At 46.0% G+C, this 139,247-nt stretch overlaps 14 protein-coding genes, 1 long non-coding RNA gene and 3 pseudogenes across 17 annotated transcripts; 12 read left to right on the top strand and 6 right to left on the bottom strand.

Moving 5' to 3' along the window:
- The first annotated feature begins 11,727 nt into the window (after window positions 1-11,727).
- On the top strand, window positions 11,728-15,735 carry LOC117845312 (endoglucanase 24). Its single transcript, XM_034726309.2, has 6 exons — window positions 11,728-12,166; window positions 12,725-13,008; window positions 13,796-14,233; window positions 14,368-14,515; window positions 14,700-14,866; window positions 15,024-15,735. Exons 1-6 carry the CDS (start codon window positions 11,947-11,949, stop codon window positions 15,351-15,353), a joined length of 1,587 nt encoding a protein of 528 aa, XP_034582200.1. The 5' UTR covers window positions 11,728-11,946; the 3' UTR covers window positions 15,354-15,735.
- Window positions 15,736-24,873: 9,138 nt separating this feature from the next.
- LOC117844357 (putative HVA22-like protein g) lies at window positions 24,874-25,677 on the top strand. Its single transcript, XM_034725081.2, has 4 exons — window positions 24,874-24,905; window positions 25,002-25,100; window positions 25,221-25,341; window positions 25,444-25,677. Exons 1-4 carry the CDS (start codon window positions 24,874-24,876, stop codon window positions 25,663-25,665), a joined length of 474 nt encoding a protein of 157 aa, XP_034580972.2. The 3' UTR covers window positions 25,666-25,677.
- A 7,452-nt stretch (window positions 25,678-33,129) lies between these two features.
- Window positions 33,130-37,726, top strand: LOC117846425 (probable serine/threonine-protein kinase PBL19). Its single transcript, XM_034727584.2, has 4 exons — window positions 33,130-33,921; window positions 35,731-35,991; window positions 36,470-36,592; window positions 36,985-37,726. Exons 1-4 carry the CDS (start codon window positions 33,508-33,510, stop codon window positions 37,414-37,416), a joined length of 1,230 nt encoding a protein of 409 aa, XP_034583475.1. The 5' UTR covers window positions 33,130-33,507; the 3' UTR covers window positions 37,417-37,726.
- Window positions 37,727-37,848: 122 nt separating this feature from the next.
- Window positions 37,849-40,990, top strand: LOC140221717 (succinate dehydrogenase subunit 8A, mitochondrial-like). The gene is made up of 2 exons (XM_072291511.1): window positions 37,849-38,390; window positions 39,791-40,990. Exons 1-2 carry the CDS (start codon window positions 38,292-38,294, stop codon window positions 39,890-39,892), a joined length of 201 nt encoding a protein of 66 aa, XP_072147612.1. The 5' UTR covers window positions 37,849-38,291; the 3' UTR covers window positions 39,893-40,990.
- A 2,216-nt stretch (window positions 40,991-43,206) lies between these two features.
- LOC117843502 (lon protease homolog 2, peroxisomal) lies at window positions 43,207-50,348 on the top strand. The gene is made up of 17 exons (XM_034724112.2): window positions 43,207-43,421; window positions 44,007-44,116; window positions 44,215-44,323; window positions 44,890-45,059; window positions 45,334-45,425; window positions 45,653-45,832; window positions 45,934-46,017; window positions 46,175-46,302; window positions 46,387-46,588; window positions 46,677-46,883; window positions 47,200-47,330; window positions 47,607-47,820; window positions 48,319-48,612; window positions 48,707-48,901; window positions 49,118-49,363; window positions 49,486-49,587; window positions 49,794-50,348. Exons 1-17 carry the CDS (start codon window positions 43,312-43,314, stop codon window positions 49,875-49,877), a joined length of 2,658 nt encoding a protein of 885 aa, XP_034580003.1. The 5' UTR covers window positions 43,207-43,311; the 3' UTR covers window positions 49,878-50,348.
- A 3,479-nt stretch (window positions 50,349-53,827) lies between these two features.
- Window positions 53,828-54,539, top strand: LOC117843503 (probable histone H2A.5). The gene has a single exon (XM_034724113.2). The coding sequence runs from the start codon at window positions 53,916-53,918 to the stop codon at window positions 54,393-54,395; it is 480 nt and encodes a 159-aa protein (XP_034580004.1). The 5' UTR covers window positions 53,828-53,915; the 3' UTR covers window positions 54,396-54,539.
- Window positions 54,540-56,372: 1,833 nt separating this feature from the next.
- On the top strand, window positions 56,373-57,067 carry LOC117844961 (histone H2A). The gene has a single exon (XM_034725822.2). The coding sequence runs from the start codon at window positions 56,450-56,452 to the stop codon at window positions 56,921-56,923; it is 474 nt and encodes a 157-aa protein (XP_034581713.1). The 5' UTR covers window positions 56,373-56,449; the 3' UTR covers window positions 56,924-57,067.
- A 377-nt stretch (window positions 57,068-57,444) lies between these two features.
- On the bottom strand, window positions 57,445-60,551 carry LOC117844958 (probable inactive purple acid phosphatase 29). The gene is given in 5 exon segments (XM_034725820.2): window positions 57,445-57,850; window positions 58,011-58,363; window positions 58,365-58,465; window positions 59,013-59,404; window positions 60,144-60,551. Coding segments are annotated over 5 exon segments (1,200 nt in total). The 5' UTR covers window positions 60,460-60,551; the 3' UTR covers window positions 57,445-57,812.
- Window positions 60,552-62,272: 1,721 nt separating this feature from the next.
- LOC140221716 (probable inactive purple acid phosphatase 29) lies at window positions 62,273-65,379 on the bottom strand. Its single transcript, XM_072291510.1, has 4 exons — window positions 64,909-65,379; window positions 63,596-63,987; window positions 62,756-63,206; window positions 62,273-62,597 (listed from the first exon to the last, which is right to left on the bottom strand). The coding sequence occupies exons 1-4, from the start codon at window positions 65,354-65,356 to the stop codon at window positions 62,560-62,562; spliced, it is 1,329 nt and encodes a 442-aa protein (XP_072147611.1). The 5' UTR covers window positions 65,357-65,379; the 3' UTR covers window positions 62,273-62,559.
- A 2,612-nt stretch (window positions 65,380-67,991) lies between these two features.
- On the bottom strand, window positions 67,992-69,325 carry LOC140221933 (protein ALP1-like; annotated as a pseudogene).
- A 7,319-nt stretch (window positions 69,326-76,644) lies between these two features.
- On the top strand, window positions 76,645-78,040 carry LOC117843882 (glucan endo-1,3-beta-glucosidase-like; annotated as a pseudogene).
- Window positions 78,041-78,183: 143 nt separating this feature from the next.
- Window positions 78,184-87,759, bottom strand: LOC117843881 (pantothenate kinase 2). Its single transcript, XM_034724631.2, has 23 exons — window positions 87,246-87,759; window positions 86,443-86,655; window positions 86,237-86,292; window positions 85,580-85,696; window positions 85,262-85,381; window positions 85,097-85,191; window positions 84,934-85,027; window positions 84,611-84,742; window positions 83,728-83,840; window positions 83,434-83,626; window positions 82,898-83,109; window positions 82,515-82,556; window positions 82,388-82,436; window positions 81,724-81,806; window positions 81,463-81,579; window positions 81,319-81,382; window positions 80,842-80,988; window positions 80,560-80,712; window positions 80,105-80,188; window positions 79,818-80,012; window positions 79,649-79,720; window positions 79,019-79,134; window positions 78,184-78,540 (listed from the first exon to the last, which is right to left on the bottom strand). Exons 1-22 carry the CDS (start codon window positions 87,496-87,498, stop codon window positions 79,045-79,047), a joined length of 2,694 nt encoding a protein of 897 aa, XP_034580522.1. The 5' UTR covers window positions 87,499-87,759; the 3' UTR covers window positions 78,184-78,540; window positions 79,019-79,044.
- Window positions 87,760-88,627: 868 nt separating this feature from the next.
- LOC117842591 (uncharacterized) lies at window positions 88,628-93,167 on the top strand. The gene is made up of 3 exons (XR_004637537.2): window positions 88,628-89,053; window positions 90,433-92,627; window positions 92,857-93,167. It is a non-coding gene; the product is annotated as an uncharacterized lncRNA (long non-coding RNA).
- Window positions 93,168-95,315: 2,148 nt separating this feature from the next.
- LOC117842590 (MYB-like transcription factor ODO1) lies at window positions 95,316-100,343 on the top strand. The gene is made up of 2 exons (XM_034723073.2): window positions 95,316-95,920; window positions 99,192-100,343. Exons 1-2 carry the CDS (start codon window positions 95,658-95,660, stop codon window positions 99,763-99,765), a joined length of 837 nt encoding a protein of 278 aa, XP_034578964.1. The 5' UTR covers window positions 95,316-95,657; the 3' UTR covers window positions 99,766-100,343.
- Window positions 100,344-104,072: 3,729 nt separating this feature from the next.
- LOC117842588 (uncharacterized) lies at window positions 104,073-110,688 on the bottom strand. 2 transcript variants are annotated; one of them, XM_034723068.2, is made up of 15 exons: window positions 110,225-110,688; window positions 109,241-109,374; window positions 108,975-109,127; window positions 108,782-108,893; window positions 108,344-108,680; window positions 107,937-108,150; window positions 107,744-107,833; window positions 107,281-107,536; window positions 107,045-107,157; window positions 106,279-106,377; window positions 106,147-106,194; window positions 105,961-106,071; window positions 105,770-105,860; window positions 105,572-105,678; window positions 104,073-104,476 (listed from the first exon to the last, which is right to left on the bottom strand). In XM_034723068.2, the coding sequence occupies exons 1-14, from the start codon at window positions 110,478-110,480 to the stop codon at window positions 105,572-105,574; spliced, it is 2,121 nt and encodes a 706-aa protein (XP_034578959.1). In that variant the 5' UTR covers window positions 110,481-110,688; the 3' UTR covers window positions 104,073-104,476. The 2 variants fall into 2 exon arrangements, with proteins under 2 accessions (XP_034578959.1, XP_034578963.1); XM_034723072.2 differs by lacking the exons at window positions 104,073-104,476; window positions 110,225-110,688 and having other exon boundaries at window positions 105,329-105,678; window positions 109,228-109,367.
- A 1,752-nt stretch (window positions 110,689-112,440) lies between these two features.
- On the bottom strand, window positions 112,441-113,979 carry LOC117846114 (uncharacterized; annotated as a pseudogene).
- A 9,219-nt stretch (window positions 113,980-123,198) lies between these two features.
- LOC117844604 (two-component response regulator-like PRR95) lies at window positions 123,199-127,834 on the top strand. Of its 2 annotated transcripts, none has more exons than XM_034725329.2 (8): window positions 123,199-123,515; window positions 124,333-124,494; window positions 124,600-124,730; window positions 124,849-125,001; window positions 125,658-125,796; window positions 125,886-126,201; window positions 126,590-127,283; window positions 127,374-127,834. In XM_034725329.2, the coding sequence occupies exons 1-8, from the start codon at window positions 123,314-123,316 to the stop codon at window positions 127,464-127,466; spliced, it is 1,890 nt and encodes a 629-aa protein (XP_034581220.1). In that variant the 5' UTR covers window positions 123,199-123,313; the 3' UTR covers window positions 127,467-127,834. The 2 variants fall into 2 exon arrangements, with proteins under 2 accessions (XP_034581220.1, XP_034581219.1); XM_034725328.2 differs by having other exon boundaries at window positions 125,883-126,201.
- A 9,417-nt stretch (window positions 127,835-137,251) lies between these two features.
- LOC117846218 (NDR1/HIN1-like protein 1) lies at window positions 137,252-138,086 on the top strand. The gene has a single exon (XM_034727346.2). It carries the CDS (start codon window positions 137,333-137,335, stop codon window positions 138,002-138,004), a length of 672 nt encoding a protein of 223 aa, XP_034583237.1. The 5' UTR covers window positions 137,252-137,332; the 3' UTR covers window positions 138,005-138,086.
- The last annotated feature ends 1,161 nt before the right edge of the window (window positions 138,087-139,247 follow it).

Raw genomic sequence — 139,247 nt, 5'->3', positions numbered from 1 at the left:
TGCAACTAAACTCCAGAATCAGTATGTTGCTAGCCATTAGAAAGCCATCATCTACACTCGCTGCAAATTATATAGCGGATAGTGTAATCCGATGACATAAATATGGAGGTTTGAAGCGATCATCTTCACTTAATTTGAGACACCACATCATAGTAAGCGAAGACATCTCCTCATGAATTTTGAGATCTTCCATGCAAGATACGATGCTATCGCATTTACAAGTGGTAAATGCATTTTGCAAATGCATGAACCACCAAATATATATGTTCACCGTCGCAGCACCCACTTGGACGTAGGGACGTATACCGATTTGGTAGTATAGTAGCGGACCAGGAGGACGCAATATTTTGGTTGCGGCTGGAGCCACGTGCAGGATCAGGTAATTTGGAGCTGTTGAGCATCATTAGTGCATGAATGCAAACTGATGACTGATCAATCATAAGTTATCACATCCACACAATTGACTTGCTATCTGTTTTACAAACGGTATGCACATGTCGAAAATTATTGGATTGATCAGCAATCAGCAGGACCAGCGGGTACTAGCAGCAGCAGCAGCAGCAGCAGCTAGCCAACACAAAGTACCGGACCATCCGTTGGTGCATCGGTAAAGCTGGTGTCTCGAGGTGGCGTCTGATCTCCAAGCTAACAACCACGAGATCAAATATCATTATATCAACGTCCCCCTACCTGCAATCGTGCACCATCACGGGAAAAAAAACCGTGTAACCTTTATTTCTTTCAAACTGTGGCACTGTGCTTGTATCGGAACGATTACTTTTGCCCTGTGCAGGGAGAAGGGAAAGAGCGTGTTGCCCTTGGCCCCGGTCTGGAGTCCGATTTGCTAATGCATCGTCTCAAACTCTCAGTCCAGCAGAAGCGTCTCAAAGCGCTAAGTTGTGTTTGAGCCTGTGTCAGTGCCGGTACCGAACAACTCAACAACGTGTGTTATGTGGAGTGTGAATTGATTAATATATTTTTCTTTTCAGCATCTATTGGGCAATGTTGTTCCACCGCTAGTAGTTGAGTTTCATTCCTCCCAATCTTCCAACCATGCATCAAGAGTAGGATATATTGGCGCTGGGTGGCAGGGGACTAGGGATGATCATCGCTCCAAAATGTGAGTATCTTCTTCCTTGCAAGCCCGATGTCGCGACACTAGCTAGGTTACCTTTTAATGCCGGACCAACCATATATACAGAATTAACAAAGTGGCACGTGCTATAATAAATTCAATGTTAGTACAATCTATTAATTTCTTTGTACAACAATCTACAACTAATCAACACAGCCAATATTGTCCTATTGCTGAAGAAAGAGGGAGCTGACACCATACAGGGTGTCAGGCCCATAAGTCTCATCCATTCTTTCATCAAAATCATTACCAAGGCGTTGGCAATTAGGCTACAGCCGCACATAAACTTAATTGTCTCCAAATGTCATAGTGCGTTCATTAAGAAGCGGAGTATTCATGACAACTTCATGACGGTATGCAATACGGCTAGACGGTACCATAGAAATAAAATATCGGCCATCTTTCTTAAGTTGGATATTGCAAAAGCTTTCAACTCCGTCAAGTGGGACTACCTGCTATCGCTACTACAACACCTAGGCTTCCCAACACATTGGCGTGGCTGGATTGCGGCGATACTATCCACATCCTCTGCCCAAGTACTCCTAAACGGGGTACCCAATCAGCCAATTAAACATGGTAGGGGCTTAAGACAAGGCAATCCTCTTTCTCCGCTGCTTTTTGTAATAGCAATTGACCCATTGCAAAGGATGTTGGAATTAGTAACTAAAATGGGAGTCCTCAGCACGATCCGTGGACGGGCACCATCATGCTGCGTATCGATGTATGCTGACGATGTGGCAATGTTCATGGCACCAAGAAAGGAAGAGATTGATGTGTTGGTTGACATACTAGGCATGTTTGGAGAAGCGACAGGACTAAAAACAAACTTTCACAAGTCTACCGCTGTACCTATATGCTGTGAGGGCATTCAATTGAGGGAAGTATTGCAAAATCTTCCGGCAAAGTTTGGCACGTTCCCTATCAAATATCTAGGTCTACCGCTGTCTACTAGGCATCTACTAGGCATCTAAAGACAGTTGACTTCCAACCTCTACTAGACAAGGCTATTGGCAAGCTTAGCAATTGGAGCAGCAGGAACATGACGATAGCTGGACGTCTCACACTAGTTAAATTAGTACTGACCTTGCAACCAGTATATCTACTCACAATACTACAAGCCCCTAAAGAAATCATGAAGCTCATTGACGCTAAAAGGAAACAGTTCCTATGGGTGGGATCGGAATAGATCACAGGAGAGAAGTGCAAAGTCAATTGGACAAGGTCGGCAAGACCGCAGAAAGGGGGTGGACTAGGAGTGCTACACCTCGGAAAATTCTCCCGAGCTCTACGTCTTAGATGGCTATGGCAGGAATGGATGAATGGAGGGATCCAGTAGGAGGGATGCCATATCCTCTGTTCCCAAACTGACAGCAAATTATTTGCTGCGGCCACAAAGATTACAATTGGAGATGGAAAAAAGATATCATTCTAGCACATGGCGCCCAATCTGTATAGCATCTCCTGGAGAAAAAAACAGATCCCTTTATGAGGTGGTGATGGGTGATAGATGGATTCAGGATTTAAATCTTCTGCATCGTGGTTTCTCGGTATCTCATTTTATCGAATACCACCGTTTATGGGTCGAAGTAAACAGGGTGCTGTTAGGTCTGGGATTCCCAGATACCATCGTATGGAAGCTTACAGCAGACGGACAGTATACTTCACGGTTGGCCTACCGTGCGCAATTTATAGGATCAACAATGACTAATTTCGAGAACCTCATTTGGAAGATGTGGGCACCATCCAAGTGCAAATTCTTTTGCTGGCTCGCTGGCGTGGATGGCTCAGTAATACACATTGCGCGCTCTGCAACACAACACAAGAGACCGGCCTCCACCTCTTTACGGATTGCACCTTTGCGAGGACAATTTGGGCAGAGATGTCTGCATGGACAAGATGTGCAAACTTATCCTCGAGCAGCTGGGGCGGACATGACTCCCTGCATAATTGGTGGACAGCTCTGGGGGCCACTAACATGGCAAACAAGAAAGGTTTGTGGAGCCTCATTATTCTGGTCCTATGGGAGATTTGGACGGAGAGAAACGGCAGAATTTTTCAGCATAACGACCAAACTGCGCAGCGGGTATCCGATAGGATTATAGAGCAAGCAACTATGTGGATTGCGGCAGGAGCTAAGCATTTAGACTCATTCATTTACGCGGTGTGAAATCTGTAGTTAACTGTACAGAATACTAGTGGAGTTTTTGTGATTCTCCATAAGGATGTAAAATGTGTTCAGTTTTTGTACTTGGCCCATCGGGCATTCCTCTTTTTCAATATAGCAGCAGCTCTCCTGCTAGCTCGTTTCAAAAAAAAATAATTTCTTTGTATCTATTGATTTTGTTCTTTAACCTCTTCGCAGTATTAAGTCTTCTTATGTGCCTTGGTCTGTACATTGTGTATCAAAACTTATGTGTATGTCTGATTTGTGAAAATAAACTCTGAAGCCACACGTGCATATGCACGTCTAATTAATCAACATCACTCGCTTGACAACATGAGAAGAACTCGAGTAGAAGACTCTTAACTCGTGGGGCAATTTTCGTCGCGGCCACCCACAAGATGAAGATTTATCTTTCTAACATTGCGTTGAATCTCACCTCGTCCCCAACTTCGTTTGAAGCCTATGTAAAGATAAGCATGCAAAACAAAGAATCTTGTAAATTGAACTACTCACTGTGCCTCATCAAATGGCTCAAAATAACCGCTCCCAATCCCAGCACTGAGAGATTTCTCCTTACTCCCTGTGAGGCTGTGTCCGTATCAGTGCCGGTTCTAAAGAATGTGTGTTCTGTGGAGTGTGAACTGATGAATGCATTTTCTGTGGAGAACACCACGAGATGGCCGGTCATTTTAATACGAACCCACCTCTGCAGTCACCATTTGTCCATTGCCATCATCTGCGTTGCCTCAAGGTAGAACTACACTAATCAGGAGGAGAAATCATGTGAATGACGTACTAGTGCCACTCCTACACTAATCAAGACGTAGACTTCTACTTTAAGAGCGATATACATTTCATGATGAAAATTCTGGTCGTTTCTGGTAAACAAAAATTCGAAAGTTCTGATTTTTTTTTATTTATAGAATGCGTGCAACGTATACTGTAAGGTTTCTATGCTTCTCAACTTCAGGATCTATTGGGCAATGTTATTCCACAGCTAGTGGGTTGAGTCCATTCCTCCTCAATCTGCAACCATTAAGTGAGATACGCTAGGTAACAGGGGGACAGGGGACGGCGATCATCGCTCATAAACGCGGAGGGTCTTCCGTGCAAGCCCGCTGTCGCGACGCTATTAGCTAGGCTACGTTTTAACACTGGGCCAACCATATGAAGTTATCATGTACCTCCATCACGCTTGAAAAGAGAGGAGAGGAGAGTGTGATGCGAAGGAGTCATGCACCAGAGATACAAACAACTGGCTGTTTTTGGTTACTGCCGCGAGGTAAACGACCCTGGCCTGCAGGCTTCAGCAAACAAGACGCAGGGAGAAGAGAATATGCTACTGAGGACCGAGGAGGAAGTGATGGTAATATTCATTGGGAATATAAGGCGTAAGGGAAGAAGAATCCAGCAGGCGTCCTTCCGGTAGACCTGCCTCAGATCTCAGTTGCAGAGCTATAAGTTTCCTTGAGGGGAGCCAAATGGCTAAAAATGTAAAGAAGAAGTGGTAATCTGTTCAGTGCTGGGCGCGGTGAAGTAATGACTTTTATCTTTGCATAAAATCAGTGCTAATATGTTCTTCTTGACTACCCCTGGCTAAGTATCTTTTGTCCTCCCTCTTGCTGATGTGTATAACATGAAAAAAGGAAGCAGTTTTTTCTTCTGTTGCATGCGGATTCTACTTTTGCAATGAGTCATGCTAAAAGAATTCATGCGTGCCTGAATCCATCAATTGTATATACACTGGAATATGCATGGATCCCCTTTTTTCCTGGTCAGTAACGGCATGCAAGTTGGGTATGGCGAGAGCCGCGCCACGCGAGGCAGGATATGAGGCTGATGCAGGACCAGATAACTGATTACGTGCTGCTGAGCATTAAGGCATAAGTGCACACTGATTACTTGATTAGTCACAGTAGGTTGTTTGGAGATACATAATGCATGCGCCATTTTATCTTGGTTTGATCCCTAACCGACAGTACCAGCAGCAGGCAGCAAAACTTGGTTCGTGGACCGGTCATGCCAACCAATCGTGGTGACGAGGTGGCGTCCATTCTCTCTATCTGTCTCTAGGCCAACTACCACGAGGTGCCGTATCAATGTCCCCAGTCCCCCCTTGGCCACTTTGCCTTTCCTGACCAATGGTGCTAGACCCTGGTCCTGCAACTTCGTGATCAGCAGCAGATAACCTGCGGCCGAATGAAGTGTGTGCTATGTCTTCACAGATACGATACCATTATCTTCACAGATGGTAAATGCAAGATATGATCACTACTACAGAAGTAGATATCACTGCCGGCCCATTACTGTCAGTTTTGGTGGGCCGGCAATGATGGATCTTCACCACCGGCTCAAACGGCTACGCACGGGTGTGCGCGTGTTAGAGCAGAGAAATGATGGTGATGCCCCCCTTCCCCGCCGGCTCGTGGTTAAAACCGCCAGCCTGAGATACAAACCGACGATGATGATGGAGTCATCACTGCCGGTTTCAGAACCGGTAGTGATGCGGTACCTGCCGAATTTCATACGACGGATCCAAAACCGACGGTGAAGAACGGTGCGGAGCCGGCAGTGATGGAGCTCTGTGGAGTAGTGGATACCATTGTCTTCACAGATGGTAAATGCATTTTGCAAATTAAATGCATGAACCGGCCGCCTAATATATATGTTACTTGGACACAGGGACGACGTACTTCAATTTGGTAGTAGCAGGAGGAGCAAACCGGAAGACGGAGGGAGGACTCGACAGAGAGAGGTGTTGTTGACTGATGAGATCGACTGGGAATTGGAGGCATGAGGGAAGAAGCCACCAGATTGAATGCAGATCATGCTGCGTTCTTGCCTTCGTTGGCTACTTGTCCAACACAACCTCCTGTAATTAGAAGGCTCTTGACTAGTGCTGCGTTTCAGACCTGTGTTGATCAGCAATCAGCAGGAACAGTCTGCCCGCAGCAGCCAACGAGCCGCCGAACGGCCGAAGTGGTCAAGCAGACAATCTCTCCGTGTTGGTGCATTTTCAAGCTAGTGCCTCGAGGTGGCTTCGGAGATACTAACCACAAGGCAAGATATCAATGTCCCCTTGCCTGCAATCGTGCACAATCACGGGAAAAAACGCGTAACATTTCTGTCCAACTGTACTTGTGCAACGGCTGTTTTTGCCCTGTGCACTGCAGGACAGGAGGAAGAAGAGAACGAGCGTGGCCATATGGAACATAACCTCATGATGCTCCCGGTCCTGGAGTACCGATCTTTTGACCAGAGCGGCAGTAGTAGCAGTAGGACACATCTGATATTGCCCGTGTGAATCCAGATTTGCTAACGCTTCGTCTCAGTCGAAGCGTCTCAAAGCGCAAAATTACTTTGGTTTCTTGCAAGGAACATAGCAGAATGGATTTTCTGTGGAGAACGCCACCGAGATGGTGGATCATATTAGTATGTTGCCATAAGGTAGTGAGAGTATTTCCAGCAGTCTCTCAATAATCCTTTCCTAATCCCAATACTAGTTTTAGAATTATTGGGAGAGTTGCTTATAAATCTTCCCCAATAATCCATTCTCTTCTATTTTTTCTATGAACATATATACACGAACTATGAATACTTCAATTTGGCATCCAAATAATTAAAAATGTCAACATTTCACGTGAGTGATCAACATTTCAAATCTATAAATTTTAAATTTAAATTTAAATTTAAATTCAAACATAACATGGCCGAGATGCATCCGATAGCCTAAATAAAACATGGACATCGTGTGCTGAAATCGAAGAGATCCGGGGAAGAGGACAAACCAAAGATTTTACTAAATTGAACCAAGCCGAGTCACATCTGGTCAGCACCCGATTACTACCAGCTAGCAGCAAGGGAAACACGATCTGATCAGCTCATATAAAAATTGATCAACAGCGCGCAACTCACAGGACAATCACGTCGATCTAGCCCAGGCGACGGCGAACGAGCAACTCGTGCCCAGGCTGCTCGCGGCCGCGGTGATCGGTGAGGGCCGCTGCTTCCTGAAACGGAGAGTCGTGAACGATGGCAACTTTGCCGGCTTAGGTGCCCGGCCGATGGGAAGGGCCAGCAGCAACCCTAAGGGGCGGCAGGAGCCAGGCGGCGGCGCAGACTCATACGCGGGAGAAGATGGATCGGGCAAAAATAGCGCGGGACGGAAAACTGTCGTTTCGGGAGAGGCTAAACTCTCCCTCTGTTTGCGATGTTTGCGAGAGTTGGGAAGAGATATCGAGATAAAAAAAAATTGGAAAAAGGAAAAATTATTGGTAGACTGTTGGAGAACTTTTCTTCCCAATAGTGGTAGTTTTTTTTTAAGGGAGACTACTGGAGATGCTCTTACCAACTCCAACATATTGAGAAAAGCTATTCCCCTATGATGGGTTGAAGGAGAATGAGAAAACAACATTCCAACTTAACAGGGATGGCCACCCTAGCGTATTGAGAAAAATATGTCCCCATATATTAAGAAACACAAATCTAACTACAACTACAAAAGATCCATCTATTGCCACACCGGATCCGGCCAATAGCATACCTCCAGTGGCCCTACGGCGGGTCAACGAACGAGTCGCGCATGAGGGCTCCAGCACGGCAGGGGCAGGGCGGACTGGCTCCTCCCACCCTCGTGATAGCCCGCTAGAGTGGCCTCCTACCGCACACGCGACTCGCTGGGCACCACTGTGCATGGCTGGGGCGGTACAGAAGGAGTGCGAGATGTGCCTATGCTGCTCGGTTGGGATGTGCCTATGCTGCTAGGCGGCATGGCCAGCAGCACCATCGGATGTTGGATGAGGCGAGGGAATCCTATGGTGAATTGGCGGGTCTATTATGACCTGCAGCCGGCCTCTCGATGCCTTTCCATCGGCGGCCATCGCGTGAGGTTGGGTAGTGGCAATAGCGTGAGGTTGTGTCCTCGCGGCATCCATGGTGGGTGAGCGAAGGGGATGGCCGCAATGAGGGGCACGCGAGGCTTGGAACCGGTTGCGCGCAGGGCATCGGGCTGATTTCGGTCGGCAGGTGCCCTCCCTCAGCGACAGACCTACCCGACAGCAGGCGGTGGTTTGGAGCGCAGAGTCGTGAGGGAAAAGAAGAGCGGTTAGAGGAAAGGTGAAATAGGGGAGAGGCTGTAGAGTCCTCTTTTAATAGGGGATCTGGAGATGGTTTTCCTAAATTCAGAAAAATATAGAAAAAAGAAATTATTTTCTCAATCTGTTGGAGTAGGTTTATGCTACCACAATCCCCTTGTCTATAGGAAAAGAGGATTGGTTTTCAAAATCTGTTGGAGTTGCTCCAATCAAGATGAGAAACATGTAGTCATCCCTCCCACCCAAGGGGTGTGATTGATGCCACTAGTCTAGTACCTATACCATCCGTGAGAAACAAACTTCTCAGCTTCACAGAAATATATGTTTTATGATAAATGTTTTTGATCTTTTCTTATTTACAGGACATGTGCAGAGTACTACATGGTTGCCATGCTTCTCTAACTTTATAAAACCTATTGGGCAATGTTGTTCCACCGCTAGTGCCTAGTGGTTGAGTTCATTCGTCTCAATCTGCCATTCTGCCAACCATCAAGAAGTGAGATACGCTGGGTGACACGGGGACTGTGGACAATATCGTGGCTTGTAAACACTGAGGATCTGCCCTGCAAGCCCATTATAGCGACACTATAGCTAGGCTAACTCTTTGACGCCGTGCTGAACAATGACAATATCAAATAATCATGCACCTCCATAGGAGAGGAGAGTGTGATAGCCATACACAGATCCCCCGCTATTTGCTTGCAAACCGGAAGACGGAGGGAGGACTCGACAGAGAGAGGAGGTGGTGTTGACTGATGAGATCGACTGGAAATTGGAGGCACGAGGGAAGAAGCCACCAGATTGAGTGCAGATCATGCTGCGTTCTTGTCTTCGTTGGCTACTCGTACAACACGATCTCCTGTAATTAGAAGGCTCCTGATTGGTGCTGCGTTTCCGACCTGTGTTGATCATCAATCAGCAGGATCAATCTACCCGCAGCAGCCAGCTTAGTGGTCAAAGCTCTCTGTTGGTGCTAGTGGTCAAGCTCTCCGTTGGTCGTAAATAAGCTAGTGCCTCCAGGTGGCGTCGGATCTCCAGGATAACAACCACAAGCTCCGATACTATAATGGCAAGCATTTCGCGCACATGTTTTGCAAGCTACAGCACCACCTGTGAGCATGTGTCACTGGCAGAACTTAAGAACGTGTGTTCTTGGATTAATGGATGTTGTATTTTCTGTGGAGAACGCCAAGATGGTGGATCATTATTGTTTAGTACCCACCTCCGCGGTCGTCATTCGTCCATTGTCATTGTCATTGTTGTTGCTTAAGGTGGAACTACTTTCTCCATTCCAAATTATAGGTAGATTCATATTATTTACTATGTATCTAGATATAGTATATATCTAATGCATAGCTAAAATTGTATAACTAGAAAAGTCAAAACGAACTATAATTCGGGATGGAGGGAGTCCTAATGAGGACAAGAATCATATTTTCATCCTCTCCATCCCAAGGGGATCGGAGTGACTGGTGCCACTAATTTACCTACATGTACCATCCGTGAGAAACAAACTCTTCCATGATAAAAATTATGATCATCTTCTTGATTAAAATTCTATAAATCCAATATGTTTTTATTTATTCATTTCAAAAAAGATATGTTTTTATTTATTGAACGTGTGCAAAGCACCGCAACATTTCAAGCTTCTCTAACTTTAGAATCTATTGGCCAATGTTCCTTTTACCCGCAGCTAGTGCCCAGCAGTTGAGTTCATTCATCCCAAAATCTGCCAACCTGAGACGTGCATGTTGGATAACATGGGGGCTGTGGACGATCATCCCTCATAAACATTGAGGATATTCCGTGCAAGCTCACTGTCACCACACTAGCTAGGCTACTTTTTAAAGACGGGTCGACATATCAAATTATCACGCACCTCCGTTACAGTTGAAAAGAGAGGAACGCCATATAACCAGAATCACTTTTTGGTTATGTGGATTCACTTAAAAATTTAGTCGCGATGTGTAATAGTCTGCTTCCTGTTGGAGATGCTTCGCTTCGCTCAAACGGAGTTTCCTGTACTGCTGCCTATGCTACATTCAGCTGCCGAATCACCGGCTATAGCACGGGAGATATATCGTCCCACATGCCTAGGTAGAAAGAGTATGTCACGTGTCAGTCGTCACGCGAATCGGCTACCGTTTGCAAACCTCACCGCGTGGACCTTGCTCAGATGCCGCGGGATTAGCTCATACGCAAGTCAACTGGGAAACAATAGTGGCACTCTGCTGTCCTTTTTTTTTTTTGGCGAACTGCTGTCCTGTTAAATGAGCACTGCTGAAAGTTTTGATGCTAGTGAGCAATGCAAGCTAACATTTCAGAAGGGATTCGAAGTTCCTTTGGGGCCGAACGCTCTGATCCAAAGGCACATGCATCCCGTCATGAAGGCAGAGTGGGGAAGAAAAAATCGTCTGGCCCATCACACGAGTCGCCGTCGCCAGTCCAGCGCTAACCGTGGCGGATTGGACCGCGGGGCAGCTACGCGGACGGGCGTTACAGCCCATCGATCCCTGTAATCACACGCCAACGACCCACCTCACACTCACCTAGCAGAATTATGGTCCAGGCTGCAATCATGTGTTATTTGTGGTACATGACGATCTGAGATCCCGTTGCTCTAGGTGCTGCCGACTGTGCCGTCAGAATAATCACACTGCCACACCTGGCGATAATATTCATTCTAGCACCCCGGATAATTCAGAACATGCGACGATGCAAAGCTTCTGGATGAAGGTACGATCCTGTCATCCCGTGGAGGATGACGACTACGGGCGTCCCAGAGATGTGGCGGGTCATTAGCCTTTCTGGTGCTGTTACAGTGTTAGTAGCAACCCATGATCGGATCAGGTTCAGACTGATCAGGTCAGGCCATTAGCATTTCGCACCCGACTGATGCAGCCGTGGCAGCTCGCGCGGCACAGTTAGCTCGAGATAACCAGTCGCTGTTTGCTGCGCGTGGAAGGCCACGGCAATACAGGACAGGGCACCGTGCGCCTGCGGCTAGCTGGCTAGCTTTCAGGACACTCATGCTCCTCCCCGGCTCGCCTCGCCGCCGTGCAACGCCACGCACGGGTCACGCTCTCGCGGTCACTCTCACATCACAGAGGATCCCTCCTCCCGGGCCGACGCGGCCGTTCTCCTGTCGGTGCCGGACGCCTCACCACTCGCCACACCCACATCACCCCCACCCACTCCCCCTCACTGCCACCGCTGGCCCACCGCGCCAATCATGCCCGCGCGGGCCCAGGGACAGCGACCCCAAGGCTTCACCCTCACTCCTCCGCGACGGTGCGCCCGACAGTTCCTTATTACTCCGCCTCCCCACCACCCCCCCAAGTCCGCACACCGCGCCTACCAACCAACCCGCCCAGCCCACGAGCCAAGCGACGAGCAGCCCATCCGCCGAAACGCCCTGCCGTCTCCCGAGCTGCCGGAACGCGGCGGCGGCGGCGGGCTGCTGCAGCGGGAGCCGAGGTCTCGACTCCACCCCCCAGGCAGCGGGACACTTGGGGGAGGCGGCCGGCCGGCGAATGCGATAGGAGGCGGCGGGGATGGGGTCCAAGTACACGCGCGGGTGCTGCGGGTGGCTGATCGTGGCGCTGATTGCGGCGCTGGTGGCCACGGCGGCGATGTTCGCCATCATGAAGCGCAAGCCCGGGGGAGGGGGCAAACACCTCAAGCCGCTCCCCGTGCCGGGGCCGCCGGGGGCCATCGACTCCAAGTACGGCGACGCGCTCGGGGTCGCGCTCCAGTTCTTCCAGGTCCAGAAGTGTGAGTAGCCCGACTTGCTTACTTACTTAACCAATGCAATGCTCTCGCGACTCGCTGGCTTGGCGCCTGTGTGGCGAGGCTTTGCCGCCGCTGAACATGTTTGCTTCAGTAGATGCGGGCGTCTCCATGTTTGAAGGTGGCAAGGCTGGCCATTGACTCATTCTTTTGGATTCAATGTCTGGAATTTCGCCAATGATTCCCACTAGGGAAATTGGTAGTCTGCTAGAATTTCACTGATTCCATTTACCTTTTCATGATGGTTTTGACTCGTTGAGTGAGAATTGCTTCACCAAATCCCGCGGCCGTTGAATTTGCTCCTTTCTCGGGCTGTTTTGAAGTTGTTGGACAGTGTGGCCTCCCGCATCTCACTTGAACATTCTTCTTGTGCTGCCAAATTGGCCGCTTTGATTTATGGGTTGCTGAATTTGATATCAAATTGGTGCCTTGGTGGCTCCAATGTCTAATTCTGTGCCTCGAATCTTGAATTAGCAAAATTGTGGTAAAGACTTTGCTACTGCTCTAACCGAAATCCTGGCCCGTTCTATTGCTTCTGTGCAGCGGGGAAGCTGGAGAACAACCAGATCCCGTGGCGTGGGGACTCGGCGCTGACCGATGGGAAGGAAGCGGGGCTGGATCTTTCCAAGGGAATGTATGATGCTGGGGATCATATGAAGTTCACCTTCCCGATGGCGTTCACTGCGACTGTGCTTGCCTGGTCGGTTCTGGAATATGGGGATCAGATGAGCGCGGCGAAGCAACTGGACCCTGCACTCGATGCGCTCAAGTGGATTACAGATTTCCTTATCGCTGCACATCCTTCTGACAATGTGTTATATATTCAGGTTAGACTTGCTTTTTATTTGTTTAGATCACTTGGATGTCCTTTAAGCATATGATTTACGAATTACGAGCTATATTTAATTAAAAATTGATCCCATCTTGTCCTGCACCCTTATGGTTCTTGTATAGTATGGGTATGCCATTTGCTTGAAGTATGGGTATATTGGGGCCTGATGGCATTTTAGATTTTCAGTTGAGGCAAAAGTTTGGTTGGTCAGGAAGCAATAACCCAGGTCAGATGTCATGGTCCAGACACCTAATAGTTGGTAGGTACTTTATTGTCTGTGTGATATGCTTAAACTGATCGCATTTGTTGTGATCCTTGGCTATTGATTGGGACAGGGAGCCCATTGTCCCATTTCCTTTTATTTTGTCTGATAGCTGAAGGGAAATTGATGACTTGTACATGTGGTGGCAGTCCTATGGTCCTATATCAGGAGTTGGGATGAAGCTGGAGCATGTAGTTTGTAGACCCTTGAGGGAAGGGCGCAGTGGGTGCATGCAATTGCAATATGTGTTCAAATGTAACATGTAAGGTGTGAATGTGTGATACCTGAATCATAATATATAAGAATCTATCTCATTCCCCTAATAAAATTGTGATGTATGCACTGGTATACATCCAATTTGTTTGTTTGAGTATTCCAAGAAATTATAATTTGGGTGGGCTAGGTCGGGTTCAGATCTGAGTAGCATATTATGTTTTTTTAGCAATATTGCAATGCAACAGACATACCGTTTTCATTTTTGTCTAAATGGTAACCAACTTTTTGAGGATTGTTTTACTAGGTTGGCGATCCTGATCTGGACCACAATTGCTGGGAAAGGCCGGAAACAATGACTGAGAAAAGACCACTCACACAGATTAACAAGAAATCTCCTGGATCAGACGTTGCTGCTGAGGCCGCAGCTGCTATGGCAGCAGCTTCAATGGTCTTCAAATCCAGTGATACTACATATTCTGATGTGCTTCTTCAACATGCCCAGAAGCTATTTACTTTTGCTGATACTTATAGAGGCCTTTCAAGTGACAGCTATCCAAAGCTCCAAGACTTCTATAATTCCACTAGTTATGTTGATGAACTTCTATGGGCAGCAAGTTGGCTCTATCATGCCACAGGAGACCAGACATACCTCAGTTATGTAACTGTACAGAATGGAAAAACTTATGCTGATTGGGGAAGGCCAACATGGTTCAGTTGGGATGACAAAAATCCAGGCACACAGGTTCGTTTAGACTAAACTGAGTTAATTTGCATTTCAGGATCGGAGTTGCTTATCTGATCTTCCTTTCATATCCTTATAATCCTCTCTTCATTAAAGTACAAGAACTTAAAGTGCACTTTGTCTATTCTGTGCAGGTCCTTCTGTCTAGACTAAATTTCTTTGGCTCCAAACAGATATCTAATGCTGAAAATGAGGGGTTAAAGTCGTATAGAGATACTGCAGAATCTGTCATTTGTGGTCTAATTCCAGATTCCCCGCAAGCCACTGCTAGTAGAACTGGAGGTACATTGTAGTACCTCTGCTCTTTGATATTACCAGGCAATACAAAGAGGACACTCACCTTGTTGTGATGTTAAAGTTCCCCTTTTTACATGATTAGTACACTGGAGAACTCTATGATTTTTGTCCAAAACAGAATCTGTAGAGTATGTGTGCAGTTTCATCATATCAGTGTAATCTTTTGCAGGAGGGTTGATCTGGATTAGTGGGTGGAATTCTCTCCAGCATGCCACAAATGCTGCATTTCTAGCTATTGTTTACAGTGACTACATGCTCTCAACACAGACTGCGGCGGTGCAGTGCAGTGGAAAGTACTACAGCCCTACTGATATACGCAATTTTGCTGCATCACAGGTGCGCTATTTCAAACCTTAGGAGATACTAAAATTCTAATATTCGAGATGGGCATGTAGTTTCATGACATTTGTTGGTTCCTATGATTTACAAACTACACGGTAAATCAAAAGGTGCCTTTTAAGTTTCTAATTTATGTTGTCATGTTGTATGCCAGGCCAATTACATCTTGGGAGACAACCCTATGAAGCTTAGCTACCTTGTTGGATATGGGAGCGTCTATCCACAGCAAGTACATCACAGAGGAGCGTCGATCCCCGCAGATGCGAAAACAGGCTGCAAAGGATTCCAGTATCTCCATTCACCCGATCCAAACCCAAATGTTGCAATGGGCGCCCTGGTGGGTGGACCATTCCAGAATGACACTTTCGTCGACTCTCGGGACAATGCTCTACAGACGGAGTCCAGCACTTACAACAGTGGCACTCTTGTCGGTCTGCTCTCTGGTCTGGTCACCACTTCCTCCGTGGCACAGTCATTCACCTAGAGGCCTCATGTATGTTTCGGCAATGGCTTTGATCAACATGGAGGGATGGTGCATGTACAATCGCAGTTTTTTGGCGAGGCCGATGGTGATTCGCGAACAGTGACAAAAGCATGATTTGCCATCATTTAGATGGATGGTTAGCACTTAGCAGTAGTTGTTAGTGCCGCATTTCTTCTGTTTGTATAATTGATGGTGCTGCTCCTGCAGCTATAATTTTTCACTGTGTGCTCCTATCTGGTTTGCTGGTATACCACTAAGGCTGTAACTACGAGTAATGTATTTTTAGGACAGATTTCATTTGTTGATTCTGTGGCGAGGTGGTTCTGTTGGAACTGATCTTGGCTTAATCAAAGAGGATCGAGTCCTTAGGGGTTAACAGCCACCCATGTTGCTTGGGGTAATAAATCTAACTAATGGCCTGGTCCCTAACACGTTGCGTTGCTTGGGGTAACAAACCTAACGAATGACCTGGTCCCTAGGATGGGTTGTACTATAAGAAGGGAACCCTTGTCCCAACGAGATTAAGCTAATCATCTCGGTATGGGCACGGACTAGATGATCTGCGTCAACCACTATCCTTCCATGATGGTGTTCTCCACCCGAAGTTGCCACGCCTATTTCCTCAAGCAGGTACGGGGACATCAGCAGCCCTAGGGACATCTACTGATCTACAAGTAAGTGCCATTAAGTCCTTAATTAATTGAATTCTTAGGTGTTCATGTTATTAGGTTATTAGATCCTGAGAATCAGTCATGTTATTTTCCTACATTTGGTATCAGAGCTGATTTAGCCTAATCATGAGCCCTAAGATTCTGTTTAGATTAGGATTAAGTGAGCAATTGGCAATGCATCTACACTGTTCAAGTTTATGCGTGATTAGATGCAAAATTAGCACTATTAGATTGAGTAGTGCTGGTTAGTATGCCTCTTGATCTACACTGTAAGTTTTAAGTGCGTTTTCATGTGCAATCAACCTTAATCTACTTTGGTTTTATGCTTGAGTTCAAAGTTTTAAGTCTATCCTTGATCTGTTAAGTCAAGAAAATACCAGATTAGATCTTAATCATGCCTATCAGTGCCTTATTAAGGTTAATTCATGGTTAATTTAAGTTAAGTAAGCCCTGTTAATGATTAATTTCAGAAATTAGGGTTAGGGTTCATCAGTTCCTCCCCAAGTTCGCACTGAATTCCCTAAATCCTGCGCAATTACTCCTCGATTCTTTAAATTGACATGCGCATAAGCATTTAGAAGGAGGGGAGAAGGCGAAATTGAATCCCATCATCAAATCCCCAAAATCCCATGAGAAATCCCCAAATTTTATCCATCAAGAAACCCTAACCCGAGGATAAGAGAAACCTACCTCTGGTTCCCACTGACGGTCGTCCGTGGCATGATGTTGCCGCCACGAGTGGACGCCGACACCCGCCACGAGTGGACGCCGACACCCTTCTCTGACGAGCCGTGTCGGTCCACGACCTGAGCCCAGGACAGAAGGTTGTTCCGCGCGAACCAGGCGCGACGCGGGTCCAGCCGCGTGGAGATCCAGACAACACAGTGAGGCTTGAGGATGGCCTGCGGCCACCACCGTCGTCATCACCTTGAGGCCGCAGCACTGACTCAATGTGCCTTCGCCCGCCGTGCCCGCCATGAGAGCACCCCAGCGAAGCCCCTCAACGGAACTGCGCGCGACTCAATCGCACACGGTGCCAGCGAGAGGGCCCGTGGTGGTGCAAGGCGTAGGTGTCACGCTTCAGCTAGCACGGCGACGGGCGATACCGAGATGTCGAAGGAGAGCAATGGCGCGGAGGCGAGAGGAAGGGAGGAGAAATGAGCTAGGGTTCCGGGGAGGGGGGGCGGCGCTCGGGGAGGGGGGTTGATCCCCCAGGAAGGCGCTGAGTCGTCCATCTGGAGTGGACGGTCCAGATGGAGGCAGGAAGTTAGCAGCATTAGAGCCCAGGCGGGTGGCGAGCGGTGTTGGGCCGAATTGGCGGCCCATCCATTAGCTATCGTCGCTCGCAGCTCAGCGCCGTGTAGGCCGGTGGGCAATCTTGGGCTGTGAGCTAGGCCGAGCCGTGCTGAGTTGCTAGTTGTGCTTGACCCGGAAGGGAAAATGGGCCGCTTGAGGAGAGCTGAGCACGCGTGAGCCATGGGCGCTGCGGGCTGAATTGAAGTTTAAGTTTGATATGAAGTTTTCTCGGCCCGTAGAAGTTTTGCCTTTACATTTAATATTTTGAGTTTATATTTTCTATGAGTTGTTTAATTATGCTAATTAAATGTCTAAGTTGCATAATTACACAAATTACTTTATGTAATGATATTCTAAGCTAATGTGAGATTTATTAAAAATTATTCGATGTAATTCTTAGACACACAATCAATTTCGGACCAACGATGTTATTAATTGCTTGTCGATGATTGTTTAGTTTAATTTATTTTGCTTCTGCCCAATGATGATGCAAAATTATTCTCAGCTATTTTAATTTGTTTTCTCCTGCCCAACGGTGGGGCAAAATCAATTTAATATTAAAATGCCTTTGTTTAATATAAGTTCAAGTTAAGAAAGAGGCTACGCTAAGCAAGTTTTAAGTTTTGTGCATTATTTGCGTTTAACGATTCAAAACTTACACTTCCGCTATAAGTTTTATGCTTCCGCATTAAGATTCTGTTATGATTAAGTATGTTCTAACTAAAATGGGACCAATGAGAAATTTTGGTTAGAGAAATTTTAGTTAGAAATATAATAATGTTATTTTTAGGATTTCCTAGTAGCACATTTATTATCCATTATAAGTAATAGTAAGGTGTGTTTTAAATGTCTCTAATTGGGATGGAATCAACGAGAAGTTCTAATTAGAGATATAATGTTATTCCCAAGAACTTATGATGGCTCATGATTACATAGTGATCAAAGTTGTTTGTAATTATTTGTCATCTCTACTAGTGAACTAGTCCTTTTCATAGGTAGTTCATAAGTCAGGCAATTATTATTATTATTATTATTATTATTATTATTATTATTATTATTATTATTATTATTTATTTCTTCTTCATTTTCTGCCCAACGGTGATGCGAAGTAGAATTGTTAAGTTTTAGCATCAGCATGATGTAAATATAACTAAAGTGGTTTTCTATCATGGTATATTGTTATTCGCATAAGTTTTCTATCATGATGTAATATCCTATTCAACCATAAGTTTTTGTCTATTTTCAATACCCTATAAGCAATAAGAATGAGATTATTATCCATACACACAAATTTGAATCTCATTAGAAAAGTCTTCACAAATTTGGAATGATGAAGAAAATCCAACGATTTTCTCATCCAATGCCCAATGGGAGCAATCTGATTAAAGAAGTATAGCTTCTATGTTCATGCTAATAAGGATATGGAGGAGCAATCCCTAGGACAAATTGTTTAAGCACACATAGTATTGATTAGGACTTTTGAGTTCACTGCGCTAAGTTGTTACTCCTAGAGCAAGAGTGGACAATGATCTAGTTCAAAGAAAAGAAATGTGTGTTCAAATAAAAGGAGTTGGCTAAGTCTAAAATAAATTAATATTGCCAACATGATTATAAGATAAAGTGGAATATAAGAATCATGAGAAATCACCGAATTGTGGCATACCACATTTTCGAAAGGGAAAGTGGAACGTCTCTTTCCACAAAATGACAAGATTTTACTCCACTTGTAGCTAAAGGGTATTGTTTAAGGAGTACCGCTGAGGAAAGTAGAAACTTCCATCCCGCATAATACCATAATATTAAGATTATTAGTTTTAATGTTGTTGCCTCCTCACCTATTAGCTATTTTTGATAGAGTCAAAACAGTGAACTACCGTGTGTTCACATTCAAAATGTGGCTCTTAAAGGAAATTGACAAAGGGCCTGAGCCTATGCTCATGGAAAATAAGGAAAATAAATATTCATAAGGTTGAGGGATTGAATAAGAGAAAAATTCATGACACTAAGGCAGTGGTACATAAGCACTGTGAGAAAGTATTGAGTAATAGTATCTAAATTTTAGTACATTATTTCTTAAGGATATAATTAATTGTGCACATGAGTACGAGCTCTCATTAGAAAAGTTTTGGTATTTAGTACATTGATAAGAATCCAATGAATTATTTACCATATGATTAGCAGGAGCAGCCTAAATGTATGTCCCTCAACGATATGTTAGGATCTAGGGTAGGAATTCCCATCTTGGATAAAGCTCTCTGACAATAATTAGTTGGGACATAGGAAATCTATAAAAGTTTTGAGTTCATTTCAATCACAAAGCACATATTGAGAAAATGAACCCTAGCTGATTACATTGGATGTGTGTTTTGAGTAAAGTTGGCAACATTATGAACATGTTGTCAAAATTTCCTTAGGAATAATAAAAACGGTCTAATATATGTCTTGAAGTTACATACAGACAAGAGGATAATATTGAAGCTGTTATAAGATTTCCATCAGCATTAAGTTATACCTTCATCCTCAATTCCGCTAATAAAACCTGATCCTGTTATATGGAGAAACATTCTTTCCTTCTCTCTATATTGCATTATTGGGAACACTAAACATGCTAACTCTTAGATTTTCCTTTATAAGTGGATTAATGATAGTTCATCAAAATGCGGCTTACTTTGCTAATGAATCCGCATTTCGAGGGGGAGATTAGAACGTCTCACTAAGACAGAGGTACTTGCCCCATTAAGTGAAAACATTACAATAATCACTTCGAAAGATAAGAATTATGGTTGGAAATTTAAAGCATGACCACATGTGCTTTAGTTGGTACCACAGAAAATAAGTGTGTACCAAATTATACATGTGCATGCGTTTCATTAAACCTTATTAGCTTCCAACTTGAGAGGGTACTATTATATTTATTACGTACATACCAGATAAGCATTACTTTGTTAAGCAAGAAGGACTAAGAAGATTGGTGAGATCATAAGGGATTATGAGGCAAGTGATTTGTCTCTGGAAATAATAACCCCACATGAGGCAATCACCTAAACAAGAAAGGTCTCATTTTCAATCTCCCATTATTTGTATTAGTCAATAATGCCTTTTAAGAAGGATCATAAGGGTTCATAAGGGTTCACATAAGCAATAGTGACTTCAAGAAGGAAAGTATTGCTACTCATGGCAAATGACTCTCATGAATCAAGGAATTGAAAGTGATGACTAAAGTAAAATAATAACTTTGCCTAAAGCTTGACACTTGTTGCTCTTGCCTAAAGCTTGACACTTGTTGCTCGTTATTTCAAAGAGCCATGAGTACCTATGTTATGCTATGTATAATTTAAGAGGGATATTGTATAAAGCCTGAAGTTTATGTTTTCTTCAGGTATTTAATTTATCTTGATAATATTCATTATGTGTTTGAATAGTAAGTTTCATCAATATAGGTCCAAAGAAGTATTAAGTCTGACTCAAAGAAGAATTAAGTCTGACTCAAAAGGCATGCACTGACAGAGGCTTAATAAATATGATTACTTTGTCATGCTTATTGTGGGTCAAGCGTGATAAGTTCACCTAAGTTTATTGAACGCCCTTAATATTTATAATCGGGATTTTTGCATAAATTAATCTAGGATTAGACCCCTAGAAAACTTCTAAGAAGGCTTTGTAAGAAAGCTGTGCATTATGCACAAAACTCTAAGGGAGTGCATGCTCATGAATTAAGAATCTGATAGCTATAAGGTTGTTGGTTATTCAGGTGCTAATTTGCAAGGAGTGTTGATATTAGAAATTCCACATGAGTCTTCACTCATGCTCAAGTCTGGAGGAGCCATATTGTGTTAGGTTCCAACCAAGTTCACTAAGAAATAATTGAAATTTCCATTCTCAGTCGCGATATGTTTTAATCCAAATCAAAAATTTAGTTTTCAGCATGAGACTAATTTGAGTTACTAGAAAATTTCTTTATCTTAAGAAATTGACCTCGGAATCACTGTAAGAAGTGCAATTTAACTTTGCCATAAGAAGTGCAATTTAGTTTTAAGTAACATGTCTGGTGGTATTGCCAAACACATGACATTGTCAAAGAAAGATCCAGAATCATATGTTAAACATAGTATAATGATTAAGCTCATGCTCTAATGAATAAGTCGATGCTCAACATACAAGTGTTAAGGGTTGAACATCACTCAGGCTATGTTTTCCTAATTAAAGGTTTGTCTCAATTTATGTCGGCTTTATGAATTGTGACAACCTATAATTTTAGGATAATTGAGATCTCAAATCCTTGATTCTGGACATATGTTTGTTTTCTTATTATTAAGTGCACATGATGAAATTGAAAATAATTTGCATATAAGGACCATTAGTAAGAAGGTCATCTCCCATTATGAATAAGTAACTATCAATAAAGGTAGATTGACATATTGTAGGCAATGAAGTTGCAATGGTGTTTTATTAACCGTGTGACATGTTACCTCATATGTTTTTCCACTATGAGTGGAGCTGATGAAGATAAGCCTTACGATCAAGAGGGAGAATGTTGGAATTGATCTTGGCTTAGCCAAAGAGTACCGCGTCCTAAGGGGTTAACAGCCACCCACGTTGCCCTGGTCAAGGGGCAACAAACCCAACTAATGGCCTGGTCCCTAGGACAGCCCGTACTATAAGAAGGAACCCTTGTTCCCAACAAGATTAGACTAATCATCTTGGTATGGGCACAGACTAGATGATCTACGTCAACCACTATCCTCCCGTGATGGTGTTCTCCACCCGGAGTTCTTCGACACCACGCCTGCTTCCTCAAACAGGCATAGGGACGTCAGCAGCCCTAGGGGCATCTACTGATCTACAAGTAAGTGCCATTAAGTCCTTAATTAATTGAATTCTTAGGTGTTCATGTCATTAAGCTATTAGATCCTAAGAATCAGTCATGTTATTTTCCTACATGTTCTTCAAGGCTTGTACGATGAATGGTTGTAACTTTTCTCAACTAAAATGTGCGCCGAGAACGTGAATTCACAGTTGGACATGAAGGGCACTTCATTCGGATAATAGCCTGCCAACGATGATTGTTAGCATGTGTGTTTTATTGTTGCTGGTGAAAAATTCGCATGGTCATTGGTACACGATGAAGCGTAATGAGAAGTTTCTACCCTAAGAAAGAAGAAGAAATGAGATCGGGCAAACCTGTGGGAATGATTATTCATGCTCACATGCTTAGTCCAGATTCTGTAGCAAAATAAAGATTTGAGGGGCCAACTTTTGAAAAGTTTTAAGGCCTTGTATCGAATTCGACAAGATTTTTTGCGACCCAAGTAGCACAATTTTCTTCATAAGACCCAATGAAATTGCTGATTTGAATAGTCTACGATTCCTTTTGATTGGATTTTCCAACCTGCTGAGCCAAAAGTCAGGCAAAGAGATTGGCTTCCACCTAAAGTCACAGCCAAAAGCAACTGTCATCTAGTTCGATTCTCACAGCACAGCAAGGAGGATGTGAGGACGTGCTGTGGCCGGCTGTGGGATCGATATTTTCGCAAAAATTAGCCACCTGACACTCGTTATGATACCGTTCGTTCATTTTCCTTCCGATTCCCCCCTCCCCCACCCACCCACGACAACAAAAGAGCCACCACGGCGGCCGGCGAGCACGGGCGCAGGGAAGGGACGCGGGGACGGGCCGCCCCGACCGGCGAGCATGAATAGTAGGGAAGGGGACCCGGCAGCTAGTGGGCTCGGGAACGGGCCCCTCTTCTCCTTCAGCGGACCCCTTCTGGCCGGCGAGCACGAGCGCAGGGAAGGGGTGGCAGCGGTCGGTGGGTGCAGGGATGGGCCGCCCCAGCCGCGAGCACGAGCAGCAGGGAAGGGCCAGCCGCCTCCCTCCGCCCTCCTCCTCCTCCCATGCGAACGACCAGCAGGTGCGGCCGGCGGCGCAGCCTCTTCCCCGCACTTGGTAGCCGGCAACCGCCCTCCCCATTCCAGCGGCAGCCCTCTCCGGCCCCATCCCCAATTGAGGTACCTGCAAGAACCCCGCGACGGCCTCGCTGGCGGTGCGTTGGACGTCGTATTCTAGTGGCAGCTCGCGGGCGCGTTGCAAGGCGGCACGCGGGACGAAGTCGAGCAACCAGGCGGAGTCCCCGAAGTTGAGGGTGACTACGAGCCTGCGGCTGCTTGGCACGCGCACCTTCGCGCCGGCCGACAGTGAGCAGCAGCTGGACCAGGGCGCACAGCAGACGCGGCCAATGGCGGGGCCTTGCATCGGGCGGGGGTGGACCACGAGAGAGTTAGAGAGATGAGAGAGAAACTAGGAGAGATAGAATGCGAGAGCGCATATACAGCATAAGATGAGTGGAAAGAAAGAGAAATAATAAAGGAAAAATTAATGGGAAGAGAAAATTAAATAGAAAGAAAGAGAAAAGAAAAAAGAAAAACATATATATATAAGGGTGTTGTGGACCTATTATCATTGAGAAAAGAAAAAAATAAATTTTACTTTTTGAAGTGATCATTTACATGTGAATCAGTGAACAAAATAATGTTTTACGATTAATTTGCGTACCAACAGCCTCTTAAACCTTCAGGGTATTACAGATATTTCTTACAGAACCTACATGGGCATTACAGACATTTTTTACAATTTACAGCTATTTCAACCAAATTGTTTTCAACTTTCTCACAGCTCCCAATGACAGAAGCTTTTTCATAGTTTACAGCAGTTTTTCCACAGCTCACGGCCCAACCAATAACTGTTTTAAAAGCTGCTTTGCACTGTACTGAAGTAGTACAGCCCCACCGAAATCCCAATAAGTTCGTCCATTCCAAATGGTGCTACCTCAAATTCTCCCTCGGAACACAATTTTTGTTTTGCAGGTTTTCCTGAAATCTTAGACACATGCGCAAGTGACAACGAGCACTGATTCCGGAGAAATCATATTAGTCCACTGCAAAATTCTTAACCAAGTTTTTCTAAGACGAAGAGCTACGGTTACCAAAATGGACATAGCCATTCGTTGGTGTCTCTTCCGCGCCGCGTTCCGCTGCAACCGTTTGCCGGGAGTCCAATCCCCGATGGCGCGCAATGGCGCGTCGGTTGGCTGGCGGCTCCTTGCATCCCGCCCGATACAACCGCTTCCTGCATATGTTAACTGCATGCGCCTCTTTCGGTTTCAGTTTATGTTTATCGGAAGAATCCAATCAGACTTCTAAAAAGGTGACTGCAAGAACCCTTGTCCAGAATCTTATCATCGGTAATGTCTTCTGATTGCACCGTTTGGAATTGCATCCTCCTTTGTTTCCCATTCAGTAGTTCTGCACGGCATAATTGATTGCGCTAACAAAAATTGTGGAAGAATTTTAGCACCTTTTGAAGAGTTTTGCGCAAGGTTTGATCGTTTACATTTGGCCTCGTCGCGAATCTGGCTTGTTTCTGACCAGTAACCATCCCTCATTGATTGGCAATCATTGTCTCGTTCGCGCTCATACTCTAATTTTTCAGCGTCTGAATGCTGAATCTTTGAACAGTTTGTCGCTGCAGAGTCTCGTGCGTCCAATTGCTGAAGATGGCGGTATCATTCATCACCAGACTTCTAACGTAAGCAGTCTTGCAAACCCATTCCCTTTCCAAAAAAACTTTGGACCCTTTCTGGAACCCAATCCAAATCTCCTGTTTCTTGGGCCTGGAATGCAGACTGGCTCTAGGGTACGCCTACCCGGCGTACGACTGCTACAAGACGCTGGAACTGAACACGCCGCAGATGGAACAGCTGCGATTCTGGTGCCAGTACTGGTAAGCAAACCTATCGAACATTCAGGTTAATCTGCAACCTCACGTAGCTCTCCATGTTAATAATCTTCTGCAGAATATGAATCTGAATTCCGAACTGTCATTCTCGGTGTCGTCGTGCAGGATCCTGCTCGCGTTCCTGACGGCTTTCGAGAGGTTCGCCGACTGCGCGGTCTCGTGGCTGCCGATGTACGGCGAGGCGAAGCTCGCGCTCGTCGTTTACCTCTGGCACCCAAACACAATGGCAAGTCACCGATCGAGACCACCCTGAACAAGACATTTATTTTCCCTCGTCATTACAGCTAATGTGGCCAATGAGTCTGAAACCATTTTTGCGTGGTTTCAGGGCGCGGGCCGCGTCTACGGCGACTACCTCCGCCCGTTCCTGGCGGCACACGAGGCGGACATCGACCGGGGCCTTCTGGAGCTGAGGGCCAGGGCCGCGGACGCGACGGCGTCACACCTGCAGGCGGCCGTGTCGCTCGGGCGGGCGTTCCTGTTCGAGGTCGTCCGCCGCGTTTCGTCGCGGCTGCAGGCGACCAGAAGCCCCGCCGGGCAGGGACAGTGACCCTGCCGCGGCGTCCGGCGTGTAGTGCACATACAGTATGATCCAGACGGTTGCATATACACCATTAGCATTGCATGAACTCGGAATCTTTTTGTGGAAGTCGTGGTTGAACCACAACCACTGCCTCTGCCCTCTGGTTGGAGCCTTGCATTTACTGCCTACTAGCGTAGTGCTGGCCCCAGTCTTCACGTACGCCGAGTGAACGCGCGTATGAGCGCTCGATCGATCGCTGTTGACGTTTACTTCAACCTGGCAATTAAGGAACAGCTCCGACTCCAGTGGTTTTATCCTTGGGCGTGAAAACAACACGGGCGATGTGGTGATGGTAACTGCCTGGCTGCCTGCTCGACACTGACGCGTCACGATGGTGAGCTGATGGCTGCCGTGCGTTCTCGCATTCTCGGAGAATCCAACTCCTCCGCTTGTCAACGATCGACAGCGATCGAAACTGAACGAAACGCGCACTGTATTGACTGCGCCTGACCGACGGACTGGGCTGCAGCAGACGTACTGCTATCATCACCATTCACCGGTCGGTGAAAATGCGGTCAGTGAAAATGAAATGGGCTTACTTACCCCTTGTTTAGTTCACCCCCAACTCCCAACTTTGGCACTATGCAAAAAGAAGTACAGTACTAAATGTAGACGAAATTAAAAACTAATTGCACAGTTTTGTTGTACTTTGCGAGACGAATCTTTTGAGCAATGTTTGGACAATAATTCACAAATACAAACGAAACGCTACAGTGTGCTACAGTGCTGACACAGTAATTTTGGCACTCTAAATTTTGGCAAGGGCTTAGTATTTACCCATAGTCCAAAGCCATCAGTACGCTGTAGAAGTAGAATACTAGACCTGACTTTCTGTTTGAAAAAAAAAGGTAATAAATCTAGTCTGTGGCTGTGTGATTGTTTCCTGTCAGCATCCGATTCAAAGAGAAGCAGAACGGGGAGCAGAAAGCTTACGGCGCCAATTAAACTACAACATTGACCAAACTCATATTGACAAAATCAAAAGCCACTGGTCACCAACAAAGGATGAAAAGGAAAAAACAACAGGACAAGAACTAGTCACGGGACTGCGCTCTGCCAGAACGAAAATTAAAGAATAATAAAGCAAGTCAACGTCCTTCGCCGTCACCTGCCGATCGGCTTGACGTGTCTGTCCCATCCAACATATTCAGTGCATTCAGATGGCGTCCATACTGTCGTAGATCTCGGAACCCACACGAGCACGCGCGCGCATCTTCCTCCCATCGCACGGTCCCACGCAGCAGTGGCATCTGGCATATGGTCAAGTCTCTCGGATTCATGTTCTTGGCTTGCTCACCCATCCGCCAACTGAATCTGCACGGCTGCGTAACTGCGTTGCGTGCGAGGGCGAGGAGGAAGACCACGACGCGACTCGCCAGAAGGGCGGAGGTGTGAACGGCGGCGAGGCCAGGTCAGCCGGGATGACGACGTCGATCGCCTCGAACTGCACTGATTGGGTCGATCACAGCATGTGAAATTGAAACCTGCTGGAACCTGCGTTAGAATAATTGGGCTGGTCCAATTGCTTAATTAATCAAATAAATCCCAAGACTCATCAGTGGTGGTAGTTAAAAAAATAACTTGAAAGTTGAGAGGGTCCCTAACCAACTTATATGGTGAAGCTGTGTTGTATCTGTTGAGAAGTTGATAGAGGGATAGCAGGATGTCACACGCGTGCGTGCCTACTCGCCGAGGCGTGGCAATGTATTTTGTAGTTTTTTGTCACAGTTGATGACTAATAACTAAACACTCAGTGACTAGTAATTGATAATTCAAATGACCAGTAACTGACGATTGCTAATAGCTGGCAGTTACCAAAAACTGACATTTTTATTTGCTGCATTAACCTGGGCATCCAAAGGTCTTCTGCTGCCTATAAGAGAGAGGCTGCCTCTCATTCTTTTGAGTGCAAATACACTTACCACCAGAGCTTTTGTCCACTGCTGTGCTACGCTTTTATCATCTTCGTTTCGGCGATCTATGTGCACGGACTTCGTCGCAAGAGCAGGCCTCTGAAGCTGCGCTCTTCACTAGAAACTCTGCACCCGATGAGTAGAAGGGCGATCAAGTTTTTGAGAAGCGCGTCTGCACGACTGCTCACTGTTTGTCTACGATTACTTCCCGGTGACGCATCTGCATTGCCTCAGCTCTACACTACGTCAACTCTTGAACGGCTACATCGAACAGGCTCGACTATCAATGTCGGGCGCCGTTCCTCCGGAACCAGCCCCATCTCTGGGTATTTCCTTTTTGAACTTTCTCGTTCAATTCTTATGTTTCACAGTACCAGGGGCGGATCCAAAACGGGGCTCCACCCCGGGCTAAGTTGCTGAATCACAGCCAAAACAGTCTAATATTGCCTCGTAAACCTCCTTTTGTAAGGCTAAATATCACATATGTTAAAGGAACTACACGGGCTCATCCCGGGCTGTAGCCTGGGCAGCCCGGGCCCTAGATCCACCCTGCATAGTATGGGCTCATCCCGGGCTGTATCTCGAGCAGCCCGGGCCCTAGATCCGCCCCTGCACAGTACCTACTGTATATTTTATGTTCATTGCAAATACAACGGATCATGTTCCTATTTATACTATCTTAAATGTCATGTTTTATACTATATTTCGGATTAAAATGAACTGTAAAATGCTCTGATTCAAGCCGGCGTTCTCGTGCTACAGCAATGGCATCCGCCGTGGGCGGCGAGTGTGTTCCCCACTATGCGCGCACGCCACCGCGGCCGCGGCGGCGACACCTGCCGGTGCGTAAGGCGACAGGCCTGGTGGTTGGGTCGTGTCCGGTCGGCGATCGTTGATCGCTAACCATTTCTATTTTTTTTCCAATGTAATCATTTCTTATACGGACATACTCCGTACGCAGTATGAAACCTGAGCACCATTATTGGGAGTTTGGGACAATGTGATGTAACCATATCATTACGCAATGATGAGCTCACAGCTACGTAAGCTACCAACCACGGCATTACGGCAATGTCATGCGGCAAATAGCGCAACAAAACCACAGCACCCTCTGCCCTGCAGCGCACCCTGGTTAATTGTTACCACCAATCACCGTGGTTGGCGTGACCGGACCGGAGGAGTCTTCGGCTCCGTTTGTTCCTTTAGATCTCCTAAAATCTCTATCACATCAAATATGTAGATACTAATTAGGAGTATTAAACATAGACTAATTGCATACATGGAGGTTAATTTGCGAAACGAATATATTAAGCTTAATTAGTCCATGATTTGACAATATTGTGCTACAGTAAATATGTGCTAAGGATGGATTAACCTCCGAATATTCGATGTGACATGATTTTAATCGAGACTTAAAAATCCAAACACCCTCTTCCTCTTCCACAGCACAATTGCCAACTTGCCATGAATCCAGGCGACGAGCGCGGTGACCCTGCCGCATCCAAGACTTGCACGTCCGCATCGAACCGCAAGACATTGGCTTTTCGCTTCTTTTATTTTCCTTGGATCTGCGTCGCCGATCATGGGTGCGTCCTGTTCGGCTGGACTTATAAGCCGGCTGAAAAGCTGAAACGGCTGATTTGTTGTGAGAGAAAAATATTATTCGGTGGTTGATAAGTCGGCTGATAAGATGACACTGTTCGGTGGTTGATAAGTCGGCTGATAGAAACCGGAACGCGTTCAGGAAAAAAAAAAACTGTAGCCGGCTCAAGAAAGCAACAGGGAAAGCCAGGCAGCCACCAAAACGGCACGTCGCTCGGGCCAGTCCTGTCCCGGTCAAGACGTGGACCGGCAGAGACCGACAGCCGTGCCCCACAAACCGCGCGCTACGCTACGCAGGCTGGAATTGAACGGGCCTACTACTCGTCGTGTGTGTGATGCTGTGCTTTGACCGGAAGGACCTGGTCAGAGGCTCAGAACTCAGAGGAGAAAGAAGATCCGCACCGGCTGCGCGAACGCTTTTCTCTGCTTTTCTTTGAGTTCAGTCAAAAAAAGTGCAGGAGAAAACGGTTTTGGTGTGTTCGTTGAGCAATTGGGCATGGTCTAAACTGATGTCCTTTTTCGTGAGCAGGTGGTATCAAAAAGCCTGATCAAAGTACCTTTGGAACATTTTGATCATGGATCCCATCGACCACAAAGTCGTATGGAAGTCCAAGATATGTCGTCAGGCCATGCCAGCTGTTGGCAAACAAAGGCCTGCTCAGTCCGCTCGTTCAAACGTGCATGGTCTGACTAGCTGGAGATCGAATGTTGATCGAGCTAACAAATCGTGTGGGTGGTGTGCCCTTTTTTTCTTTATCATCCTCCACCGACGTCTCATCAGTCATCATCGGATCTCCACCTGCAAAGCCAATTCTAGATAGGATGTTTTCAAAAAAAAAATTCTACCTAGGATCCTTGGGAGTTGGGAAACGACACAAGAAATAATCCAGAGTTCGCACTTGGCACACACGCACAAAAGCGTCACCGGCATCGGACGTTGGAAATCACCTCGTACATTGAATTATAATCTAAACGAAGATTTTTCGCTTCTCGTAGTTCAAATATCCAGTGACTTACCACATAAACGAGAATTAGTGGAAATAAGCAAAATGTTTGGCGGGATTCTCGCTTATTTCCAATAATAAGCGGCTTATAAGTGGAAGCAAACGGGGCCTACCTCTTCTTGTTAGACACCAACTACTTTTTTTACACGATCGTATACGTTTCTATTGATATAGTAGAAATAAAATACAAGATTACCGTATGTGTTTCTATTGATATAGTAGAAATAAAATACAAGATTACGCCCCTGGAAGGTCATAACCAGGCAAAGAAGAGAAACTAAAGAAAAAAATAGCTAAAAAAACATCCGCAGGTTAGATTGCGATATCAACACATACCGAGCTCAATACGCCTCAGGCACATAGGTTGGTCGGGTGGGGGTAGCAACACCACCTGACACTCCACAACCCCGCTGCTCGTGTACTAACAATAGTACCGTCGCCTGGGACACAAGGCCTTCAGAGGGTATCCATCGTTACAGCCAGCGCCGTCAATAACGATGATGTCCCACGCCGAACCAGCCACTGTCATGCAGTGCCACCGTTGACCACTGCAAGCCGTGTAGCCGTCATGCCATCTGGTCCGCTTGCGCCTCCTCACAAAGTTGACCTACATCGGACTAACACCGCGAAGCAGGGCTAGCCGCCGTAAAAAATCACTGCAAACAGTCGAACTGACACAAGAGCAACTGCCTTTGAACATCAACTTCTAACCGCGTGCACCGAGCTCAGGAGGTATACTGCAATACCAAGCAACCCAGTCATGTCAACGAAGAAAGCAGGATGCCACATGGGGCCACCGGTAGCCATCGGAGGATCACCTCGCACCGAAGCAGCCACCACGCTACGGGACCGCCCAATGCCTCAACCGTAGGTCTCTTAAGCCATCTGCCCCTCAAGTCTTCAACTAGGTCTCCACCACCCATCGCAAGGCCCAAAACTACCATGGCAAGAGCAATGCGTGACTGCTCGCCACCAAGCAAAACAGAGAGAGCATATGGCGTGCCACTCACCGCAATCAACACCAAGAAACAACCAGGTCGTCGGGAGGACAGGGAGGCATAGCTGGAGCTCCGAAGACGACGCCTTCAAGAAGGAAAATGACGCTAGATGCGTCGTCGCTGCCCGTCCAATAGATCTTAGGCAAGGTTTTCACTTAGAGTTCCCGGAACCGAAGCGAGGAGAGCGTCATGACAATGTCCCCGACAGGCATTGCGGCACCCAAGACATCGTCGTTGTCAGCCGGACGCACCGAGCAGAGCTTTCGCCCAGCGCCTCCCGCCTGCAGCCACCACTAGCCTCTCTGTCCACCATGGCAACCAATAACAAGACTCGCCACCCAGCTAGCACCCCTGCCACCAACCAAAACCACCGCCCCGATCCTCGCGCGCAGTGCCATCACACTGCTACACTATCACCTCTTAGCACTGGGGTGCTGCTACAGTGCTCCTCCATACGGCGTGCCGGGCCTCCCGCGCCGTCACTTCTGCGCCTCGGCCGTGTGGCCACCTCGTCGGGGGCCGTGCAGCTCCGCGCCCCGGCCTCCTCGTTGTTGCCCCTGCACACCCCGTGCGGACCTTCGCGACCACGCCGCGCGCAGCCTTCTCACCTCGCAAGCCTCCTCCAATGTCCAGCCGCCTCCCTCGTCTGTCTCCGCCTCCGCAACTCCTCTGCCGAGGATAGATGACCCAACGACACCCGCACCACCACCTCGGTGCCGCCAGCGTGCCCCTGCGCAAGGTATCCCTGTCGCGCCCCCATGGCATCCCGACACGCCTCGCACAGGCCAGCCCGGCCGTGACACCACGCCATCGCCATAGAAAATAGTTGCCGAGTCGTCGCGCGCCGTGGGGAAGCACCGGTCCAGATCTGGCCGGCCGTCGCCGTCCAGCCACGGCAGCGGGCTCGACGCCGCCGACCTGCAGCTAGAGCATCGCGCCCCAAGGGCAGCTCGGCCGATGCCCGCGTCGGCCCGCAGCCGGCCTGGGACGCCCCCCCTCGGTCGCCTTCACTGGGCGCACGCCTGGGACGCGCAGCCACCGGATCCGGCCAAAGTAGCGCCAAATCCGTGGCCTCCCGCCCATCGTCGCTGCAGCAGCAAGCTGCCTGCACTGGCGAGCTCTCTCAGGTGACTGGGGCGGCCGTGCCCGCCGCGAGCCCCCCAAGGTGCCGGGAGAAGGCCGCGTCGCCATCGACCTGCTCGGGCAGTGGTGCGATGGAGAGAGGCGGAGGGGGAGGGGTGGCGATGGGGGTTAGGGCCACCCGTGTCGCCCACATGTCGCCCGCGAGCGGAAGCCACCAGTGAATAACCCTATTCCTAGACGCCAACTATTGTCTACTAGCTGTAGTGTAGGCGGTCAGGACTGTCGACAAGTCAGAACGAACCCAATGTGTAACGGGGGTCTACTAGTACTCATCATCCCTGAAACGGCTGTAACACGACCAGCAGAACACGGAAGAATTCAGTCCAAACCGCAGCTGTAACCCCATTTGTTGCGCAAGATTTTCTCCCGGTCTCTGAAGAAGAAACCGAGCCATTTCCTGCGATATTTCCACGAAACCCCTCTCGAATTCCAGCGCCGCGACTCGCGAGTCGCGAACCTCTTCTCCCCCCCTGCAGCTGTCGGCGGCCGTACCAGCCAAAACCCGGCGGCGAAACGAAGCGGGAGCACGATGCGTTACCGTCTCCGACCCCGAGCTACAGCCACGCCCGGATGCCCCGTCGGGGACGCTCAGGCGCTCAGCCCTCCCAATTCGTCGCGTCCGCCGTCCCCCACCCCCCAGAGCCGTCCCCATCCATGACCATGCGTATGACCCGTCCACACCGCGTTGCCCCGCAACCAACCCGGACGGGACGAGCCACCGCAGAAACCCCCAGTCCCGCCCCGCCGCCCGGACGCCCTGCACAAAAGGGGGGCCGAGGACGCGCGCCCACTCGATGTCCCGCACGGCACCGCCACCGCTTCTCCACCACCGGCCCCGCGCACGCACGTACGCGCCCCGTGCCGGGCTTTCTCATCCTTTCCACGCTGTCGCGGGCGCCTTCTCTCTCTCTCCCCCCTCCCCTGCTCCGTTCCCCCTTCCGGCGTTCACACCGCCTGCTCAGCCTCGCGTCTTACAAGAGGCGTAGGCGCGTAGCCTCCGATCCCCTGAGAAGCGGAACGGCACGCGCGCGCTGTTGCCCCGATCCCCTGAGAGAGGGCGGCGGCGCGAGAGCTGCTCGCGTCGGCGACTCGAGCCGCCGGCGTTTGCGAAGTTGCTGCAGCTGCAGCTTGCGCCCGGGTGCGTGGGACATGAGCTGCTTCGGCTGGTTCAAGCGGCGGTCGAGGAGCGTCGGCGGGTCGGCGGGGAAGCGTGGGGCGTCGGCGCCGCCGTCGGGCCCGGCGACCACGACGACGGTGTCGGGGGTGAGCACGAGCCGGTCGGACGACTCCGGTGCGGTGCGGCCGGTGAGCAAGTCGGCGGGGTCGGCCGCCTCGTCGCAGTCGCAGCGGAGCATCTCGTCGCTGTACGAGGAGCGGGGCCACGGCCAGCTGCGGGTGTTCGACTACGAGGAGCTCGAGGCCGCCACGGCCGAGTTCAGCCGCGCGCAGAAGCTCGGCGAGGGCGGCTTCGGCAGCGTGTACAAGGGCTTCGTCCGCGCCGCCGACGGAAAGGGGGACCGCATCCCCGTCGCAGTCAAGAAGCTCAACCAGCGCGGCCTGCAGGTGCGTACGTGCTCTGCTTGATTGATTCATCTCTACTCTTGCTGCTCTCTGGCCTATCTCCAAGGTCGTGCGCACTCCATCATCTGCGACTCAGTTGTCCATTCCGTTCTGGTTCATTTCTCGTGATAATTCGCGTTGCTAGTGAACAAAATTTAGGGACGGATGCTACATTTATGGCGTAGTCAACGATGAGAAAATGGCAGATATGTGATCAGAAGAAATCTGCTCATGACAAGTTTAGCTTTTCATGGAGCTTGCAGATTATGTTTTTTTATTTTTGTTTTACTCTGTTTATTTGCAAAAAAAGCAGTGTGTAGTGCTGCAAGATTTAGCAAAAATTGACAGATACGTGCTGCAAGAGCAGTGTGATCTGGTGTTTTTTGATACTGGTATGCATTGGATATAGACAATTTTGATAGGATGCTTGGACTTCTCTAGACATAGACAATTTTGATAGGACGGAAAAGAAAAAAAAGGTAAGAAGAATTTTCAAGGATCTGATATGGTCATTTTGACTAGTATACTCTCTGTTGCTTTTGCAGTTGGATCATGGGTACACATTAATTGATTAATATGAACTTATGAAACAATATTTTGTAGTATGGATTGATACTGAGTGAAAGCATATGTAAAGTGTGAAAGCATATGTAGAGTTTATGGGGCCCATCAATTGGTATTATTAAATTTATATGAACTTCAGTCTACTTCAGCTGCCATTTGTAATTGTTGATTTGCAAAGAGTTAATGTTAAGTAGCTGGGAGAAGATAGTCTTGCTTATCCTAATATTTGCAGTACAGGACCAATGAGAACACCTCTTAGCCTTTTGTTCGGGAAACAGGCTAAATGGAGGAGAAATACATAAATGACTAGTTGATTAACTGTAATGTTCTAACTATAGAAACAAATGTATACTTTGACAAATCCAAATGTTGAATATTCACGACCATACAAAAAATATCTGGCAGTAAGCAACTAAGCATATAAATCATTGATCTCCATTTACATGTTTGAGAGGAGAAATGTCCAGAAAACGATGTCAACCAACCTTCTAGTTGAATTCAAAATTGCACTATTGAATTTACTCAATCAAAGGAGACCAATGGATAGAATGGAGCTGTTTGGTGTGCAACCTATACGTTCATGATGCTATGGTTAGTTGACTACTATTTACTAAGAGACCAAATCTTGGTACACCATCCTGCAAAGAAAAGTCAGCTATCATTGTGTATGATGCCTATTTATCCATTGTTTAACATTGCAAATGATGACGCCCAGATTTTGTGAATGGTGACTGATCAGTTGTAAATATATCATCGTAAGGGTATATAATAGATTTGGGGAAATAGTGAATTTGTATTGTTGCTTTATTTGTCTGCATAGTGGGATGTTTTTCAGCAATGCAAAGTGGATACTCAGATTTATGCAGCGTAGTGAGGAAATGCAACTTCTGATCCCTACGAATTAAGTGATCATCTATATTTTCATAAGGAAGAAATTCACACTGCTGTCTAATTTTGGGATCAATCAGAGAATTACCTTAAGAATACAAGACCGTTTCATGCTATGATAATATCCTCCTGAAATAATTGACCATGTACCAGAATGTAAATTAACTATTGTTCTCTGAAAAGAAATGTGAAGTGTTTAATGCCCTATTTTCTACTGAATGTTGTTAGTCTATTAGAAAATGTTTGTTGCCTCCTCTTATCTTATTTCTTCATGAAATGGCTGTGGTTCTACTATCTTTTTGTGCAACATAAGATTTTTTTTCTAATAATTTGCAGTTTCTCTGAATTTTGTTATGCCAGGGACATAAGCAATGGTTGGCAGAAGTACAGTTTCTTGGTGTTCTGGAGCACCCAAATCTTGTAAAGCTACTTGGATATTGCGCTGTTGATAGTGAAAGAGGGCCACAAAGATTGTTGGTGTACGAGTTTATGCCGAACAAGAGCTTGGAAGACCATTTGTTCAGGCGAGCTAATCCTCCTCTGTCGTGGAACGGAAGGCTTCAGGTTATCCTGGGTGCTGCAGAAGGATTGGCTTACCTTCATGAAGGCGTAGAAGTTCAGGTATTCTTCAAACCTGCACAATTGCTTGCGTGCTTTCAATTCACTTCCAAAAAAATAGCCTATCTTCCATGGTTTTTGAAATGGAAAAGCGTCCTAGCTAGCAAAAGCCATCCTCTGACTTCTTGCTTCAAAGATTCCAGGCAGCCAACTTCCTTGACATTTCCTGAAAGCACAGTTCAATGTTCAAGGCTCCTACATGCAGCCAACGTATCAGATTTCTCTTCTAGCTGTGCTGTTGTATGAAACATTCCAGCCTTGTCTAGCATCAAATACTTAGTAAAGAGAGTTCCCCAGCTGATTGTCATGAGCCATCAAGAAAGATCAAAATATCACATTTAGTAGGCTGTCATTGATGATAACACTTTATCATGACCTGTTCTGTAGCGTGCACTACAGTACTCTTTCTTGTTTGGTGGTGAGTCATTGTTTCAGAAAAGCTAGTACCTTATCTTGATCCGTCAATTTTGATTTTGGCTAGGTAATCTACCGGGACTTCAAGACCTCGAACATTTTACTGGACAAGGACTTCAGAGCAAAGCTGTCAGACTTCGGGCTAGCCAGGGAGGGACCAACTGGAGCAAACACTCACGTCTCAACCGCGGTATGTCTCCCTCCGTCTTACCAGGAGTAATATAGTCTGTCGTCTCATCCATCAATTTGATCGGGCACTGAAGGCACACACATATACTAGTCGCACTAGATTAGTCAATAGTTGGCAGCCGGCCATTTACTGTTTCTGACCCTAGTTCGTAGGCAATGCAATGCACCCACGCTTCCATTGTCAATGGCACCTTCACTTTCTTTCGATGCGTTCCATGCACGGCGCTGTCATTTGACTCTGAAAACAATCTGCGCTAGACGCCATGCTAACGCAGGACACGAAGATAGCAATAGCATGACGCTAGGGAGCATGGTTTGTTCTTCCTGAAAGAGTTGCCGCGATAAAGTTTGTTCAGTTTTGACAGCTCTGGTGCTTGTGGTTTGGTGTCACAGGTCGTCGGGACGCACGGGTACGCGGCGCCGGAGTACATCGATTCGGGGCACCTGACGGCGAAGAGCGACGTGTGGAGCTTCGGCGTGGTGCTGTACGAGATCCTGACGGGGCGGCGGTCGCTGGACCGGAACAAGCCGGTGGCGGAGCAGAAGCTGCTGGAGTGGGTGGCCCAGTTCCCGCCGGACAGCCGCAACTTCCGGATGATCATGGACCCCAGGCTCCGCGGCGAGTACTCGGTGAAGGCCGCGCGGGAGATCGCCAAGCTGGCCGACAGCTGCCTGCTCAAGAACGCCAAGGAGCGGCCCACCATGAGCGAGGTGGTCGAGGTGCTCAGGCGGGCCGTGCAGGCGGCCGAGCCGGATGGCCGGGCACCCGGTGCCGGCGCCGTCAAGGGGAAGAGAGCCGACGCGGCCGCGCCGTCCAGGAGGTGATTGCTACAGAGTCGTCGGCGCGCGAAGGCTCTGGTTGGCAGAGCCAAAGTTAGACAGGGAGGGGAGACTGATATGCTGTCATCGGACGTGACAGCACAGCACACAAAAGAGTGTTAGTTTTGGGGTGTATGGTGTGGGTTAGTGGCGGGGGGCTTACAAATATTTTTTGGGCACATTACTTAGATAACTTGTGTACATAGAGACGGCTTTGGCGGATTGAAGTTTTCCTTTCCCTTTCGAAAGTGAGAATTTTGAAAGAATTTTGCACTGGCTCTAAGAAATAGATTCGCACTCAAGTTGTTCTCTTGTATACTGACTGACTGAGTTGTGACAATCAGGTTAAAAAGTCGAGCACATCCCATATCAAATGCACTTTCTCTGAGTTGATTTGAATGTACCAGCAACTGATGGCCTCTGATCTCCATCTTGTAACGTTGCGAGCTGTGCTTTCCAATCTAATCACAGACGACGACGACGACGAATAGACAGCTCAAATACCCAACAAGCTCGCCCCGTTCTCGAACCTGTATACTCGATACTTGTGCTTGATCAGCGACGCGTTGGAGACACCAGAACGGAACACGGCGGTGGCGTCGGAGGTTTGAGGCGGGCGTGCGGAGTAAACGAACTTGGCAGTCGACGAGCCATCCTTGGGCCTCAAAACATCGAGCCTGCCGGAAGCCGAAAACGCGAGCTACGGGCCAAACAAAGCCCATGGATCTCAGGCCCAGAGGTCGAATGAAAAGAGCCCGCCGAACCTGCCTGCGCTGCTGCTACTGGTTGGAGTGTTGGACTAGGGCTGTTGTACAGGTACGAATGTACGATACGAGGGAGTCGTGGACTCGTGGGCTCGTGGCTGTAGAGGCGGCGAGAAGATGATCTACCGGAGCTGGTCGCTGCTGTCGTCGACGGCAACCATCTGGGGCGGAGCGGCCGCAGCGGGGCTCGCCGGCGTCTTCCTCTTCGGCGGCAAGGTTCCTTACCTCGCCATTACCGTTTCTAACTTCTAATAACCTAACTTCTAACCTCTAATCTAATCTAAGATACTGGTGGTTCCACTTCTATCTGATCCATCGTTTTCAGTAAACCTGAAATCGTACCGAATTGTTAGAAAATGGCGCGGTCTCGTTAGAATTTGTTGGGAATCTAGATCTTTAATTCCTTTTGCGATATTAATTTTTTTTTCGTTTTTTTCCGATCCGACCGCGACCAAGATTGTTATTAGGCTAGGTCATTATTGTAAGCATTAATTAGAAATTGAATTCAACGAGTTCAGTCCAAACTACCAGAGAAGAGTTGCTAGCTTCCTGCTCAAGGGAAGCTGCTTGGAGCAATTTAACGAACAATGGGTTTTGATGTGTTTGGCTTGAATCCTTGATATGAGGAGGGAAGGTGTAATAATTAACATGAAGGGCATCGAGATAGTTTCCTTGAAAGACGCAATCACGCGAAATGGGGTTTGGCTAGAGCCCTGCACCGGTGCTCACATAATAGCTTTTTTTTTTATCTCTGGTGGTATGTATTCTACACATCTACTAGGTTTGCTGTTGAAACTTCATACCTCCTTCCTTCCTAGTACAGTTGGAACATTATAAGATTTCTAAAAGTCGAAACTGGAAGAAAGGGAGGTCATCATCCTTGGAGACGAGCATGAAACCGTGGCAGAAGTGAGTCTTGCAGGTATGGGTCCATTGTATCAGGATTCAGGAATAAACGAATAATACGTGACTTGACTACATATACCTTACATAATGGTGCGGGAACATGCACATTTTCCTTTTCCTTAGCTTGCTGCAAAGGGCCCTTTGTCATGGCTCACAAACCTTAAACTATTTTGGTGTCATGAGCACATCAAGTAAATCTTCTAGGAGTTAGGCGAGTTAGGCATCAGTCACACTGAATGATAAGTTTCTAGGAAAAAAGGTGTACTGTATGGATACCATGGTGGCAATGACTTGGTACTCATGTCGTGTGCATCACAGAGAGTTGAGAATAACTAATGTTGAAAATTTGAAGAATGGAACCTGCATGAGATCCTAATTTTCCACTAGCGTTTTCGTACTGTTAAGCACACAGGGTGATCTTCAAGTGATGCGTCAGCTTTCTCACCTCATCATAGAGATGTCAAATGCCAAATTCCCCAAAAAGAATTTATAAAAATGGACCAAACGAAGACCTGAATTTATCATCTGTTTTAGGGGGGATACTGTCTGCCTTAAAACAGACTCCAAGCTGTGCATCGAGAGCCTAATAACCTCACATAGTCGCATACCCTAAGCATAAGTTGCCTCATTTTTTGAGGGTTCTTTTTTTGTGTATTTTTCTTGTGTCACTAGTGATCCTTCAATGGTTTGATGAGGTTTCCACTTTCCAGGAGGGGTTTCAGGACTACCTGCGCCGTGAAGGTGAGAGGCTCCGGCGCCAGGACCGGGCCACGATGGCCGGCGCCCATGGACCGTGGAGAGGCCGGGCCTAGGGACAACGAAATGAATGTTGCGGATGGATCTACCATGCTTTAAACATGACCATTTGTCCATTTTGCTGCCATCATCCAATAATCGTGGCTTTAGCGTCACTTTCCATCACGCCCTTTGATGAACTTCGCTGTGTAGCTTGTCAAGTGGCAGAGGCCCTGTCAGTATCGTCGATAAGTCGACGTGTTGCAGCACTACTGTTCCCATAATGTCCATGAACGGGGCTCTAGTTGCGCGTCACACGATTGCCGCATCATAATCCATCACTTTGTGTCATGGCGTGCTGTTCTTGTTTTGGCCATGCATTCAGATTCAATCAAGTTATTGCCGCGTCCTCTTTCCCTGAATTTGGTTGGAATTTCCTAGTGCGGCGACGATGATGACAGCGACCGCATTCGCGATCAAGTCTTTGATTCTGCCACTAATCATTTTGGATTTGAGTTGCTGCATCCTGATCTTACCTTGAGCTTGAAGTCTTTTCCCATGGGTAAGCAGGAAATGATTGTGCTACTGCTACTGGATGCCATCAGCCGTGGACTTGCTCGAGTCGTCGCGCGGCCATGGAGGATGGAGCTCGTGCTGTAATATTTTAGAGCCGCCGGTCAGGTAAAGTCTCCGTCTACATGCATGCCAAGCTGGTATACTGATGTGTAGCCAGTAGACAACGAAGACATTATCGTGTATTTTTATTGCTGCCCAGGTCTGAACAATGCCAAATCTTTCTTGCCGGTGCTTTGATTGGGCGTGCGATCCGGTGCCGATCGACTGACACGTCCTCGTTGTGGGCATTTTGTCCGATCCCGTCTCCAAGTATCCAGCTTTGCTCCGGGTACGGTTATAACTTATAACCCTTTTGCACGTGTGAATACTGAATACGTAGGGACTAAGGGTCCAACGACTCTGGTTGGGCTCAGAGTCGGTCTGCGAAGTGTTGTGTACGTTGAGGTGTTGCATTTGTTTTTGGTAAGGTGTTTGCCGTGAGTGAGATACTAGACGTTTCTTTTAGTTTTTTTTATCATGGATTGCAGTTTTTAAAAAGTTTTACCTGAAATAAACAGCTAGTACTAGCTTTTTCTTCACATGTTCCACGATATAACTCGCCCAGATTCTACAATCCAACTATTTACACTCCATTACTCCTTTTTCTTCTTTTCACCTTTTGATGTACCCACTCACAATCCAGACCTATTTATTTCAGCTTTTTAGACTCACCTTGTGTAATTATCACTACTGGGGAATGGACCTTTCTGCATCAGTACCGGTTGTAATTAGGCCTGGTACTACTGTGAGCATTAGTACTAGGTCTAACTGCTAGGTCCTCAGGAGGTCCCCGTGAGCCCCTTTGGTACTGGTTGGAAGCTCCACCCGATACTAAATGTCATCCAATAGTACCGGGTGGAGCCTCCACCCGGTACTAAAGTCCCTCAGGCACATTAGTACCAGGTGGAGGCTCCACCTAGTACTAATGGGACTCCTTTAGTACCGGTTGGAGTTACCAACCGGTACTAAACGAGCTCCCACTACTTGTCATCCCATCTGCTAACTTCCTCTCGATTCTTATCCGTCTACTAAAGCAGCTCCCATCCGTCTCTCTCCCATCGATCCTTCCTCTCTGTCCTCTCTCTCTATCTCTCAGCACCGCGGCAAAGAGGCACGACGAGGCCAAGTGCAAGCGGCGGGGGCCGGGCGAGAGGGCGGCGGGAAGGAGGGCGAGCGGCGGCGGGAGGGTGGGGGCGGGGGTGGCAGGTGGGAGGGTGGCAGGAGGGAGGGTGGCGCGGGAGGGAGGGCGACGACAGCGGGAGTGAGGCCGGCGACGGCGGGGGACGGGCGGGAGGGTGGTGGGAGGGAGGCCGGCGGCGGGGGCAGCTGGATTTCTATTTTTTTTTATTTTTTAATACCACTTTATTTCAACCGGCAATACCCGTGCGAAACCGATACTAAAGGGGGTTACCAACCAGTACTGATGGAGTTTTCCCAGTAGTGGGTGGATTTCATAATGCATAACGTGCTATGCTAAATGATCGGCTCCATACAAATCAACATGGACTGAATAGATCGGTCCTCTCAAAACTTCCTCCATCTGACCAAAGACACCTTCTAACAGTGTCCCCAATTTCCTCGAAAAAGATGTAGGAGCATGCAGTGAATAGCTAACTTGTGCGTAAGCATACTTTGTATTTGGGTCTAGGCCTATGTTCACCATTCTATATTAGTATGCAAAGACTAACAAATCTTTTTGTTTCCCTTGTGCTTCGTCCAATTCATGCGTTTTGATATTCTGCTGTATGCAAATTATGTGTTGGAATACATATTTCATTTTATTTTTCGCGCAAGCTAAACTGTATTTTACAAACCATGCAACCATTCAGTCAAATTCTTGCATTATGGTCCTTAAAAAAATTCTCGCATTATTTTGTTAAACCCATTTGATTGGGAACATGAAGCATCTAAACAGGGGATAAAAAAAGGAAATTCTCGAGCTCCTAAAAGAGGCGAGAACGTATCTACTCCCTCCGTTCCAAATCGTTTTGGTTTTTTTCATATGCGTTTGCAAACATTTAGACGTAGTGTATATTTTAATGCATAAGAAGAACTACACATTAAAAAAGCTAAAATGACCTATAATTTTGGAACGAAGAGAGATTATGGTACGATGTCACTGTCCTAATTACGACTTCCAGCTGAGCTAGGCAGAGTCGGTGATGCCCGAACGTTACCGACGATCCAATCCGTACGTTGCGGATCACGTGGTCCACATGGCACCAGCAATTCCCCACGTGCACGATGTAACAGATCCGTGCCGTCCTTCACTCCGGCCGCCCACGGACGTACGGCCTTGATCTGCCGCCCGGCGCCCGAGCCGTTTCCCAACCGTTACAGGCTTACGGCGGTCTGAACGAGCCCGCACCACACGCAACGTCGACGACATGAGCTGGCCGAACACCGCACACGGATCCGATTCCACTCCATTTCCTCCACGTCAGCATCCCAGGCGAACAATCCTCCTCGCAGCCAATCTAACGCGACAGCGTTCCAGCCACGTCGACTCCTCCTCGCAGCCGATCCCGCGGGAGCCACCCTTATCTCCACCAGCGCGCCACGTCCACACGCGAGCCGACACTACTCGCTGACATCTGGGCCCCGCGAGCACCAGTCCTCCCGCCCTAAACGACTCCCACCCGGGGAGTTCTTACCCGCCGGCCGGGGGCCCACCACCAGCACCAGCAAAGCAACACCCTTGAGCGGTTGAGCCCTTGACCCAACCTGAATATAGCTCTGGGGGTCCCATAAATATCCTCGTCGTCGCCCACTTCTCGCCTTCTTACCCTCCAAATTTTTTCTTCCGTTTTTTTATTCTGCTGTGCCGTACGCCGCTGCGCCTCCCTTCCCCGTCGACTTCGACGCGATTCGCGTGCCCGCCATGGCGGACTCGCCGGTGGAGCTGCCGGGACGGCTCGCCATACTGCCGTTCCGCAACAAGGTGCTCCTGCCGGGCGCCATCGTGCGGATCCGCTGCACCAACCCCAGCAGGTGAGCGCGCAAAGCCCGCACGGGCAACCAACCGTGGGGAGCTTGTAGAGGCGCCCGATCAGCCGCGTGGGATTCGAGTTTGGCTTTGGGGCCTAACTCGGTTTGCTCTCGGCGTATTGGGTTCAGGGGTTTCAGTTCAGGGAGTTTGTTTACGCTAGGTTTTCCCCCATCGGAACTGTTCAGTAGGCATGTTGTTTGTGTCAGGTGTGACTGATTACCTCCGCTTGCTACGAATTGGCGACCCGTTGTGCTTCAATTTTGGAGCAGTATGTGAATCGAGTAGAATTTGGTTATCTGGCTTGAGACTGGACAAATTTAAAATTTCTTGTCGCAATTTGATGCCCTCGTTGAATTCAAGTTGGGATTTTCAGTGGGCTGTTGCTTTTGAGGGCTGACAGATTACGTGTCCAGCTTTTCACCTTTTGTTTAGTGCCTGACTTTTCTAGGTGCAGTTTGGTGGTTGAGCTTCTTTTTGAGGGCGGCTTACTGTGATGTATTGACTCGCTGGGATCAGGGAAAATGCGAGTTGTTTTGGATTTTTGACTTGGTCTGTGACTTCATCGGTGTGATTGTTTCGTTCTGCAGTGTGAAGCTGGTGGAGCAAGAACTCTGGCAGAAGGAGGAGAAGGGCCTGATTGGGGTACTTCCTGTGAGGGACTCAGAGGCTGGAGCTGTTGGATCATTGCTGTCTGCTGGTGAGATAAAGACTGCGGCTTCAAAATTCGTGATATGGGGAAATTGGCCGGCATTGTGGACATACACTTGCTTACTGAATTTATTATTACTCTTGCAGGTGTGGGCAGTGATTCAGGTGAGGGAGGCAGTAAGGCTGGTGGTTCTGCAGGAGAGTCATCAAAGCAGGACACAAAGAATGGGAAGGAGCCCATTCACTGGCACAGCAAGTGTGTGACATCAGCATCTTTGCTTATCTGATCCATGTTTTCTATCCACGAACTAGGTTGTAGAGATGAACACGTTCGACTGTTGGTAGATATTACCATGTGGTGTTATGCTGCATTTAGATGGAGGCAAATTGTTTCTTTATTTTACCGTACAGGATCTAGGATAAAGTAAATTGGTTGCGATAGATTGGTAATGAGCAAGTATTCTTCACACAGTTATCTGTCAGAGGAACTTTTCACACAGTTTTTGTTAATAAATTTAACCAGAGGAGGGTGCATTCCACTCATGCACAATTGATCATAGGTTAATACCATGTTTATTTGTGCTCAACCTACTTCCTCCAACAAAAAGATTAGCTGAACTCTGAACATTTATCATTTCCAGCTATAAACATAAGCTACATTCGACCTAAGACTGCATAAAACGATGAAATATGATAGGCTTATAGATAACTTACAGTATGCGTATTTTTATCTATTCTGGTATTGCAGGCTTAGACTTTCTCTACCTTATGCATTTTTTCATTTCAACTTAGCCTTAACTTTTGTTTTCCCTCCATGTGCAGGGGAGTTGCTGCTAGAGCTTTACACCTTTCCAGAGGGGTAGAGAAGCCAAGTGGAAGGGTCACATACATTGTTGTTCTTGAAGGTCTATGTAGGTTCAGTGTTCAGGAACTAAGTGCAAGAGGATCATACCATGTTGCCCGTGTTTCACGCCTTGACATGACAAAGACTGGTAAATTTTCAATTAAAAACTTGTTTCATTCTCACAATTTTATTACTCAACAAGCATCATCATAAATTCACAGTTCGTGGCTGCTAGCACAGCCATATCTTTTTTTTTCTCGAAAGTAAAACCATATCATAAGTGCAGTTTCTTCTCATGCTATACCTTTTTAGCTGCTAATGAGTCTAGAAAAGTTATTTCCTAAATAATTATGTGATTTTTATCTGTTGTCTTTTAAGTCCACTTTTTACAAAACTGACCTTTACATCTTTAATACGTTTAGAATTGGAGCAGGCGGAGCAAGATCCAGATCTTATTGCTCTTTCTAGGCAGTTTAAAGCTACTGCCATGGAACTAATTTCTGTTCTAGAACAGGTAAATAATATGTGCATAACTTTACATATTTTGTTTATTTGTATAAGATTTCAATCTTGGTTGCCCCCCTGATTTTACATAGTAATTGCAAATTCAGTGCAAGTAGTGGGTAGTGACAGATGAACTTTTTACATCGGACATCCTATATGACCCATGGTACTGGTTAAATACTTCAAATTATCATTGAGCTATGACTTACCATGATACTGTTTCCCCCCTAACTGCAGAAGCAGAAGACGGTTGGTAGGACAAAGGTGCTTCTTGACACTGTTCCTGTTTATAGGCTAGCTGATATTTTTGTTGCTAGCTTTGAAATAAGCTTTGAGGAGCAGCTTTCCATGCTGGATTCGGTTGACTTGAAAGTTAGACTTTCAAAGGCAACTGAACTTGTAGACAGACACCTGCAGGTGAAGATGCCTTCTAGTTTGTTGTGTAATGACTGATGTGGTAATTTTACGTCTTCCTTATAAGGTAATCATGAATATATTTTTTTTTGCTTGTATTGCAGTCCATCCTTGTAGCTGAGAAAATAACGCAAAAGGTTGAGGGGCAGTTGTCAAAGTCGCAAAAAGAATTTCTACTTCGCCAGCAGGTTCGTTTGCTAATTTCCATGCATGAGAGGGTGTAGACTTTTTTGCGCTTTTTGTATGTTCTGCACACTTGTAAGGCCATTAGTAACTTTAGTTTTCATGGATGTTTATTTTAGCATACGCTTCTATTTCTGATATGGTAAGCCTGCTATTTTGCAGATGAGGGCTATCAAAGAGGAACTTGGTGATAACGATGATGATGAAGATGATGTGGTTGCATTGGAAAGGAAGATGCAGAACGCAGGAATGCCTCCCAATATTTGGAAGCATGCTCAAAGGGAATTGAGGTAACCTATCCTGTCATATCCTTCTCTTTTTGCGCATGCATGTGTGTAGGAGCTTTGTGTATTTTAGCTAGCTTTCTTTTACAGGCGCCTACGAAAGATGCAACCTCAGCAACCTGGATACAGTAGCTCTCGAGCTTACTTAGAACTTCTTGCTGACCTTCCTTGGCAAAAGGTCAGTGAAGAAAGGGAGCTCGACCTTAGAGCTGCAAAAGAGAGTCTTGACCGGGATCATTATGGACTAACAAAAGTTAAGCAGCGGATTATTGAGTATCTGGCTGTTCGTAAGGTTGGTAATTTGACTTGTATCTTATTTTTGTGTGCATATCTGGTTAATGTAGTTTATATCTTATGGAGATCTATTAATTTGCTTGCAGCTTAAACCTGATGCCAGAGGTCCAGTTCTGTGTTTTGTGGGACCACCTGGTGTTGGGAAGACATCTTTGGCTTCCTCCATAGCAAAGGCCCTGAACAGAAAGTTCATAAGAATCTCTCTTGGTGGTGTGAAGGATGAAGCTGATATCAGGGGTCACCGAAGGACCTACATTGGAAGCATGCCAGGGAGACTTATTGATGGACTAAAGGTTCAATCCTGTTCCTCCCATTTCTGGAGTTAGCTATACAGGCAATACCACTGGAAGAACTAATTGTTGCTGTAATTATGCTTATTAATACATGTTCTCTTCTATCTGTTCTTCTAATCTACTTAGTATATTATACATTCAATAGGTACTTCAAAAAGATCTGCTGTTAGGTCCATATTTCATTCTATTAAATGATGGTTGGTAGCACGGTTTGCAAAGTATCAACTAGATATGACCCGGAATCTCTCAAGAAACTATTTGAATAAACATTTTCTATTTGATGCCATGCTCACATGCTATTAATATATAAATGCAGAGAGTATCTGTCAGCAACCCAGTGATGCTTCTTGACGAAATTGACAAGACTGGTTCTGATGTACGTGGGGATCCAGCATCAGCTCTACTAGAAGTTCTTGATCCTGAGCAGAACAAAACATTCAACGATCAGTATCCTTTCATTTATCTTTATATAAAAATGTGGAGCTATGATTTGTCTGTTTTTTAACTAAGTAGGCACAGGTGTACTTCTAGATAATGTTTAGAATTGGCATGTGTGAGTTATTTGAGCTCTTCATGTCGCTTAGTTTGAGTGTTGCACTACATTTTGCCTGTGAGTTTATTTATGATTTTGATTCTTGCTGACATTGTACTTTCTTGAACTGTAGTCTTATAGAGCAGTGGTCTATATAGTAAGAACTAAGAATTCCTTAACGTGTTCACCAGCTATTTGAATGTTCCGTTCGACCTGTCAAAGGTCATATTTGTTGCAACTGCCAACAGGATGCAACCTATTCCCCCTCCTCTGTTAGATAGGATGGAGGTCATTGAGCTACCAGGCTACACACCTGAAGAGAAGCTAAAAATAGCCATGAAACATCTCATACCAAGGGTATTAGAGCAGCATGGCTTGAGTTCGACATATCTTCAGATTCCTGAGGTATGTCACAGCTGCAGTTTCCACTGCACCTTTCCTAATCCGCACTCTCTGTATTGATTTTGTTGATGTGTGTTCACAAAAGTAATGAGTGCCAAAATGCCTTCACCCCAAAGATAATATTCATGTTGCTCCTATTTTTACTACAAAATATGTGGTGCTTTGGTGGCAAAGATAAGGGTGTTTACGGTCACTTGATAGTGGCAACTACAAATGCTATTCATTGGCTTATGTATGGAGGCACGCTATTCTATTCGTGATGATAAAAATACGAGCAATATTACAGTGTATGCATGGAATGCTGTTATCCTTATCCAGTTGATGCCAGAAAAAATTGCTGTATCTTAAGATGCCTTTTCATTACTTTTAGCTTATTTGATCACAAATTGGAAATTGTGCTATATTCTACCTTTACCTTTCTATCACATCTGCTTCTTATTGTTTCATTGGAATGCTTAATCTCATTCATCCCTGATTGCACGGTTTCTATCATGCGTGCAGGCTATGGTCAAACTAATCGTCGAGAGATACACGAGAGAAGCTGGTGTACGTAATCTTGAGCGGAACCTAGCTGCATTGGCCCGAGCAGCTGCTGTCAAGGTTGCAGAGCAAGTTAACACTCTTAGACTTGGCAAGGAAATACAACCAATTACTACAACTCTGCTGGATTCGAGACTTGCTGATGGTGGTGAAGTTGAAATGGAAGTTATTCCTATGGGCCATGATATATCAAATACTTATGAAAATCCATCTCCTATGATTGTTGATGAAGCCATGCTAGAAAAAGTGCTTGGGGTATGCTATTATCTTTAGATATCAAAGTTTAAGTCTAATTTTCCTAACTTTCTTTTTGTGGTATATTAATTTGTACTTCATATTTGTTCTACAGCCTCCTAGATTTGATGACGGAGAAGCTGCAGATCGTGTAGCAAGCCCAGGAGTTTCAGTTGGGCTTGTTTGGACTTCATTTGGTGGGGAGGTTCAATTTGTGGAGGCTACAGCCATGGTGGGTAAGGGTGACCTGCACTTGACCGGACAGCTTGGTGATGTTATTAAGGAGTCGGCGCAGCTAGCTTTGACATGGGTATCTTCTTATCACTTATCTGCACTGATGAAATCTTACTGCTATGTTTGTTTAAACTCGTTTGGCTGAACCTGCAGAATCTCGGCAGTATGTTCCTTTGCAAAATACGTAGGAAATATGATTAACTTCATCATTTTGTAATTAGTTTTGTTTGTTGGGGTGTCCCAAACTCCATTTTTGTTTTGTAACTAAGAAAACAACATTGATTTTCTACAGGTGAGAGCAAGAGCTGCTGACCTGAATTTGTCACCTACTTCTGATATCAACTTATTGGAGAGCCGTGATATTCACATACATTTTCCTGCTGGTGCTGTGCCAAAGGATGGCCCTTCTGCAGGAGTGACATTGGTAACATCACTAGTATCACTTTTTAGTAACAGAAAAGTCAGAGCAGATACTGCTATGACTGGAGAGATGACTCTAAGGGGCCTTGTGTTGCCAGTTGGTGGTGTTAAAGATAAGGTAAGCGGCCATCAATATAGCTTCCTTAGTTTCGTTTTCACTTTAAAACTATGGAAGTTTGAGTCATTTTTGTGTGGTACTCTTCTGTTCTATTAACTTCAATTTTTTTTCTTGGAGTTCAGGTTCTTGCGGCACATCGTTATGGAATCAAGAGAGTTATTTTACCTGAAAGGAACTTGAAGGACTTGGCTGAGGTTCCATCACCCATTCTCTCTGGCATGGAGGTACGCGGTTGCATTGTTTGCTTGGTATTGCTCAGCCCTGCTGTCCATTGTAGCTTGACCAATGCTCTGAGCATTGGAGCTAGAGCTAACACTAATTTCTCGTTAACTTGTGTGTGTGTGTGTGTACATATCACGTATGAATAAGTTAGTTGTGGAAGAACTTTATCACATTCTTCACTGATATATATTTATGTTGCTGCTGGCAGATTCTGCTTGTGAAGCACATCGAGGAAGTACTCGGCCATGCTTTCGAAGGTGGATGCCCATTGAGATCGCGATCCAAGTTATAGCACCGACTCAGCGTTTGATATGGGTATTTTCTTTTGTGAATCATCATCGTCACAGTACAGATATCCACGGACGAGCAATGCTATGAGACAGTGAGGGCTTAGCTCTCTGGCCAGCGCAAGATCCTGGCACGCCCTTGTCAGTTAAGCTTCAGATCTGGGATGTGTATACTGATCAAAATTCAGAGAGCAGTCGGGAGATATGCTGGCACTTCCATTGGGTTTCCCTGCATATTTATCTATAGAGATACCAGCTATATCTTTGCATAGATGGGGTACAAAGCTGGGAGGTCCACTTGTCGGTTTCTTTCTCTGTTGCTGTATATGTAATCTATTCCAGGGGGAAGTATAGCTAATATGAGGTCGTGGGGCTACTCCGTCGAAGTAAAAATTATGCGGGATGCATTTTCCTCCAGTACATATGCCGACGAACTACTTAAAATGAATAAACAGTCCCCGGCCTTTGCTATTTCATGACACTTTGTGTTGGCAACGTAACAACCAGGAATTTATTTATAAAGCGAAAAAAATAAGGGGATGCAAGAGAATAAAAACAATAAATTTCAAAAACTACAACTTTCTCACAAAGCTAGAGGCTGACATTGCGGGTCCACCTGATGAATGCCATATACCCATACTGGTGGGCCTAAGGTGTGAGTTGTGGTTTTTTTCAACCAAGTGTTGAGATTCTTTTTTTTGGTAAAGTTGTAGAAACACCCAACCAAGTGTTGAAATAGCTTTTTAAGGACAAAATTGTAGAAACACCCCATAAGGCACTTGAAGTCAACATTTTCCTCATAAGTAATTTTGTTGTAAATGCCTACCCCTACTTGGTTCTATCGGAAAACATCGTAGTGTTCTAATTGAAATTAAATACCTTTAGGAGTAAAATTTTGATTCCACCCCCCCCCCCCCCAATTCCACAAATAGAAAATGGTGATAGAGGTTACACATTTGTTGCACTAAATTTTGCTATTTGCATGAAAAAATCAATGCAACATGATTGAAAGTCTAATCCAAACACTTGGGCAAGCTTGACACTAGCTTGGCTTGTGGTAGCTCCACATCGGCGAAAATAGATTGATTCGGTTAAGCATGTGTGTATTTTTAGCTATTTAATTTTTTGCCATCCTTACAGTTAGCACTTAATAGAGGGCTCAGTTGAGTCCCTGACAGGGCATTTGGGCTGCCATTCACTCCGTAAGAGTGGCAAAAATTTAAATATAGCATGTATTTTGGATGTTTTTTTCAATAGAACGGAGTAAGGATGGGTTATTGATGGTTGGGGGAGAGTATGTCAAACTTCAAGGATGGGTATTTAGCTTTTTTTCAATGGACACTAAAATTGTAATTTTCTAACACGTGTCAAAATAGTTTTAGTTTTGTAAACTATACATTCATATACTTAAACAGTGCAAAAACACGCTTACAAGTTAGGGGTCTAAATACTCTCTACATCTCATTAGCCAGTATACAATCCAATACTCGTGAGTTTTATTTCTTTTCATTTTCATACCCTCTCTGAGTGTACAATATAATTGTGGTTTGGCATTTAGCACAGCCTCAACTCATCCCACATGTGATGTGGATGTGTTTTAAGAGGCTCTTTGCTGAGTAATTGTACTAAATATTGATCGAATAGGAGAATCACATGGTGCGGCCATAGTACCCAAAATTGATGAAAAATATGATCGTTCCTCACTCAACACATTAAACATATAAATGTACGTAAGGTCAATCTCAGTGGTGGTTTCATCAAGAATTTCATGATCATTAATAACATGCCACATTAGCAAATTTGCTGACATGGCAAAGTCATTATGAGAACAGAGGAGAGGGAATTTCATCGTATGTGAGGGAAGTTTCATCACCATAAAATCCAGCAGTCATAGTTACCAAGTTCTCAACCTTGGTAACTGTGCTATGAATCTATGCACTCAGATTGGCCTATTTCCCTTCGTCCCAAAATAAGTGTTCTTTTAGTATTCAAATTTTGTCCCACAAAAAGTATTCTTTCAGCTCCTAGTGAGACTCATCTAATTAAAACAACACTCACACCAATTAAAAAAAATTGTATGAAGAAGTGCACAAAGCCAATCAAATGATCAATAGATGTTATTTCTGTGGTTCCAATGCACATACATTTACTCATGATCCAGAAAACAAAAGTAGACAATACAACTTTCAATCACAACTTATATGAATAATTAGGGGAAACATAGTCACTTCTCACCCTTACTGATACGTCTAAATTTTCTAAACAAATAATTATTTTGAGATGGAGGGAGTAAGTAGGTGAGATGTAAGCGGGTATTTGAAAACCCCTTGGCCCTAGCTTGCACAACCATTTAAATGGAACACGGAGGACATACAAACTTGAAGCAAAGAAGGATAGGATGAAAAACTGTTTTTTTAGGTAAGTTATTTTTCAACTCCTCCAAAGTTATCTATAAAATAAAATGTGCAATATTAATCATGTGGGTTTAATTTCTTTTTTAGGAATAATTACTTTATCCAAAGGGTGTCGTGGAAATTAATAATATTGACAAGTTTCACTGTTCAAACTTCAGTCAATGATAGCTATTAATATATTTAATTAAGTAAATAATAAAGGCATGTGTGGATACTACACAAAATGCACTCCTTCCCTTCTCTTATAGATTTATTTAGGATGCAACTAGAGGGACAGGGGCTATCTTGTTAGCACTCAGTCGAAAGCCCCCCCTCCAACCCTTCGCTTCTTAAAAAACACAAATATTATCCGCCAACTTCCCTCCCGCTCATCATCTTCATTTGACATTTCCCCCTCTCTCATTTCCTTTGCTCATTGTGAGTCAATCACCATCCCTGCCACCACCCAAGCACCCTCTAGCATTGACTCCCACAATAACTTTCTTCCAGCTCCCTCGTCTGCTACCTCTAAGCGGGCAATGGAGCATCGCCATTCATACCTACCACCACAACCTTATAGTCCCACATCCACCACTCATCTGCCATCGACATCCTCTTCCCTTCAAATCAGTGTGGAGCTGCCAAACTTCCAAACCTTCCTTCTAGCTCTGCAACCACCCCTAACCTGAAAACCCTAACTGAAGATTATCAGAGCATCAATCAAAGCCCCATTGTCGCTGCTGGTTCTGGAGGTTGGAGTACCGCCACTATCGACAGATAATGAGGTTGGACCTCGCCACTGTCAACGGGTTAGGAGATTTGAGTGCTACTATCGTTGATGGATCTAGAGGTTGGTGCACTACATTTGGCGATGCATCAAGAGGTTTGAGCACCGCCGCCATCGATGGATCTAGAGGTCGAAGCACTGTAACCGTCAACGAATCTTGAGGTTGGATCACCGATGCTATTGACGGATCTGGAGGTTTGAGTGTCACTACCGTCAATGGATCTAGAGGTTGGAGAGTTGTTGTCGTTGATGCATGTGGATATTAGATTTTTCTTACTTTCTTAATTCCTTCCATTTTCTTTCTTTTTTTTTAAACTTCATCCACATGTTTCCAAATCTGGGGGCTCTCAATTGGAGCCTATTTTCTGATAGATTTAACCTCATGAATGTATGCAGTCAAAATTAACAAATTTAAACTAGTAATATATGAAAAATTGGTTAGATTTGTCACATGAAAATTATAGAAATTGGTTCTCGTGAAAAACAATTCTTCCAAATCATATTTATAAATTGTAACTAACATACGTAGAAAATTAATGATCTAATCATGCTTATTGAACCCAGTTAAAATATAGCCTGAAAACACTGCCCGTTCTGCTTGTGTCTCGCACCTGATTGGCCAAACTAACCCTCCCACGGATCGCCCTCACAAACTCCATCCAGCCGTCCCAGCCGACCCACCCCGATCCAGTCGTCCATTGCCTTCGCACGCGGATCAACGGGCCCACCACTCCTTTCCCTGTTCCCTCCGCGCAGTTTAAAACAGCCCATCCCCACCTCGCATTGGCATAGCACAAGTCAGCATCTCTCATCCGCAGGCCTCTCGTCTCCAACTCACGCAGCGCAGCAGCAGCCAGCCAGCCATGGACGTCAGCGGAGCTGGAGCCACCGGGAAGGTGAAGAAGGGAGCGGCCGGGCGCAAGGCCGGCGGACCCAGGAAGAAGTCGGTGTCGCGGTCCGTGAAGGCCGGGCTCCAGTTCCCCGTCGGCCGCATCGGGCGCTACCTCAAGAAGGGTCGGTACGCGCAGCGCGTCGGCACCGGCGCTCCCGTGTACCTCGCCGCCGTCCTCGAGTACCTCGCCGCCGAGGTGCTTGAGCTCGCCGGAAACGCGGCGAGGGACAACAAGAAGACGCGCATCATCCCGCGCCACGTGCTCCTGGCGATCCGCAACGACGAGGAGCTTGGGAAGCTGCTGGCCGGCGTCACCATCGCCCACGGCGGCGTTCTCCCCAACATCAACCCGGTGCTGCTTCCCAAGAAGGTAGCGGAGAAGGCGGCCAGCGGCGGCGCCAAGGAGGCCAAGTCGCCCAAGAAGGGCGCCAAGTCCCCCAAGAAGGCCTAGAGAGGCTCTCCATTAGTGCCATGCTGTTGGATGTTCCTGTTTGGTAGATCTGTAGATGGGATGGCTTCTGATGTAGTGTACTTACTGTGGCTTTGTGATCTGTGCATCTAGCTGGAAGAAGAATTCAGAAACCAGAGTTTGTTACTTGCAGAGTGTTATTTGATGTTTCGTTTCTTGCCCCAGATTTGCAATCAGGGTCCACATAAATCTGCTTACTGTAGATTAGAGTATAAATGTGTAATTGCAGACAAGATGACAACGATTTTTTTTCTAGCAACCGCCGAATGGCAGCAGTTTAGAGTCTGATTGAAGACAAGAACGGCAACAGTTGTTCGGCAGATCATGCTCTCCGCTGTAGCATCATTCTCCTTGTGGTGCCATGGAATTAGTAGGGGGTGTTTGGATACTAGGTGCTAAACTTTAGCTGTATCACATCGGATGTTCGAATGCTAATTAGAAGAACTAAACATGAGCTAATTATAAAACTAATTGCAGAACCCTGTGCTAATTTGCGAGACGAATCTATTAAACCTAATTAATTCATCATTAGCAAATTACTGTAGCACCACATTATCAAATCATGGACTAATTAGGCTTAATAGATTTGTCTCGCAAATTAGACTCCATCTGTGCAATTAGTTTTATAATTAGTCTATGTTTAATACTTCTAATTAGCATTCAAACATCCGATGTGACAGATGTTAAACTTTAGTAGGGAGTATCCAAACGGGGCTTTTGATGTCTGCAATTCTTCCTCGAGCAAAAGAGCAAGTGAATAAACAGTTGTTTCATGCTCACTTTCTCGAAAAAGAAATAAAGTAGCAAATAGGATTCCCGGAAGACAAACGAAGTTTCAAATGTGCACATATAGCTGACAGCCTGACACCATCGATTGCTAGCAATTCAGCAATTTCATTGAGTATTTGCGTGCTTTGCCGTTGGATGGAACATAAAGGGTATTAAGTACAATTTTGAAGCTGAGAAAGTGACACCAAAACAAATTCCATGAGGTTGGGCCTCATGTTCCAATTTCTCAAAAATCCAAAAAAAAAATTAAAAGCAAAATAAATTATGGGATATTGTTATGTTTAGATTTTGTTCAGCGGATAATTTCCAGGTGATATTACCTCTTGGGTGCATTGCCTTATCATATGGCTTCATCCAAACAAAATAATATTGAATTTAGTACTATTTTAGATTTTAACTAACGATTACCTTTAAACTACTAGCCTCCATTTGGGAATGATTGGCAACTTTAACTTTTTATTGCTCATGCTTTAACTAACCATGTTTGTTTAGATATTTAGTTATTACCATTTGATTTGTTATAAAAATAATTTAAGCATGTTATATGTTTGTAGCTATTTGTATAAATACTCATAGCGTGGTCAAATATTCAATAACATAGTCAAAGCTGTCAATTATTCTGAATCAAAGGCTAGTGTTAAATTAAGTTATGTTAAATAGTACTGACTCAATTTCAAATTATTAGTCGTTTTGACTTTTCTAGATTTATAAATCCAGAAAAAAAAAACTATTCGCTTTCTTTACAAAGAGATAGTTTTAAGTGGTAACTAATATGCGCCAACGCAATAAGGATTAACACATAAAATGGTCGCATTAGATTCATAAATCAGAGTATATGTGCCCAAAAGTATAATGGTCAGTGTCAAAACAACAATTTGCTGAGCACCTCAAGAACATTGTACTGTAGTGTGCTACAACAATGATCATCATTTGCGTATATACCTGTTCAAAAACAGCTGTTCAAAAGCGCTGTCGCTTCCGCTTATTTGCTTGCACCTTATTGGCTGAGCTATCCCTCCCGCGGATCGCCCCTCTGAAACACCATCCCAGCCGTCCAAACCCCTCCCGAATTGACCGTCCATTTCCTCGCCCGCGGATCGACGGGCCTACCACCTCTCCCCACCCGCGCCATTTAAATACATCCCCTCTTTGCATTTCGGAGGCATCAACCCACTCAAACTCTCGCGCCCAGATTCCCCAATTTTTCTCTCCTCCGAAGCTTTCCCGAAGCGCAGAAGCGAGCAGCCATGGACGCCAGCGGAGCCACGGGGAAGGTGAAGAAGGGAGCGGCCGGGCGCAAGGCCGGCGGACCCAGGAAGAAGTCGGTGTCGCGGTCCGTGAAGGCTGGGCTGCAGTTCCCCGTCGGCCGCATCGGGCGCTACCTCAAGAAGGGCCGGTACGCGCAGCGCGTCGGCACTGGCGCCCCCGTGTACCTCGCCGCCGTCCTCGAGTACCTCGCCGCCGAGGTGCTGGAGCTGGCCGGGAACGCGGCGAGGGACAACAAGAAGACGCGCATCATCCCGCGCCACGTGCTCCTGGCGATCCGCAACGACGAGGAGCTCGGCAAGCTGCTGGCTGGCGTCACCATCGCCCACGGCGGCGTCCTCCCCAACATCAACCCGGTGCTGCTGCCCAAGAAGGCGGCCGAGAAGGCGGCCAGCGGTGGCGCAAAGGAGGCCAAGTCGCCGAAGAAGGCCGCCAAGTCCCCCAAGAAAGCTTAGAGAGACTCCATTAGTGGAGCCATGCTGTAAAATGTTTGTGTGGTACTAGATCTGTAGATGGGGTGGCTCCTGATGTGGTGTCGTTGTGTGTGGCTTTGTGATCTGTGTATTCAACTGGAAGAAATTAGAAATTGGAGTTCCTTACTTGCTTAGTGGTCTTTGATCTGTGCATTTTTGTTGGAAGATTTTCAGAAATCAGAGCTCGTTACTTGCTATGTGTTCACCATATTCTGTTTCTTGTCCAGATTTGCAACTGGGTGGTAAAGTACTGCAGAATGAGCAGTGCTGCGCGTCAGAAACAGGCTCAAGTAAACCTCAATGGAATCTACTGTAGCTGTAACCACCCGTTTCCGTGGAACAAGGCATGATGAAAGCAAGTCAGGAAGTTTAGAATAAACAACAGGACGTCCGAACCCATCTCAACTGAAACAGATGCGCTCAGTACCAATAGACAGCATGTCCTTTGACAAAATTAGTCCCGTGAAACAAAGCCGCAAATGGTGACAAAAATGCAGAAGATGTCATGAGTAACCCTTGGTTTTTTTATTTTACCAGTAGTTTGGATTGCAGTTGAAAGACGGTGCCAGTGAGGATACATGTATACATGAGACTATAAGGGTATTGCATTCTCGTTTTCCTTTGACCATTGCACTATATGTGAGGCCACTTACAAATAGTTGACAGCTGCACTGAATTACGATTTACTTCACTTGTTATTTCTTAAACAGGGAAAAATACAACAGCAAAAACTTGTGCATGTGTCGTATGTATTCTTCCTGTTCTTCCCATCTGCACATTTCTGCATTTTGTTACTCTATGGTAAATTGGCCATCCAAAAATACACACCAATGCACAGAGATCCAATACAACGCTCCATTTTCTGGCCAGATCACGAGTTACTACCATCAGGATTCTTCTTGCGCCTCCCTGTCAATTGACAATTCCTAGATTAGTAGCTGTGTCAAAAAAAAAAATAGTTCGTGTCATTAGAAGATAAACCATACATCTAACATCATATTAATTATCCTAGTCAACCTTTTTCCTTCTTACAATAATCATTCATTAAAGGTACCATAGCTTGTCCTACCATTAGAGCCTCTATTCCAGAGGACCTCAGAGTCAATTGTGCTGAGATGGGCATCATCAAGCCTCTTCCATGTCTTGATGGACTTCACTCCTCGCCATTCACCGTTGTCTGTCTTCTCAAGTTGCACAGACACCACCCTTGCTCTCCTTGACCAGCCGGCCTTCCCATAGGCATGGTAACCAAATCCGCCAGCATAGCATAGCTGAATGCCACTAAGCTTCCCACAGAAGTCATTAAGGTGATCATGTCCGACAAAGGCAGCCCTCACATCTCCAGCCTCCACCATGGAGGCAAAGAACCCAGAGTTGATTGATGCTGAGCTAATACCCTTCTCCTGTTTTACTCCTGTGAAAATTGACTGCTGTAAAGCTGCTGAACTCTGGCAGTGGAATATGGAAGAACACAAGGCCAGGTGCTGGCTCCTTCTGCTTTGGGTTTTCATTCATATATTTTCTCTGCATTTAAGATGAACATATGTGATGAATTATAGCATTGAACTTTGAACATTATGATCCTTCTTAATAGAAATTAGTGTATAAGCATAAACTCCTTGAGGATTTATCTGGTCATATTCAATGTGAATCGATCGGACATTTAGAAACAAACAGTTTTGGGAACTGTAGCATCATCAACTATAATTACATTGGTTTCACATAGTAATGCGCTTATTGATCTGAGACTTTTGAATGATTAAAGATAGCATTTTGCACAGTTAAACTTGGTACTGCATATGAATCAGTATATATTTACTAATTCCATCTATCCCAATATTTTAGGAAGCTTGTAATATACTGTATGCTTCCCATGCTTCGAATTCACCATTCCCTCTCAGCTGATTCACTATGATTTGTTTCTAAAATGTAATAGATGAAACAAACGTGAGCCAATTGGCAATTTAGGAGCAATAGTCCTGCTGTGTTTGAGTTATTGTACAAGGCAAAACAAAGAGCTAGGAGCAATGAGCTAAGATAGATTTTTTCTAAAGGAGTATCACCAACTTACCTGTAGGCTTGAAGATGTTTGTTGGAACCAAACTTGCTGTGAGGCCTTGATCCAACCATAACCTTTGATTGATGGTACAGTAGAATAGTCACCACTGTCTAGGAAATAAAGGTTGAGCACTGATTTTTCAGCCAGTGATGTTCCTTCAACACCAGAAACTTCCAAATTGTAATTGCCGTAGCCATCAATTTCAACTCCTTCGGGATTGAGTCCTGAAAGGCTGTTCTTCATGCCCACAAGGTGACGCATTACACCCTCACGCGATAGCGTACCCTCTTGGTCATGATTGCCAATAACAGCAGCCCAAGGAAGCTTCATGTCAATGGCTGGAGCAATCGCTGCATCCATAGACTTGGCCGCATCAGTAGAATCCGCGCCATAGATGTTATCACCTGTCCAACAAAACTGTCATAAATTAATATCCTAAAAATAATCTGCTTGCAGGCCTGCAGAAACTTGAGTGCGAATCATTGGCGTGAATAATTAAGCACAATTGCCTGTGAAACAAATGACGAAATAATGACAGTAACCTAGACATAATCAGAAAACCAACTGCTCCCTCCGTCTCCCAAATTGCAGGTCGTTTTAGCTTTTCTAGGACCTGCAATTACAGAGGGAGTACATTTGTACTGTTCACTGATTGTAGCTCCATTTGGCCCTCATCGCCATCATGGACACATCCATCATCGCACCAGTAGCCGAATGTCATCATCCTGGGCCAATCATCAATTGGGGCCTCACTGGACTGGGCAATGGGCATGGCATGCGACCAGGGACCCCTTGGATTGGGAGATCCTGGATCCAGTCCTTAGAACACAGTGCAAGCTTCTTGTACTAATCAAAGCCGCTGAAGCTACACTTCCTTTAATGAACTTTTTTCAGAATGGGATCTCGACCACAGAATAATATACTTGAATAAACGCTGACAAACCCGAGCATACACACACTGACTGATTTAGTCGTTCCAGTTATTCTATCCGATCAACTAAACCACAGCGGATGAAAAGTGAGATGAAGAACTGATTCGGATGAAAGTGAGATTAAGAAGAGCCGATGAGGTCAAATCGATTGACTAATTAATTGACTAGGAATAACAAGGGACGAGGGAGGTTAAGAGCGGCGGGTACCCACCGGTGAAGACGACGAGGTCGGGGTCCTCTGCGCGGAAGACGCGGTAGAGGAAGGCGGTGGTGTTGAGGTCGGAGCACCCGGCCACCTGCGACGGGAGCACGTCCTCGCAGCCCGTGGCCCGGCCGTCGGCGTAGTGCATGTCCGCCACCTGCACCACCTTGAACGTCCCGCTCTCCCGCCGGAACCGCAGCCTGCTGGTACCAGCGTGCGCCCCCTTCCCCTTCCCCGCGGCGGCACCGGCCGCGGCGGCGACGAGGACCAGGAGCAGCGCCACCGGCCGGTGCGCGCCGCGCAGGCCGAGGCCGCCGCCGGCCATGACGCCGCGTTGCGGCGTGGGGAGTGATGAGTTGATGAGATAGATTGCGAGAAGGAATCCGGGGACTGACAGGATTACCGTGGCGGAGCGGGGTCGTTGGCTTGTTTATATAGGAGAGGGTTTGGACGCTTCGGATTTGCTAAAATTGCACAGCAAATCCTTTATCTCGGCAGGTTGCAGACTTGTAGCACCTGTATCCTGGAACTTGCACGTTGGACTTTCCTACAATCTGCTAAGTTAGACCGTCTTCAATGTAAAGTCATATTTATGTTTCAAACATACCGCCTAAGTAGGAGGACATTTAGTTTATATAGATGAAAAAGATCACACACAGTACATTATTTTATTTTTTTATTGTTTCCAATACTATATACAAGACACAACTGCCATAGAAATAATCTAGATATGGTTTTATCCTCGTGAAATTTTCTTCTCTCACCTTATAATACCTTATAAACAATGTGCCATGTCATCACAATTGCTAACTCCCTTCATTTTAAATTGTAAATCATTTTACATTTTTAAATTCGTAGTGTTTGCTGTACATCTAGATATAATATACATCTAAATGCATAGAAAATCTATTAATTTAGAAATATCAAAACGAAACTAAAATTCGGACGGTGGAAGTACATGCCACTCATAGCAGCGCCATTAATACGCGTGGCATACTCGTACCATCTCTCTGGTTACTTAGTACTGCCATAGTCAACACGCCGATCGACCCCGAGTCGTGCAAGGGCCCGCACGGCGCACGGTCTCGGTCGCGCCAGCCAACCTTGACGGCCTGACGCCTGACGGTGAAGCGAGAGAAACTGGACGTCTGAACCTGGGTGGCAGAGAAACAGGAATGCCCCTATGTCGTTACTGAAACAGAGGCGCTCAGCACCAAAAGGCAGCACATTCATCTAAAGAAAAAGCAAAGCCACAATTTTAGCGTAGCTTGCTCAGAATTTTAGGTGGAGCAGATTTGCGCGACAAATATAAATGGTATCGAAAACACTTAATTTTTCTAGCAGGACAAGCTGAACTAGCAAGCGAGCAAATTAGTAGTAGTCAACCAAGTAGAAGCATTAAATCCATAAATATAATAATCTAGTGAACACTAGTATTGCAGTATAACTACAAGCTACTACTATCCAAAAAAAAAAATGATAACTACAAGCTGCTGGCACTAGCCTACAGCAGATCCGGGCAACAACAAAACATGACGGAACTACTCAAGGACGCTAGCTAGAACTAACTCAAGCGCTGCCTTCTTACCAAAGAACAAAGATTGATCAAACTTGAAGAGAGCCGGTGAGGAGCAACGTGACGCGGCAGGTAAGCGTGGAGACGCAACGCCGATGCAGATCGAACAGAGAAGCGGTGGCGCTCCTCTGCTCTCTCTTCGGCCCCCATCCATGAAATCGCGCCCCCCTCCTGATCTCCTCCGATGCAGCAGCAGGGCGGCCGGCGCGGGCGCGCGGGTTCCGCCTCGCTGAACCATCGGGCGCCTTCGGACTTGAAAGGTGCGACGTAGACGCTGGGCCAAAAACTAGTTGGGCCGTCGACTATGAGCGCCCCCGGCCCAATATGAGTTTTCTTCCTTTTCCAGTCGTCCGACGACCAGTACGCCGCCTCCAGTCGCCTCTCCGGCCGTCGGGATCGCCACGGGAGAGGGGGGTTCGGCTCCGGCGATAGCTGGGGCAGCTGCCCCACCCTGCTGTATGGGGAGCTACGCCACACAAACGTGAATAACCCTTGGCTCTTGATTTTACCAGTAGTTTGGATCGCAGTTGAAAGATGGTGCCAGTAACGATACATGAATACATGAGACTGTAATGGCACTGCATTCTCGATTTCCTTGACCATTGCACTATATTTGAGGCCACTTGCAAATAGTTGACAGCTGCACTGAATTACAATTTACTTCACGATTTGTAATTTCCTAAACTGGGAAAAAATACAACTGCAAAAGTCTGTGCACGTTTCGTATGTATTCTTCCTGTTCTTCCCATCTGCACATTTCTGCATTTTGCAACTCTATGGTAAATTGGCCATCCAAAAATACACATCGATGCACAGAGATCCAATATGGCGCTCCCTTTTCTGGCCAGATCACGAGTTACTACCATCAGGATTCTTCTTGCGCCTCCCTGTCAATTGACAATTCCTAGATTAGTAGCTGTGTCAAAAAACGTTAGTTTGTGTCAATAGGAGATAAATCAAACATCTAACATCATATTAATTGTCTACCACCCATTTTCCTTTTACAATAATCATCCATCAAAGGCACCCATAGTCTCTGTCTTACCATTAGAGCCTCTGTTCCAAAGGACCTCAGAGTCAATTGTGCTGAGATGGGGATCATCAAGCCTCTTCCATGTCTTGATGGACTTCACTCCTCGCCATTCACCGTTGTATGTCTTCTCAAGTTGCACAGACACCACCCTCGCTCTCCTTGACCACCCAGCCTTCCCATAGGCATGGTAACCAAATCCGCCAGCATAGCATAGCTGAATACCACTGAGCTTTCCGCAGAAGTCATTAATGTGATCATGTCCGATAAAGGCAGCCCTCACATCTCCAGCCTCCACCATGGACGCAAAGAACCCAGAGTTGATTGATGCTGAGCTAATACCCTCCTGTTTTACTCCTGTGAAATTGACTGCTGTAAAGCTGCTGAACTCTGGCAGTGGAATATGGAAGAACACAAGGCCAGGTGCTGGCTCCTTCTGCTTCGGATTTTCATTCATATATTTTCTCTGCATTTAAGATGAACATTTGTGATGAATAATAGAATTGAACTTTGAACATTATGAACATTTGAGTTCTGAATGATTAAAGATAGTGCTTTGCATTGTTAAACTTGGTACATCATATGAATCAACATATATTTACTAATTTCATCTATCCCAAAATTCTAGGAAGCTTGTCATATAACGTATGCTGCCCATGCTTCAAATTCATCATTTCCTCTAAGTTGATTCACTACGATTTGTTTCTAAAATGTAATAGATGAAACAAACGTGAGCCAATTGGCAAATTAGGAGCAATAGTCCTGCTGTGTTTGAGTTATTGTAGAAGGCAAAACAACGATCTAGGAGCAATGAGTTAAGATAGATTTCTTCTAAATGAGTGTCACCTAACTTACCTGTAGGCTTGAAGATGTTTGTTGGAACCAAACTTGCTGTGAGGCCTTGATCCAACCATAACCTTTGATTGATGGTACAGTAGAATAGTCACCACTGTCTAGGAAATAAAGGTTGAGCACTGATTTTTCAGCCAGTGATGTTCCTTCAACACCAGAAACTTCCAAATTGTAATTGCCGTAGCCATCAATTTCAACTCCTTCGGGATTGAGTCCTGAAAGGCTGTTCTTCATGCCCACAAGGTGACGCATTACACCCTCACGAGATAGCGTACCCTCTTGGTCATGATTCCCAATAACAGCAGCCCAAGGAAGCTTCATGTCAATGGCTGGAGCAATCGCTGCATCCATAGACTTGGCCGCATCAGTTGAATCCGCGCCATAGATGTTATCACCTGCCCAACAAAACTGTCATAAATTAATACTACTCTAAAAACAGTCTATTTGTAGGCCTCGAGAAACTGGAGTGCCAATCATTGGCATGAATTATATGAAGTTATGAACCACGACCATCATTATTTGGCATTGTTCAGGGAAATATTTTTACCACAATATAAAAGCCACAAGCTCACAGCCATTTTTGCTTTCCCCACAGAAAAAGCATAGTCTGGCCCCAGGTTTGCAAAAGTTGCGGCTTTTGGAAAGATGAAGCACTTGCCCATGAAACAACACGACGAGGCATAACAGTAACCTAGACATAATCACAAAGGCGGCTACATTTGTACTGTTCCCTGATGCTGTAGCTCTGTTTGGCGCTCATCGCCATCATGGACGCATTCATCATCGCATATTCGCATTAGTTGCCGAACGTCGTCATCCCGGGCCAATCACCAAGTGGGACCTCACTGAACTGGGCGCAATGGCAATGGGAATATGGGATGGCATGCGACCCGGGACCCCTTGGATTGGGAGTTCCTGAATCCAGTCCGTAGAACACAATGCAAGCTCTACTTGCCCTGTCTCCACGTGCTGTCGCTTGTGGAACCCGTGACATGCTTATTGTTCTAATCAAAGGCACCGGAGCTACGCTTATTTAACGTTTTCTTTTCAGAATGGGATCTCGACCACAGGATAATTAACTTGAATAAACGGTAAAGATCTCTCTCATCTCAAGCGAGCACACACAATAACTGATTTAATCGTTCCAGTTATTCTATCCGTTCAACTAAACCACAGCGGCAACCTAACTACCAGCATCAGCGATACGGATTCAGATGAAAAGGGAGATGAAGAAAGGTCAAATCGATCGATTAACTAATTGGCTAGGAATAACAAGGGACAGGGGAGGTTGCGACTTGCGAGCGGCGGGTACCCACCGGTGAAGATGACGAGGTCGGGGTCCTCTGCGCGGAAGACGCGGTAGAGGAAGGCGGTGGTGTTGAGGTCGGAGCACCCGGCCACCTGGGACGGTAGCACGTCCTCGCAGCCCGTGGTCCGGCCGTCGGCGTAGTGCATGTCCGCCACCTGCACCACCTTGAACGTCCCGCTGTCGCGCCGGAACCGCAGCCTGCCGCTGCTGCTGCTACCAGCGTGCGCCCCCTGCTTCCCCTTCCCCGCGGCGGCGACGAGGATCAGGAGCAGCGCCAGCGGCACCGGCCGGTCGGCGCCGCGCCGCCGGAGGCCGCCGCCGCCCATGATGCGGAGTGATGGAGTGAGATTGATTGGGAGAGGGAATCCGGGGCAGGACTGACTGAGCGGCCGGGGCGGAGCGGTGGTCGTTGGCTTGTTTATAGGTGGGGATTTGGACGCTTCCGATTTTCTCATGGTAGGGTCGTGTCAGTATCGGTTCTTTCTTGGCGGGCTCGGCCGCCGGCGCGCCCGAGGCGACGTGTGGGTTTTTATCGATGGGCACGGTGAGATCGAGCGAACGGACGAGCACGCCGGACGCAGGATGGGTAGCTCATCCGGCTCCTCCCCGTGCACGGACGAGGTGCCGCCGAAGCTGACCATACAGATGGTACGTTCTACTCACACATCTGCTGTGTGTTACAATTCGAGCAGAGCATCTGATATATTATTAGTCACTAAAAAATAGTTTGTGTGGGCGTGCGTGTATTGTTTTGAGGAAAATTCGGACGCGCATGTGGACCGATCAGTAGCAGTGCTATCAACAAGGAATACCCGTAGGCCGTAGCAGGTTCGGCTATTAGCATCTCGTACCATCTCTCTCTGACGACTACTAGTGCAAGGGCCTGAGGGTGTGTTTGGTTGATTGGGTTAGTTACAGCCGGGCTAATAGTTATATATAGTCCAATGTAGCCTGTGTTAGTGTAGCTATAGACCATTTGTTTGATTGGGTGGCTAACCTAACTCAGGTCAAGATGAATTCTTGTTTGGTTGATTGGCTGACAGTCTGGTCCGCATAACTGTGGGTTTTGCATTGTGTTTGGTTGGGCTGACCAAGCCCGGTCAGGTGACTAGTGCCTCAAATGGGTGACCTTACCACCTATTGGATGTACTGTAACAACACATTGGCTGTTGGCCATCCGATAATATCGGAAATCCTACTTAACAGATTCACATCTTCAGTACAGAACAGAACACAGACAGCACAACACAGAACACAGTTGGTACAGAACAAACAGAACAGATAATATCGAAAATCCTACTTAACAGCATAGAACACAGTTGGCACAGCACAGAACACACAGACAACACAACACAATTTCAGCACAGCTTCAGCACAGACAAGTTCATCTCAAAAACTTGTGTTCAAGCATAGCACAGACAAGACTGATCTCACATGTAACAGATTCATCACAATACAATTTTCCTACTTAAGCTACAAAACCTGTGTTCAAGCAAAGGAGTATCATCAAAGGAGTTCATCTCCTACAGTTTTCCTACTTAAGTTAGGATAGTCTGCAATTCCTACTTAAGCATGCAAAATTGAAGATCACATTTTCTAGGTAGCTTTCATCACAGAAGGTTGTTGTCTTCCAGGTAGGTTCTCATCCACAGGTCTCTATCTTCTGGTGACATCTTCACAAACTGAATAGCAGTTGCTTTATTTGCAGTCATGTGGTTCAAAGCTTTCATCAACAGAGATCTTGGGAAACCTGGAGTGTTCATGCATGCTTCATATGTTCCAGGGTACACTTCAGCATAAGCAGCATCTTATACAACAGCTGCAAAACCCCAGATAGCATCAGTCATTGCATGCATTAGTGAAGCATCGTCTTCGCTTACCATCCTCTTCCTCTTCCCCCACCAACCTTGCCTCCAGAGCTTTCAGCATCCTTTGTTGCTTCAGTTGGTGCCACTGTTGGTAGAGCATCTGCCTCCACATCCATTGTCTCAGGCTCAACAAATGGTTGTCCAAGGGCTTCATTTGATCCCATTGCATACCTTCCTGTAGCAATACCACTTCCAAATATCATCTACATCTGAACAAAGTTCTTGATTGGGATGTTGAGGTACTCCGCATCCTTAGGGTGGTCTGCAAATGTATATTCAACAAAGTACCATGTGCAGCAAGTTCAAGGTAAGACAGTAGATAAGACCACTTAGAAGCTAAAGACAGTAGACAAGACAATAGACAGCAAGTTCAGAAAATACTAATTCAGAAAATACTATTCAGTAGACAGCAAGTTCAACAACTCACCTTGACGTACCCTTTGTAGTGCTCTGGTGCTAGTATGATCATGTAGTTCTCTTCATCCCAATTTGACCCGCTAAGCTCCTTCAGTTTGCTGACTTTCACCCATTTGGCCCGCCATTTGCGAAGGTGATTGTACACCTGAGTTCCGCTGACCTCCAACCCTGTAAACTCACGCAGATCACTAAACACACTATTTAGATGTACCTCTTTAAAACCTTTGTTGGCCTTCAGTTCCTTCCCAAGAAGCTCAGTGAACCTCCTGAGGACAAATGCAGACATTACTTCTGTCCACACCAGTCTTGCAGGTCCTGCCCACCACCTCCTTGTCCACCATTTCCCTACCCACCATTGCCCCCAAATCCCTCAAAGATACCATCATCCATCCATGTCTATGATAAGTATGGACATATTGCAGAAATGTAACAGATACGTGTGTAACACACATTGTAGAAATGTAACAGATAAGCGTGTAATAGATAAGTGTGTAACAGATAAGTAGGTGATCATTGCAGTGCAGCAAAGGTCTCAGAAAAAGTTAACAGATAAGTTAACAGATAAGTCTCATCATTGCAGAAAAGTAATAGATAAGTATGTAAGACACATTGCAGAAATGTAACAAATAAGTAGGTAACAGATAAGTAGGTAATCATTGCAGTGCAGCAAAGGTCTTAGAAAAAGTTAACAGATAAGTCTCATCATTGCAGTGCAACAAAGGTCTCAGAATAAGTTAACTGCATCATTGCAGTAATACACGGTCTTAACAAATGTTACAGCAACAACTGATAACAGCAGTACATCCTAGTTTCTAAGGTTGCCCCTGTTATTCCACATCTGCTCAGCACAGTTGTCTCTCAGGGAGGCCTATGTGCTATTATCCATAATGACATCATTGTGGACAGCCTCATCATTCACATTCTCATTCCATGTGGACTCATTAGGTACATGCTTATCTACTCCAAACCTAAGGATCCAATTATGCAAGATGCAACAAGCTAGGACCAATTTGACTTGTGTCTTGTATGGGTGGAAAGGCTTATTGTCCAAGATCCTGAACCTATTCTTGAGAGCACTGAAAGCCCTCTCCATTGTGGTCCTAAGGGAGGAATGCCTGAGGTTGAAGAGCTCTTTAGGAGTCTGTGGCACCCTTGCACCAAACTCTCTCAAGTGATATCTTGTGGCTCTGTATGGAGGCAGGAAACCTGACCTCACTGCATATCCAGCATCTACCAAGTAAAATTTACCTACCATATGACAAACACAGCCAATGAGGTGGTGTTTCTAATTGTGTGTGATATAAATAGGAGCATCCTATTGTATTTTAGTTACTTGGTGGCACCCTTAAACTGTCTTCCCTTTCAAGAGCATCATTCAATATTAATGCATCATGAGTGGAACCCTCCCAACCAGCTAGAACATATGTAAACCTTAGGTCAAAGTCTACTGGAGCAAGCACATTTTGGGTGGTTGTGTGCTTCTTTCCTAGAAAGGCAGCCTTGATTGACCTTGGAACTCTTGCAAGAACATGAGTCCCATCAATTGCACCTATGCAATCCTACAATGTGAAACAAAACAGATGGTTACTACTTCCCATCAATTGCACCTATGCACAAACCTATGCTAACCTTAAAATATGGGTTCCACCGACGGCTACCCCCAATCTTGGGATGAACAGCAGTTGAGGGAGGTTGGATTATCTCCTGTCTAAGCTCACCAACAGCATAAAGGACCTCCTGAAAGTGCCTGCTAATGGTTTCAAATGACCTCCTAAAGGATAAATTGATTACCCTAAATCTTTGGTTGTGACCAATTACATGCAAGAACATTGCCACCTATTCTTCCACATTACAGTGCACTGTGTCCTTCAGTAGCTTTCTTGTGCGGAGAAGGTCACACAATTGGAAGAAGGGTGCTCTTTTCATTCTAAGGAGGTCAACACACCTAGTGTCATCAGCTTGATAAATGTAACTGAGTTTGTTCTGCCTCTGTTCCTCTCTAGCACTCATGGGGCCATATGTGATGGGTCATCTCGTGAGACAACGGCGCCTGAACCTAACAAACATCCAAGCTGTGACTACAACAACAAGTGATGCACCCCTCAAAATCAGCCATCGGCGTCTTTTAGCACCATCCATCCTCTAGAACAAAGCATCACATATATCAGAATCATGTACTACTATTTCATCAGTTGTGCTACAATATTTGAAAAGAAATGGATGCAAGTCACGGCTGCGACACCCAGAAAGATGCGCCTCCCAATGACAAGCATCAAGAACCGTGCACTGCTACTCACAGTTCAACTAAAACAATCAGCCAGACATGAAAAATTAGAAATTTATCATCATTGACCTTGCTGCACCGCTCATATGTAGGTAACAAGAGTAACAATTTAAGCATTACTGCCAGATCTACAAAATCAGTCTAGTATTGTACTATTTCATCAAGTAGATCTAATATTTCTCAAGAAGATGAGCGCACAAATTCACAAATCAAGACACCAGTAACAAGCATCTAGAACCGTGCACTGCTACTCACAGTTTAACTAAAACAATTGGCCAATCATGAAATTTGTCATCTTTGATCTTGCCGCTCATAAGTAGGTAACAAGGTACCAATTTAAGCATTACTACCAGATCTACAAAATCAGTCTCGCAAGAATAAGCAAATCAAACGCAAATCAAACGCATCTCATAGGAAAGCATCACACGCAGAAGGGAAATCATGCGGGAGTGACAAGTCTTGAGAGGTAAACTCGCTCACAAACCCGTCCAAGGAGCCGCTAGGCAAGCGATCTTACCGGATCGAAGAAACTTTCAACCTTGCTACGGGAGGAGGAAGATGAATGGGAGGAGGCGACGGCAAGATGAGAGGAGATGAGTGCAGGACTCTTGTTGTGGCGCAAATGGGGAGGGCAAGCGGTAACTCTAGCGGGGTTGGGAGGTCAAGCCTGCACAAGTCGGGCCACCCGCGTCAAGGAGCTGGCCATCGACCTGCACAACTCGGGACTGGCCGGCTGGAAACGGCCGAATCGGCTGTATTAGCTGGGCCTAGCTATCCCCCCTCGGGTGGCTTGGGCTGAGCTGGCTAAGTCCTCTAGCCAGGCAACCAAACTAGTACATCTTGCATTGGGCTGGCTTGGTTGGGGGGATAGCCACCCAACCAAACACACCCTATCAGATCCAAAGCCAACTCTGTTCGCCATTCATCATCATCGTCAAGCTCGTTGCGCTCTAGTGGCACTGGCACATGCGGCCCCGATGGGATCCGACGATCTATTCGGCCTAAGCCCAAAGAGCTAACAAGTGCTTTGCTAGCTCCACCCTGTGCCAAGAGTTTACTGAGAAACGCGTGACAGAAAGTGCAGGAAATCAAAGTCGAACCCCGACCCCGACTAGGATCTTCGCTGACTCGATGGTGTGTTCTCGCCGCCGCATCAACACCTTGCAAGGCAAAGGCCAGAAGGCAGGCCTCGGCATCGACGGACCGAACACGTGCGTACGTGTACGTTCGTCCTGATCATTTCAAAATCCAGCCCCACGTTACAGCGGGAATGCATCTCGTTCACTCGGAAAGAGAGTATGTGGATCGAATGTGCTTCCAACTAGAGGAACGCAAAGTCGCAAACAAGTTTTTTTATATTAAAAGAACGCAAACAAGTTTAATTGAGTGCTGCGTGGACGCTGGTGCAATAGGAGATGCACCGATCGACCCGACATGCGCGTGGCACCTCTAGTATGTAGTGGTAACAGTGAACTAGCTAGTAATGTAGAGGCACTATAACAGGTGGGTGCAGATTGGTCCAACAACTTGTAAAATACTCAATCTATTACAATAACTTGACAGGTGAGTGCAGATTGGTCCAATAACTTGTAAAATGCTCAATTTAGTGCAATAACTTGATAAAATGATGCATCCGCAGTCCAAATCTTATAACGAGCAACATATTTGCTAATGTAGGTCAAGGTATATTTGCACCAAAACAAAATATTGAGCATTATTTGATTATTAATATTTGCATATTTGCTAATGCATGTCAGGGTATATTCGCACCAAAACAAAATTGTGGCGGATCCACCTCGGATTAGCTAAATCAAGGCATGGTTAAGTCGCCTAACATGCGACACTCGGCCTTAATCGGGCTAACTCGAGATGCCATTGGATTTCCTCCGATTTAACCACTTTGACAGGACCGAGTTTAGCAAAACACACACGAAGGTGAGTGGTTCCAGAGAATACAACAAGTCCACCGAGTTAAACAAATTGACCATTTTAGTTCAACAACAAACAACATCAGAGTTTTACAAGGTTCAAACGAAACAGACAGAAGGCAAAAACGAGCGGAAGCTACTTCGTCGGGGTCGGACGTCCTTGGTGAGGCCTGCCAAGACGTCAGTGATCCCTCTCCTCGCCATCCGAGGAGGGATCCCACTCGACCGTCCAACCCGAAGGGAGTTGGGGCGGCCAAGTGCCAACAGGGGAGGACTCGGGAGCAGCAACTTCACCTGAAAAAGAAAAGCCACAACAAGGCTGAACTACTAAGCTTAACAAGACTTAACCGACGGGAGTAAGTTACTCCATCACTTCTAGACATGCAAGGCTTTTTTTTGGCTGAGGGGTTTGTTTGCCAAAAGCACTATGTAGATCCTTATTTTCAAGTTTTAGCTCAGATTCTAGGTTCCTTAACCGATCTAGGTTGGCAACTTACTCTAAGCAAACATAGAACCAACCAAGGGTATATAACATTATCATCAAGACCATGTCATCATCATGTTCCTTTCTTACTCAGGGTAGCATAGCGATCAAGTAGTCTCAAACTGTGAGAGGCAGACGAATCAATTCGAGTTCTTTACCCATGCATGGTGAACCTAACCTCACGACATCCGCGCACCACCGAGGGTCGCTTCCTGTGTCGGCCTTCCCCATCAATTCCCTAACCCGTGTCGGGCCCATTTCCTTTGGTGCAATGTTCCACAGACCCGGCCTCTGCCGTTCTGTGACCACACTTGCCAACACGTGCGGCCGCAGGGGAAACTCCGTTCCAAGGACAATGGGGCGACCGCTCACGTCTAGGTTCAATCCGGTACTCGGCTTCCTCATCCCATACTAAGTATGAGGTTAGTACTTTCAAACACTTGATCACGAACACCACCACTGTCGGGCCTTAACAAATTTCATAGATAGACGGGGCGATTAGCCGACCACCAAAGAGTTAACCAACACCCTGCCCCGTCCATCGTCCTTATAGTTGTGACAGAAGGAAAACAACCAACTCCTACAACTCGCGGGTGACAGGAGATCACTCGGCTTTTACCGCTCCCTATTAAGCATAGCAGCTACTCGGACCCAACAGACTAGTGCTCAACTCAAGGGAAACTAAGTCATGCAATCTACGATTTCAAACAACACCTATACATAAATGCACAAAACAAGATGGAGAAGGCATGCGCAAGTTTGGGAAAAACTGGGTTCATGCTCCGGGGCTTGCCTTCAAACGAGGAGGAAGGGAAGGGGTCTTTTGCGGGGGTGGCTTCGGCTTCTGGAAGCGGGAGCTCGGTTGCAGCTTCGTCTTCTGGCGCCGGGTGCAGCTCGTAGAAGCCGTCGGCGAGATGCAATGCTACACGAAATGCAATGCAGGGGGTCAGCATTTATATGATTATTACAACAGCAACACTTGCGAGTTTTAGCTCAGAAACTTTGTAGCAAGGCTACGGAATCAGTGAGGAAGTTCACTTGAGTTGGTGGAGATCAAGATATAAGGGTCGGAGGGGAAGGAACTTATGGTCTGACCCTTAGACTAGAGGAATAGATGTGCTGGGGGTCCTCAGACTTAACGTAGAGAAGTTCCCAAATCTTTACATATATACCCTCGGGTCTAGGAAAAGGATACAGTCGAGCCCTCGGGCGAGGCGGAGAAAGGGTCGGCGAAACAGACAGGGTCGGGCGAGACGGAGAAAGGGGTCGGTCGAATGGATAGGGTCGGACAAGACGGACAAGGGGTCGGACGAACGGAAGGGGTCGGATGAGGCGGAAAAGGGTCGGGCGAACAGAAGGGGTCGGACGAGGCAGAAAAGGGGTCAGCAGCTTACCTTCGGTTCACAGGTGAAGCTTGGGGTCGGGAAGGAGCAGACTTGGGCGGAGGAACTGGAGCACTAAGACTTGCAGTGGCGATGCCTGGTGGTGCTCCGGCGGCGGCGGCGGCGCTTCTTGTGGAAACAAGCAAGCTCTTGCGCAACGCGGAGGAGTAAGCGGCGGGGTGGATTGGAAGGGCGGGCGTGGAGCGGAGAGGAGAGTTCCTCAGGGACTTAGGCGATATCGCTTTGAGCACGAACAGAGAGCAAGACGGGAGGGCAGCAATGGCGAAGGGGACTCCGGCGGGACTCTGGCATTCCCTTTTATAGCTGCGCGAAAGAGAGAGAGAGTTGGAGCAGCGCGAAGACCGGGAAGAAGCGATGGAGTGCGCTGCCCAGGCGGCGATTGAGTAGCGGGGCGGCGGTGCAGGACTTCGGGGGTGACACCGTTGGTCATTGGGTACCAGAGACGGGGCGGCGCAGGCGCGGTTTTGCCGGTGGTTGAGATTTGGCGGAGGCGGGCGTCGTTGTGCGGCGGATCTGATGGACGTGACCGAGGGAACGGCGCTAGAAGCGAGGGCGCACAGGTGAGAAGACAGGCGGGCTGCGGTCGCGCGGGCGAGCGCGAAGCAAGAGACTGTCGGGGCGCAGATCTAGCAAGGCGGGAAAGGAGCTGTCGTTGCCAGGGTCGGGGTTGGCGGAGGAGGAATCGTTGCGTAGCGCGGACCGGGGCGGCGCGACTGTGGAGGGGCGGCGGAAAAGCCGGGAGGCATCGGGCTCCGCAGCCGGGGGTCCGGCGGGGTGATGATGGGCGCGAGCTGCGAGACGCTGTAGAAAGGGTAGCAGAGGAGCTTCCGCTGCGATTAGGGAAGGGGGCGCGGATATCCATCCGGTCGCGGCTGGCGACGGGGCGGAGCGGCGGGGGTCGGAGAAGTTGAGCCACGCGGCCGAGGAACTCTGGAGCGGGCATGCCACTAGAGTGCGTCTGTCGCGGGAGATCTGGGGAAAAGATTTTGTGGGTCCACCAGTCAGTCTCGGTTGGTCCACTGCTCAGATTGAAAAGAAACACTGTGGGAAGACTTAGAAGATCCAGCGGTATGGGTTTGGGGTCGGTAGGGTCGGAACTGGGGAAACGGCGGGGAGGGGTCGGTTCTCGGGGGTCGGAACCGGGGCTGGAGGTTGAGTACTTAAACTCGGGAAAGCTAAGATGGGGATTAGGGACTTGGATTAAGATTAACTCAAGAGATTTGGGACCGGTCGTCACAAAAATATTGAGCATTATTTGATTATTAATATTTGTGTCGTAATGGTAATGTATTTGACCAAGATTCTACCTTCAGCCTTTAGAAAGTTAATGTTACGTCTTCATATTAATTGGTTTTTATACAATGATTTAGTTTTGATTATATTTAGTTCTATATTCAATATTGATAAATTCACCATCACCATTTTTTACATGTTTGATTATATGCATTGGTTAGCTAGAAAACCAATATGTTAGTACCTACTAACAATACCTTTTAGAAGTTTGGAATAAATCTTTTTTTAAACCTCATGTACTTGATCCAATAAAATTCACATGCTCATCTACTTTACTTAGTACGTTGTCATTTTAACGTGTGGACTGTAGGTGTACCAGTTTGCTAAGTTATTGTATTAGATTGGACATTTTATAAGTTGTTGTACCAACATGTACCTACTTGTTAAGTTATTATACTAAATTGAACATTTTTTCAAGTTGTTGGCTGACAAATTGTTGTATAGTGGATGCAATTAATTCAAATGAAAGCAATCAATTTTTAAATTTTATTTGAAATAAAATTAGCGCACATGACACAATTAATTTATGAGGATAGAAATTTTGTGGTGGTCCTGTCGTGTTGGATCGAGTTTCTTATTATCAATATTTTTACTCTAATAACAATATGATTTTTACCCTAATAGCAATATGGTGCAACCATAGCGTATTGTTAAGAAAGTACCATGCTTTTCCACGCTCCAGAAAAGAGCTAGTTGTTGGCGCTAGAAATCGGTCAACCGAATCCCAGCGACCGACACACGACCCGGGAGAATCTGCTTAGCTCCTGTTCGGGTGAATGCCCTGGTGCGGTTCGCGCGGCGTGCCAGCCAATCTGACCTGTTGATTGGCAAGGAAGAACACGTGTCAAATTCAGTAGCTACGATCGGCTAGGTTTCCGATCGGGAGGGCTTATCGGCAGACCGGCCGATTCACTGTGATGATGGAATCGGTTATAAGACAACACGATCCCTGTAGCTTTGTAAACAGACAAGATACTAAAGCAATCGGTACAAAGCTTATGAAAACAGTACTAGGAAAAGATCTAATCGGCAACGAATGGATCTAACAACAGAAAGTAATGAAAGCCGATACTACCGATTCCTAGCGGGATAAGGGGTGATAAAAACTAGGAAAACAGGTAAAAACCTATGAATCTAGTCGATATCGATAACTGCTGAATAAATCTAAACGAAACAACAGCGATGCGCCGGAAGTTAAAGCTTAGATATTACTCGATAAACGGAACTTACAGAATCGGCCGGAGATCAAGATGATGCAGCCCTGCCAACCCGCACGAACTCGTGAGAAGGAAAAGTGATGGCGAAGTCGCCTGCTTGACAGTAAGTACGAAGAATAAAGTAACTTGTCGTATTGATTGATTGTTGTGTTTACAGATTTACAAAGGTAGCTATTTATAGCCCCGTACAAATAATCTTCTTAACCGACTAGAACTCTATCTCTAATTCAAACAGAAAACAAACATCTACAAGCACAATCCGTGCTAAACTAATTACTCCACGCTTCGTGGGCTGAACTCCACCTTATCCCTCCATCTTTCCAAGCCCATACAGGCCCACCTTAGTCCACCTTCCTGATCGGCCGATTTCTTATCAGCAAAGGATTGCCGATTGGGAATCTAGCGCGTTCACCCTGAAGCGAAGTAAGAGCTACTGACCGATTCTGCTTTATAGCATCTTTTGACCGATTCCGCATTATAGCATCTTTTGACCGATTTCATCCGTACTTCTTCGACTTCTTTCCTCCTTGGCGCCGATTCTACTGATGACGAAATCCGGCGTCAACACTAGTATTATTATATTGTATACTACGTTAGCAAATATGCTATTAACTTTGTCATTATTGTTTAAATTTTGGGTTAAAACATAAAAACACAACACATACTTAATCAAAGAACACATACTTGTGAAACTATCTTTTTCACAAGTGTCTGAGACGCTTATGCAAAATACAAAATGGGGGTCCTATATTTAGAAAATAAAATAATCAAAATGTATTTAGACTTTATCATATAACTAAGTATCGACTCCAAAGGAGTAAAGGGTGAATATTTATTTTCCATATCTTAACTTCTATTAAAAAATATCATGTACTGTTTTTTTCAAAATGACATCTTCATATTTAGTATTCTCTAAAATATCATTTTGAAGCGCAATTGTCACGAATTGTTTAAGGCTTTCTTGTTTCATAGTACTACTAGGCAATACCGTGCAAACAAGAGTGCTAGAATATATCTACTTTAAACAACGGGAACGCGAAAACCGAAGCGTAACATTCCGCTCCTTCTTTCCCTCCCTTCGACAATGGCCAAGAGACCAGCGCTGTGCCTGCTGTGCCACGTCCTCCTCGCCGTCGCTGCGGTGGCGGCCGCCGCGGGTGACGACTGCGGCAAGATCGGCATCTGCCACGGCCGCGTGGGCGGCAACCTGCCGCCGCCGCAGGCCGCGGCGGCGCTGGCAGAACGGGGTCACCAAGGCGCGGCTCTTCCTCCCGGACCCGGCCGTGCTCCCGGCCTTCGCCGCGGCGGGGATCGACCTCGTGGTGGGCGTGCCCAACGAGAACCTCACCTTCCTCGCGTCGTCGGGGCCCGACGGCGCGGCGCGGTGGCTGCGGTCCGCGGTCCTGGCGCACGCCCCCGCGGAGCGCGTCCGCTACCTCGCCGTCGGTAACGAGGTGCTCTACAAGACTACAACAACCAGTTCTACGCGCCGAGCCTCGTGCCGGCCACGCGGAACCTCCACGCCGCGCTCGCCGCGATGGGGCTCGACGGGAGGATCAAGGTCTCCTCCGCGCACGCCTCCTCGGTGCTCGCCGCGTCGTACCCGCCCTCCGCGGGGGCGTTCGACGCGGCGTCCCTCCCCGTCCTCCGCCCCATGCTGCGGTTCCTCGCCGACACCGGCGCGCCCTTCATGGTGAACACCTACCCGTTCATCAGCCACGTCAACGACCCGGCCAACGTGCAGCTCGCGTACGCGCTCTTCGGCGCCGGTGCGCGACGGCGCGCTGGAGTACACGAACCTGTTCGACGCCACGGTGGACGCGCTGGTGGCCGCGCTGGAGAAGGAGGGGTTCGGCAGCGTGCCGGTCGCGGTGACCGAGACTGGGTGGCCCACTGTAGGGCATCCGGCCGCGACGCCGCAGCGTACAACGCCGAGATCGTGGGCAAGGCGGCGCGCGGCGTGGGCACGCCGAGGCGGCCCAGCGTACCCGTGGAGGTGTTCCTGTTCGACATGTACGACGACGACGGCAAGCCCGGCGCCGAGTTCGAGCGGCACTTCGGCATCTTAAGGGCGGACGGGAACGGGAGCAAGGCGTACGACATCAACTTCGCGTAGAGCTGATCTTGTTGAACTGACGTCTGATGGGCGCGCTGTTGATTTGTGGATCAACCGGTGTAGTGGCCAAGTGAAGAAATCTTTGTATGCCTCTGTAACTTTGATTTTAGCTGTCTCATGGCTGGTTTGCAAACCTCTTGGGTGCAAGAGCTGCTGTTCATTCTGCTAGATTGTTTTTGTCTGTCTACTCTGTCAGCCTGTTCTATTTAACTAACGAGTAAATTACATGTATGACAAAAATCTTCTCAGGATTGATTCGGTGAATAGACTCGTGGGCAACTAATAACATCACATGCATGGATTAATAACAACTTATTTTCTGCATGACGGCATTCTCCTCATCAGTGTCGGAGACAATTTTATTGCATTGATTCGAATATATTACTTCAGCCCTGCAAGGCTGATAATGAGTTCTTACTTTTCAGGTGCATGCTTGATCCTCCTTAAACAGGAACTTCTGATTAGCTGGGCCAAACATCTATTCAATATTTCTCGAAATGATCTTTAAACCTTGACTATGTCGTTCAACACTATTGTCACAGAGACACATAGCTGCTGTATACTGAAAGGGGGTTCTGGTACATCGAAAGCATCATTGTGCAGACGAACCAAGTAGCTTCTGCAAGTTGCTGCAAGATGGTAAAACTGATGAGAAACAGCTATCATGTACTGCACAGCCAGAAGAACATAGACCACTTTGCTAATACTACCAAATTTTAGCAATGTGGCGGCAAAATGAAGTACTCCCTCCGTTCCAAATTATAGGTCGTTTTAGCTTTTTTAGTAGCATGGTTTTTACTATGCACTTAGATATAGTGTATGTCTAGATACATAATAATATCAATGAACCTAGAAAAACCAAAACCAGTGGCGTAGCTAGGGGTATTCATAGGTATTCACGTGAATACCCATGTTTTCGGGCCAAAGCTCTACTATAAGTATACTTTCAGTGTTAATACATATATAGAGCCACAGTAGTACGGTACACACTATCCCAGCTAAGAAATATCTATGTTCTTTTACAATGAATACCCAGGTTGAGAATGCTGCCTACGCCACTGACCAAAACGACCTATAATTTGGAATGAAGGGAGTAGTTGTCATTACCAAATCCTCCGGTCACCCACATATGGTTAACAAACGGGTTCAAATTTACAGATGGAGTCGTATATGTTTCCATTGAAAAGCTTTTCTGCCAATCTCTGATTCTTCACCATAGCAAGCTGCACATAAAGCTCTTGTAAGCTTTTAAATGAAATACATGGTTATGTGGAAAATAACGTTAATCAAATATTTCGCTCTTTCGCTCGAACAGAATGACAGACAGGTCAGAAAATTCCAGCTCAATATCAGATGCAAGAGGGTCACTACATCTTTTTTTTAAACATGTTGCTCAATTCAATTACAGTATAGTTAAGCCACATTGGCATTTAAATCATTGGTTGCCTGTGCAGAGCTCTGGACATAACAATACAGCGGTATGTGATGTACGACTAATGTCATGAATACAATTACATTTGCCATCTAAGCCTATGACTGAATATAGTTGTATTTGTAGTCTGATTAATGTATAATGACTAAACCAGATCTAACTAACAAATGTTGTGTGCATCCTTTTCTCTCTCTTGAATAAAACCTAAAGGATTTCTCTTTATTAAAAACGAGGAAATTTCTAGCCCTCAGAACAATCAAGGTTGTAACTGCACAACAACTGGTATGGTTTGAAGAAACAAGTACCTTCAGAGCATCACACTTAAAACGGGCATTGAGGTTGGTATGCAGGGCTCGCCCCATGCCCTCTAAAATTAACTGCACGATAAACCAAACCAATATACAACCACAGAACATTGCAAATGATTATAGCATAAGAAAGTGCATTCAGTTCAAAATGCTACAGACTTCTTACCAGATCTGCATCTTTTGCAGCAGCAGCTAGTTCTGAGCTAACCTGCCGGAAATCAATACATGGACTGCCACAGCCATTCTCCACAACCATTAGTGGCACTGACTCTGGTGCATCCTTGAGATCATCTTGGATGCCAGCCATTGCATCGACTAGCAACCCACCAGCTTCTGCAGCTTTCCGGAGGATACCACAGTGCTGTGATGTATTATGAGTTAGGCGATAGAGCTAACAACAATAGATAATACAACTAAATGGCCAAGGAGCGCAAATTTGTATTTACTTTGTACCTTTGAGGCTTCAGCTATAATTTCTGGAAGTTCATTAGCAGTAACATCATTTAAAGCCGGCAATGAATTTGCAACAAGAACAACCTGTAGAATCCATATTTCATTATCAGATCATGTTAAATTTCTATTTCAGTAGGAAAAGTTAAGACAATAAGATATTCAGAAAGTAATCAGAAAATGGGCAATATTAAGGTCTGCTTCAGTTCCATGGTTATTTCAGAATAATCTCTTTTACCAGTCTTAGCTGTCACAAATAAGTTGTTTGAGAAATATGGATTGCTAGTTGACGCAAATGAAAGAAAACATAAATGGGACTTGTACATTAGCATGCAATAAATTGTGTGTTCCCTTGGTTGAATCTCTTCAAACAACATCTTGTCTGCTCTTTATATTTAAATTCAATACAGAGCAAGCCTAACAATGGGCAAACTTTTTATCAGCATTTCAATTTATACCTCTGTTCCATGGCGTAAAAGCTCCCGAGCTAACGGAAGCATTCCAAGAACCACATCAGCACCTGAGTTATCAACAAAAAGCAGTGCTCTTTTGTATGGTTGGTTCTTCCTATCAGTAAGCATTCTCTTTTTGAACATATCAAAGTCATCAATCTGCAAGAAAAGTACATAGAGTTGATGATCTACTTTGTGCTAGGACAGATCATAATTTTTTTTGGGGGGCATAACTCGCACAAGTCACATGCAACTGTAACATTTTAAATGTTCGATTTGAGTACTTGCCCGCCAAGGACGTTGCATCTTCTTGCGACTCATGCGATAGATTTCTATTATAGTTCCCTTGTGATAAAGTTCCACACAAGCTCGAGATCCCCAATCAAATATGTTTGCAGCAAGGACACCTTCAATTAGTGCAAGCAGCCTAGCTTCCTGGATATCAAGCATGAAATGTACACTCAGATGAATTTCAAGGGTTGAAGCTTGACTACATTGACAAAAGAAAATAACAACAATGACAAAGTACCCTAACTGTGACAGTGGCAAGTTTTGCCAGTAATAAATTGAGTGGTATTATGTTAAATATGGACTTATGATCGTGGTATGAACCGAAGTTTCTTGTGCTCTCTATCTACATGCTATGCCAATAGGAAAATGGCATAATTGCAAGTATGATAACCCATGCAACCATAAAAACAAATGTTAGGGTGACTTCTGTTAAGTGCAGAAAATTAAGCAGAAAGAAGCCCTGCTGTCATACACCTCATTCATACTATCAAGTTCCATTAGAAGATCCGGTAAAACAGCCAGCGAAGCTTCATTTTCCCTTCATGCAGAAAATTCCAGAATATTAGATAAATATGAGCAGTCTGCGTGCATGCGCACATATAGAGAGAGGAGGCTAACCTTTGCTTGATGCTAATATATGCATCAACAAACTGAAATTCTCTCAGACATTCTTCTCTCAACTCCAACAGATTGGCCAAACCAAACTTTCCATAAGCGGCAGGCTCCTCCATCAATCTAAACTTAGACACAAGTTAGGTAGGAAAGAGATAGGGCGCAATATTTGACAGATAAAGAGACTAGAATGCTATCCATGCCCGACAACGGTAGACAGAGAAACAAAAGCCTATTAACTAATGTCATGCAATAGCAATTTGTTACCTCGCTAGATGAGCAGAAAAGGCATGCGCAAATGCATCTCCCCTCTTTTTGGCATCATCAGTCCCACCTTCACTAGCAACTGCCTATAAATGTAAAAAAGTGCACAAATATTCAAAAAATATACTACACAGGATTCCACATACTCCCAAACAGACAAGAAATACATATCAGGAAACGTAAGCATCCTAAATTCATAAAAAGTTACTACAAAATGAAAAACCGTACAAATACTATCTCAGCCCAAAATTTCCAATCTCAAGGTAAATTTGATTGTGATGATAGTGAATGTAATTACATGTAGAAGTTGAAATGTTGCCTTAATTAGAGCCAAGGAGCTAAGCTAACTGAGCTATGGAAACAACTATTATTTATTTAAGGAAGCAGACACTAGTCCGGGACCCAACAATAAAACAGATGATTTTTTTTAGAAATGGATTTGGATAACATGAGATCAAAGGTGATGCGATTTCTGCTCCATATGAGATGTGGTTCAAGCCTTCTGTGGCTACATCTAATTAAGTTGGCAGGTGCTGGAAACAGTCTCTGATGACTCGATGATTGTAGCGTAGGAGAGAACGACATAGATTCATTTAGAAAGCTCTTTTAACATCATGTTATAATTAAACAAAAGGAACTATGCAGAATTGCAAGAATTAGATCATACCTTGTCCACGAGGTCTGGCAAATGGTCTGACAAAATCTTGAACCAGTACCTAGCACGATGATCTCAGATATCATCAAAGGACTCAATTGCTATCGTATATCTATAAATAAGAGAAATAGAAGAATACTTAAACTCATCCTGGTCAAGATCAATTGTGTTTGGTTCATACCTGCAAAACAGATCAAATATCACAATTTATAAGGTTGGATATATGCCAAAACTTCTGCATTCAAGGAAAAAAATATGAAGGAATTTGTTAGTTACTTTAGGTACCATAGGTACAAGGAAATGCCCAACAAATGGGTTATTTTGATGTTGGAAAATCATTTACCACTAATTTCTGGAGCTTTTTAGCGAATGGAAGTTAAAACTCCAATTTCTTTATTGTTTTTACTGCAATAGTATTGTATTACTTGGTCTTTCGTGGGTCAAGAAACCGGAAATTTCGTCAGCTTTTAGAACAGACAAACATGCTAGAGATTAAACGAAGGAGATAAATAGTAGTCTTACGTCTTTGGGTCCTCTAACAATGGAAACACATCCAATGTGGGTACGAGATGGAGAACACCAACATTTAAGGCCGCACTTGCATCTGACCGCAAAATATCACCCTTTGAAGTAGGCCTTTCAAAACCTCCCATACCTGTTGTAGCTGGAACTCCCATAGGTACAGGGGCTATAATCTGAGTACCCTTCTGCACAAACTTCTCCATCCATGATATCTGTAGGATTTTAAAACAATATTATGATTCAAGACACCTAGATTTAATAAACAACTGTTGAATAAGAATTCATTCCAGCATAAAGTAATAGCAAAAGAATGAAATATATCAACTAATTCCAGCAGCCTTTTCAATAGAGTAAAAAAATTGGGGTGATCCTTTTGGTGCTTGAGCATGCCTGTCATGTAGTTAGTGTTGAGTCACATCCATTTCCGGTTTTCAAAGATGTAACTTTATCAAGCATCAGATTTGTCTTTACAGAGGATGGCATACTCAGAAAAAAATAACCAAACCAAGATAACCATGATCAGAAGATGCCCTTGCCTTCTCATTGAGATCTCCAAGAGGTGGCCCATGAATCTTTCCACCAACATATGGAGCACCCATTGGGAAGCGTTCAACCAAATGATGTATCCTTAAGTCATCAAGACCATGCTTCTCATAACTCATAAATGCACCAAGAGCTCCTAGAAAGCCCTCATGGCGCAGAAACATGGCTTGTGCCTCTCCTTTTGACCTTTACCAATACAAAGAAAACAGGGAAGGCATTATTTTCAAAATTAACATAACCAATTAGCAAAGCATAAAAAAAAGTAGTAGTAGTTTTCTTATCTTTACCAGAAATTTACTGCAAAAGAAATTGTGTCCATGGTGTAGGCATGACCACGGATGAAGAATCCACCAAAAAATATCCTCTTGAGTCCATAACGAAGTGCATTAAGATAGGAAATCTACAAAAAAAAAATCAAATAGGATTCATAGCTTCAATGGAGTTGAAAATATGCCACAATAAACTAGAGAAGTAAGGCATATTTCGAGGATGGTGAAGCATTCCTGTCTTTGTATGAATTGATACAGGTACATCCTTAGCCTGAGCATTCAGTGATTAAAAGAAAACAACGACAACAATGGCACTGAATCATAATTTCACAATCCAGGACATGGCAAATGACCGAACATTATGATTTGCGTTTTAGCAAGTTAGCATGCAACAGCAAGCACGAAACAGCATCTGAGTTTACTTTGTGTAACAAGCACCATGAAAAGTGATATTAGACCTTCACCTACCAAAGAACCTATTTCAATACACTGTTTAGCACGGTCAACTAGTATCATCTTGCTTCTTGCACTGCTAGCTCTTGGTCTCGTTAATTTTTGAACTCCTATAACACCTACAGCCTATGAAAGAAGTCACTACACAGCATAAAAGGTTGACAATATCGCTTATTTTATTGTCTCTTCTTCATAAAAAATACAGCCACTCAATGTTGGGCAAGTTTCCTGGATAAATCAAGCACACACACAAAAAGGAAAGCTCCATGTTTAGATAATCTTCATTCACCTTTTGGCTTACTTGTTCACATTTTCAAAATCTTCAAAAAAAAATTGTCAATTGTGCATATCTATAGAGAAGTGGATGAAGAGCACTAAACCATTTGTTTTGAACAGTAAACTCATTAGTCAAACACTATTACTTTACCGTAGCACAACTTTGTCATACCTGGCCAATGTTGTAGGAAATCATCCGTAACAGAGAGAGCGATATATCCTCAGGCCTATAATCTGATAGCTCCTTGTTTTCTGAAATCGTCTTCCCGAAACTAGAGGCGATTGTAGATGCTGAAAGGCCAATCTGCCATACAGCAGGCGCATGAATAATTAATACACAGAAGACAAGAACATTAAGAGCAATTGGTCTAACATGCTATACATACAGAATGTTATCCCAGTAACAGGTCAGAGTAGCAGCTTTAAGCAGTGCAGACAATAACTTAAACGTTAAAATATTTTAAGAAGATTTCCACATTTTATGCTAATAGTAACCTTGGAGTAGTCCAGACCACCGTATATGTCTCCCACAAGCATGTCAATGGTGCTGTTGTCTCCACGCTGGCTCAACTCTAGCAACTCATCAAAACTGAAACAAAATTATGAGATTAGGAGAAATCAAACTTGTCTACACAGTCCATGAGCAGAAAAACAGCACCTCTTGCACTTTGTCATTAACCTCCCCAATCCCCAGTATGTACCACCACCAACATTTGTCCCACTTACTCGCTGAAATTTCCCATGCCCATCAACCTTTGAAAAAGAACAGTAAAAAAGATTCAGTGGCACTCAAAAGAACAAAATAGAAAGCAAACCTTGTTACCTTGATTATACTAACACCAGATCCGACATTAACAAGAAGGAAGGGAAACAAATCATTCTGATCAATCTGAACATATTCCTTGTGGCCATCCATGTGTGTAAAAGCTTCATGACGTATAGCCTGCCAAGCGCAGAAAAAGAGTGTTATTGACTTGCCTGTAATGTGCAATTCAGATGTATGAATGTTATCACACTTTAATGCTGATTAACAACATGTATTAGCTTAATACATCTCCATTTATTTATTACAAACATCACATACAAGATAGAATTGCACAGTAGAATATAGCCTAAATAGTTGCAATTCTAAAATTGGAACCTTAAGCAAAAAATTTGCTCCAGCTACGAGACAGTCCATTTCATCTTCCTTTTCAAGGCTGACTCCCAATCTTTCCTTGAAGAGATCCGCATACTTGTATGCTCCACCACCTGTCGCCTTTCCACAAAATACTACAATCAGCAACAAAATAATCCTAATGCCATAAATCAAATTAAGGATGACTAATTTGTTGTGCAAAACATCAAGTATAATTAATGATGCAAACCCTACTAGTTGCCACCTCCATTAACAAAACATTAGGGAGAATTGATTGCAGGCTAAAGTATTTGAGTAGTCTGATATGAACACTAGCAAACTTTTTCAGGTGTGTTTAACAAACTAGCCAAATCACATCCCTATCTGTGTAGCAAGGTTTAAACAATGCGCATTTATTCACTATACAGCTCTAATATCTACAACTGTAATTGCTCTAGTTGAGCAAACTGCAGTTTGGCCCCCACCAAAAAATAATAGATGCGGATCTTTCTCTTTTCCTTTCAATCAATGAGAGAATATGTTGGTCTTTCCCCATTGTTTATTTGTTGTTCTTTTTCTTTCTTATTTAAGGATGGCTGAGGTGCTTTGAATCCCACCATTTATTTATATTTATACAGTCTTCATCAGATATATCAATCATGTTGTCTCCTTAGTTTTTACCTTGATTACAATGTCATCAGGCTGAGCTCCTGAGCGCCACGAAGGCGAATCAACTCCTGCAGCATATAACTAATACAGGTGAGCCATGATTTATAGGTGCACAGAAGCAATTGAGAAATCATAGAAAACTATATGAACAACAAGGTGACAGAAACAATGAAGATGATACAACCAATTGTTTACAATCCTAAGCAGTGTTAGCATACCACCACGATGTAGTTGTTTGGAAGAAATGAAGTCCAAGCATTCATTTAGCTTCTCAGTCTCGAACTTGACAAAGTGGAGCCTCCCTCCAAGAATCGGGTAGCTTCTCCTGCCACCATTAAACATCCCAAGTCTTCTCTTTGTGGATATCTTACGCTTATCCTCAGTTGAGAGCTCAGCATGTCGTGAGAAGTATACCAGTTTGATAAGAGAACCTAGACGGAAAGCATACAGTTGAAAGTACAAGATGTCAGTACAATTGACAATGAAGAAAATACCGTGGACAATTTCAGATTGACGGTTAAAAACAAAATTTCTGAAACATATACAGAAAACTGAATGGTATCTGAACACTTTAGAAACCAATTTGACAAGGAACAAAAGGAGTCACATGCCCCATAAGCAGTCCCACCACAACAGTTTACTGTGTTACTGTTGCAGATGACAGGTTATCACCATGATCAATTCGCAGGTACACTAGTAAGGTAGTTCACATTTCACAATGATCAGCACTAAGTGATACAGTCATCCTGAGACGCAGTGGCAGCCTAGAACGGCCAGTAGCACTAAGTGATTAAGTGTGGCACTAGCAAGGGAACTGCCAGCTTCTGAACATTCGACTACCAGTTGGGTTTCCGGGGTCACATGCTAAGTTGCTAATTATTTGGCACCTCATCTGCTTTGACTAAGCACCTGGACGCAGAAGTACACTGCTACCAAGCAACACACACTCTGTTGATGACGCTAACCGGCGAATCCAACACTGGAGCGGAGGCGGGGAGATGCGCGCGTCGCACGCACGTACCGCCGATGTCAAGGGCGAGGTGGGAGATGTCGTCGGACTGGTTGGGCAGCAGGATGGTGGGGTTGCGGTCCTCCAGCGTCCCGTGGATCGCCGCGCCGCTGAGGTCCAGCTGCGGCCGCGAGCTCGACCGGGGCAGCATCGTCGTCGCGGTCGCCTGCGCCGCGGAAGACGTCGTCCCCTCCTCCTCCTCCGCCTCGTGCTTCACGCCCGCCCCCAGCGCCTCCTGGATCGGGTCGCTATTATTGCCCGCCATTTGGATTGGACCAGTGCCGTGGATAGGAGTGGAGCCGCCAGTCCGCCACCAACAATCCACCAACCAAAATCCTCCCGCCGCGGCGCGCTCGGCGCTGCCGGCTGTGGCCTTGGGGGGATCGAAAGCACCAAACAAGCGAGGAGAAAACGGAGAACGGCGAATCGGCGATGGGCGCTGGTCGTTGGCCTCCGCGGGTCACCCACTGGGTGGAGACGAAGGCGGATGCGCGGATTTGTTGCTTGTGGGGACCCACTGGGTGGAGACCCAGTTGGGAATTTGGGAAGTTTTTCCTGGGGGCGATGCTGCGGAAAGGTCAAAATCTGACTGATGCTTGGACTTTGGATTCCTTCGGGCCCACACTGCAGTCTCTGCTTGCGGGTCCACTGCAATGTGAACATGAAACACTCAAAACTGGTTATGAATCTAGTTGCAATTTGAGCCTAATGCATGATAAGGTGCTTCTAGCTGATACTCTTTGAGATTAGCAATCGAAAATTTTGGGTAAAAAATAATAGCCAATGGGCCCTTGAGAACTTCAGTGGTCCATGTAGTGGAAGATGTCTTCGTTTGCCTTCCTTAGCTGCCGCTGACTAGTAGCATATTTTGACAAGCATACATTCTAAATGATGAAATGAGCCTGAATAAAACATAAAAGGCTGTATAATCTTGTAGAACTACTTACTACTAGCACAACTATGTATAAAACCCATTCCTAAACCTAATATATAATAATACTACCATTTGACGATCATTTGTTAAATTTTTGGACTAATATGGTACTCCTTCCAAAATGTAAGTTATTTTGGCTTAGATTTAATCTATGCATTAAAAAAATCAAAACGACATATATTTTGAAACCAAGGGAGTACGAGATTGTTTTCATAAATTTGCCAATAATGAAATGGTTTATCTAGAGAAGATTGAACCCAAATGACTTCGAAGTGGAGCATAATCATGGTAGCATCCCCATTCAAAAAAAATCAAAGGTAAACTGTTATATTTAGGGTTTTCTGCCAAGCTCGATATCGAAGATTTAAACCGTTGTTTTTAACTTTTTTTCCTTAGGCGACCGTTGATTTTTGTTGATAAGACGGTCAACGCTGCAACCAGGCACCGTAGTGCTACTGACCAGTGACCACACCTCACACCACTACACCAGGCACGAGTGCACGACCCCGACCCGGCGAGGAGAGCACACTGCCCAGTGCCCACGCGGCCACGCCCGCCGCACCCCGCACGGCCTCGGCGCCGCCTGTCTGGCTGTCTCGCCGCTCGCTCATCCGCCGTACCGGCGTTCAGCATTCGTCTGACACCCAGCCGTTCCCACCAGTTCGCGCGCCTAAATGCGCCGCCGCCGCCACCCGTTCTCGCCTCGTCACCACTCGCCAGATCTAACGCGTCGCGTAACCGTCGTCTGCTGGCGCGTCGTGCCCGCGCGGTGGCGAGCAAGTGACGGCGGCGAGGGAGGGAATGTACGCCGCTGCCGGACTCCTCCCCACTTCCACCGCACTCCATGGGCAGGCGAGGGTTCCCGGAAGCAACGCACCAGCGGCAGGTACCCCGCCGAACTCCATTCCCCTGCCTGCGCTCGCTGCCGCCTTCTCCCTTGCAATCCCACAAACCGAAATGGTGATGCACTTCGCTTGGCGTTTCCAAATTCCAATTGGAAACACAAGGGGACCAAGCCTAATCCGATGAAATTTGCACAGCACTGTCCCCAAATCCGCCACCGCCATCGAAATGCGGGCGGCGTTCAGTTTGCTGTTGCGCCCGTCTCCGTGTCACGCTGTCACCCCCATTCAGGAGCAGCCGCGGACCGCGTGGCGGCTGCTGGAGGCCAGGGAATCCGCGGCTGCGAGGTCTTCTTCTTGTCCCTCCTCCCCTGGTCATCCTGACCCAGTTACGGCGTGCTCTGGCTTCCGCCCCTGTCGCTCTCTCATGCTATATCGACGTCTTGCTAGTCATCTCCTGCAACTTTCCCTTCACTGCAATTTGGCTGACGCATATGTGCCTTACAATACAATATTGACATCTTATATCAGTTTCAAGGAGCAATTCAACAAAGCATCATTATGCTGTATGATAATCCTCCCATAAACTGGATGCCTGTAACATTCAATTCTTCTTGTAGTATATACTCCTAGCAAGAAATGACTGGATGTTCAAGAATGTTGATCTTACCGTGGAAAGATGTAGGAGGAAATTTTCTTCAGAATTCTCTTTGCTGCTTCTAAGAGCAAAGCCTAGTCTCCTTCCCTCAATGCAATCATGGCTAAACAACTTGTAATGTCCCTCTTTCTGGTTCATTAGCTTAGTCCCTTCCCGGTTCTTTTCAGTTTAGTTTCTTCTCCCTGCTCTTTCTTTTCTTTCTTCCTTTTGTCTCCCCTTTCCTTTGGGGTTTGTACTGTACTTTAATTTCCTATTAATCTATTAATCAGTAGGGGCGTGCCCTTCCTGTTCTCTCTCTCAAAAAAAAAAATACTCCTAGCAGTTCCCCTGCCGTGTTTTTCTTTTATAATAATGTATACCTCATATTCTGTTTGAACTTTGAATTAGCTGGAAGATGTAAGACAAGCTTGCTCATGAATCTTGCCAGTCATGCTGATTATTTCTTTGTACAAAATTTAGCTTGTGTTGTGTTGAGACTGAGTTGAGGTATCGTGATCCTTCGGCAGTGTCACATTCTTTGTTATCTATGTTGTGCAACACCACACATGTCAACTTCCAGAACAAAGCCAATAAAGGCTTGAGAGGAAAGCAACAACTCGAGTTGTGTTGCTGTTGCTACTGTTTTTGTTACTATATATTCATCATGAAAATTTAATTGAGCAGCTAGATTGAATCATTGAGCTATTGTGATAGAAATTTGCTCCTGTCTGTCTGCCAAATATTTACTAATCAACATTTTCTAAACCTAGCAAATATTGTGATTAGGTTTGTGTGGGGATGCCTTACTGAGGAAGATGCAAATAAGCTAAGGGAAGGGAATCAAGATTGGTTTACTTTTCCTAATCAAGTATGCCCTCATTATCAAATCCACATTGGGTTACGCGGTTTCTAGCTGGAAGGTTTGGTGATCCAGGTTGCTTTTTCGTTGAATTTACTGATAGAATTTGATGATGAAACACCGGGCAATTACTTTCATCCAAAATTTCTAATCTAGCGTTCTTTTCAAAAGGAACTCATCTTCACAACATGGGCTTGAATCATTAGAGTTTGATGTTAAATTCAAAATTTAGAAGGAAAAAATCGCTGCATATCTATAAGACATATCACTGTAACGTTGTTGCACTTGTCGTTAAGAGCAGGAACAAGATAATAATTGGTGTAATCAGATGTTTCCTATCGTTTTCTAGCTCAACCTCACCATTTACAAATAAAGTTCCCAGAACTTGCTAGTAGGTTAGCTAATATTAGTTTAAAGCTCAAGCAACGTCTTGCAGCATTGGTTACATGATGACACATGTGATCTAGTACAGTTCTTGTCAAGTGACCAGTGAAATAAGCTAACATTATTGATTGCTTATTGTCATTCATATATGCAATCAACATAGATGTAGGGTTGCGGGGAATCAAACAGTAAACATACATTTCTTATCTTTGTCTTTGATTTGTAGAACAAGTCAGACATGATGGAATTGACCTACCACCTAGAATAATCTCATTTTTAGTGCCATCAGTACTGAAAAATTAACCCACCTTTTTCATTTAGTTTTTGTTAAGCTGGGTCTGTCCCCCATCCGCGCACACACAAAAATTGGTACAGATGCAAAAATGTTCACAATCTTAAATTGCAAAGGGGAAAATATCATCAGACTTCCACCTTCTAATTTTCATGTGCTGCCTGATCAGATTGTGTGCTCATGAATATTTGCTAATTTGCATTGTGATATAGCTATGCTATTAGATGTTTAAAACGGCATCTTGCTCTGGGCTTTGCAGTTTGCTTATGCTATCACTTAAAGATCACAATTCTAGCAACTAACCCTGACTACTGGAAATAGCATGTTGAAGGACCTCTCTATTAGCATGGATGCTTTTAGCATTATTTATTTCTTTTATGTCTGGCATCACCAAGTTTACCCTATGTAATAGGCTAATAGCAGACATTTTCAGGAATGAAATAGTATGATGGAATGAATGACACCATCCATGCAGGTTGTAGGATCAAGCCCCCATAACATATGGTTGCAAACTAAGACTATTAATCATGTCCTAGTGTGATGATTAGTTCTACCAAGTGTCAACCAAAAATCTCTCAAGCTGGCAGGATACACAAATCGCATTCAAGCCTTTTCATCAATGTAATGCAGGTCTTTCAAGATTCATTCTGACCCTCTTACATAATTGCCGTCACCATTGATCTTGAGGGTAGTTACTCTATTTCATACAGATGGGCAATGGCCATTGACTTGTTTTAACTACTTCTACCATCATCAAAATATTTGTTATTCTACAACTTCTAGGCAACTTTAGCCTGTTGTTTCTAGTCTTACCATTCCTTTATTGCATCATTAACTTGCTTCTTTCTCCATGCATGCACACTTTAGAGCAGATGAACTGCGAGTAAGATGGTCATTTTATCTACCTCCTCAATTGAGTAAGGGAGTATTATTTATATGTGCTGAAAGGATTTCTAGAAATTTCTCTTGTAGATAGACATATGCGTGAATAAGCAACATAAACTTGTATCTGTCGACAGATCTGTGTGCACTTCAAAACCATCTCTTTTTTGCATCAGATAGTTAAGATTTAAGAGTGTTGGTTAGGATGGACAGAGCCACTAACAAGGATATGGTGCTCGTCCATTCCGCTAGTGTGGCATCCTAGTGCACTGCATTACATTTTGCTTGCAGTTTACACAAGATTACAAAGGTCTTTGGTGCTCCAAGATATAGTTTTAGGTTTTAGCTGCAGATTGGTCCAGAACTTGAATCACAAAAATCTACACGGTCATGCTAAGGATCTCTTGAGAGTGCCTTTCTCATCTAAATTTTCCAAAGCACGTTATACTGAATTGACTTAGTTTTTTTGTTACAGAGCCTAGTCATTTCTTCCCCCTTGTCAGCAAAATGAGTCATCTACCTGCAGAAATCTACATTGTTTGCCGACCATGTTTCTGACCAGAAGTGAGTATTCCCCACCTTCCATCCGAAAAAAGTTAGGAGTTTTTTCAGTGGCAAATTGTTGACAACTGTGTTTGTTCTAGTTCATGGAACTGCATGCTTTACCTTGTGAGTGTCATGATGATCAACACTCCTTTGTGTTCGTCACAGACTTTGCCTTGTATACTTGTATTGTTCAATACATTGTTCCAGCTGCTGCCTCCTCCTGAACCTATCATCATTTTCTTGACAGATGGACAGAGGCCTGGCCCGTGGTTGGCTCACCTATTACAGGTTGTCAATTAGTAACTACAGGTCTGAGCAAGGTAAGCGACAATGCAGCATATATGTGACCTTGTCCATTCATGGTTCCTTGCACCTTCCAGGTGGCATTGCTACTGTGTAAATATATATTTATGTAGAAGCTAGTAAAACATAGGCACAAAGTAGAAATGCCGACCTACCACTATTTTAGAATTTAAACAAATCACACCGGTCTCAGCCCTAGTTGACAAGACATGAACGCTGAAACCATTGAATCTGTCCAGAAGTGAGCTCCAGTCTCTTCTCTGTTCCCATATCCTTGTTGGGGATTTACTCGTCAACTGATAGTGTGATACTAGGAGTTCTGCTCCTCATGGAGCAGAAAACAACTACAAATTGGCTTATCCTTGCCCATGGGTAATACGCAGTAGCAATTGTGGCCCTGTAAGTAGTTTTCAGTCTCAGAGAACCTGTATTTCTGGAATTCTGGTGCAGTGAGTCATCATCTTGTTCATCTTCCGATGGTACAGCATAGCTAACAATGAAAACTAAGAATATATGTCCCTACAGTTTTCCATATCTGATCACCTAGGCCTGTTCGCTTCAGCTTATAAGCCGGCTGAAAAGCTGAAACGGCTGATTTGTTGTAAGAGGAAAACATTGTTCTGTGACTTCACTACTGCAGCTGCTGCAGAGTGCAGAGCATCATCTGCTAGCGCTACTAGCTCACTGTCTGTGGCTGTGGCGCTTTTCCCCTCTCAGAATCTCACAGAGGTCGACGACCACCTGACGGACTGGGCCGGCGATTACTTGTGGCCTTGTTGACCCAGCCCTACTACAGCCCGGGGCAAAACAGCTGCTGGACTGGGCCCGAGGCAGGGAGACATTGCTTTTTTGGCCTGGCCCATGATGTATATTCACTACTGATAGCAAACCCCGTCCAACGACATACAGAATTAACATTTCCATGGCTGATAAGCCGGCTGAATAAGCAGCTAAAGCGAACAGTCCCCTAAGTTTTAACCACTGCTCTGCTGAATCTAACGTTGTTTCTGGACATTGACGCAGGAACAAAGGGGGCGTCCGAGCTTGGTTGGTTGGCTTGCCGGTTACAGCAAGTCAATTAGTAACTACAGTTGGGAGGAAGGCGACGGACGGTATGGCTGACATGAGACCCTGTCCAACTCATGTTTCTTCGCTGCTTCCTTCGTCAGTCGTCACGTCGAGCAAAGTTACGCTATGCCTAGGGAGGAAGAAACCAGCAAGTGGCGGGGCTCTCATGCCGACGTCGGGCCAAAGATTCACCGGTGGTCGGCAGGGCAGCCGGAGGTGAGCCCCGCCATGCACTGACGGAGGCGCTGCCGGTGCTCTCCTCGTCCCTCTCTACGGTAGACGACGACGGGTGCAGCGTATGGTAAGCGATCGAGAGAGGGCCGGGCGGGCTGGGTTGAGCGCCTTGTGCGCAAAGGCATGGCGGCGTCTGGGGCCGGGCCGCCGGCCGGGGGTGTGCGCGCGCGGCTGCGCGCACCTGCACGAGCGTGCGATCGCGGCGCGCGGGCGCGGCGCCCCCACACGCCCCTGGGTGCTCGTGCCGTGTGTCCCGGGCGAGGTGGGTTTTTGCGGCCGGCTGACGGAATGGTTGATGGAATCCTTGCGTAAGGATGCAGCCGATGCGGCCGGCAGCGCCCCGTGGGAAACGGGAGTGGCAAAGCCTGATGTGGCGCACCAAACTGTAGCTTTTGATCGTGCATGGTGGGGCGCGTGTGTACCTGATGCTACGCGCCCCTGCAGGAGCTTTGCTGTCACAGCTTTAGTTACCCTGCGGAGCAGGGCAAAAAAGGTAAAGGGTCTGTTTGGGAAACGTCAATTATACTGAACTTTCATAGAGGGAATAGTTCGATTCCCATAGGATTCGGTGGGAATTCAGGCGTTCCATAGAGGCCATCCATGTGCAACAGTCGCTTAGCGATTCGTATCTGTCTGAATCTTCATTCAGAATGCGACCTGTTTTTTTTCTCTCCCAACCGATATGTGAATTGGACTGCTGCTTATGGAATTTGCCGGTATTCATTCAAAACAGGCGTGTGTTTCATGTCTCTTCCACAAGCACGCACAAGCATGATTTAAAAGTCGCGAGGCTATTCATGACGTGCTTGGAAAACGTTGGTGGCGTCTTTTAATGCTTGATCCAAAGGCTAAGTTACCATCTAATGAGTCCAAAGTTCCAAGAGTTTGTTAGTATTACCTGTCCAGCGCAAGGGCAGGTAGGAGCTAGTGATCAGCGAGGCCAAGCAAGAAGTACTAGCCCTAGGCCCCCCCCTCTTGTGGGCACGGCCCTGCCCCCCTCTTCTTTCCTCTCTGCACTTGTGCTCCGTCGCCGTCGCCAACAGATAAAAGGAACGGGCAGCAGGCTTCGACAAGGGAACTATAAAAGCACCCCCCGCACGCACGCACGCTCTCCCCCTCCCTCGTTGCAGCAGTTGCCAGGCACCTGTCACTCGGGCCCTTCCCCTCCGATGCTTGGTTAGCCCGTCGTCTACCACCTGGGCCTGCTGCTGCCCCGGCAAGGCCGCGACCGCGATCGCTCGGTTGTCGAGCACAAGGTTGTTGGTAGCCGGCCTCGCTCGCGCGCTGAGGCCTTTTTAACAGGACCTCGCCGTGAGCTCGCTCGCTCTCTCGCCCGTGCGCGGCGGGTAGCTAGCCTAGCTCGGAGCGAGCTGCTCCGACGACGACGGCCGGGTAGCCGGCGGCGCGCGGCGAAGTATATATATAAATTTGGGCTTCTCGGGTATGGGGCGGCAGCCGTGCTGCGACAAGCTGGGGGTGAAGCGGGGGCCGTGGACGGCGGAGGAGGACCGGAAGCTGATCAACTTCATCCTGAGCAACGGCCATTGCTGCTGGCGCGCGGTGCCGAAGCTGGCCGGGCTGCTGCGCTGCGGCAAGAGCTGCCGCCTGCGCTGGACCAACTACCTCCGCCCCGACCTCAAGCGCGGCCTCCTCACGGACGCCGAGGAGCAGGTCGTCATCGACCTCCACGCCAAGCTCGGCAACAGGTGCGCGTGGTCGATATGCATCCATCCGCCCATCATATATCGTCACGGCATGCATATGCATTCGTCTGATCTCTCGGTCTCTCTAATCTCTATGCGTGTGCATGGTGCCATCGCTACGGAAGAATTCATATTCACCGTACGAATTAATTTGGCTGTGCACCGTATCGTATGATAATCACGCTAGGTACGGGGAACACATACAATATCTGTCTCGGTAGTATATCACTTCATCCCGCGTATTGATATACACTCCCCCTGTTTTTAAATATATGATGTTTACTATAAGCAAGTTAATTCATTTTTAAACTAAGTTGGTTGTTCTAAACATTATTATATATACTGTATTTAAAAACAGAAGTAGTATATGTGATCGATTGCAAACCACGCCAGACAACACACGTGATGAGCACAATACAGCTGGCAAAATGACATGCGCATGACATGATGTATCATATGTAAGGCATACGTACATGTACTGTATATACGTAGGTCAAAGAGGCAGCTTTTCCTTCATCACGTACGACGACAACTACCGCATGCTACGCACGCAAACGCAAGGTTAGATTTGCTTTGGCCGTTTGTGCGCGCGCGTCGTTGGTGGACGCCGAACAACAAAGTAAACTAGCTAAATCGATTATTGACCAAGGACCGGGACCAGTAGTACACATGCATGTCACCTATCATTTGCGAAGAAATAACTGAAACCCTCGTGGACTCTTTGCACGTAAGCAAGTTGCTTGTCAACACTCTCGATTGGCAGGAGAACTACTGTCCATTGATTGGTAAAACCAGGACAGGAATTTTTCCAAGCATATCGATCACACAAATTCAGATATCTCTGTCAAAGCGTGAAACATAGGCTACAACCGGTTGGATGCTCTTTGACGAGACAAAATTAAGCATGCATAATTATTAGTAGTACGAAGAGGTGAGATTTTTCAACTTGGACGCTTCCTAATGAATAATTTACAGCTTTATTTAATTTGCTCCTATATACACATTATTTGATTTATCCTCAACTTCAGGCTTTTAGACAATAATATATAATAACATACAAAAGAGGAGTTGCATGCATATGACCATGTAATATTGTCACTAACAACATGCTTTGAACTCTCCTGCAAAACTGGTGATAATACTTTAGGCCCTTTAGTTTTGGAAAATTAATGGATGATTAATATTGATTAACTATACTTTCAGAGTTTTGTTTTGCATCACAAATTTACTGCATCTTTACCCTAGTATACTCCTTAGTGCTGTATAGTTTTTGCAAAACATGTATTGAATCCCTTTGTGAAGGGAATAGCCCATGTGAGTGTGTTTCATCTATGCTCACAAAGTAAGGACGAGATTATTTTTGTAGCTAGGAGTCTAGAAATTGTTGGATTATTAATTGCAGTAGTTGTGTCAAACTATATACATATATGGTGCTCTAAAAAGGTTCCATGATTTTATCTTGAAAAAAAGCAAGAAGCTCTCTGCATAGAAGCATGACATGGATGTTGGTGATCTATTGCCATCGTACGAGGAAACATGAGACATCACATGACATTAGCTCCTTAATAGAGATTAGCGCGGTGTGAACATGTTTCTTTGTGGTCCTTGGTATCATGGTATGGTACTATGGTCATGTATGAAGTGTATAGTTTTTTACTTTTTGTAAAGATGAATCAATGTCCCCAATCACTATCGTGTACCAACTGATGTAGATATATATCTTGAAAAGTTGTAGACGCAGAAATGGATGGGTGGTGCATGCAGGTAGTGCATTAATGCACAGATAGAACTTCATAATTCAAAATCTAGAATATAGCCCCTAATATACTTTTCCTTAAAGTGACCTGAACCTTGTAGCAGTTAAAATAATTTTTCACATATTAATTTGTACATTGGAATTGCGGAAATGGTGGTTTTAAATTTTCATTTCGTGCTGGACTGATGGTTCATCATCCTTCGGTTTAATGGTATTGTTTCAATATTTTTGCGATGAGTTCTTGCACATAGTTGGTACACTTTGTAAGGGTTCATTTCAAAGATTTCATATATTTTTCTAAAAGTTCATCAATTATGTGAAAACTCAAAGTTTAGTTTAAATACAAAATCTTTTAGTGATTCAGCCAATTAACATGGTATTTAATTAAATCATATATGTTAGATCCATGACCTAAATTATTGCTACTAATGGAACATCTGATAGCATACACACACACACACACATTTGATCAAATAGTTTATAGTAGGGTTCATCACGTTTACACAAAAATCCATTAGAGTTCTATGAACTGAAGTGTTTTTTTCAGTGCTTCGCTATGATGTATAAATAGGAAAGTAATAAAAGCATAATATGCAGCCTAGGTCCGCATGGCCGGCACATATATGTAGGCAATTTGTCAACTTGCTTATATGGCTGAGCCATAGCCATTGAGAATTCACCAATGGACATATAGATTTCCTGGATCACTTTCTTGATGTGTAACCTAGAGCACTGGCCACTACATTGACTTGTGTGGCTAATAAACCCTACACGTTGGATTCAGAAATCGCAAAAGAATCGCACTTAGGTCCATTTGTCTCTTTGGAAAATGGAAGGAGCTAGAAGTGTTTTTTTTCTTGTAAAGGTCACTCTACGTACCAACCACTTTGTTGTTTTGTCACTCTGTAAAGGCTGCTTCTTCCTCACAGTCACATAGCTTAAAGAAACCGATGAGAGAAAGATAGATTGTGACCTTTCATATCGCACTTCTTCAGGCCAGAGAATATTCTTTTAAAGCAAAATCATCTGTGTGTGCAAGTGATGATTCACCATTATTGCAATTTAATTTCCACAGCAGTGTAAAGCATGCGAATATAGGAAACTTTAGGTAGAAAATCACGTGGAGGCCGCAGGTCGATATCACACACTGATACCTCCCTCAGATTTCCATGATTAAATAATTCTGTGCTGCTCGTGAAAACGATTGGCACATATATTGGTTAATGGTATTTTTTAGGAAAAATGTTTTCAAAAGCAAAAGCTCCAATAATGTTTACTTAGTTAAACCGCCACTAGCTAGATGATCTTTAATTACTTTGAATTTGCATACTTTCCTTTTTCAGTTTAGCAACACGTTAGCATACTCGATCGGTTAGTTCTCATTCTTATTAGGCATGCATGCATTCATTCATGGTATGTGCATGTATCTTTGAGATTACCATTACCTACATTATCTCACACTTAGTAGTATAGTAGTACTAATTTTTTTTTCCTGCTCCTATGCGTGTTCGTTTGCAGATGGTCGAAGATTGCTGCCAAGCTACCGGGCAGGACTGACAACGAGATCAAGAACCACTGGAACACCCACATCAAGAAGAAGCTGATCAAGATGGGCATCGATCCGGTCACGCACGAGCCCCTCGACCGGAAGACCAGCAGCCCGGCCACAACCTCGCATTCCGTCGTCACCGCTGACTCAACAAGCAAGTCCGACGAGGCGACCAAGCAGCAGAGCCCGGCGAGCGACGTCGTCAGGGACGTGTTGGCAGCCGACGGTTTCAGCCCGACGGAATCGAGCACGAACACTGTCAGCACCGGCGGAAGCAGCAGCAGCAGCGGCGGCAGCCACGACCAGGACCCGCTGGTGAAGTGGCTCCTGGAAGAGGACCCGCCCACCGGCGACGAGCCGTGGCTCGACTTCACCGCCGGCAGCGTCGACGTGGACGAGTTCAGCAGCATCGCCGCCGGCCCGGAGTTGCCGTGGGACGGCGCGACCGACTGGCTGCTCGACTACCAAGATTTTGGATTGGGGGACTCGAGCTTGGTCGTCGATGGCTACATGATCAACAGCTCAAACGGAGCAAAGTTCTAGCTAGCTGCAGCAGGTGAAGATGGTGACATCAGCTTGTGTTGCTACCAGTGTACTCCCTCCGTCTCTTATTATTTGTCGCTCGGGAAGCGGGTTTTCTAGAGACAGATAAAAAGGGACAGAGAGAGTAGATACGTAATAAAGAAACATGCATATATCGAGGTTGTGAAAGGTGAAATGACCAGATCGTAGGGTGCGTGGTCAAGAGTTCTTGCTCTCCTTGATCGATCCAACCAACGGCTGGGATGCATTATTTGAGGGGGTAGTAGAGAGAGGTGTGTAGAATTAGCTATATATATATGTTGCTTTTTATCCCTTTGGGGTTAAGGGGTTTGTGTTACTTGAAAGGTGTTTCTTCTCAAAGAGAGGTTATTGTAGAACTTCTTGCTGTTGTATACATGCTTGCAATATACAAAATGGGTGGGTGATTAGGTGGTGTAGTTTATATTCTGGTGTACGTATGTATTGTTAAGTTGCACCTAGCTAGGCATTCTTGCATTGTACGTGTGCAAAATGCATGAATTACTAATTAGTGAGCAAACATGTGGTCCTTCTCGAAGAAGAGCAGTTGAGATCGTTTATGTTGTGGATGGTGTTGATATCTTTAGTTTGCATGTATCATCAAGATGTGCGAGTAGGTAGCGTAGATTTGGTTATACATTGGTGTATTGTTAAGTTGCACCTTGTAACTGAAAGGCATTCTTAATTATGTGCAAATTGCATTCACATGTGGTGTTTTACTTAAGTGTTAGTGATCAAAGATTTAAATGCACTTAGGATTTATTGCTTTTCATAGTTGGTGAGATTCTTGGTCCGTAGTTAGTCTATATGTTTTCTTAGGTTGAGATAGTGTTAAGTGTTAACGGTTGAGTAGGTAGCTATTCATAAGTTCAACGGTGCAGTAGTTGAGTTTGGTAAGATAATTAAAGTTGCTTGTATACATGGAACTAGTTGATGAAGACGCCGTTTTTTACTCGAGGAGTCTTGACAATTTAAAGGGCAACGGCAGAAAAAAGAAAGGGGGTAAACGTACGAAAAGGAAAGAAAATGAATTTAAAGATGCGCCCCGACGTGAAACGTAAAAAGTCACGGAGATGCGATGGATTTTTACCGGGGAGGTCAAAAAGAACTGAAAAGATAGGAGACGAGACTCATGACAATGAGGTGAACCCTTCTAGAGTCGATAGATTAGACCCATTTGTGTATAATGTATCCAACCTAGCTAGCTAAGCTTCACCTTGACTATGGACTAATCAAAGTTGCAGGTTTGGCTACGTATTATGCCGGTAATAATATGGGTATTTTAAAAAATTTGGTGGCAGACTCCAGTGACCAACTCCAGAAAACGGCTGAGCTAGGGTGCTGATCATCATAACAATGCAGGTTAGCAGCATACGTCAATGGGCAGTGGCGGCAGAGCCAGAAATTCATACAAGTATTATTTCAGTTGATGGAAACAGCGATGGATAGCTAGACCAACTGACGCAGATTTTTTTCTTTGAGCTTGGTCCACTGTCTCCCTGTCAGCTATGGTGCTTACTGCTTAGCAACCACCAAATGAAAACCCATTCGAGTTAAACTCGCAGTTCAAATGATCCCATCCGATTAGCGCCTTAACCTTCTTTTTAAGGAACAGGTAAAATGAAAAAAAATTATATAATTGAATGCTCAAATGTAATCCACGTACTCCCTCCGTATAGGAAAAGGAAGTCGTTTTGGATAAGGTTTGAGTCAAACATTAGGAATATAAATCATGAATAACTTTTAAGTTGTTGAGTTTGGAAATGTAAAAGCCATATAAATAGATTTGTCTTGAAAAATACTTTTATAAAAATATACATATATCACTTTTGGATAAATATTTTTATAAAAATAAGGAGTCAAAGTAATGTTTTGGAGACCGTGTCGCTGTCCAAAACGATTTCCTTTTCCTATACGGAGGGAGTATGTCGCCAATACGTGCATATGCAGCAAATCGACGTGTCGTGTGAAACTGAGCGGTCTACAAGCCATTGCATGCAAGGAAAAAATGCATGCTGCACGTTCAGTGGTTAGCAACATAGATAGATAGTGTTCTTCTTTATGGTTTCTGCTATGTCTTAATATGCATATGTGATACGTGGATTTCGATTCATGCCAAGTAATTAATATAGACGTGTGCAAGCGATGCAAATTTCGTTTCTGCTACTCCTATAGCAGCTTGATCCAGTGAGAAGGATGAAAATATTTTCGAGATACAAGCAATTAATTATTTAACCACCCAAGGCACACGTACATTCTTTTCAGTAGGCAATGGAAGCAATTACTCGTTCTGCTGATGATTGTAAGATGGTTCTCGAGAAAGAAACATCTAAGTCAGTCAGTCGGTGTCTTCCTTGAGTGTTGTGGCTTCAAGCAACAAATCTTCCCTACCATTTGTTAATTGTTTTAATATGAATGGAGTGTCTCAGTTAACTAACAGGTATATACAGACATGTCACACGCAGTTCACAAAAATATGTTTATTTGATTTGAAGCAAAACAGAGGACTAGGAGGTGGTGAGACTTGTGAGCTCTACCATATCATTGCGATAGTAACAACTGCTAGAGTAAAAAAAACTTCACCACACGTCCATATCCCATTTATTTTCTGAATTGAGTTCTTACTTAACTCAGGAAAGAGGAAACCACCTGAATATAATGATGCGGCAGCATGGAATAAAGTGGGTTAAAATTACATTTTTCCTTATGCATATTAGTAGATGATGAGGAACGGCAAGCACCTTGACCTACACACCAGGTTGTACACGTCTAGTCAATTTTCTAACCAAATGCCACTTTCAACTGCTGAACATTCAGCGGTCATATGGCCTACCTACGCTTTCGTGCGTTTCCCTTCCGTGACAAAGATACCAAAGCTAGGCGGCATCATTCTTCTACATCATCATCAAAGGACAAACAGCAACAGTCTCCCCATATACCAACTTCGCAAGCGACACTCCTTTTAACCTCTTGTAATAAGTAACACTAATCAGACACAGGGGTGTTTGGGAGGGGGTGCTAAATTTTAGCACCCCCATTTTAGTCACTTTTAGCCTCTCCTCCTCCCAAACACCTAGGCTAAAATGGAGGGGCTAAATTTTAGCCCCCCATAATCCATTAGCCTCTCAAGAGGTGCTAAAATGGACTAAAAGTGCTAAAAGTGGTCCCCCTCCTTCAAAATTCCTCCCCTTGCCCCTCTCTCTCTCCTCCCTCTCACTCCTCCAACATGGGTAAATAGGTCTTTTGTCAACATAAGTACTAAATTTTAGCCCCTTACCCAAACACCCTAAGGGCTAAACTTTAGCCTCAACATTTGAGAGGGCTAAAGTTTAGCCCAAGGCTAAATTTTAGCCCCTCCTCCCAAACAAGGCCACAGAATCACAATCTGAGATATATACTGATCTTTGGCCTACCTACTTACCTGTATCTTTTGCTCAAGCCAACATAGTAGCTACGAATACTCGTACCAAAACGGCATATTATATTGGCATGTGTCCTGAACTCCGGATTTAGGGCCTATATCTTTAGGAATTGGGATGTGAGAGTTTCATACAAAATTGTTTGACCACATGGAGTATGCGAAAAATTCCCGTGTTCTAACCGTAGCCTTTGGAATCGAGCTCAGTTGCTGTTTGAATTTTTCTGAAACATCAGCTTCAGTTTTTCCTTTTTCTTTCTTTCTTTTAAAGGTCTGCCCTAATATAGTAGTGTGTATCGCGGAAGAGCTCCAGAAGTTTCACAATCCGGCAGCGCATTTGCCCGGATTTATTCGCCCAATCTGCGCCTACACACGTCGGTACGCGAGGCGCTAGCGTAAGAACTCGCCAAGAAATCCAGCAGCACGAGGGCGCACATGGCTTGAGGCAGACAGGGGCAAGGGCGCAGCAGCTGGTGGCGCATGAGCTATATCCTGTAACATCCCGGACTGATTGGACCAACGGGACACGGGTGACAGCAACTGAATCATTAACAATTCCGAGGAGGCTTGTAGAGCGAGCAAGACGGGGGGAGGCAGGAGTACTGGCCCTCCAAGTAGTGGCCATGGGCGAGTGCAAGTGATCTCAGGGCCTATCGTTAGCTTGTTGAGATGACATGGTCACCTGCAACTTGACATCCTTTGGAGGAGGCCATGGACTGGGAGCGTCACCGTCAGATTTGGTGAAAACCAGGACAAGGGCCCTGGCGAAAGCTTGCTGAATAGATAAGGTGGGTTGGTTGGGTGATCCCAATCAGAGCTTTGTTTTATGGCCTCGTTGATGGTGTCTCTGCGCTCCCAAAGATTTTTCAGATGGCCACCAAATAAAGTATTGCGAAATGAGGCAGCATATAATCATACATACCAGGGCTTATGACTGGTGTAAGCACTGCTGCTTTGCTCCATGAAAGCCACTGAATATTGGGCAGCAAAGCAAAAGGGTGGGGAAAAAACAGTGACGGCAATTGTGATGCATGCCTGTCATGAGGTGACATCACCGGAGAACAGTGTGGCGGGTCGTTGTCCCGGAGCGGTAATGCTCGAGTTCTTTTTGCTGAAGAAGGTGACCAAAGTGACAGTGCCGTTTCATGACCTTGCAAAAGGATGGAGACACCGGTGATTGGTGGCAGATCGCGTTGAATGGTGCTGAAGTTGCCGAACTGATGTAATGCATACTCAGGATGATGAAACCACCAGCTCCAGTGCCGAGAAAGATGCCTTGGTACAAACAAGGATAGTTCAGTACGGAAGACGGAGTAAAAATATACCATGCGAAGGCTTCGATCATTAAAGAACATATCAAAACATCATTGGACCTAGATCCAAAATGAAACGCATGAGCTGCTAGTCCCACAAGAGTTGAGAATGGACCTGTAATTTCACACAAAAAAGAAAAAGATAATGCAAGCGAGGAAGGGAGCATTGCCAAACTTCGACACCAAACTGGTTTCTCTACATGCAATCCAGTGTCTTCTGATTAACACGACCAACTTGGATAGTGGGAACTAAAACATGTCACTTGTAATATTTTGCATCAAACATATCGCATGTGCTGATGCAGAAGTTTTGCTCAAGTCTTATGTGGATCCAGGCATCCACTTGCTTTGGTTCCAGGTTTGAACTTTGAACCAAGACCAAATATGGAGGGTTAGGGCTTCCATCTTATTCAGTACTGCAACAAATGAGTACTAATGCACTCCAATAAAAGCTCCAACAACTCACCTTGCAGGAGAATAGTTGGATGAGGTGATTACAGTTAGCTTCTCTTAAGAAATTTGCACATAAAGGACAAGAGAAAGCACCAATTGGCATAAGACAATAATTAATTGTGTGATGCTATGCTGTCCCAATAAAACAAGTTTAGTACATCGAATGCAAGTACAAAAGTAGCATGATTAAACATTATTGGCACAATGGGGTCAAACTATTAAGGGGACCAGACCCAATCTTCCTTCCCAATCGATAGAGATTGGCTCTAGTCATCTATCCAAACTGGCCCTAAGTAAGAATCATATCAAGTTCTCCGCAACGGTAAATTGCATCTCACATCTGCTAACTTACCCAGAAACATGCACAAACATTTTTTATTTCTTCTTTTGATCGCATGTATGTTTCATCTCAATATTAACTGCCAGATGGCAAAGCTTAAAAGTCAAAAGTGGTATACATACACAGTTATGTACAGGTTCACTTAAATAATTGCTAGCAGGACACTGATAAAAGGTGTTACCAAAGTGCTTCCGAAGGTCATGTTAAACAATCAGCCAATGGATTCACCAGGGCTGGTTTTACTTCCAGAATTCTAAATGTTACCTATATTGCCTTGGTCTTCTCCAGGGCTGGTTTTACTTCAATCTGTTTCATCCATTCAAACAGTAAGGTATTTACTTCATCTGGAACTTCATCATGTGGAGCATGACCTGTTTAAATTCACCATGAAAAGATAAATATAATGAACTGCAAAACTCTTTAAAAGGAAATCAGCAAAAACATTAGGATTGAGGGGGGTACCTGCGTTCAACTCTCTGATTTGAACCTTGCTGCAATGCTCTCGGAGCATGGTAACAAATGCCTCAGATTTTGTAAGGGGATCTTTCATACCCTTTGTTTCAAAGAAAGCAAATAAAAATAAAATTAACCTCCCACACATTAACAAACACCAATGGCAATAGTGTAATTTGTCCATGGTATTAGGTACATACCTGGATAACTAATATTTTTCCTCCAAAAGAATCAAATAAGAAGTTAAGAGGAATTGAAAGATTGAAGTTGAATACACTCTCAAGAACTGTTGCAGCACCAGGATCATAAGACTGGATTTATTTGTCAAGGAAACTTTCTAAAGACTGTTAAATGTATGCCAACTATACTGTGCAATATGAGGATACAGCTCTTATAATCTGGTCCACAAGTGGCTTGTCCACCCGTTCCGTTCTCTAAACATGAAATGGTATTACACAGGAATGAAAGGTACTGTTGAATTGAAAGAAAATATAAAAGTGACTTCATAGTATACGTACTGTAGGATAATATTCTTTAAGAATGCCTTCTACTCTTGATCTCAAGAAGAGCAAAAGAAGCTGTGCCTGCAACTTGGAAAGCCATGATGTTTGTTTTTCCTGCAGGTGTTTGCATTTACTAGCACTGAGTTTAGTTTGCAACAACAATATATTTCAGATACAAGAGTTCAATGTCAGAGATTGTGTGTTTTCTACTACTTCAAATGATCATTTCTGAGAACGATTCTTTAAAGGCAAGCATCATATGTATCTTGAGTCTTGACCACCAAAATATAAGCCTCACCTAGATTCACTTCAGTGTTACAAATGATTCTACAGTTTTGTATCCATAGGGCGGAGGATAGTGCAGACCAAAAAGGTCGTGGCCCCCCTTTGTTGGCAGTTTCTACGGAGCAACAGTGATTAATTTGGTAAAAAACATTGTTAATCTGTCTAGAGTACTAGTACCCCCCCCTACAACTGATTAGCTGAAGCTCAGGTTGATGCGCTCACAAACGCTCATGAATACAGATAATTAATATTACCAGCCAACAAATTCAATTCGTAGGGTACAATTTTATCTCATTTGCAGCCAACAGGGACATGAAAATGTATGAGACAGCCACATGCATAAATCTATTAGCTCAGCAAATTAATATCATAAAATATTGATTTTTGGTTTTGTAATAAAACCATGGTATGACTGAATTGTCAATATCATACAGCAGAGAAGAAGTAAATCACAAAGCATAACAATAAATAGGATGAAGAAGATTGGTTGCCTTACTTCACTCAATGGGACGAAGGAGTAATTTGGAACAACTGAACCAGCTGTGTTTAAAAGAACCAGAGACTTTGCAAGAGAAGGCCATAAACCAGCAGCAATAGCACAGATATAGCCTGAGATATTGGAGGATGGGAATGACTTCATCAGGATTGTGTTATAACTTCACCAATATTGTGCTGTGCAAGAAATGAATGTTCCATCATCTGTATAGTAATTTTAAAATATAATTCATGTACCTCCAATAGAGTTGCCAACAAGATGAACAGGCTCCCTCACAACATCAATAATAAAGTCTCTCAGTAACTCTGACCAGAAAAGTTCTGAATAGTTGACATTTGGTTTCTCTGATTTCCCAAACCCAACAAGAGTAATTGCCCAAACACGCTGGCCCATATCAGCAATGTTGTCTATATTGTCACGAAAATGCTCCAGGAAAGCTCCAAAGCCGTGCACAAGAAGAGCAGCTGGACCTTCGTTGCCAACAAAGGTGTACTGCAGAGAAGGGTTGAAATAACAAATTTGCGGAAACCAACATAAATAAAGTTGTGTGCATAGATAAATTTGGACACTTAGCACAGAAAAGTATACTGTAAAAAAATGGTCGAAATAAGGAATTTGCATTTTGCGTCAGCCGACATAAATAAAGTTGTGTGCATAGACAAATTTAGATGCATAAGCACAGGAAAGTAAGAAGAATACCTGTACAAGATAACCCTTCCATCTCCAAATTCTTATAGGATAATTTCCCCCGACAGATACTTGGGATTTCGATGCCAAGAGCCAATACCACTGCCATGTAAACAAATAGATTGTTACAGGCAAAAGAAAGTTCTGGTATGGAGCAAAGGTATGGCATTGGAAACAAGATAGAAAAGATGTAAAACAATAATACCTCCATCGAACATATAGCATCAACTGCTGCTTTCACTGTAGGTGTTGAGTACCCAAATGGTGATAGAAAACCAGCATTGCGATCTTTCTCGTATTGAATAGTATCATTATAAGCTTTCCTCCTGGATATGACTCCAAGTTGAATTGCAGGGCCAAACAAGGTGTAGAATGAGGCACCATCTCTGGTTTCAGCTAAGCGTAATTTATCATGCAACCTGGATATAGAGTTAAATCAGATCAGCAATGAAAACTCTAAGAATTAATATAATATCAGTGACTGCATTACATGCATAAAATGGAAAATAAAGTGTTGACCTTGGCAGCATTTCCAGTGAAAGCACACCATGGGTATGGATAATATAATATTTGTAATTAGATTGAAGGAAAAAATTAGTTGGTCATACATACTCTTGCCAACTAGCATTTCCTGTGCCTTCCAGGTATCTTAGGTAGGCGGCCAAGGCATCCAAAGTAATATCTGTTCCACCCCTAACTTCAAGTGAGTTTTCTGATGCAAACATTGAATTCATTATTCTCCTTCCTGATGTACCAGAATCCATGGTGAAATCCTCTATGTCTTCGCCATTGCTGGTGCTTAATGTAGTGTTACTTTTGATCTTTCTTTGACTGAGAGTCTTTTTTAGAATAGATCGTGCAGACGTGTTCTTAAGAGGAACCCAATTATCCTTTGGTGTTCTACTGTCTTTCAGGAAACCTTTTAATTCTTCCAGGGTGGGTAGAAAACCTGAATAGGAAATAGTTATAGTGACTAAATGGAACCACCACAATGTTCAAAGAAATGAGTAAAATAACATACAATACAGAACGAATAGAATTGAAGTGCACCTGTGTCTAACTCCAAATTTAGAGCAGGCAAAGTGGCGGCAGCAAGAGGTGTGGCCACTGGTAGTTTTGTCTTCAAAAATTGGTCATGTGACGTCGATACTTCTTTCAAATTCTAATATGACGATTACTTCAGCTATCAGCAAGTACACATTTAGTTATTAGAGGATAACAGGAGAGGCTGTAACTAAACTACCTTATAGCCATACAATGGGGCACTCCAAGCCACTATCTTGGGAGGGCTTCCCCATGAGAATGACCCATTAGATAAAGATGATTCAACATTGACCAGAACACTGCGCACTCTATATTCAACTTCCTCTTCTGTAAAAATAAGACCTGCTTGTACCTGTTATGTTCCACCAGTGCATGCAACCACAGATTACACATGTTAGATAGCTAGATGTGAACCTACGTGCAAACTCTTAAGCTTAATTCATAACATAAACCTTGCATAGTGACCTCATTCACAAGCTTCAGCACAACATCTTCAGCATTTCCCAAGCCTATGAGCAGATCAGACTCTTGGGACTTCAATGCCATCTTAAGATCTTTCAGAGCAAATAGCAGCAGTTCCAGCATTTTATCTGAATAACCTGCGAGTGATGGGGGAAATTATATAAATGCTTACTGTCAATGTGTTTTACTAACTGGTATGAGTAATACTACTAATTTTAACAGTGCAGAAGCAGGGCTGGTGACTAATAAGTCACTAACAACACCATGCTTATTCTGCCAACCTAACTATTTGAAAAGCAGCAAACAGAAGAGTTTCAAACGTCCTATAAAAGCTGGATCCGGTTCCTGTGCAGTCTGTAGTGCGACTGCAACTTAGCAATTGCACTACCAACCATCAATCTAAATCCAACAGCACAAGCCAATCCCAAAAGAAAATACAGTAGCGAATAACTGTGCGAATATCCTGCGCCAAATCATTGTACCAATCCTACTGTAGCAGGAAATCTAGACCAATCATCGCTGAAATAAACGAGTGAGGTTGCATGCAGTCCTACTGGCTACTGCCTTAAGTTGTGGCCCAATCTGGACAGTAACTCATGGCCCTGATTTGGGTGAGGATACTCCTCCCAAAAACCAGGAAGCGCACAATAAGCGGCAACTAACGAGTCCCGCAGTGAGGCGCAAACAATCCGGATTTATTATTTCGAGTTAGCAGCAGACACAATGCTCAGTGTTCAACTTCATCTTCGGCACCAATGTGGCAACAGCTCAGCGATCAGACCCCCAGGCCCAGCTGCCACAACGCTGGACGCACCAGAGACGGTACAGAAGTACTAGCACGGACGAGCAGTCGGTCAAACTACCACACAAACACGAAGGCATTGCATCGATCACGCCACGCGCACTATTCCCAAATCCCATTCCTCAAGAGTCAACACGGATCGGACGGGTAGCACCAACACCAGCAAGGAAGCACTGGCAACATACCTGCGAGGATGCGTCGGTCGAAGACGTAGAGCGGCACGACGGGGCGCCGCGGCTCCGCGACGGCGGCGGTGAGGCCCGGGTGGTCGTCGATGCGGAGATCATGCTTGAACCACACCACCGCGGCCGCGCCCCCGTCCCTCACGGGGGTGGTGGCATTGGAGGCGACGATCCGGCCCTGGCACCGGTTCCGGAGGCCCCGACGGCGGTGGGGCGGGGCTGGGAGAAGCGGCCCGAGACGGAGCGCGAGGAGAGCCATGGGAGCGGCAGCGCGGCGGCGTCAGCGGCAGCAGCAGCAGAAGCCATAGGCGGGGAACAGCGGGATAAGAAGGGCGGGGCTAGGGCGCGCCCATGGCGAAATTGTGGCGGAGGGCGGCTGCTCGGAGGCGTCGTGAATTTTCTGTGGCCGAGGGCAGCGGCCACTGTGGCCCGGAGCAGTGGGGCTTCCGCAGCAAGCCAGCAACCGCAGCAGAGCGCAGGGGAAAGGCGCGACAGAACAGCGAGGTCAGGGTCGCTGGGCTAGCGCCGCGTAGAAGAATAGCGGCGAAGAAAACGTTCGTATCTGTGTCCCTGGAACCACTGGTAAATTCAGGCATTGGTAAATTCACTGGAACCCTGAAATCTGCAGGAAACGGTTAATCTCCTTGGATTTGGGAAAATCACCCTGGTGCAGAGAGCAACAACTCAGTGCAATGCATTCACAGGATTGAGCCAAAATGAAATGCGAGATTGCAGGAGCCCCAGTTTTGTAGCATCAATCTTGTACGGAGTAGAACTCATTTGTTTTTAATTTGCTAGAGCTGAAATGCTCAAGTTTCTTTCGATCACGTTTTCTGGGTGTTCTCCCCCAGCTCCGGCAATGGTTCGGTTTCCGAGTTTGGGGTTGGGGGTGGGGTTACCTGTGGTTTGCGGACTAGAGGAGGCTTCGGGGCGGCGGACGCCACCGAAGCTGGGCGGCGAAGGACCCCCGGCTGGGCGGTGGACACGGCAGGGGCAAGCGCTAGTGATGGGTTAGCGCGGGAGCAGTTGAGACGGCGGCGGCAGATTCGGTAGCCCCGCCGCCGGAGATGGGCAGGACGGCGGCAGAGGCGGGAGCGAGCAACCATCGGCGGAGGAGGAGGGAGAGCCGTGAGAGGTGGAGGGTCAACGGTGGGCCTTGCCGGTGCAGGGACCGCGCTAGCGGGGCGGGGGGGCCGGGCTGGCAGCGGGTGAGAGGAAGACGAAGACCGCGTGCGACGGGAAAGGATACAACTGAAGAGGGCGTGGATCCTGACCGTTGAATCGAAATCCGACGATGGCAGAAAGTGATTGAGAGATAACACATATAAAAAAAATTTAGGCGAACGGAGTAGAACTCATTTTTCAATAGTTTAGCTTACTGACAGCTACGAGCTTCGGATACCGAATTGAAGCATTGTTACAATGTTACCACACAAGATATCATCATTTGAGAATCAGTCATAAGTCACAAATTTTTTTCGAGCAAAATAAGTCACAAAATTGCCGTCAGCTCTCCTTGAACCATTATGTTTTTACTCCGCAACCATGGAATTAACCACAACTATTTTGCTTTATGTACTCTTTCCAGCAACCATAATATGATTCAGCAAACTATCATTATGGAAGCAGCTTGCAACAGCTTTCTCCTGGTCCTGACCAGCAGGCCTCCACTGCTTGGCAACATCTCTTCCCTGAAGCTTAAACTCCATACAACTTTGCAGATCTCACGACTGACAAGTCATGGTTATTCACAAGAAAAATAAATTAACATGCTCATGTAATGTCCACCCCTCCCCCAAGAAGTGAATGTTGATGAATAGATTTCCTGCTGACAAATGCATGTTTTGTTTCTCAGAGAGAACATGTACAAGTTTCTTTCTAATTCTAATTCTAATAATACGATGAAACTTCACTTCAACGAATCAGCAGCAGCTGGAGCCCCATGCTTAAAATCTCTTACACTCTTGGTGCATCAATGGGAAGTATTGTTGTTGTGTTATCTCCTCGATGGCTGATCCTTCTGTCAGTTTCTAATGCCAAACCCACACTCGCCGGAAGCCAATGAGGATTCATATCTGAGAAGTCAACATGTCTCCACTCTCCAACTCAGATGCACTAAAAGCTTTATCTGGGTAATAGAAAATTGGGCATACATGTGTTAGGACTTAGACAATATATCGATGTTGCTGCACTCCACACAAAGGAGCACAAACACTTCGGTGCAAAAGAGCTAATGAAAGTGCCAAATAAAACAACTAAACAAGATCGAGAAATTGTCTTTCATGGAAGTTAGAACTATAGGAATGTGCTAAAACCCAATGGCACTACATAGTACTAATTAGGCTTTACCCGTGCTATATGATCCATATTATCGCTTATCAGGGGATGGCATACCTTATCTGAAGCTAACCATCAAGACAGCAATTTAAGTGAGAAAAATGATTGTGCTCTCCAGATTTTGCAATATCTACTGCTATTTTCTTGTAGAACTGTTTCTTTATATCCACCAGAAATTGAAGCTCAATTGTTTGTTTTGCACCTCGTCACATGACATCATTTTAAGGTACTGCTTGTGCTTGAACCATGCCGCCTTCCTGTCACCAACTGCAACAATACTGCCTCAACACAATCCTCGTCATTACAAACACATCTGATCACTGAACTCCAGCTCTCAACATGCGGAGCCACTCCAAGATCAAGCATCCAAGTCATGATTTGTGCAGCCTCCTCTACTTTTCCAACTCCACAGTAGCCCTTGATAACTGAATGAAACAAAGAAAAATGAGGCACAAGCCCTTTACCCACCATATCCACCAGGTACGCCTCCGCCTTTTCGTACAATCCGCTTACGCACAGCCCATTTACCAATGTTGCATATGTCGCTGCATTCGGTGTGCATCCACTGTCAACCATATCACCAACAACCTTGCAGGCATCCAGTGGCCGCCCCTCGCGGCACATTCCAACAATGACCGTGTTGTAATGCACAATGTCTGGGGAAACTCCACGGCCTCGCATGAGACAAAGCAGGCGGTATGCCTCTCGGAGCTGCTTCTTGCGGCAGAGGGCGTTCAGCACGGTGGTGTACGCCAGCGGATCAGCAGGGATGCCCCTGTGCAGCATTTCGTCGAGCAGTGTAGCCGCAGTGCGGACCTGGGCCTTGCGGCAGAGCGACTGGGTAAGGATGCGGTAGGTGTCGGCGTCGGGGGATACATGGAGTGAGCGGAGACGGTGGAAGAGGGATAGTGAAACGGCGACGTGGCCGGAGCGAGCGGCGGCCTCGATTAGCAGGTTGTGGGAGGCGAGGACGAGTGGCGCGGGGAGGGGTAGCCGCGAGGAGACGAGGCGGAGGAGGTGGAGTGCGGATGGGAAGTGGGAGGCAGTGGAGGAGAGTACGCCAAGGAGGCGAATAAGGACCTGTGGGTGGAGTGGCAGGGGGCTGGGGCCGGAGACAAAGAGGGAGTTGAAGGTGGAGAGGAAGAGTTGAGGCGGCCGGCGGAGGCGGAGCACTGCGAGGAGGAGCGGGAGCAGGAGGCGCGGGGACGGCGGGGACGAGAGGCGGCGGAGGAGCGCTAGCGCGTGGGGTAGGTGGTCCCGACGACGGGCGAGGCGGAGCAAGAGAGAGTGGAGCGTGGCAGGTGTGGAGTGGTAGTCGGGGAGGTGAAGGTGACGAGCTCCAGCGCGAGGAGCGGGTCCGGCTGCAAGGTCACCAGCTTGTGCAGCCGCGCCGGCGAGATCGCCGGCGGCGATGGGAGCATCGGCGTGGCTGTATGGCGGCTTGGGCTAGCAATAGCGTACTGGTGTCGGGAAACAGATTTGGGTTCTGGACTTTTTGGTTGGTGGCAGTATGGGCCAGGCTGAAAGTGGACCAAGACGTTTGTGGGACTCTTTGGTTCCAGGCTCTATAGACCGTTCTGCGGCGATACCGGGCTTCGTATAATCGGGCTACGTGCGATGCGATGCTATTGTTTTACAAGCAAATTTGCTTCGTCTTCGTAGCAGTACTTTCATTTTGTATTGTCCGACGAAACGAAAGCTTGTAAACCTACGCCTCCGATATCGAAATTGTATGTAACATCATCTTATAGCATCATTGCATCTTTTGACCCTAATTGATTTACCATTGAATTTGAAATTTATTTAAAAACCTGATGTTTGGCATGTAGCTTGTGAATGAACTTAGATTTCTACCATTAAACCTATGTTCGAAGATGACTTGATAAATTAGTACGTCTCCAAACATCAATTTAGGTAACTTCTCCCGGATTCTTAGAGACCGTCTTAAGGCCATACAGCTTACCGTAAAACTCCAAAATAGCCTTCCGGAAAGAATTTTCATTTCAAACCTACAATAGCTATGATGCCAGTTATGAGCAAAATGGGTTGCCCTTGTTTTGTACTACCTCTTTGATTTATTTTATGATTTTTGGAGATCTCTAGGTGGTCCAATTTGAATCGTCATGTTTAATGAGTTCACTTTGTTTTGTTTCGATCCCGACAACTTGTTCTTCCTTTAAATCTTAAGAAATCCATCCAGAACTCTCAGATTAGTTATTGTTGATGTTTTATGCGGAGTTTCCACAAAGTTTGCAGAATTTCTGCAAGTTTTTACGAAGTATCTAGTAGTTTTTGCGGATTCTTCATAGTTTTCTCTTCTCTGGGAGAGCTACGGAAACTCTGTAACTTTCTACGGAAAACTCTGTAGCTTCCGGAATCTCCACAAAATTGTTCGGAATCTCCGTAGCTGTCGTTTTTTCTTGTCAAAATCGCCTAACGCCGTGATGTGCTGTCCGTTTTCCAAGCCACGTGCCCGTTTTCCATCGCCTGCATGGCGTGACGGTGCCCAGTCCGTCCGTCCCCTCCTCACAAAACTCCTGAGCTTCCCCTTCCCGTTCTCTCTCTCCCTCACTCTCGTTCTTTTCCAATGCCGCTGCTCCTCCTCCTCCTGCTCGCCTACGCCGTCACCCCAGACAGGAGCTAGCCTTGGTCAGGCCAGGGATGAGCTCCCCGTCCTCCACGTTGACCTCCCCCACGCAAGTCAGCCTGTAGCGAGTTGTTCTTCGAGTTCTTCTTCCTCAACTCCGGTGAAGCAAGTTCAAGCCCGATCTCCTCCGTCACTGCTCTACTGCAACTTGCAGCTTTCTGAATCATCCTTCCTCATCCGAGGTTCCTCTATGGTTTTCCCCTCCTTTCTCCTTCAATGGAAGCTCCTCCATTAACCTTTATGTAAGCTTATCTCCACTGATGTCGCATGTCATCCAAACCTCCGTGCATGTCGTTACTATGACCTAAAACTAAATCTCCATCACCTAAGAAAGCTCTAGGATCAAACCCAACTGCAATCGATCACCGGACTCATCGGCAATGCCATTTTCGGGAATCGGTCACCGGACTCATTGGCAATGCCATTTTCGGGAACTTCTGCCACTGAAGTAAAACGTGAATAAAACTATGTCTTGTGTAGGATTTAAGTGTTCTACTTTATATTAGATGCTTTGAATTGATGTACTGATATGGTAAATATAGTTTACATTCTTCTATGCACTCATATTATCCTAAGATTTGTATTGCTATGTATGAGATGTTAAAAATATGATTACTTCTCTATTAGCCTAAAAATTATGAAACCAACTTTGCTAGTTTTCTTATGACATGTATCATCTAGTAGAAGTGTTTGTTTGCATGAATCATGTGTAGATTGGTACAGTTGTGGCTATGTTTGTTTAAACCTAGTCAATTAGTAATGCACAATAAGTACATATGTGTTCCAAAATTAAGAATCTAGTTTTGCGGTGGACTCTTATATATTGTATAATATGGGTAACACTCTGGAAGTAGTCATGTATTTATATAGTTTGCAATTTTCTAAATAAACGTGCTATGCTTTTGTGATTAGAAACCTCCATATTATAAACTACTAGAATAATAATGCTTGCTTTAGTAAGTGTAACGAGATTAAATAGCTTCTCATTTAGAAAGTTATATTTTTAATCCTATTTCAGATGTGATACTACAGCTTGTCATTAATTCATGAATTGTCTAATGTTGGTTAACTAGTGTTACTAGCTAGCTTACTTGAGCATTATCAATTATTTAATATTGATAATAATCAAGAAATACTCCTGTTGACGCCAGATTTCGTCACTAGTAGAATCGGCGCCAAGAAAAAAGGGAATCGGAGAAGCACAGTTGGGAATCGGCCAAATGGTGCTACAGTGTGAAATCGGCCGGTGACTTCTGTCTCGCGTTGGGACGAGTATACCAGAATCCCAATCGGGAATCTTTTGCCGATAAGGAATCCGCCGATTAGGAGGATGGGCTAATTGGGTCTGTATGGGCTCGGAAAGGGATAGAAGGATAAGGTGGGAGTCAGCCCATGAAGCGTGGAGTAACTAACCTAGCACGAATTATGCTTGTAGATATTCGTTTTCTGTTTAAATTAGGGATAGAATTCTAGTCGGTTAAGAAGTTATCAGTACGGGGCTATAAATAGCTACCTTTGTGAATCTATAATTATCAACCAATCAATACAACAAACTACTTTTTCCTCGTACTTACTTTCAAGCAGGCGACTTCGCCATTACTTTCCTCTTTTTCACGAGTTCGTGCGGGTTGGCAGGGCTGCATCATCTTGATCTCCGGCCGATTCTGTAAGTTCCGCTTATCGAGTAATATCTAAACTTTAACTTCGGGCGCATCGCTGTTGTTTCGTTTAGATTTATTCACTAGTTATCGATATTTGCTAGATTCATAGGTTTTACCTGTTTTTCTAGTATTTATCACCAGTTATCCAGCTAGGAATCGGTAGTGTCGGCTCTCTTTACTTTCTATTGATTTCATCTATTGCCGATTAGATCTATTCCTAGTGTTTTTATCATAAGCTTTGTACCGATTACTCCAATAGTTTTCCGTCTACAAGGCTACAGTGATCGGCTGCCTTATAGCCGATTCCTCTGTTAAGGCAAATCGGCCGATTTGCTGATAGGCTCTTTCGAGATCGGAAACTTAGCCGATCGAGATCTCTGAACCTGATACGTATTCTTCCTTGCCAATCAACAGGTCAGATTGGTTGGCACGCCGCGCGAACCGCACCAGGGCATTCACCCGAACAGGAGCTAAGCAGATTCTCCCGGGTCGTGTGTCGGTCGCTGGGATTCGGTTGACCGATTTCTAGCGCCAACAACTCCAATTGATGCTTTATGTTGTAACAATTTAATTATATGATAATTCATATGGCAACTAAAAAAGTAGCACAACTAGTGTTAATAACCTTCTTATACTACCACTTATCTTAAAATGTTATATGCACGTGTATGGCTTATTATTTTAGTGCCTTCTCTCTATGTTGTGCTTGTGTGCCCTACTTCTAACCTTTGATTGCTTGCTTCATGACCTGAAATCATCTTAGCCTTTACTTCTCATGAGTCATTGCATCTCATACGCCTATGCATTTATAGTAACGACGTCCCGGAGTGTTGCGTTCTTGGAGAACTAATCTCAGGCAGGCACCTATATATCTCAACTCTATTTTCTAAATGTGAAATCTATTATTTATTAATGGTTGTGCATGAGTTTAGCTCTACCTAGACACATGCAATGTGTAGAACCTACTAGACATGTCAACTCTTGGAATTAGATCAACTTATTTAGAGCAAGTATGGATGCTAGAAATCTCGATATATTTGCTTAGTCATGCTTAGTTCTCGGTAGAAGTTGAGGGGTGGCAATGTCACCACCACTCGCGAGAATTTGGATGTTTGCTTAATTATGCTTGAGAAAGCATAAAAGATGAGCAACATGAATGATGATGCGAGACTTGAGCAAGTATGTTAGGGCCATGTTGAAAGTGGAATCCAAGTGGCATAGGCTTGCTTGAGTTGGTTAAGGTCCGATCGTTATTGTTGTGATACTTGAGCACTATTCCGTACAAACCACATACTTAATATGGGAATGGTAAGCCAAGTAGCATAAGTCGTACCTTGCCTTGACCGGATTCGACGTGGGATGTGATGAAGTGTGATCGGCCGTGTTCGGTGCATCTATACATTTCCGGCCATTCGTTCATAGCCGGGTGTGGGTACGTGAACGGTCGGGGGTATGAATCAACACTTATCCTACGCTAAGGGTATGGTCGTTGGTCTTTGCGCCTCGTGTGGGAAAAATTGTACACAAGGTTATAATCTATTGCAATAGCTGCTCCCAGTCAAAGAGCATGCTCATGTACTTGGACTTTAACATAGAGTTTCGTGAAGAGCTTATGGAAGATTGGGCTCATGACTACATGATCGCTTTACAACTAATGCAATTGTATTGGTGCTTGATATAGAAAGTAGATGCCATATCTTTTGCTTATTCACTTGATAAATTATGCTCGCATTTTATAGTTTAATTATAAAACTTGACAAGCCTCGTACATCCACCAAATGTATAGTATTATGGATAAGTCCCGCAAGCATATAATATACTTACGGTGCTGTCGTTAAGTTGTTTTGCAGGTTTTTCTTGTGAGAGTGTTTTGCCATGTTCATCCTATCAGAGTCGGCAAAGTGAATGAATGGTGGAAGTCATTCTAAACTTGTGCAGGAGGTGTCTTATGGGCAAGGACATCATTGTTGCACCATATTACTTTATATCTTCTGCTATGATTTAACTCTCAATCTAAGAAAAAAATGATAGGATAGCCACCTAGACCTAAGCTAAATCTAAGTTATCAAGAACCTCACTTTAATTGGTGAAACTCTCGTATTCTGGTGCTTATATGTTATTTATAATTTCTAAGATGATTAAGACTTGTAAACAAGAATTAGAAATTTGCTCTCATATATTTCCTTGTGATGGTTGTCATGATGCAAAGACGGTGTGCGAGTTGTTCCTAGGCGATGCTCGAGGTGCATACCGCAGACTACAGGGATTAATCATCGTGGACTACCGGGATTATTTTGATTAAGTTGGATCGGTGATCGATACATTGTACGCGTGCGTGAATGTTGTTCGTGCCCGTGAGTATTTATTTGATGGGGATAGGTACACAACAAACAAGCGAGAAAACCAGAGCCTGCCAAGATCGAACCGATACCAGTTTCTTCCAATAACCACTTTGCAGACCATCTAGTTCTGAATTCCTCGAGGTCGAGGCAAATTTAAAACTCGATCTTTACACGAGTCAGATCGTGTCTACAAGAGCTCACAGCCACATCAATCAGAATTCCGGAAAGATGGCATCTGCTAACCGGTAAAGGAGTGGGAGCAGCTGCTGGCCAGCCAAGTAGGCAACCATGCGGCGATGCTGCACGAACCGAGCGAGGGTCACTGAGTGCGACGCTGCAATCATATCGGTTAGGCACGTAAAACTCCAGACGCCAATAGGCGGGGTAGGCCAGCCCTGGCGCCGGATATTACGAAACTATCTGCCTCCGGAGCCCGGAGATATTTCCTCGCGATCGCGAGTATCCACGGCTTACTACTTGTCAACGGGCGCCCAGGCTCAACCGCGAAGATATTTTTCGCTCCTCGTCGCGTCGCGTATCTATCTCCGGAGATATGCTGAATTGTTTGTGGTTAAGCACTAGCCCCGTGAGCACCTGTGATTAACAAATCCCCCTCGGCGCCTCCACGTTTCCGCCGAGGACGCGCGGATCGCGAGCTGGTGTGGTGGTGACCCGGCCAGCCAGCCGGGCTGCCCGACGCAGCTCCGCCTCTCGTTTCGCTCTCTTTTTCCCTCTGATCTGCGGTCGGATCGGATCACCTTTCCTTTTTCTCCCCCCGCGCGCGCTCTTCCCCCCTTGAGAATGTTCCGCGTTCGCACGGCACGACGACCCCGCCGAGCTGGAAAAGTAGAGAGGGGCCTCGGCTTCTAGCCTTCTACTACGTTCTTCCCACGACGGCGACGTCCGGCGAGAGCCCGGCCACCAATCGACCCGTCCAGAAGCGTACACGCCCCCTGCCGCCTAAAGCGCGGATCGGAAGATATTTGCGTCCGTTAGGGGAAAATATCTGCGCAGCGCAAGCGCGCGCCCACGTACGCCGACGGCAACGCCCCGCCTCGACCGCGCCGGTGGTCATCTGAATCGGATATTCTCGAACTGCAGTGTCAGGGCCACGCCAACAGCAAGCAAAAACGATGTTCACGGTCAATTCAGGAACACAGATCAGAACGACAAAGTCCATGCCGAGCCACGTGAAGGCGCTGTGCGCCCCTCCTTTCCGACGACCCATCGCTCGGCGAGATCTCGCAGAAATCAGGTAGGCTAGTTCTCGGAGACGCATGATGAACCATGATGGTGATACATCCCCATCTCGACCTGTTGGTCTGAATTCTGAAATTGCCGCAACTTGCAGCCCAAGCGAAAGGCCGTCGGGTACCATACCACAACGGCCATGGATCGCAGAGGACAGAGGAGAGATTAGCGAGCCACGTCGGTCAGACTCGGAGCCAGGGATACCTTGGAGAACCAGAAAGAGAGCTAGCGGCGACCAGAACCAGACGATGCCGAGTGGCTTTCGGATCGGGACCCCACGGCGGGTTGTCTCCTTGCGCCTCGGCCGCCCACTGGCTAGCCACTGGCCGTGGGTTATCCGCCGCCCCCGGCCAATCGTCTCCGCCCGTCGGCGTGCGCGACGGGGCGCGCCGGAGGCAAAATATCTTCGCTTTTTGGAGATCGGGGTGGTCAAGGGAGAAATATCTTAGCTGCAGTGCGTGTTCTGGGTTCCCGTCAAGTGATTATGAGCGAGTGGATGTGGATTACAGCTAGTGCCATGACTTTGCATGGAGCTCGTGGCGCAGACTCGAGACTGCTGACTGGTGCGTGGGATGGAATCTTTGTTTGTGGATGGGTGGTGTTCCGGAAGCATTGTCCTCCGTGTTTGTCCGTGGGACGCGGGTGTTTCTTTTTCTTTTTATTCTTTGGTGGTGCGATGGGTAAATAATTCTCCTCCTCTCCTTTTGCTGCCGTCTGTTCACCAGGGATGTACCTTTTCGTAGCTTGCTTGCTAGCTGTCGGATCTCGGCGAATGCCATTTTTCGCGTAGTCAAGATTACGGAGATTGGGGGTTTCCAAATATATCTAATTACCTCGAAAACATTTTATTTTGTCCGCCACTCCGCTGAACCCCCCTAAATTTAGTCTTGGCTTGAAACTCCCTAAATTGTTTTAGTCGGTTCAATCTCTAGAAGTACGTAGTTTTTGATCAAGCAATTGATGCTATTAGATTCATTTATAAAAATATCTGCTTCCTATTATCTTTTGTATCACACAAATAAAATATTAATGGAATAATTGTCAGTCAAAACCTTATTCCTAATGAAACAAGTTTGTTTTATTTCTAGAACGGAGGGTACCCACCTAATAAATAAGGTTTAAGTTCAAATTTTGTGTGGTGACAAAGGATGTCATAAATTATGTTAAAATACATTATTATTTTATAGGTCACTAATCTAGATTGGCACCATAAATTTATAATGGCACCAAGAAGTGATGATGAAGAGTTCTCAAAATATTTTTTAACATAGCATTATCATAAAACAAAAATGGATTTTTTTTCTTTTCTTTAGAGGCATTCGCAGAATTGTCACTTGATTTTTTTTCGCAAGAGTGGCAATGAGATGACAAGTTTTGAATTTTCAATTACAATTCTAAAATAATAATGATTTTGAAAGCTATGACAATTTACGGTCACCTGCCTTTCTTCTTCGGTGGATGCGACTAAGCACCATGCGTGTTGAGAAAACTAAAGGCTCGCTCAATGATGCTGGCTGTTGAAATTTGTTTTGGCTTACAGCGAGCTGCTGCTCCTTGTCTGCAGCCAAACAGCTAGGCTGCACAGCAGCCGCAGCCGCAAGAAGCTGCAGACATTTTTTTCGAAGGGACTAGAACCCCATTTATAAAAGCCAGACTTTTACATCTGACACCCTGGAGGAGTAGGAAATTACAACGTAGTCCACACCACATATCCTCCATGAGTGTAAAATTGCAGAAAGGACCCTACTAAAGATCAAATTTGAACCTAAGGTCCTTGAATCCTCACGCACACCTCGTGGACTTTGCCTCTCTTCCTGATCCGCTGGAGTCGGGGAAGGAAGACATCGTACAAGAGAAAATATGTCTGTCATGCATTCAAAAATTTGTCCGTCACATGTTCCATAAAGTGATAGCTCTGATCGGCAAATTTTAAGTTGACAAAAAGCTTTCGGGGGAAAGGAAAAGGATCGGAGACCTTGAGTCCAAGTTCAGCGACATCCGGCGTTACATGCGACACACGCAAACAAAACAAAATCCACGGGGAAGAGAAAAAAAAAAGCTATCGCCCCAGCCACTCAGACGAGCCAAACAGATAGCATCAGCTTCTACTACGAGTTCCATTTTTTATTGCGACGTGTTAAGCAGGCAAATCAACACCAACCACGAGTTCCCCCGCGCGCAGGCGCAAGATATTATCGCCGGCGAGGCGAAACGCCAACCACGAAAATAAACATTCCCCCACCCGCCTCCCCACCACAGCCGCACGATCCAACGAAGCCGAGGGGCCACCGCGTCCCCGACCACACGATCCCCCGCCCGGGCGTCTCGTCCCACCACGTGTCCCTGTCCCAGCCGTAGATCTGGTCCTTTAGCTCCGGGCCTACCACGTGTCCATCCCGCGCTGGAAAATATCGGTTCTCGCCCCGGCGCCGGGGCAAATATCCCAACCACTGACCAGGCTCCAGCCACGTCATTGCGAAGGACCCGGGGGGGTCGGTGGGCCCACGGGTCCAGCCGCGCGGGCTACAGATCGGTCACCTGACGTGGCGGCCGCGCCCACCGGTCGAGTGGCCGCAGATATTTCACGGGCCCGCGGGAGAGCCCACGTGCCCACCAGCCACCGCCCTCCCACACCCACTGGTCAGTGGGGCCAGCGGTTGCATGGCCCACCTGTACGTCTCTGCGGTTGGGTGTATGTATATAGCCCGCGGGGCGTCGGCTTTGTCGTTCTCTCACACACTGGCATTTGATTTCGCAGCCCACCAATTCCGGTTTCTTCCAACTTCCGAGTTCCAAGTGGCGAGCGCGAGGAGGGAGAGAAGTGGTTGTCGGACTCCACTCCGGCGAGGTGGAAATGGGGGAAGGAGCGGATGAGGTGGTGAAGGTGGTGGATTTGGAGGACGGGGAGGGGGAGGAAGAGTTTGCGGCGGCGGCGGAGGGGTCGAGCAGGGACACGCGGATGCTGCCCAGGATGCCGGTGCGGGTGCTGCTCGCCGAGGGCGACGACTCCACGCGCCACGTCATCTCCGCGCTGCTCCGCAAGTGCGGCTACCGAGGTACGCACCGCCCCCGCGCGCGAAGTGAATCGCTTGATTGCCTGTGCAGCTGGTAAAATTTGTAGGCTGTGCGTGCGTATGGTTAATTAGGGGTTAAGAGCAGTTAATTCAGTAATCGGACAAGTATGACGATAAGCTGAGTCTTTTGTGGAATGGAGTTGCTGGCGTTGGTTTGTTGGGACCGAATCGGTGCGCTGTTTGGCCTGGGGTGGAAAAGTTGCCAGTTTTGGGAAGTGCCCATGTTTCTGGACAGTAAATTTGGGAGGTCGCTTCTGATCTTACCGTGTGGTAGGGTGCTTGCTGATGACGCCTGCTTTCCGCGAGACAATTTTTTGTCATACAGTAATTGTGGTTTCCAGTTGACGGTGATTTTGAAGATACTGGATAGTTACCTCCCTGCCTGAATCTTCTGGTGTTGGCTGCTGTGCCGCAGTGGATGATGTTAAAAAGAGCATTGCTTTCTTGCCACCATACTGATGTGATCTTGTGTAGTGCTGCTGCCCGCCTGCTCATTAGGACACTGCTTAAAATTCACATGAGCCTAGTATCAAATAGAACAATAATTATCACTACGTTCATGATTGAGGACGCAAATTATACTAAATAAATACAGATGTTAAATCCTGTACTGTCACAATTGCTTAGCATGGTCAGAATTGTGGTTAGAGTGGATGATGTTTCATTTTTATTAACTTACCCTTTTTTATATAATTTACCTTAATGCTTGCACTACTGAGTTTGTTCTGGTAACACCTTTTCTTTTATAATTAGAAATGGCATTTTGCGTCAGCCTTATGCATCTCATTTATTCATGCAGTTGCTGCAGCCTCTGATGGGGTGAAGGCTTGGGACATACTGAAGGAAAAATCATTCAACATAGACCTTGTTTTAACTGAAGTTGAACTGCCTTTGATGTCTGGGTTCCTCCTGTTATCCACAATCATGGAACATGATGCGTCCAAGAACATCCCCGTTATAAGTACGTCCCAAATAGCTAAATCTATGTCATTCATCTCATGTTTTATCTCCTTTTTTAAAAAAAAATCCACAACTAAGCCTAATGCTGTTTTTGTTTGTTATCCAGTGATGTCTTCACATGACTCAGTAAGCATGGTTTTCAAATGCATGCTAAAGGGTGCAGCAGATTTCCTTGTTAAGCCAATAAGAAAGAATGAGTTAAGGAACTTGTGGCAGCACGTTTGGAGAAAACAACTGGTAAGATGACATATCTGTGCTGTATCTTTTCAGCATGACTGCATTTCTTTTCTTGTTTTATCCATTCGTACTTAGATTTGGTACTAGTATCGCTAAATTTCTCTTACCTTATTTGCAGGCAAACGGTGGGCCTGATGTGCAGAATATACAACAAGAAGAGAACCTTACAGAAAGGATTGAACAGAAGATTGTTGCGACAAAAGTTGATAATTTGAACAAAGATGGGACCCGTAAGAATAGAGAATGCAGTGAACAAGAAAGTGATGCTCAAGTAAGTTTTAAAACCAGTTAACATAATGTTGTCTAGATGCCTGTTTCGTCCTATTAACACTAGCCTAGAATCTAGATTTTTTGATTGACGTGTAAAGTGCTATTGTGAGTTACGTATGGCATTTGCACTTGTTCATTTTACTTTGCCCAGTCAGGATCGAATGATAACATTTCCATCACCTGATATTTGGTCCAGAGGCAGTTTCATTACCCACACCGTATAGCTGACACTAGGTCGTGTCAGAGACGTTATTTCACCGTTTGGATCTCTGTTAATGTTAGCCAACTAATTTATTGAATGAGAGTAATGGAACTGTTTGTTGAACGAGAGTAATGTTTTATATTGGCGAAGTATCACAGTTTGATCCTTTTTGGGCATGGTAAAATGAAGTGTATCTGCCAAAATTTAAGGTAAGTATCTTTTGGCTGCCTGCAGGATCAGATCTGGTACACACGCATAGTTGTTGTTGAACCTTTTTAAAGTATTAGACTGTTGATGTGCCATTACATCAATTTCGCAACATTTTTCGAGACGTCACGCCGCATAGTCCTTAAATTCCTGGTAGTTAGTAGCAGGGGTTGTCTTTCTGTTTACCAGATTTAGATATCTTTCTTTACTCTGTCCTTCGTAGACTGAATTTGATACCTCTCACGCAGAGTTCTTGCACAAGGTCAGAGCTGGAGGCTGAAAGTAAGCAAACTAACAATGTTTTGGAGTATAAGCAACCAACTGAAAGGCATATCTCTATTCCTAGCCACAAGAATGCTGAGTTAAATGGACAGACCAAAATTCGAAGTAATATTTTTTTCCCATTTTTAAATTTGTGATGTACAATTTGCCTGCTGGAAGTTTACTAATGTCACCTGTTTGTGATGTGGCAGCAGCTAAGGATAATAACTTGATTCCGACAAGAGAAGATGATTTATCACCAAAGAAAAGGAAATGTTTGAATGATAATAATTCTGAGAAAGCTTCCAGAGATATTGAGCTAGTCCACATTATTGACAATCAACAGAAGAATAACATGCAGAGGGAGGTGGATACTATGAGAACAACATCCACAGGAAATGATGAGAAGGGCTCCATTCCAGCACACCAGTTGGAACTCTCTCTCAGAAGAACTGACTATGGTAAATTAGAGAACCAGGATAAAAATGACAGAAGAACACTGAACCATTCAACTTCGTCTGCATTTTCCTTGTAAGTTCTCCTTCTATTGGCTTGTCATATTGGCAATACTCCATTCTAAAGACAGCTGTAAAGTAGCTCATGTCTAGTTATTTTCATGCCAGAACTTCTTGGTCCTAGTGTACATACAGGCTAACAGAAATGTTTCTGATCATTTTAGCATTTCACCATTTCATTTCCAAGCATTGCTAAGAGACTTCTGTTAAATTTGACTTGCCATGATATGATCTTGAAGCATAAAAGATCAAACTATTGTAGCCACAGCACAAACTTTGAATGGAACTTCAAGTGCCTGTATTGCTGTAGCTTACAGCATGATTTGCTTGCTTTCACGGAATCACGGTTCCGCAAGAGTTGAAATGTGAGTGAGATCTTACAGTTGGAAGTATCTTGTTGACAGGTATAACTGTAGGACTGCGTCCACATTAGGAAATGCTGGTGATGGTCAGTTATGCAGCACCTCAGAAACACAAGCAGACGTGGAAAACAGAAATGGAGATTCAGCAACACCCTCTCATGACACTACTGAAACGAATCGTCCTCCTATTAGAGTAGTACCATTTCCCGTGCCTGTTCAAGGTCTCACATTTGATGGGCAGCCATTCTGGAATGGTACACCGGTGGCATCCCTATTCTACTCACAGTCTGCTCCTCCCATTTGGAATAGCAAAACATCCATGTGGCAAGGATCAACCCCACAAGCAACTTCACTGCAGCAGAAATCACAACAGAATGATCCAAATGAAATGATCCCTAAGCCAGTTGAAAACACGGAGGAGCAATCTGCCATAAGTCCTCCTAATTCCAGTGGGAAGCAGCTGCATGTTGAGATTCCTAAAGATGGGGCGTGGCATGTTTCTCCTATGACTGGTGAAAGTGGAACTAGTACCGTGCTTGACAGCACCAGAAATACTCTCAGCGGCAGCGGCTGTGACAGCAATTCCAACCGGTTCACTGCCCCTACTGAATCATCCAACACATTTAAGGATGTTCCTGAAGCCCCAAATGCTGAAGCTTCACGTCACTTGAGCCAGCGGGAGGCTGCACTGAACAAATTCCGGCTAAAGAGAAAGGATAGGTGCTTTGAGAAGAAGGTAGGCAACTGATTTCACATCATCATTTCAATCCAATTCTTGCTTTCACCTATTAGGACCTGTGGTTTACACCTTTACACTCTTTTGCAGGTCCGGTACCAGAGCAGGAAATTACTCGCGGAGCAGCGTCCACGAGTCAAGGGCCAGTTTGTTCGCCAAGATCATAGCATCCAAGGAAGCTAGGAGTCCAGCCACCACCGGTGACTATCGCACTGCGAGTATCCTGATCATCAGTGTCAGATTTTGCTGAAGAGTTGGAAGCAATCACACTGAGTACTGTTTGCTCTGTATGCTAAAGCTTGTACAATATATGTATGTATAGGCTAACTCTGTTCTTTTCATAGGTTAGGCACAGGACCTGGTACGATTTAGGGCTTGTCATTAGGCGTTAGGAAATACACTGGCATACTTTGTTTCTGGTAAAAGATGAGATACGTGTCTCTTCCGTAGCACGCTTGTGCTTTAAACCTTGTAACTAGCCATCTAGTTTGATGTTTCGGATACATGTCCATTTTCTGTTAATGCAAGGTGTGGATTGTGAAGGATGTCTAGAGACATGCCCATTTCTGTGCAGTTTGATACAATAAACAATGTTGGCCAAGTAATCAAGTTTATGTTAGTGCACCCTTGCCCCTGAGTACTGTGGTGTAAAGTTTTACTCTGAAATCGTGATTTTGTGAATAGATCTATGTCACAAGACCTGCCTGGTTGTTAATCTGTTAAGGTAGATCCGATTCTGGTATCGTCTACGCCACTGCCGTGCTTCTGTTTACCGGAGCCTCAATATCAGAGAATCGGAGGCAAAGTCCTTCGTCCGCCCGCACGGCGTCGCGCCACGCACCAATCCAGCGCTTTGCTAACCCTGGGCCGTCGCCGTGGCCACACCACCGACCAGCCCATTTGTAGTTCTTTTATGTGTGGCCCGTAAGCGAGCTGAGAGAGAGAGAACGAGAGGTTGGTTGTTGTGGGCCAAACCTGATTGCTACAATTCTTTTCCTAATTTTCTTTTCGGAATACATACATGTAAAATGTTAGCTTTTGTTTACTCCTTTGGCAGAGCTACAGAAACGCTTGCTAGGCTCGTGATTTAAAATTGCTGATTTGCAGTACACCACCGTCCTTTGTAAATAAGGAAACAACTATATGTACGATGCAACTGCCTCCAGTGTTATACAATATAAACTTTGGTTTGTTGTAAATTGTATAAATGTCATTCGACAAAAACCTAATTATGATCTGTAGAAATTGATAAATATTCACTGAGATAAACTACACAGGTAACTTGTGTGATTTCAACTAACGGCACGGAAGAGAAGTGGAGTTTTTCAATGGCATAGGAGGGTTGGGATTGATATAATTTCTAATGGCATACATGGAATTGTCAATGCATGGCACAGCATAATTGAAGCTCAGGGGTTTAAAGAAAACTTATGAATTTGGATAATGAGCTCTGCCTCTGCAAATTGGACAAAATCTGATTCTTTTTCTTTCTTGTGACTTGATTCCACATACATGGCTAGTTGAACGCTGGTCTGTAAAAAAGCTTCCCGGTAATTGGAAGTAGGCTTCAATGTGTATCCTGGCGATGGAAGTAGGCTCAGGATGGTGCATTAGAGCGAGATTGCTAATCTTACCTTCAATACCTTATTTAGAAAAAAAGAAAAAGAAAAAAAGAACTCCAACACTCCACCTAAAACTCCCAAAAAAATTGGCGCCGCGAAAAAAAACCCTGTCGCACCGCAGATATTTGCGACTTCCGGTGTTCCTCCGATCCGCCCCAACCTCTCTCCCGCTGGCGTTTTTTTTCCCGGACGCGCGCTCGGCGATGACACAGCAGCTCGGCGGCAGCCACCGGCAGCGCCGAGGACGAGGAGGGCTCCGCCTCAGGGTTCGGCGCGGGGCTGGGTCTCGACGGCGGCGGGCTCGGGATGTCGGCCGCGGAGCTGGAGTTGGAGGAGCGGGAGATGCCACCCTGCTCGCCGGGCGTGCGAGCTCGAGGACTGCGGCATCGCCGCCACGTCTGGGAGCTCCTTCTCCTTCGCCACGCGATGGGTGGCCGGGCCGAGCTGGAGAGCGCGCAATGGTTGCGCTCGAACTGGGGTCCTCACGGCGGAGGAGAAGGCCTCTGGCGCCTGCTCTTGTCCGGGGGCCGTTCGTGGTGGTGCCAGGCCTTGGACGAGGGGAGGGACTGAGCGCTAGTTGATTCACGCTATGCGCGCGCGGCGACAGGCCAGGCACCCACAAATCAGCGATGGCGAGGTCCCGATTTCGGGCAGGCGCGCGCATGGCGTCGTCGTTGTGATTCCCCATCCGCGGGGACGGCCGGGCGCCTGGTGGGCCTGCTCAAGTGCTCTCGACTGTAGCGTGCTGGGGTCTCCAAGGACAAGCACCTGAGTCTCCGCCGGCAACATTCTGAAACTGATCATACAGAAGCAGCTGCATATGAGAATAAACATACAGAAGCAGTGGAGGCCACCATTACCGCAAAAGATGATGATGCAGTAGAAAAGAGACATCAAGACCCAAGAACATCAGAGATCTGTAGTCCCGTTGAGCCGAAGTGGAGAAACCTGGAAGGGACTGTGAACAAGATGCTGATGATGTGACTGAAGATCATGCAGAAAAAGTACCTGCTGTTGACACCAGTGACATTGCTTTCGTGTTTGAACCTGGTTCTGTGCTTGTGGAGTTCATGCGGAAGGAGGCTGCATGCATGGCTGCACATTCGTTACGTGGACGGCGTTTCGGCAGCAGAACCGTGTATGCTGGATATGCTCCATATGATCTCTACTTGCAGAAATACCCAAGGTGATTCTGCGTTTGAGACTGCTGCGGCTCTGACTAGCGATTAGATGAGCTTTGCGTATGTGCTAACAGTTGTAGAGACTCGTAGTTTTGAGCCTTTAGATATTCAGTCAGGATAGTGGTACTGTTAGTAGAATGAAATATGGGACATTGTTATTCCACAGTAGAATGAAATATTTGGTGAATAATAGGATACTGGTTACCAAATTATCGATACAAGTGAGATCCTTAAGCGTCGTTCTTAGTTGCGTTTGTATTTTTCCTTCTTAAGCTGACGCTTTGCCGATTGGAAAAGAAGAGGGAGAGATCGAGCGGAAAGGAAGGAGCAGCTCGGAGAACAGAGGGAGAGATCGAGTGGAGAGCTACGGCGGAGCAACAATAGCGGAACCACACGGTGGATAAGATAATGGGTCCAATTATGATGACGTGGCCTGTTTTGAATTATTGGGGATAATTTTTAACGTTCTGCTGTGGGAGCTGATATGTTTTTTTTTTGTTGGGGGGGGAATTTTTTAGCATTCCCCCAATAACTCGTTTTGGGGAAGGATTTTTTAGGTAACTCTTGGAGTTGCTCACCATTATGGTTACTCTTGGAGCACGCGCTCGGGAAAAAAAATGTCAAGAAAGAGGTCGGGGGCGGATTGGGGGAACACCAGGAGTCGCGACTATTGGTGGCGTGAGAGGTGTTTTTTTCGCGTTCCCAATTTTTGAGGGAGTTTTAGGTGGACTGTTGAAGTTCTTTTTTTCTTTTTTTTTCCTAAAGAAGTTATTAGGGGTAAGATTAGCGTTCTCGTAGTAAACAACGAATGTCGAAAGCACATGCAAACTGAATTCTCTCCGGTTTCCATCCGAGGCACTTGCCAAAATTGCTGTTTGCGGGTGTTCTTCGCAAATTACAAAGGAATCGCCACTCCCCAGCCTAATCCTATCTCCCGTTCTATCCATTCCTGCCAGTAATAGAAAGATAGAAAGCAAGATAGCGATCGAGCGCCTGCAAGCAAAAGGTGATGATGCCACAGTGCTAGGGCGCGTGCCGGCCTCACAGCCTCAGCGTCAGATCCAGGCCGCCGCCGCCGCCGGTGCTCCGCCATGACCCGTCGCTGCTCCCGCCCGTGTCCGAGGAAGCCGTGCTGCGACGACTGTGAGGGCCGACGTCGTAGAGGACCCCCCTGAACACGTGCCCGCCGATGGTGACGGTGGCGTGGTACGCCACCTCCGCATCATCAGGCCCCAGCCGCACGCGGCGGAACACAGCATCCAAGGTCACCTCCCGCGCGAACCTCTCCAGCACCGTCGCCGCCGCCGGCTGGCCAACTGCACGGTGCACGCACGCACCAGAGAGAGGAGTGCGGGACAAGAGTTAGCAAGAGTTGGACGAGGCAATGCCGCCCCTACAAGGCTACAGCAAACATGTACCGGACGACGACGTGGTGGTGGTCGGGGTGGCGACGGCGTCAAGCGGGCGCTTGCGAGTGGGTGCGGCGACGGCCGCGGTCGAGGCGGAGGCCGCGGCGAGTATCTGCTGGCGCTCGCTGCACTGGGACGACGCGGGGACGTGGGCGGAGGGCCTCACGTGGGCGGGGCAGACGAAGCCGCGGCTGCCGCAGCAGCTGCGGCAGCGGCGGTGCGCGCAGCCGGCCTTGGCCAGGAGCCAGCAGTCCTGGCATCTGATGATCCCTCCACTGCCGCCTCCCCCGCCGGCCGGCGTGCCGCACGGTGGCGGCGGCGACGATGACGCGGCTCCATGCACAGGCTGCTGCTGCCGTAGCTCAAGGCTCCCCTCCGCGCTGGTAGCGGAGAGGACGGAGGCGGCGTCGAACATTGTTGGGAGCGACGGCGCGCCGAGGGCAGCACTAGCACTAGGCACGAGCATGGGAGAGGCGGGGCCAGGGAGTGGGAAGGTGGCAAGTTTTTTGTAGAATGGAGTTGAGTTGGGGAGCTCGTGCATAGGCGTAGGCTGATTCAAGGGCAGGGCTATCCGGCTATGGCACGATTGACCCGAGCTGCGGATGCGACTTGTGAGTACAGAACTACAGATGCCAATTGCCAATGATGTTTTTGTGGTACGAAAAAGAGTACTGTACCATTGCGCACTGCTCATGGTCAACCTACTACTTGTAGCTATGTGCCCGCCCGCCGGCGTATATGAAACGCAAATGCTCAGGGCCTTAGAGTAAGTAGTGGTCGGCAAATCAAAACTATTTGGGATAGATATATGTTTCAGCAGGGAGAATATACACATCAAGGGCGCCGGGCGGGGCCGCGGGGGTGCATCCAAGTTCGGAAGTCCCAATGGTTGACGAGGGCAAACTATTTGATCAAGCTGGTGCTTGCCGGCTTGGCGCCTTTGGGGGTGTTTGGGAACACCTGTTAAAGTTTAACACCTGTCACATCGGATGTTTGGATGCTAATTAGGAGTATTAAATATGGGCTAATTACAAAACTAATTGCACAGATGGAGTATAATTCGCGAGACGAATCTATTAAGCCTAATTAGTCCATGATTTGACAATGTGGTGCTACAGTAACCATTTGCTAATGATGGATTAATTAGGCTTAATAGATTCGTCTCGCGAATTAGCACAGAGTTCTGCAATTAGTTTATAATTAGCTCATGTTTAGTCCTTCTAATTAGCATCCGAACATCCGATGTGACACTGTTAAACTTTAGTACCTCGTATCCAAACACCCCATTGATCTCATCTTTGCTTTTTCACGCTGTTGATGTATGGGGTCATTCACACGTCGAGACACAGCGCAGGGGCCGCAGTGCGTCGTCCAATGGAGGAGCTCAGGAGCTGACGAGAACTGCGCGCCCTCGGAAACGGGAACCGGACGCTCGGGAAGAGGCGGTAGCTTGCATAATCATGACGTTGCGGAACTCGGCGCTTTCCAGTCCGATGGGACTGATGATGCCATTTGATGCAGCTAGCGGTTCCATCGTCCGAGCGTATCGGCCGAGCGGAACGTACTCTGATTGCAATTCTTTCGGCTGAACATTTTGCAGTAGCGAGCTGTCTATGCACAGTAGCACACAGTCTCCGCTGCGCGGAGCACGGTTACCCTAGGCCTGCAGTTGAGAGTTGAGACCCAATTTGGAGGCGAACCGGACCATTGGTGATTCTGCAAAGTTGTCTTCAGCCCATCAATCGATCGTTGCACTCGCGTCCATGCCAAGTGGATGCGATCGTGCATTATATGCCTCCCAGTCCCAGTGAGGCAGTGACCCCCATCCAAGTGGAGTGGTACGTTCCGTTTCCACGAAGGGCACTGGGCGTTTCGGCACTGGGACACGAAAATATCATTGCTGCTACAAGGACGCGGCATATCACAGATCTGGAGGCTGGAGGGGGAGGTTGTCATCTGCCCATCTCATCGATCCGTCGGTCGTAGCGACTAGCGCCAGCGGACTGCTTGCTTCCGAGGCCTTTTCTGTGTCAGGGCCGGACTCGGGTCAATGGTGCCGGGGCACTGGGGCAGCGACCCTGCACTTGCTACACACACTAGTTGACGAGACGGAGCAGCAGAAAGCGTAGGGGAAGCACGCATTGGACGTAGCTCCTACGTATGTGAGAGCGACTAGCCACACTACCGCACGGATTTACAATTCTACAGGATCCAACCAAATCCAAATGCCTGTCGCTCAGACGCTCACAGCTCACTCATACCCTACGCCTACGATCTACGCTGCACTTTTGGCAAGTCGGAGAGGCAAGTAGGAGGTTGACTACCAGCTAGTTGAGGGCTTGAGGCAGGAGAGTAAGGTAGACGTAGAGCTTGCCGTCTGGCCGCGCCCGCGTCAGCCGTCAGTGACTAGGCCACTGCGGGTCTGCGGCCCTCTAGCTCTAGGCTTCCTTTGCCCTGGCAGAGACCAGAGAGATTACAGTCTGCACCGTTTCGTAGGTGACCAATCCGCAGTGACAGGGAGCAGTAGTGCAGTACGCCGCGTTTGGACTAACATTTTTTTCTCACCGGAAAATGGCAATACAGTTGTACCATGAAATTGAAGCGCTTCTAGAACAATTATATGGCGATATGAATTTCGCCTGCAGTAATTCGCGGCATACTGACATTGTCTTTTGAAATTTGCTAAGATTTAGGGTTCGAATCGTATGAATTTCATATCATAGGATCCGATTGGAGATTCATGCCGTATTCTTCTCCTCCGACGATTCTTCACCGGGGATGGTTCATCCCATTGAACTTGATTTGGTTTACAGCGTTAGAGTTTTTTGGTTGGGATTGCAAGTGGGTACCCGAACATATTTTCTGAGACAGCAAATTAATTACGTTGACTTGGCATGTTTATTGTAGTTTATTTTTACCAAATTTGACACAACGATCCAAAAGCTGTATATATTGCATATTCCTATGGAGCACATATAAATGGTATTTGTATGCGTGATTTGTTTCAACTAGTCTATCAACTCGTGCTATTGCATGGGCTAGTAATTTTGATAAATATAAACAATGTACAAAATAGCGGGCTATGGGATTTAGCGTAGAGCTGTGCTCAATCACTATAGCTCCGGTATAACCCACTATAGCGCCGCTATGGCCCGTTTATTAGTACAACAATATTGTAGCGGCAGCTAGCAGCCTAGCATCAACAGCTATAGCGCCGCTATAGCCTCGCTATAGCCCGCTATTTCATACATTAAATGTAAGTATTAAAAACTCATATGTATCTTTAGTTTGAGCTATGTGTTGAGCATAGAAATCGGCAGTTTAGTCTCTTCTTTCATATATGCATTATGCATACATAGCCTGTAAATAGACACACACACATCATGCATGCTACATATATAACTAAATGAGTTATTATTTTCTATATTAACAACGGTAGGTAAACTAGAATAACATATTGATGTACTTTGAGATATTTTCTTTCATAATAGCATATAATAGGTAATTTCGATGCATATTTAGGGGTTACTTTAGGTTATTTTTAATAGTGATAGATTTGGATAATTTATATGCAAATTTTAGATGGTTATTCAGATTATTTTCTTATAATGACATATGTGATAATTTAGATGACGATGTGTGGTTACTTTAGATTTTGTTTCATAATGACATAGGTGGGTAATTTAGCTATAGATTTAAGGGTTACTTTAAACTATTTTATAATGGTGGATATCTAAATGTTTTAGAAAACATAATAGATCTAGTGGTTAAGATGACCGGAGTCTATACTTAGATTAATGGCTAAATGTTTCCAATTTTTATGAGAATTTCTAGATGTTGGTGTTTCGTACCGTCGACTAGTGATTGTATGCCGCACTCTCCTCACTTCCAATGGCTAGCACGCAAGAGATAAAGAGTTATACTGATTCGGGAAGATCCCTACGTCCAGTTTCAACAGGAGTCGTGTTCTTTGAATTAAGTGCACTGGACTTACAACGGGGTGCTTGCAAGCAAGTGTTTGTGCGATGTGTGGGTGTATGTGTAGAATGTGAGAGAGGAAGAAAGGAGACCCAGTTCCATTTATATAGGCCAGGTACTGTGTGACAAAGTTGAGAAATGGAGAGGGTCCCTGACCTCAGAGGTCAAGGGTTAATACGTGGTCGGACCTTCCTTGCACCAAGGGGCTTCCTTGTCCTATCCTCTCGGCCGGTCATGGGCTTCGCACACCCTGTATGGTGGCTCTTGTGCGGTGTGGGCTGCTTACGCATGGCTTGACCTGCTACGCGGCGTGTTCCGTCCTGTCCTCCAACCCCATGGTAGTGAACGGGACAGGAGTCGTTGCTGACTTCCATACTGGTGATGAGTGGGCGGGCCGTGGTCAGTGGCCTAGACGGGGCGTGCTGCTCGTCACGACTTTCCTCGACCTCTTTAGTGCGCTCACAGCCATTCCACGTCGTAACGTCTGTTGCTGGGTCCCACCTCACCTACGGGCTCGTACCGGGCCCGGCGTGCGGGCAAGGTCTTGACCCTGATGGGTTGCCCCAGTGACGAGGGTGATGATGACGTCGGGGCGCGTGGGCACGTACGACTGCGCGTGGCCTCGCTTTGCAGGTCGTCCTGGGTGGACCGAAGGGTGTAGCTTCACCCTTGGACCCTCCAGTTAAAGGTCGGCTCCCCTCACCAGGTCACATCCTCCACATGGGGCGATCAGGGACACCACGCCCCGCATTTAATGCCTACGCATGTCTTCTTAAGTCAAGGAGTGGGTGGGACGCTGTGGGCTCCTTACAGGCTCCCCTCACCAGGTCACATCCTCCACATGGGGCGATCAGGGACACCACACCCCGCATTTAATGCCTGCGCAGGTCTTCTTAAGTCAAGGAGTGGGTGGGGCGCTGTGGGCTCCTTACAGGCTCCCACCCGATCTGGCTGGACTGGCGGGTTATGGCCCTCAGCCCTCGATCAGGGGAGGAGGTAGGGAGATGAGCCGCGGCGTCTCTTGGGCCGCCTCTAGCAAGCTTCTTTGTTGTTGGGTTCTTGGCCTTTTTACATCTTGGCTGCCTTGAATCCCTTCCGCAGGTTATCCTTGGTACATGAACCTGTCACTGGAATTTATCTATTTTCATAGCGTGTCTCGTGAGGGTTAACGTGAAGTCTTAGTAATAGTAAGATGGTGCATTGGAGCTGTTGAGTTTCTTATGGAATATTTGAAGCTAAAACATGTGTGGAGCTGAGTTGATACATTGATTTTTGAAATATCCGAAGCAAATTTAAATTTAGAGTAGAGAGATGAATCATCGGAAACTCTTTAGAGAAAAGGAACCAAACTCCCTTAAAAATAGAAGAGAGAAGAGATTTGACTTGAGCGGCTCACGGACGTGCAGTGAAAACTGGATTTCTTCAGGCCTTTTGTTGGGCCATGCGACCATGGGTCTTTTGGCGCTCAAGTAGTGAAGGCAAAAGTTGGAGACGCAGAAACGACGGCTCCGCCCGCACCGAAAGACCCAGACCCAGCCAGATTTATGTCGTCTTCGACGGAGAGGAACTGAGTCACCATGGTACCGGGGCTGCACTTCGTCTCCCCGGCGGCACCCGCTCGCAGACAAAAGGCAGCGCGAACTGCTCGCTCGCCTTGCATGCAACGACGCGCCCGGCACGCCTACCCCGTGATCCTTTCCTCTCCTAGCTACAGGATGCGTTCAGTTTTATGTCTGCGATCGATGCTGTGCACGAAACACCAAAGCAAAGAGGGAAAAAGCAAGGCGATGACGATCGAAACGCCATAAAGGTAAAGAGAGCTCTCAGGCCGCACAAGGAAGCAGGCCAACGATGCAACCATGGAGACCTCCAAGAATAAGCACCAGCTCTGCGACATGCACCGCACCCGCCGCCGCCTCCGCATTCTCGCCACCGTCCTCCTCGCCGCCCTCCTCGCCGGCGTCGTCGCGCTCACCGTGTACTTCACCTACCGCCCGGTGAAGCCGCAAGCCTCTGTGGCGCGCGCCGCCGTGTACCAGCTGGAGAGTGCTGGCAACTCCTCCTCGGCGGCGGCGGCGCCCTACGCGATCGCGGCGCGCGCGCAGTTCACGCTGCTGCTGCACAACCCGAGCGACCGCGTCTCGGTGCGCTACGGCGACCTCATCGCCTACGTGACGTACCGCGGGGAGCCGGTGGCGGCGCCGGTGGAGCTCCCCGCGGTCGTCCAGGAGCGCGGCGCGGACGTGTCGCTGTCGCTGCTGTTCGGCGGCCTCGGCGGCGGCGCGGAGCCCGTGCCGGTGTCCGAGGGAACGGTGCGCGCGCTGGCGGGGGACTGCGCGGCGCGCCGGGTGCTGCTCCGGCTCGTCATCTTGGGCCAGGTCAGGTACAGGAGCGGGCTGTTCAGGACCGCGTGGCGCGACCTGTTCATGCGCTGCGACGTCACCACCGGGCTCGGGATGGACGCCGCGGCGGGCGGCGGCGCCGGGGGCGTGCCGCTGATCGAGTACCCCCAGTGTTTCGTGGACGCTTGAGTTGATCGGCGCAATGCATAATTGCATACGCGCGCACAGATAATCAAAGTTGTGGTCGTGGGGGAATAAGGAATTGCAGAAAGCGTACTTCTGTGTTGGGAGACGATGCATGCCGATCCATACATCTGTACGATCCGCTTCGTTTTTGGCCTTCGACTATTCCAAAATAGGCAAAAGTGATCTGCTGAAAACATGAACAGGTGGCGATTCGGCTGTGCTCAACCTCATGTTCAGGGTTCAGGGTAGAATACACTGCGTTTGCATGTGCTGCTTTTTTTTTTCTTTGAGGAGTTTGCACACTGATTTGTTTTGGGAGGTGCTATCCGAGATATCCCGGCCCTGAAATTTTGTAAATTTCAGGCGATGGCTGATGGACCCAGGATGCTCATCCAACCGTCCATAGCAAACATGCGGCTGTTCATCTTCTCCAACTCACCAGTCTCGCCCACGACAGCGACCTCACCTCTTGTCCCTCGCCCTCCGCACTCGTCATACTCTATTTTCATCCTCCAAAAGAAATATTTTATCCTAGTCATCGAGATTCTCTCCTCTATACTAATTTTTTTCCGCACATATATTAGGGAGTGTTTGGATACCCCTACTAAACTTTAGCACCTGTCACATCGGATGTTTGATACTAATTAGAAGGACTAAACACGAGCTAATTACAAAACTAATTGTACAGATGGAGTCTAATTCACGAGATGAATCTATTAAGCCTAATTGGTCCATGATTTGATAATGTGGTGCTACAGTAACCATTTGCTAATGATGGATTAATTAGCCTTAATAGATTCGTCTCGCGAATTAGAATCCATCTGTGCAATTAGTTTTGTAACTAGCTCATGTTTAGTCCTCCTAATTAGCATCCGAATATCCGATGTGACCCTGCTAAAGTTTAGCACATCGTATCCAAACAACCCCTTACGCTATATCCCATACTCTACACCGACTACCCCATATTTTATTCTCCTCCCTCCCCCCACTCTAACACCCAACCGTTCCCCTCCCCACCCGACGCCTCGCCCTCCCCGCCGGCTCCTCCCGTGCCTCCTTCCCACCATCCCGCGCCTCCTCCACGGCCGGCCCTCCTCCCCTCCCCGCTGTCCCCCTCCTCCCCTCCTCACCGGCTCCTCCTCTTCCTTCCCGCTGGCCCCCTCCTCAACTCCCGACACCTCGCCTCTCGCCGGCTCGTCCTCCTCCCCGCCGGTGTCCTCCTCCTCCCCACCGGTGCGCTCGTCCT

Source organism: Setaria viridis, chromosome 2, assembly GCF_005286985.2.
Source record: "Setaria viridis chromosome 2, Setaria_viridis_v4.0, whole genome shotgun sequence".
Lineage (NCBI taxonomy): Eukaryota > Viridiplantae > Streptophyta > Magnoliopsida > Poales > Poaceae > Setaria > Setaria viridis.
The sequence above is the reverse complement of the archived record's forward strand: the minus strand, read 5'-3'. Positions and strand labels throughout refer to the sequence as shown.

Bases quoted from the DNA above. Each gene is read 5' to 3' on its own strand.
- LOC117845312 (XM_034726309.2), top strand. From the start codon at position 11,947: ATGGGGTCCAAGTACACGCGCGGGTGCTGCGGGTGGCTGATCGTGGCG. The intron at 14,516-14,699 runs GTACATTGTAGT...AATCTTTTGCAG, and splicing joins CACTGCTAGTAGAACTGGAG to GAGGGTTGATCTGGATTAGT. The intron at 14,867-15,023 runs GTGCGCTATTTC...GTTGTATGCCAG, and splicing joins GCAATTTTGCTGCATCACAG to GCCAATTACATCTTGGGAGA.
- LOC117844357 (XM_034725081.2), top strand. From the start codon at position 24,874: ATGGCGGTATCATTCATCACCAGACTTCTAAC. The intron at 24,906-25,001 runs GTAAGCAGTCTT...CCTGGAATGCAG, and splicing joins TTCATCACCAGACTTCTAAC to ACTGGCTCTAGGGTACGCCT. The intron at 25,342-25,443 runs GCAAGTCACCGA...GCGTGGTTTCAG, and splicing joins TCTGGCACCCAAACACAATG to GGCGCGGGCCGCGTCTACGG.
- LOC117846425 (XM_034727584.2), top strand. From the start codon at position 33,508: ATGAGCTGCTTCGGCTGGTTCAAGCGGCGGTCGAGGAGCGTCGGCGGG. The intron at 35,992-36,469 runs GTATTCTTCAAA...GATTTTGGCTAG, and splicing joins ATGAAGGCGTAGAAGTTCAG to GTAATCTACCGGGACTTCAA. The intron at 36,593-36,984 runs GTATGTCTCCCT...TTGGTGTCACAG, and splicing joins ACACTCACGTCTCAACCGCG to GTCGTCGGGACGCACGGGTA.
- LOC140221717 (XM_072291511.1), top strand. From the start codon at position 38,292: ATGATCTACCGGAGCTGGTCGCTGCTGTCGTCGACGGCAACCATCTGG. The intron at 38,391-39,790 runs GTTCCTTACCTC...TCCACTTTCCAG, and splicing joins TCTTCCTCTTCGGCGGCAAG to GAGGGGTTTCAGGACTACCT.
- LOC117843502 (XM_034724112.2), top strand. From the start codon at position 43,312: ATGGCGGACTCGCCGGTGGAGCTGCCGGGACGGCTCGCCATACTGCCG. The intron at 43,422-44,006 runs GTGAGCGCGCAA...TTCGTTCTGCAG, and splicing joins CGCTGCACCAACCCCAGCAG to TGTGAAGCTGGTGGAGCAAG. The intron at 45,060-45,333 runs GTAAATTTTCAA...TAATACGTTTAG, and splicing joins CCTTGACATGACAAAGACTG to AATTGGAGCAGGCGGAGCAA.
- LOC117843503 (XM_034724113.2), top strand. From the start codon at position 53,916: ATGGACGTCAGCGGAGCTGGAGCCACCGGGAAGGTGAAGAAGGGAGCG.
- LOC117844961 (XM_034725822.2), top strand. From the start codon at position 56,450: ATGGACGCCAGCGGAGCCACGGGGAAGGTGAAGAAGGGAGCGGCCGGG.
- LOC140221716 (XM_072291510.1), bottom strand. From the start codon at position 65,356: ATGAGAAAATCGGAAGCGTCCAAATCCCCACCTATAAACAAGCCAACG. The intron at 63,988-64,908 runs GTGGGTACCCGC...TTTGTTGGGCAG, and splicing joins CGACCTCGTCATCTTCACCG to GTGATAACATCTATGGCGCG. The intron at 63,207-63,595 runs GTAAGTTAGGTG...TCTTAAATGCAG, and splicing joins AAACATCTTCAAGCCTACAG to AGAAAATATATGAATGAAAA.
- LOC117843881 (XM_034724631.2), bottom strand. From the start codon at position 87,498: ATGGCGGGCAATAATAGCGACCCGATCCAGGAGGCGCTGGGGGCGGGC. The intron at 82,557-82,897 runs GTAAGACTACTA...TCTGTTTTGCAG, and splicing joins TTGTTAGAGGACCCAAAGAC to GTATGAACCAAACACAATTG. The intron at 80,013-80,104 runs GTACAAAGTAAA...AATACATCACAG, and splicing joins TTATAGCTGAAGCCTCAAAG to CACTGTGGTATCCTCCGGAA.
- LOC117842590 (XM_034723073.2), top strand. From the start codon at position 95,658: ATGGGGCGGCAGCCGTGCTGCGACAAGCTGGGGGTGAAGCGGGGGCCG. The intron at 95,921-99,191 runs GTGCGCGTGGTC...GTTCGTTTGCAG, and splicing joins CACGCCAAGCTCGGCAACAG to ATGGTCGAAGATTGCTGCCA.
- LOC117842588 (XM_034723068.2), bottom strand. From the start codon at position 110,480: ATGGCTCTCCTCGCGCTCCGTCTCGGGCCGCTTCTCCCAGCCCCGCCC. The intron at 109,375-110,224 runs GTATGTTGCCAG...CATCACTCGCAG, and splicing joins CGACCGACGCATCCTCGCAG to GTTATTCAGATAAAATGCTG. The intron at 106,072-106,146 runs GTATCCTCATAT...AAATAAATCCAG, and splicing joins TGGACCAGATTATAAGAGCT to TCTTATGATCCTGGTGCTGC.
- LOC117844604 (XM_034725328.2), top strand. From the start codon at position 123,314: ATGGGGGAAGGAGCGGATGAGGTGGTGAAGGTGGTGGATTTGGAGGAC. The intron at 123,516-124,332 runs GTACGCACCGCC...TTATTCATGCAG, and splicing joins CCGCAAGTGCGGCTACCGAG to TTGCTGCAGCCTCTGATGGG. The intron at 124,731-124,848 runs GTAAGATGACAT...CCTTATTTGCAG, and splicing joins ACGTTTGGAGAAAACAACTG to GCAAACGGTGGGCCTGATGT.
- LOC117846218 (XM_034727346.2), top strand. From the start codon at position 137,333: ATGGAGACCTCCAAGAATAAGCACCAGCTCTGCGACATGCACCGCACC.